This window comes from Neoarius graeffei, chromosome 1 (assembly GCF_027579695.1).
Source record: "Neoarius graeffei isolate fNeoGra1 chromosome 1, fNeoGra1.pri, whole genome shotgun sequence".
Classification (NCBI taxonomy): Eukaryota; Metazoa; Chordata; class Actinopteri; order Siluriformes; family Ariidae; genus Neoarius; species Neoarius graeffei.
Genome location: NC_083569.1, coordinates 48,878,177 through 49,022,355, shown reverse-complemented (window position 1 = coordinate 49,022,355; position 144,179 = coordinate 48,878,177). Strand labels below are relative to the sequence as shown.

Sequence of the window (144,179 nt, the reverse complement as noted above, 5' to 3'; positions counted from 1 at the left end):
GGCGGTATGGTGACAGTCATCTTCTTCCCTTCTACAATGCTACATGTTCCTTGGGTTCCTCCCTAATATATATACCCAGAGTGTTGCCCCTCGTGTCGCGTGCGGGTTGCGTGCGCTGCATGCACGCCACACATAGGGGTAGAAAGTGAGATGTACTTCTGTCTTCCACGCCACACAAATAGCAAGTGTGGAGTACTTGTGTAGTACTTCTGAGGCATATCACTCGTACAATGACCGTATGTCACTCGTCCGTCTTACTGTCATCGCAAAGCCCCTACTAGCCGTGCTGCTGACTTGGTTCAGGCGTACAAAAGGAGTACGGGTCCCGTACGTAATGTATGCATTCTTGATTTTTTCGCAAGACCCGTAGAATTTGCATGTGCAGGACCAAAAGTCTCCACAGCCAGTCTGCGACCTTCTACGGCGCTGAACACACGCGAGTGTCGCGCAAGTCTCAAGCACGGTTTTGCCAAATTTTTTTACTGTAGACCGCCCGTAGTAGCACGTATGGTGGGTTGTGAGTGAACCTTAATAAATTATTATAATGTTAATAGGTTGCATCTATTTTGAGACACCCTGTACCAGCTAGGTAATATTAGCTGGCTAACTCACTCTGATGCTTCTACACTGAGCTTTGAATTCAGAGATCAAGGACAGTTACATCTGATATTGCAGAACTGGCAAACAAAGCTCTGAAGGATGGGAATAGTACATAGACAAAGAAGGTGCTAGTTGGTTGACAAGAGCTCACCAACTAAAACGGATTTCTAATACAATATATTTTGTACACTTTTCTGGCCACAAGCCTGAGGATTTCAAAGGATGAAATCTGACTAGCTTTCCAAATTACCAAATGGAGACCTGTGCCCCCCCCCCCCCCCTTTTTTTTGTGTGAAGAACATAATGGTGACTAAGTGTTATAATCACACATTTTTGGCATGGTTGGAAGGGTTACTTTAAAAATGTACTTTGATACAATTACTAATTACCTGTTCAAAAATGTATCCAGTAACGTAATCCAAGTCTCACAATATTAAAGTAACGTAACTTGATAACATTCAGTTGCTTTTGGATTAAATTAAATGTCGAGTTTTTGGATGATGACAGCATTTTCACAGCTGGAAGGCATAATTTGCACTGTACTGTGATGTTGTTCCCCTTTTCTGCTTTAAAGGTGACACATTGTACCCCTGTTCCACAAGTTGACACAGTTCCCCGAGGTCGTAATGAACTATCTGTGACATGCTTTGGTCAAAACCCCACAAGGACCAACAGCTCCCTTCTCATCCTGTCTGAACAGCAGATTTGAATGCCTATTCCTATAAATGATAACAAGCCACTGCTCACCACCCCCCCCCCCCTCCTTCCACCAGTCAATCAGATAGCACTTTCCTCATGAATATTCATTCACAAAGGCAGTTCTCAAGCTATGATTGGAGATACTCAGATGAGGAGGCAGCATAATTTTAATGAGCTCACCTTATGACATAGAAAGGGGAGCTGAATCTGAATGGCTTGTTGAAGTTCACTGCTAGACAGATCTGTAATATAAACAGTTATGTACCACATATCAGCCAGTATAATACTGTAAATTCCCTTTGTAGTAAATTACTGTAATTTGCACTGCATCATGGGAAGTTTTAGTGAGAACATCCACAAAATACAGTAATGTACTGTATTTTTTTAAAATGCTGTATGATACTGTATTTTTTAACGGCTGCTTTTGGCGCTTTTTTACCAGATCCAGTCATTTTTCTCTCAGTTTTATTCGCTGTCAGACATTTGGACTTGGACTGAAGGCGCTTGTGGAAGCAACAGGTTTTATCGAGGGGGAGGGGGTTCAGTAATGGACACCGTTTGTTTAACCTTACTCGTCGTTTTTATTTCTTCCTCATTTTGGCGGATTAACTTCGGCTAACGATTTGGTTACAACACCGGTTTTCAAAGTCACCGACACCGCGGACTTTTGGAGAAGTGGTTTTATCATCAGACCACCAAGAAAGCAAGCAAGGTAAGAAGGAGAAGTATAAAAGGGGGTTATTATGTGATATTTAATTCTCTGGAGTTGGCCATGGTCAGTATTTATTTGCATTAGCTGAGAAAATAATAGCCTCAGTTTTCACTAACGTTGAAGCTAACACTAACAACGTTAGCTAACGTAAACTGTTGCAGAAATGTAACATTACTTCTGCTGATTAATACTGTTGGTTAAAGTTATTGTTAATATTGGCAAACATTAATTAATTTCAACCGTGCATTTAAATTAAACATTTTTGGCGGTAATGTCATTGCTGCCGTGAAAAGTCAGTTCACATTAATTAGCTCAGCCATTTTTCCTGGGGTCCAACAGACGATCATAAAGGATCATAAACTTCTTCCGAAGACAGACCCAGAACAGAGACCTTCAGCATTTTCTACAAGACACTGAGAGCAATGCAACAGTCATGCAGCAGAGCTAGACTGGCATAGCAGCAGTGCTTCTTCTAATGAAGCACTTCCTGGAACAAGAGGACTCCATCTTTCTTTTGGCAGATGTAAGCATGCACGTAGTAGTGAATTACATGAAATGACATCAAATACATAGTGGGCTAAGTGGATTCACTCTTATGGACTGCACTGTATTGTTGTTTTTAAGATGTATTTTAAACATGCTGTAATCCCAGGCTTTTTCTGTGTTTTAAAGACAACTGCAACAAAGCTATCGATTGAGACAGACATGACACTGCCATCCACACCGAGACTGATAATACTTGGTAAGAGAAGACTTCTCTATGATTTTGAGGAAGGTTAGTGTATCCCTTTTAAGGTATGCCCTTTCAAGATGTGAAATGTCTTTTTTTGTTTTTAAGGGAACACATGTCTCTCTGCGACAAAGTGGATGGTGAGCATCGACGGAAGGGTGGCCTACGTTTTAGAGGAGCACCTGGGCTTTGCAGATGCCTGTCTGTCTTTTTTGGATGTTTCTATGTCTTTAACATAGAATATCAGGAGCCTGCTTGTGCAACATTGGAACTCATACAACGGTAAATGCCTTTTTCCCTTCTTTGCCACGGTGCTTTTGATTCAAAGTTGGGGTTTTTTTCACCTTCTCTGAGCTGTAACAAGCCATGTAGATGTACATTAATGTATACCTTCCATGTTTTTGTTTTTTTCCCCATGAATCTACTCTTGCCTAAAGATTCTTCATGAGGATCAATCCAGAGGAAGGGACAAAATGCACCTCAAAAACAGGAGTGAGTCGCAAGACAGGAGCAGTGGCGAAGAGGGAGGCAGAAGCCATTAACAGTAGAGTGGTCTCCTTCCTTCGCCAGCTGACAGAGTTTGAGTGGAAGAACTTGGACTAGGTGGGTTAAAAAAAGCAAGAGCAAGAGACAGCTTCCTGCAGCCTCTGCCTGTTATTTTGTTTTATTGTTAATTGTGTTTTATTGCATTGAAAGTTGTACTGTATCTGTTCAGATTTCTGTTTCAGACTTGGTTAACACTGTTTCAGTGTTTGGTTAATGTATGATTCAGACATTCATTCCCAGAGTATTTATGTCCTACTGATTTGGCACTCATGAGATTCATGAGGTTTACATTTATGGTTTTACATTAAATTTATCAACTATCGGATTGATTGCAATTAAAGTTAGTACAGTCAGTCTTGTTCTGTTAAAGGATTGAGTATGGGTAATCTCTCCACTAAGTTTGGTGCAAATTACCTCATTCATGGTTATGTAATCCTGAGGTCTATTCTAGTAATCTAATTTTAAATTTGCACATGCTTTGCACATGTCCCAGTGTTTTAAATAAAGAATTTCATATTTTTTGAATAATTGTTTGTTTGTATTGAATTTCAGCAGAATATTTTTTAAAAAATTACAGTACCAGATTTTACAGCAACCAACTGTATTAGATAATTACAGTAACACTTACAGTTACTGTAAAAGTGAAATACAGTACTGTAAATCTAACTTACGGTAACTTACTGGCAACAGTGTTGCCAGTAAGTTACTGTAAAAACCCTTCATGTTTTCTGAAATAGGCAGAACAAAAGAAACTGGTGTCTTATTTCAGGGTTTGTAGGTTGGTAGGTACTCCAGATAACCAATAGTATGTGTACAAGAACTGAAAAAGTGAGTTTTTCAGAATATGTCCCCTTTAAATACAAAATAATAGTGAAATTTCCACATAGTGAAAGCATTTTTTCACTAGAGAACATGATAATGAATTGGCAACTGTAAGATTAGCAATGATTTCACTCAAGACTAGAGTGGTGTTGGGAGACTCATGAAGTGTTGTAATGTGTGTGCATGTGCATGGGAGTATAGAGCAGGGAGATTTGGGACAAGTTTTCAGCTTTAGTAGATTGTGTGAAATTCTTTGCAGGTAGCATCATATTCATATTGCATTAGAGAGTATTTACTATTCCCTCTTACCACAGCATTAGTTTCTCAGCTTGTCACATATACTGGCCTTCAGGCTTCAGTTAGGTTGACGTGGGGCGGCCTTGGGCTGAGGTGCCCTTGAGCAAGGTACCGAACCACTGAATGCTCCCCGGGTGCTCTGGTGTGGCTGCCCACTGCTCTGAGTGTGTGCGTGTGTTCACTGCTTCAGATGGGTTAAATGCAGAGGATGAATTTCACTGTGCTTGAAGTGTGCATGTGACAAATAAAGGTTTCTCTTCTTCTTCTCTTCTTCATTTTTCTGTCATAATTTTTTGCAGGAAGACATGAGACACTGAGGGAAGATATGCGACATTATGTTGGGAGACTTGGGACAGAGTGGGGAGACATGGAACAAATAAAATTCCTAGGCTGACATGATGAAATTTTATTTATGATCAAAATTGTAACATAGTATGAACTGTATGAACACAATGCTGTACAGTGATAGAAAAATGTCAGTTTACCCAAAACCTGACTCAACAAAACAGTTCCATTCTCAAGAAGGAATAAAATGAGTTTAATCCTCATGTGGGTACATGCCCACAGTTTTAACAACATTTTTTAAAATGTTGTATTTGTAAACCACAAGAAAAAAACTTGCAACATAATGAACTGTCCCAACTCTCCCCATCTGGTCATTTTGAAAAAAAATCCTTCAGTATTTTCCCCCAGAATATAAGTATAATAAATAATACTATATATGGTAACTCTGGGCTACATACAAATCCCGAATTCACCAGCATACAGTAGTGCTTGAAAGTTTGTGAACCCTTTAGAATTTTCTATATTTCTGCATAAATATGACCTAAAACATCATCAGATTTTCATCCAAGTCCTAAAAGTAGATAAAGAGAACCCAGTTAAACAAATGAGACAAAAAATTATACTTGGTCATTTATTTATTGAGGAAAATGATCCAATATTACATATTTGTGAGTGGCAAAAGTATGTGAACCTCGAGGATAAGCAGTTCATTTGAAGGTGAAATTAGAGTCAGGTGTTTCCAATCAATGGGATGACAATCAGGTGTGAGTGGGCACCCTGTTTTATTTAAAGAACAGGGATCTATCAAAGTCTGATCTTCACAACGCATGTTTGTGGAAGTGTATCATGACACGAACAAAGGAGATTTCTGAGGACCTCAGAAAAAGCATTGTTGATGCTCATCAGGCTGGAAAAGGTTACAAAAACATCTCTAAAGAGTTTGGACTCCACCAATCCACAGTCAGACAGATTGTGTACAAATGGAGGAAATTCAAGACCATTGTTACCCTCCCCAGGAGTGGTCGGCCAACAAAGATCACTCCAAGAGCAAGGAGTGTAATAGTCAGCGAGGTCACAAAGGACCCCAGGGTAACTTCTAACCAACTGAAGGCCTCTCTCACATTGGCTAATGTTAATGTTCATGAGTCCACCATCAGGAGAACACTGAACAACAATGGTGTGCATGGCAGGGTTGCAAGGAGAAAGCTACTGCTCTCCAAAAAGAACATTGCTGCTCATCTGCAGTTTGCTAAAGATCATGCGGACAAGCCAGAAGGCTATTGGAAAAATGTTTTGTGGACGGAGGAGACCAAAATAGGACTTTTTGGTTTAAATGAGAAGCATTATGTTTGGAGAAAGGAAAACACTGCATTCCAGCATAAGAACCTTATCCCATCTGTGAAACATGGTGGTGGTAGTATCATGGTTTGGGCCTGTTTTGCTGCATCTGGGCCAGAACGGCTTGTCATCATTGATGGAACAATGAATTCTGAATTATATCAGCAAATTCTAAAGGAAAATGTCAGGACATCTGTCCATGAACTGAATTTCAAGAGAAGGTGGGTCATGCAGCAAGACAATGACCCTAAGCACACAAGTTGTTCTACCAAAGAATGGTTAAAGAAGAATAAAGTTCATGTTTTGGAATGGCCAAGTCAAAGTCCTGACCTTAATCCAATCAAAATGTTGTGGAAGGACCTGAAGCGAGCAGTTCATGTGAGAAAACCCACAAACATCCCAGAGTTGAAGCTCTTCTGTACGGAGGAATGGGCTGAAATTCCTCCAAGCCGGTGTGCAGGACTGATCAACAGTTACCGGAAACGTTTAGTTGCAGTTATTGCTGCACAAGGGGGTCACACCAGATACTGAAAGCAAAGGTTCACATACTTTTGCCACTCACATATATGTAATATTGGATCATTTTCCTCAATAAATAAATGGCCAAGTATAATTTTTTTGTCTCATTTGTTTAACTGGGTTCTCTTTATCTACCTTTAGGACCTGTGTGAAAATCTGATGATGTTTTAAGTCATATTTATGCAGAAATATAGAAAATTCTAAAGGGTTCACAAACTTCCAAGCACCACTGTACATTACACCATAGAATGGAGATGGAGGTGAAGTAGAAAATACAAGTTCTGGTTGATAAAAATATTGAACTGCCCAGACCTTACTGCAGTGTCCATCTTTGTGGCTCCAAGGGATGTAGGTTACTCTAAGGGGCAACATTTCAATTCTGATGTGATTTAAAACCTGATTGGTTGAAATTAATTTATGGGAATACAAACTGTCCCAAGTCTCCCCGCTCTCCCCTATTATTCTTTATTTTAAAATGTATTTTGAAATTGTTATCCTGCTAATGATCCCTATTTCTACTAAACATATCTGTAATCTGATTGTCTTTTTTCTGTAACTTTACTGGTTACCAGTTACCTTTTTATATCCTAATTATGTAATGTTGTTCCATGTATTCTGTGACTCCACAAGCTTGATATTTGGTGTGCAGTTGGTCATTGGCCAGATCAGTGAAATTACATTTGTCTGTAAAAATACAGTAGATGTTTCTTGGCTGTTTTTATTGACAAAATGCACCAGAATCTCTAGGGAAGCTAGAATTCCCACTGATAAAATGTATCAGCCACATCAAAATGCACCAGAATCTCTAGGGAAGCTAGAATTCCCACTGATAAAATATATCAGCCACATCAAAATGTCATTCCCCCCCCCCCCCCCCCCCCCCATTTATTTTACTGTGGGTGTAAAGTGTAAAGTAAAGTGGATGAAGGTGTACATTTCATGAGCTTGGTAAGGTTCGCTCTGGGTTCAGAATGAATGGGTGATCAAACTTTCTCACACGTGTGCACACACTCTCACGCATACACGCACACACAAACACGTGTGTGTGTGTGACATATGACAGATTTTACTCACTCCTGTCACTGTATCATGCACTTATTATGGCTGTTTATAACCTGTTCTTCTGCAACAATCACACACACACACACACACACACACACACACACACACACACACACACACACAGAAGGTGAGGAGAGAGAAGTTTGTTGGTTCTCACAGCTGTAGGTTTTATAGAGGAAATGCATAGCATGAATGTGTGTATGACTGCTTCCTCCCTTCAGCACATACATGTGCAAACACACACACACACACACACACACACACACACACACACACACACACAGATAACTGTTATTGATTTTAAATGAACTCCATATGGCCTAGGGTTGATTAATCATTAGCATTACAAGGGTTTATAAGGGTGTTACATTTTACCTGGCATTCACTAATTAGCACTCTGTAATATTGTACAGCGTGGCTATTCAACAGGCAGCCCACTTTCAAACAGAACACAAGATTGTCATGAATTAGTACAATCAGTGAGAATAATTAAAAATAATACCAAACTCAGAAAATATATGAATTTTATCATGTTATTGTTGCTTGCGGTACGGTGGTGTAGTGGGTAGCACTGTTGCCTCACAGCAAGAAGGTTCTGAGTTCGAGCCCAGTGGCTGGCGAGGGCCTTTCTGTGTGGAGTTTGCATGTTCTCCCCATGTCTGCGTGGGTTTCCTCTGGGTGCTTCGGTTTCCCCCACAGTCCAAAGACATGCAGGTTAGGTTAACTGGGGGCTCTAAATTGACCGTAGGTGTGAATGTGAGTGTGAATGGTTGTTTGTCTCTATGTATCAGCCCTGTGATGATCTGGCAACTTGTCCAGGGTGTACCCCGCCTCTTGCCCATAGTCAGCTGGGATAGACTCCAGCTTGCCCGTGACCCTGTACAGGATAAGTGGTTATGGATAATGGATGGATGGATGGATGGATGTTGTTGTTGTTTGGCATTTAATACAGGACTGTAGTAAAAGGTGTACCAGTTTTAGCTGAAATACAATTTAATCCAATAGGATTTAATAACTGCTCATTCTCAGACACATTATTTCAATTACAGAGCAAGGCATGGTTGGACAATTTGAAATTAATTTAAATTTATTATGTAATAGCCCTGTTCCGCATTGTTGTTCAAGCAAATAAATCGATCATTTCCAGTTTGTAACTGACATTTCTTTTGAATTAGCCATAATGATCAGCTGAGTTCCTTAGTTTTGTCCACTTCCTGCCTTTAAAAAGATTTACAGTATGTTATAACACACACACACACACACACACACACACACACACACACACACACACACACACACAGAAGAGACGTCATTTCATGCTTTAGCCTCTTACACTAACTTCCCTGACAGGGTCAGCTGAGCAGCTTCCCCTTACTGATCCCTGTGCAGATAACAGCCTGTCACTCATACAAACTCTCTCTCTCTCTCTCTCTCTCTCTCTCTCTCTCTCTCTCTCTTTCTCTCTCACTCACTGTAATATGTCAACGGTGCATGTAATTTGTTTTTTATGGGGTTATGGTTATGGGTTGTGTATGTGAGAGTATGTGGGCCCTGACCTCTCATGGGTTTTTGGACAGTTCTGGCTCAGCACCATCCTAAACAGGCCTTATCACCACACTACATACTTATCAGATGGCCTTGTGGCCTTACAATAACACAGGCGCTATCAGTGGAGCGCAGGCTCAATCAGGCAACCTGACCCTACAACAACAATAAATATATCACAACAGTTATTTTCCCAAACCCAGGCATTCCCAAGAATACAACCTCCTCATCCACCAGCACCACCACCAGCACCATCCCTGAGCCCGAGAGTGTCCTCCCAAAACATACACATACATATATAAACACCCAGTAGAAAGTGGAACATTACTTTTTAGCTCATTATCCACAGTACATGAGCACAGATTACTGACTGTAGACCAATAAGACATAATGAAAGCTGTAATATTTTGGTTCATTTATTTTTTATATTTACTCAGAATATCTCTGAGGGTAACATCCTTCAGTAAGATTAGATGTGATGTATGTATGTATTTACGTTGTATGTAGGAAGCCTCAATGGAAGTAGGGGAGAGCAGGGAGACTTGGGACAAGTTTTCAGCTTTTGTAGATTGTGTCAAATTCTTTGCAGGTAGCATCACATTCATACTGCATTACAGAGTATTTACTATCCCCTCTTACCACAACATTAGTTTCTCAGCTTATCACATATACCAGCCTTCAGGCTTCACTTTTTCTGTCGTTATTTTTGTGGGGAGACATGAGACATTATGTTGGGAGACTTGGGACACAGTGAGGAGAAATGGAACAAAAATAGAATACCTAGGCATACATGTTTTAATTTTTATTTATTATCAAAACTTGTAACATATGAACTGTATGAACACATAATGCTGGTACAGCAACAGAAAAATGTCAGTTTACCCAAAAACCTGACGAGACAAAACAGTTCCATTCTCAAGAAGGAATGAAATGAGTTTAATCCTCATGCAGGTACACGCCCACATTTTAGCAAACATTTTAAAGAATTTTATATTTGTAAACCACAGGAAAAAAACTGTAACATGATGAACCGTCTCAACTCTCCCCATCCTGCCATTTTGAAAAAAAAAATCCTCAAATGTTTTCCCCAGAATTTAAGTTTAAAGTGTATGTAATGTCCCTAAACCACACTTTTTTCCTTGTACAAAACAACAATCATTATGTTAATTGACCATGTGTTTTCGAACCATAGCTGATCCAAAAGGCCATAAATTGATGGAAAATGAATAAGATCAGCCAATTTTCATGGAATCTGACGAGACTGAACCAGAAGATCCTGAAGGGGTGCGTGATGTCACATGTGTAACAAAGATTCAGATATCAATTTCGTTATTGTGCGCAGCAGTGGTTAGACCAGTCTCGATATGGAATCACGTTTTGGAGAGAGTTCTGATAATGATTGGGATTCTTATATGTTGGATGAAGGGGCAGATGATTATTAAGAATATTCTGGAGTAAATGGTTATCTTTTTGAGCCCCCAAGATGAGAAACAGATGCCAGCTCACTCAGTTCATGACAGTCCTGCTCACTGCCGATAGCACACCACCAGCCAGAGAGAACTGGAATCACAGATTGGTTTGTGGATTTTTTTATTCTAAGCTGGCCACTGCAAAATATAGGGAAAATATTTACATGTACCTCAATAAATGCAGAAATATAATCTTTAAAACATACACTTATTCAGTGTAATTATTGAAAGAAAATATGATGTAGGCGATAATAGGGGAATCGATGAACTGTCCAAATGTCAGATCAAATGTCATTTATTAAATAAATGGGTTTCTTTTTTGCTCCAATAATTCCCATGTGGTCGTTCTGGTGGTGATGAACACTTGATGAATCGGATTTATTATTAGTCAGTGACACGAAATCTGCCCGCATCACTTGCCCAAACCTCACCCACTGTCGCTTTAGATTTGTGTCATTTCTCGGAAATTCATGAACTGAATGTCCTGTTGTATATGGATTTGAACATCCAAACACAACACAGTGCTTTCACATTGTTATTTTTGTAAGATTCCAACAACAATATCCAATTTCAGTGACTAAACAAGCACGGAGTCAGATGAACTGAAATGACCCAGATAACCGGGGTTCTACGTGTGACATCATGCAAGATTAGACCTGGGGCAAGACTGCCTTTTTCCAGGATCCAGAAGCCGTGATTTATCAATAGTTTTGTGCTTGATGATAAAATAACAAATAATTAATATTATTTTCCCCCCTGCTTTATTAATTCATTTTGGTCGTTACTAACATACTTGCCAATTTTTCAAAATTCTCATGGGGGAGAAAAGTGCGTGAAAGACATTTTCAATTGGACGAGGGTATGATGCGTGGTTGAAATGATAAAAACAGTGGATCCCAATTAATTGCAAGCCATTTGAAATTTATACAATTAAAGAGTTTTTGAATTGTTGATATCTCATCTCATCTCATCTCATTATCTCTAGCAGTTTTATCCTGTTCTGCAGGGTCGCTGGCAAGCTGGAGCCTATCCCAGCTGACTACGGGCGAAAGGCGGGGTACACCCTGGACAAGTCGCCAGGTCATCACAGGGCTGACACATAGACAACCATTCACACCTACGGTCAATTTAGAGTCACCAGTTAACCTAACCTGCATGTCTTTGGACTGTGGGGGAAACCGGAGCACCCGGAGGAAACCCACGCAGACATGGGGAGAACATGCAAACTCCGCACAGAAAGGCCTTCGCCGGCCACGGGGCTCGAACCCGAACCTTCTTGCTGTGAGGCGACAGCGCTAACCACTACACCACTGTGCCGCCCTGAATTGTTGATATTGTTCTGTCAATTACTATAGGTTATGGGATTCATGTATCAGGCATGAGAGAGCTCAGAGTGAAAAATCTGAAAGAAAAAAAAGAAGAAAAGAAAGAAAGCACAACTTTATTCATCACACACTTGTGAAATTTCCTGTCTGCATTTAACCCATCTGAAGCAGTGAACACACACATGCGCACCAGGGCTTTACATTAACTTTTTTGCTCACCGGCCACTGTGGCTAGTGGTTTTCCCGAGTCACTAGCCATTCAGCCTTTTCACTAGCCACAATTTTGTTGCCAGGAAATCACAGTTTTTTCTTCACCATGATACGTTAAAATTTGGAAGATCTAGATTTAATTATGAATGGCAGTGTATAATGCATCTCTACAGTAGCACTCAAGTATTCAGTGCTGTTAAGGTAGCTCCCTATATGAAAACATGCAACCAATTCAGACAAAAATATAAACAGAGTATTCTGTTTATTGAACTCAAATTCAAGCCCCTTACAATATGAAATATCGTATAATATGAAAAATAACATTCAGTACAACTGAACTGATTCTAATATTAAAAGTCCAATTCAAAACATTTATCATTGAAAAACATTTGATGTTTTGATATGCAAGTATTGTGTATTATCAAGTATTATTATGTATATTATGCATTATCTATTAATAGTGTGTGTGTGTGTGTGTGTGTGTGTGTGTGTGTGTGTGTGTGTGTGTGTGTGAACATGTGTAGAGAGAGACATTAAATGTCCTCATTACATTCATCATCAGATGAGTCTGAATGATCCATGAAAAATGGTCTTCGTGACCTGAGGCTTCCAGCAGGCCATAAGTTGATAGCTGGGGCAGGATCAACTTCTTTCCAATCGCGTGAACGTTTCTAAACAGCAGCTCCATCCTCTCCAGCTCAGCTGGCTTCATGACAACCAGGGACTTGAAAGCAATGCTGTCCCATAGTGAACCAGCCGTCTTCGCCGGTTTTGATGTTATAGTACCGATGTGTGCATTTGACTTTTCGTGGTCCTTTATAGTTTCGAGTTTAAAATTACTGGTGCCTGTCTTTGCCAGACTTTCTACAGTCTTCGCAGTACATGGTATTTTCGGTTTTGCTATGAACTAGCCGATCTCGCCCGAACTTCCATTTGTCATTGAACTGTCTTATCTTCCTATTAGCGTCTTGTTCATCTCCATGGCCGCAGCCAGCTCTGAGGCCCCCGCGGTCCGGACCTCGGTCATTTTTAAGAGCTGAAAATACATTTGTACGCTAAATATTCAACTGGATGAAAAAAAATAAAGAACATTAAAACGTCTCCATAAAAAGTGCATTGTTAATTATGTTAAACATTGATTCTGTCTTCTGTGTGTGTTTGGTGCACGCGGCTCTGAGACCAAGAACACAAAAGCGAATGAGCGCGCGACTCGGTGGAGGAACACAGTGCAGTAGACACGTTTTGTTTTTCATGGTAACCATCAGCGCACTTTCATCAAGCTGTTCAATTTACATTTTCGAAGCAGCGCAGTTGTAACCTGCCTTGTTTGTGATTTTAAAAATAAATCATTCGATAAGCCAAAGCAATAGAGTGGAAAGTTTAAACTTGTGTTTGGCTTGGATAACTTTGCCTAAAACACGGTGGTGTATACTGAGTTTTTTCCCAGAAATTTTTTTTTTGTGTGTAGGTGTAACGGATGCCAGATTGTTAATGTATCTTAGTTCCATAGGCTACATGGTTAGGGTATCTTTTGTCCTCATTGCTTGGGCCAGATCAAACCATTAAACAAGCTTAAATTATTCTTACTCTTGCCACATGCATTATTTTTTTTTCAAAACTGATGATATTCAGTTCAAACACCATTAAAAGTGATTTCAGGAATAGATCTCTTGTGTGACGTGTAATTCACCCCGCTCATTTAAATATGTCGAACATTTTTCAGCGCGCGCTTTGTGCATCACGGACCTTGGTGATTTTAAAATGCTGCCTCCGGCCCTGCTCATCTCTGCCCCTTTTTTCCTGAGCAGCAGGGTTTGAAACTCCAGCTATATGCCGCCACATAGTGCGCTTGTCAGTCGTCAGCAACTTTGTTGCTTCGTTCATTAACCGCAGGTTACCATATCATTGATTTTATCTGAGACGTTAACGAACATTCTAAGCAATTCTAACATGTTGTGTCAGAATGTTTATGCAGGTGCTCATGGGAGTTGTAGGCGCGTAATATTACATTGCAATGCGTTTATTATATCAGATGCCTTCAGAGTAAACTACAATTAAAATATATTATCATACCACAGAATAAACCACCCGCCAAAGTGGCTAGTGGGACTAAAGTCATTACCCGCCAAAGCCGAATTTTACCCGCATTTGGCGGGTGGGTGGGTGCTAATGTAAAGCCCTGATGCGCACACACACATGAGCAATGAGCACACACACATACCCAGAGCAGTGGGCAGCCATGCTAACAGCGCCCAGGGAGCAGCTGGGAATTAGGTGCCTCGCTCAAGGGCACCTCAGCCCAAGGCCATCCCATATTAACCTAACTGCATGTCTTTGGACTGTGGGGGAAACCGGAGCACCCGGAGGAAACCCACGCAGACACAGGGAGAACATGCAAACTCCACACAGAAAGGCCCCCGCCGGCCGCTGGGTTCAAACCCAGAACCTTCTTGCTGTGAGGCAACCATGCTAATCACTTACACCACCATGCCGCCAATACTTGAAATAATACTCGTCTTGAATTTTAATATAATAACAATGAAATAGAAGTCTTAAATCAGATTTTGAGCTGAAAAATCTCATCTCATCTCATTATCTCTAGCCGCTTTATCCTGTTCTACAGGGTCGCAGGCAAGCTGGAGCCTATCCCAGCTGACTATGGGCAAAAGGCAGGGTACACCCTGGACAAGTCACCAGGTCATCACAGGGTTGACACATAAACACAGGCAACCATTCACACTCACATCTACAGTCAATTTAGAGTCATCAGTTAACCTAACCTGCATGTCTTTGGGGGAAACCGGAGCACCCAGAGGAAACCCACTCAGACACAGGGAGAACATGCAAACTCCACACAGAAAGGCCCCCGCCAGCCGCTGGATTCGAACCCAGAACCTTCTTGCTGTGAGGCAACCATGCTAATCACTTACACCACCGTGCCGCCAATACTCGAAATAATACTCATCTTGAATTTTAATATAATAACAATGAAATAGAAGTCTTAAATCAGATTTTGAGCTGAAAAATCTCATGCCTGAATATTGTATACATACAGAGACCCACAGAAAATAACACAAGTGATGCTTTAGAAGAATGTTTATAATTTCACAGTGAATGAAAGTATTATTGGATTGCATCAAATGTGTATTCCTTCTGTATGCTCATGTAAAAATACAGCGAACTATAATATCATATATAAATTAAATAAATTTTTAATAAGATTTAACCAAAATAGTAACAACTCAAATAAATACTGCACTGTCTTACTACTACTAAAAGGCATCTCTCTCACTAAACACTTTCCAACAGAATTTTTAAAAAGTACTAGAAATACTATCCAAATCCTATTGGAATCACCTCACCTATCCTCTTCGCTCTCGGTTGCGCGTAAGGCCGTAGTACTTTCCTTCCATCGTTTCCTGTCTTTAGCCACAATTCTTGCTTCTTCCCAGGTTTTCCACCCAGTTTCTCCTCTCTCCTTCTCGATTGAACGCCTCCAGGTTGTTTCCGGCCTGCCCACCTTTCTTCTCCCGTCGGGTTTCCACGTTAATGCTATTTGGCAATGGTGCTGCCGTGGGACGTGCCCAAGAAATCTCCATCTTCTTCTTCTTACCTCTACACTCATACGTATGGACCCTGTCTCGTCGTTTAGCTCATCCATTGAATCTATGTATGGCCAGTAGATGCCCATGATTCTCTTGAGGCACTGGTATTGAAAGGAGTCAAGCTTTTCGTAGTCTTTTGCATTAGTCTTCCAGGTTTCACTTCCATACAGTAAGACTGGTTTAACCAAGGTGTTGAATAGTTTTATCTTTGTCTTCTTGCTGTATTGTTTAGAGCCCCATATCTTCTTCAACTTCCTGAAAGCTGCCTTGGCCTTGCTAAGTCTGCTGTCCATATCTTTATCAGCGCCTCCATCGGTACTTACACAGGCTCCAAGGTAGGTAAAGTCATTGGTTTCTTGGATGTTTTGACCATTTAGGAATTTGATCAGCTCTGGGTTCTTGCAATTGACTTTCATAACTCGGGTCTTTGATTGGCTGATATTAAGTCCTATTCTCTGTGTTGCCTCCAATAACTTTTTTGTCTTCCTTTGCATCTGACTTTGGTTGGTTGAAATAAGTGCAATGTCATCCGCAAAATCTAGGTCCTCTAATTGACTGGTGAGTGTCCATCTGATCCCTGTGTTGGCTTGACTAGTTGTTTCACGCATTGCCCAATCGATGAGTAGTAGGAATAGAAAGCCTGACATTACACAACCTTGCTTGACGCCAGTTTTCACTTAGAACCACTCAGATATTTGGCCTCCATCAAGAACTGCACATTCAGAGCTTTGGTGTAGAAGTTGGATTATCCTGATGATCTTTGCTGGTATGCCATATAGCTTCATTATGTCCCAGAGGCTGTTTCTATGTAGCGAATCAAATGCTTTTTCAAAATCTATGAAGTTTAATATCAGGGAGGATTGCCATTCATGTATTTGTTTGATGATGTCTGTGAAGATTCTCAGTCATCCAGGTCATAGTAAACTGTGGGTGGTAGAAAAGAGCAACTGGACTTGCTTGAAGATTCTTGAAAACGTTTCACCTCTCATCCAAAAGGCTTCTTCATACTCCTTATTAGTCAGACAAAATTGAAGAAGCCTTTCGGATGAGAGGTGAAACGTTTTCAAGAATCTTCAAGCAAGTCCAGTTGCTCTTTTCTACCACCCACAGTTTGTTCAATGATGTTACGTAATATGAAAATCTGTTCGATGGTACTTCTTCCTTGACGGAATCCTGCTTGTTCTTGTCGTAGCTTTGCATCTGCTCCCTTTTTCATACGTTCCATAAGAATCTTACCAAGGATTTTACTTGCGATGATAAGAAGTGTAATGCCTCTCCAGTTTGTACAGTTTCTTAGGTTTTCTTTCTTGGGTAGATTGACAATTAACCATTCCAAGGGAACTTGTTCTTCTTCCCAAATCTGTTGGATTATTTCATGTAGCTTTTGGGTGGATATTTCAAGGTCTGCTTTAAGAAGCTCTGCTACAATGTTGTCAAAGCCACCTGCTTTTCCATTCCTTAGACATCTGATACCCTGCCTAACTTCATCTTTACTGATTGGTTCTGTACTGATTTCATCTATTTCTGGGATTTCATCTGTCTCAATCGATATTGGATCTGTTGGTGTTGCATGGTTGAGAATCTCTTCGAAGTGTTCTTTCCATTGAGCTAACCTGGCTGAATCTTCAGTGATTGTGTTTCCATCTCTGTCGTTGATGGCAGTGGAGTTGCGGGGTTTATCGTTACAGAAGTTTTTGGTTATTTCATATAAGGTCTTCATGTTTCCCATATCTGCTGCTTTTTGAGCATCATCCATCTGCTCTTCAAGCCATCTTCGTTTATCAGCTCTAAGATTTTTCTTAACTTCTTTATCTTTCTCCCTATATTTCATCCGAAGTTGGTTCTGGATTCTTTCTGACTGGATTCTTTTCTGGCCTTTCACCTGGAACCTGCCCAGCAAGGTTGAACCTGCCAGGGACCGAGGTCCCCGCTGATATAGCTTCCAGGATCCTTAAAGCACGCAGACCTCCCCACCACTATCAGGTGCAACACTTAGGGAGGAATCCTATTGGAATGCATCAAAGGAATTTGCTCATTTGCAAACTTTGACTGAAAGTTTTCAAACAAAATTTAAAAATGGCACTATAAATACTACCATACTATCAAAATATACTCCACAAAGAAATTCACTCGAATGCAAAATTTTACTACTACCAAAATATACTCACTAGTAATCTTTCACTTAAAACCTCAAAACTCTCATCTTATCTCATTATCTCTAGCCACTTTATCCTGTTCTACAGGGTCGCAGGCAAGCTGGAGCCTATCCCAGTTGACTACGGGCGAAAGGCGGGGTACACCCTGGACAAGTCGCCAGGTCATCACAGGGCTGACACATAGACGCAGACAACCATTCACACTCACATTCACACCTACGGTCAATTTAGAGTCACCAGTTAACCTAACCTGCATGTCTTTGGACTGTGGGGGAAAACCAGAGCACCCAGAGGAAACCCATGTGGACATGGGGAGAACATGCAAACTCCGCACAGAAAGGCCCTCGCTGGCCACGGGGCTCAAACCCGGACCTTCTTGCTGTGAGGTGACAGCGCTAACCACTACACCACCGGCCCACCTCAAAACTCTATCAAAATAAATCACTTTCCAGATAATTCACTTGTAAACTTTCACTTAAAACTTTCAAACATAAATTCAAAATAACACTAAGACACAAACACACTATTCAAATACACTCATCAAACAAATTCTCTGTCATGCAAAATTTCACTAAACACTTTAGAAGTTGTACAGTTTGTTTCTGAAATGGTATGGAAGACTAGTTTAATTTCACACTCAAATGTCCATTATATTCTGATTTAAGGTATCTTTACCTTAAAATGTGTAACTGGCTGGTCGAACATTTGCTTATCCATGGAAATTCATTCTTCCATGCAACCTGGTATTTGCATTCATAATTTTGCTGTTTGGTATTGGGTTTAGTGGCCATGATGAATGACGGCTTGTAAAAAATGTCGGACAGCCTGGGTGAATCCTACATTACGGAAGTGACTGTCGTTCTGTTCGTTGATTGGTTAAAAATCAGTTGATGTCAGCAGTGTTTCTCATACGATTCTAATTAGACATAATCGGGAGTATTTTTAATTTGGCAGTAGGGATTTCCCAAAACCGGGAGATTATCCAGTTTTTAACAAATATGATCGGGAGGCGGGACACGGAGGCTAAAATCAGGAGCCTCCTGCCGAAATCGGGAGGGTTGGCAAGTATGTACTAATGATGTATATTAATTTTAAAGCATTACAAAAAGACATTACATTCACCTTAATAAATAAAACTATATATGGTAACTCTAGGCTAAATACTTCCTAACAAATCCCGAATTCACTAGCAGACATTACACCATAGAATGGAGGTGGAGGCAAAGTAGAAAATATAAGTTTTGGTTGACATAAATATTGAACTACACATACCTTACTGCAGTGTCTAGTTTTGTGGCTCCAAAGAATGTAGGTTACTCTAAGGGGTAGCATCTAACTTATGTGGTGGTGTAGTGGTTAGCACTGTTGCCTTACAGCAAGAAGGTTCTGGGTTCAAACTCAGCGGCCGACGAGGGCCTTTCTGTGTGGAGTTTGCATGTTCTCTCTGTGTCTGTGTGGGTTTCCACCGGGTGCTCCTGTTTCCCCCACAGTTCAAAGACATATGGTTAGGTTAACATGGGGCGGCCATGGGCTGAAGTGCCCTTAAGCAAGGCACCTAACCTCCAACTGCTCCCTGGGTGCTGTAGTGTGGCTGTCCACTGCTCTGAGTATGTGTGTGTGCTCATTGCTCACATGTGTGTGTTCACCGCTTTGATGATGATGATGATCCACTGTATTCTGCAGCTCAGTATTGCTGTCGAAACAACTTCTGGCTGCAATCAGTCTTTCTTCCTTTTGTTCCACTGTGTCTTCTTCCTTGTGAGCTGCCGTAGCTCTCTGCCGTAGCATAGTTCACCGCTTTATATGGGTTAAATGCAGAGAATTAATTTCACTGTGCTTAAGTGTGCATGTGACAAATAAAGGCTTCTTCTTCTGATGTCATCTAAAACCTGACTGGTTGAAATTAATTTATGGGAATACAAACTGTCCCAAGTCTACCCCATCCCAAGTCTCCCTGCTCTCCCTGACCTAGCTGCTATATCCAGGATTTTTTTTTCCTTATGATGCTATCCCTTTAAATGAATTTTGCGATTCTGATCTTTTAATCTGGGTTTCTGTTAATCTCATGCAGCAGAGATAAATAAGCCTATCCAACATATCCAAACCAAGACACACACAAACACACACACATACACGCATGCACACACACCTTGTAAATAATGTTCATAGAAATCCTTTCACCAAAATTAATTTGCAGAGTCACAGCTTTGTATGCTCTGCTGTGCATAATCATGTAGGTCAAACAGCCACCACTGGATACTGATTCTGTGTGGATTATTTAATGCAAATGAATCCCACAGCACTGTTAAATTCTCAATTTTGATTGGTTAGCGGGTGTTGATTATTGATTGTTGATTAAGGTGTTGATTGAAAATGTCTATAACCTCACAGCTCTCCAAAAGAAGCATCCACTGCAAGGAAAAGCAAAGGTTTATTACAGAGAAGATTGAGGTGGGGTTAGAGCTGCAAACATATGACCACTTCCACGTTCAACTTTTGGAAGGGAGAGCGGGGACTGATCCTCATTTATGCAGACCAGAACAACCCAGTGCTTGTTTCAAGTCAAAGAGGAGGTTCATGGATTTCACCATATCATTCCCAGGTACTTGTAATTACTATGAGACCACAATAGTATATATACACTGAATTGTTTTGGGCAAACCTCACTTTGTTTTAAGGCATGCAACTATATATGGCAGTGTGGCAGCTGGGGCATGGTCAAGCATTGGTCTGTGAATGGAGGGCGGAGTCAGGGAAGGTAAGTGGCAGAATCACTGCACCTGACGGGAATTAACCTGTGTTTGCGTGTCTTCCCCAGTGACCGCGCCCTATAAGAGGAGAGGGAGAGCAGAGGAAGGGGGCTCTCCCTGAACGACAACACTTGTGTGTGTGGGGGAGAATAATTAAAAGCTGAAAAGCTAAAATAAAAAGGGTTTTTGCAAACTTATTTCTGGCCTGCCGTGCTTCTGTGCTCCACCCACCTTAACTATTTCTATAGTGGTGCCGAAACCCGGGACAGAGTACAGAAGAGAACAGCCTCATGGAGTCCTCCCCCTTCCAGGACCTGGTCCATGCCCTTGCCTCGGCCCAACAGAGCCAGCACCAGGCACTGGTCGCCCTCCGGAAGGAGCAGGAACAACGGTTCGAAGCCCTGGTGCTGGCACAGCAGGAAGATCGCCAGACGTTCCGGTACCTGCTTGCGTTGGCGGGGTCCACCATCACCACCGCCGCGGACCCTCCCCACCTCACTCTAATGAAGATGGGTCCACATGACGACCCCGAAGCCTTCCTCGCTCTTTTTGAGCAGGCGGCAGAGGCATGGGGTTGGCCGGTGGAACAGCGCGCGGCATGCCTCCTCCCCCTGACAATGGGTGAGGCGCAGCTGGCCCACTGACAGCCGGCTGATCTACGCTGACCTCTGCAGGGCCGTCCTCCAATGTGTGGGGCACACCCCGGAGCAGCAGCGGCAGCGCTTCCGTGCGCTGTGCCTGGAGGAGGTCAGCCGACCGTTTGTGTTTGGCCAGCAACTCCGGGATGCCGGCAGTGGCTGAGGGCCAACAACTGCGACGCCGAGGGAATCATCGACCTGGTGGCGCTGGAACAATTCATTGCCCGACTTCCGGAAGGAACAGCGGAGTGAGTCCAGTGCCATCACCCGGCGTCGCTGGATCAGGCCATTGAGCCGGCGGAGGACCATATGGCAGCTGTTCCGATGGCAGGACAGCATGTCTCCTCTTCTCTCGTCTCTCTCCCTCTCTCTCTCTCCTTCTGTTCCTCGTCCTCGCCCCATTCCCCCACCACGGAGGCGGGGGCCGGCTCCACCCCGGCCGGCCCGCTGCACCCGCGGTGCCCTACCATTTCCTACTTCCATGTCTGTGTCTTCCCCCCCTCAGGTGAGTGAGCTCCAGAACACCGATGCAGAGGGAAAGCCTGGGCCGGTATGCTGGCGCTGCGGGGAGCCGGGGCACCTCCAGCATCAGTGCTCGGCGATGGAGGTGGGCACGGTGGTCTGGATCGCTGATGCGCCAGGGACCGCCCTCGATCGGGCCGGAGCGTATCACATATCAGTGAGTATCCAAGGGGATATGTATCAGGCTTTGGTGGACTCCGGCTGTAATCAGACCTCAATCCACCAAAGCCTGGTGCAAGACAAGGCATTGGGGAGAGCACAATTGGTGAAGGTGTTGTGTGTGCATGGGGATGTTCACAACTACCCTTTAGTGTCGGTCCACATTCTATTTCGAGGGAAGAAATTTAGAGTAAAGGCGGCGGTTAAACCTCACCTTACCCACTCGATAATTTTGGGGACTGATTGGCCGGGATTCGGGGAATTAATGACACATTTAGTGAAGAGTGGGGCCTGCCATAGTTTAGTGGGGGGAGGTCCCGGTGTTGCTTTGGTGGGAGCAGCTGTCACAGAGCCATCTACGTCATCACCGCATCAGAGCGAGGAGCAGCAGGCTCCTCCTCCCTCTCTCGGGGAATCCCTCGCAGATTTCCCGTTAAAGCAGTCGCGAGATGAGACTCTGAGTTATGCGTTTGACCAAGTGAGAGTAATCGATGGTCAAACGCTCCAGCCAAATGCCCCCGTCCTTCCCCTATTTCTCCATTATTAAGGATAGATTATACCGAGTGACGCAGGACACTCAGACTAAGGAACCGATAACACAGCTTTCGATCCCAAAGAGCCGCTGGGAATTTATATTCCAGGCAGCTCACTTTAATCCCATGGCCGGATACTTAGGGCAGGATAAGACACTAGCCCGAATAATGGCCCGGTTCTATTGGCCAGGGATTCGCGGCGATGTCCGTAAGTGGTGTATGGCGTGCCACGCATGCCAGTTAGTAAATCCAGTGGCCATTCCAAAAGTGCCTTTGTGCCCTCTGCCATTAATTGAGATCCCATTCGAAAGAATTGGGATGGATCTCGTCGGGCCATTAGATCGGTCAACACGAGGATATCGCTTTATTTTAGTTTTGGTGGACTATGCAACGCGATATCCGGAAGCGGTGCCTCTTCGCAATATCTCAGCATGCAGTATTGTGGAAGCACTCTACCGCGTCATCTCCCGAGTCAGAATCCCCAAAAAGATTCTGACTGATCAAGGCACTACGTTTACGTCACGCACACTGCGCGAACTGTATGGGTTACTGGGAATTAAGCCTATCCGCACCAGCGTTTACCACCCACAAACAGATGGCTTAGTCAAACGGTTCAACCGCACCCTCAAGAACATAATTTGAAAATTTGTAAGCGAGGACACACGCAGCTGGGATAAATGGCTCGAGCCCCTGTTATTCGCCGTGCAAGAGGTCCCACAAGCCTCCACGGGGTTCTCCCCATTCGAATTATTATACGGGCGTAAGCCGCACGGCATTTTAGATGTGCTGCGTGAAAATTGGGAGGAGGGACCTTCAACAAGCAAAAATGAAATTCAATACGTTATCGACCTGCGCGCCAAACTCCACACCCTCATGCACCTAATCCAGGAGAATTTGCGGCAGGCCCAAGAACGTCAAGTCCGTCTGTACGACAGGGGCATGCACCTTAGGGAATTCACACCAGGAGATAAAGTACTCGTGTTGTTGCCCACGTTGAGCTCCAAATTGATTGCCAGGTGGCAAGGACCCTTTGAGGTCACACGGCGAGTCGGGGACATCAACTATGAGGTGAGGCGAACAGACAGGGGTGGGGCATTACAGATTTACCACCTCAGTCTGTTCAAACTTTGGAACGAGGAGGTCCCCGTGGTGTTGGTGTCGGTGGTTCCAGAAAAGGCGGAGCTGGGGCCAGAGGTTCAAAAGGGAAAATTGACATCGCCCACCGCTCCGGTCCCCTGTGGAGACCGCCTCTCTCCGACCCAGGAACTCCAGCCTCTCTCTGGAACTCCAGCCGTTTAAGTTCGAGGTGGTCCACAGGCCGGGGGCGCAGATGGTCATGGCGGATTTCCTCTCCCATCAAGGGGGGGGGAGTCAGCTGCAGGCTGGACGGCTCCTCGGCCTGAGTCGGGCGGTGGGGGTATGTGGCAGTGGGGGCGTGGTCAAGCGTCAGTCTGTGAATGGAGGGCGGAGTCAGGGAAGGTAAGTGGCAGAATCACTGCACCTGACGGGAATTAACCTGTGTTTGTGTGTCTTCCCCAGTGACCACACCCTACAAGAGGAGAGGGAGAGCAGAGGAAGGGGGCTCTCCCCGAACGAGAACACGTGTGTGTGTGTGTGTGTGTGTGTGTGTGTGTGAGAGAATAATTAAAAGCTGAAAAGCTAAAATAAAAAGGGTTTTTGCAAACTCATTTCTGGCCTGCCATGCTTCTGTGCTCCACCCACCTTAACTATTTCTACAGGCAGATTTAGCTGCCTGCTTGTGATGTAGGATGACACCCACTTATGAGACCAGAACTGTTCCAATTTTCCTGCCATATGTAGATGAAGAAAAAGAATGTACTCAAAAGCAAAATTCTTCCTCTGCATTTAACCCATCTGAAGCAGTGAACACATGCACACACACATACTGTACCCAGAACAATGGGCAGCTATGCTACAGCATCCAGGGAGCAGTTGGGGGTTAGGTGCCTTGCAGAAGGGCACTTCAGCCACGATACAGAGGGAGGGGAAAGTGCTGCTTATTCACTCACATTTTTCCTGCCAGTCCTGGGAATTGAACTAGCAACCCTTTGGGACCAAGGTTGCTTCTCTAATAATTCTGTTGACCCCATGAATTATGTTGCTCTACTCAGTGTTGTAGTCTAGTCACTAAACCTCAAGTCCGTGTCCAGTCTCAAGTCCCCAGTGCTCAAGTCCGAGTCAAGTCCAAGTCATTAAAGAAAATTTCGAGTCGAGTCCACTATTGATCTGAGTCGAGTCTGATTCAAGTCTAAGAACAAGACTCCAACCGCACCATTTGACGGTGGCTGTTGCTGCCTTTAATGTGAAAGTGTCTCTGCTACTGTGTTGGACTAATGTTACTTGATTGCCCTATTTTAGTTAATAGGCTACAGATAAAAAGCTTGTTCATTGTTCACCAAGCCCTGCTATCAACAGAGCAATGAACATGAGAGAGGGTTAACACTAGCAAGTTCAGCAATGTCGTGTTGATATAGCATGTCACTTACTTCTTGCCAAATGACAATTGAAGTTCAAGGTTGTCCCCATCATCTCCTCAATAGTTCTTCTACATACTGTATGGAACACATAGCAGTGCATTTTTTCCCACTGCATGAGAAGTCTGTATAAGCAGACAATCCTAGGGGCATTCTCTCCATTATTACATTTAGCAGCCACTCTTTTCCAGAGCAATGTACAATATACCCAGGGGTTAGGTGCATTGCTTAAGGGTTTGCGTCAGCCATTCCTGCTGGTCCAGGAACTTGAACCAGCAACCTTTTGGTCCCAAAGCTGCTTCTCTAACTGTTAGGCCATGGCTTCCCCAAGGCATTTTAGCACCATTAATATTAGTTTGTTCCTGAACATGACATATGAACAGGTAAATGTGCATTCTCTTGCATGAAATTAGTATAAAAACTAATCTAGATATAAATATCTTCAGCCAAATTATCATGGCATGTTACAAAAAATAAAGAAAAAAAATCAGAGTTCTAGTCTCCAACTTACAAGTCCGAATGCAGTTAATGCACGAGTCCAAGTCTGAGTCATCAGTGCTCAAGTCCAAGTCAAGTCACGAATCCTTAAAATTAGGGCATGATTCAGAGTCGAGTCCGAGCCCTGGACTTGAGTACTACAAGCCTGGGTCTACTGTATCTTGGTATATTCTCTAAGATGTTTGTTTATACCAGTCATTTCTCATTCACAAGGTCTTGTATGGTGGATGTTTCACATAATCTAAGACTAATAAAATGGGTTTACAATGTTATTTTAAAAAGAAAAACATACATTATATGGCCAAATATATGTGGACACCTTACCATCACATCCATATGTAGGCCTTCTGTGAACTGATGGCACAAAGTTCAATTATATATAACATATAGTTGAATGTCACACTAGACAACTGAATGCCATGTATGATGTAGAATTAAAATTTTACTTCTCTGAAACTAAGGGGACCAAACAGTTCCAGCATGACAATAATCTGAGTGGCCTGCACAAAGCCCTGGCCTGAAAACCTTTGGGATGAATGCTGACTGTGTGCCAGGCCTCGTTGCCCAACATCAGTGCCTGATATCACTAATGCTCTAACTGTATGTACGGGTACAAATCCTCACAGCCACACTCCAAAATCTAGTGGAAAGCCTTCCCAGAAGAGTGGAGGTTATTATAACAGCAAAGGAGGTATGAATCTGGAATGGGATGTTCACCAAGCACATATGAGTGTTATGGTCAGGTGTCCACATACTTTTAGCTATATAGTGTATATAATTCCTAGCTGTGGCGAAACCTTCTGTAAGAAGATATTTTTAACATTCATAGAAGGAGTCTTGGGTCTCAATAGATTTTCTGAGTCCTGAGTCCTGAGAGACTCTCTCATGACAGAGGACTTTGCACTTTCCAATTTCTTGGTACTATGACAAGCTGCATTCTTGGATTATGAACTTCAAGAGAGAAAAAAGTGAGGCTGGTGAGTGAATGACTATAGCTGTTATACATGATAACAGGAACAGATGTTCCACAACATTTGTATGTAGCTATTGATTGTATGATGTCATTGTTTAATTAATAGCTACATTTTTTTTGTGTTGTGATGCAAGAAGAATTAAACAGTTTTTGGACATGCTGTTATAAGGAAATAAACAATTCAGGGGTGATTCAAGTCAAAGTCCCTCTCATGCCAGAGTCTGGTCTTCCCAGGCAGTCTCTTGTCCCAGTACTAACCAACTCTTTAAGGCGTATGGGTGTGGCACTGATCTCCGTTTCCATAGCCCTCAGCCTCTCGCCTATACAGCTAGGGTTACAGTGGTAACCACAAGAGTTTGACTGCCCCATTCATATTTGTATTGCAGCATGCCTTGCCAGACAGTAATAGGTACCATTTTTATGATGATCTTTGGTATGACCCCACCACAAGTAGAACTCGCGATCTTCCAGTCGAGAGGCAGACACGCTAACCACTAGGCCAACTCGCTGTCCAGGGGATGATTACTTTCCTCTAATTTCAGCATGCCTGAAGATTTTTTTTCTTGCTTTGTTTTTAAAAGGGATTGGAAACATTCACAATTTCCATGTGAAGGACACAGTATATCACAGTATGTTTGTAATAGACACTAATAATAATAATAATAATAATAAGTAAAATTTATATAGCGCCTTTCTCAATACCCAAGGTCGCTTTGCAATTATAAAGAAGGGGGGGGGGGGGGGAGTCCACCAAATAAAGGTCAGGATGTCATTTCAATGGTGTAACAGCCATGGTCCCACCAAAAGGTGCATGAAAACAAGTCCCACACACAGCTGTCACAATGCCACCGGGCAACACTGCCCGGAACACCGTGTCATGGATCCACAAAGCAAGCACAGAAGCATTGCCACGCAGAGCGCTGGTATGTCCCAAACTGCCTGCACAGCTGCCATGACGCCACCGAGCAACATTGCTTGGAACACCGAGCCAAGCACAAAAGCACTGCTGCACAGAACGCTGGACAACCCAGATGTTAAAATGAGCAACGAGCTCACTGCAGTCCATAGCGAGGAGCACAGGCATCACCCACGGCAAACCAAGGCCTGGAGGGAACCGACGCCCAAAACTGGGTCTGGAGCTACACCACTACCGGTGAACAAAACACTCAAACAAAAAACAAACATCCATACACTCTGCATTTCTACTAGTCCTGCCCTAATAACATGATATGACCATTCATAACCTGTTCATGATAGGGGCCTTGTTTAAAATCTACTGCAAAATTTTGTACATTGATGAAAACTTTAATTCATATTAATTTACGTGTTAAATATAATTTCAGAATTAAATAGTGAAAAAAAAGTTAGCACTGTCGCCTCACAGCAAGAAGGTTCCGGGTTTGAACCCAGCGGCCGGCGAGGGCCTTTCTGTGTGGAGTTTGCATGTTTTCCCTGTGTCTGCGTGGGTTTCCTCCGGGTGCTCCGGTTTCCCCCACAATCCAAAGACATGAAGTTAGGTTGACGTGGGGTGGCCTTGGGCTGAGGTGCCCTTGAGCAAGGTACCTAATCCCTGACTGCTCCCTGGGCGCTCTGGTGTGGCTGCCCACTGCTCTGAGTGTGTGCGTGTGTTCACTGCTTCAGATGGGTTAAATGCAGAGGATGAATTTCACTGTGCTTGAAGTGTGCATGTGACGAATGAAGGTTTCTTTTTTTTTTTAAATTAATATGACATTCTCAGTCATGTATAATCCTAGTCTGGTTACTTGATAGCTGGAGGTGAAGGCACTTCAGACACACATGACCAGACACCTGAAAGCTATAGAAAGCACAATCAGTATAAATGCCAATGCATTTATAGGTAAAAGTATACCATCTGGGATATAAGTATACCAGCTTGCTCAGTGTCATCAGGGCTGTAGGTTAACATATTTGAGTAGGTAGCACTGATGTCAGAAACTCGTTCACATTCTGTAGATGAAATAATTCACTATCGTTCATATATATACCTGTATTTTAAGTCTTTCTTGGTCAGCTTGCTACCATGAGCTAACCTGACAGAATTTATGAGAAGATTTTCCCACACAGTCATATGCCTAGATGTCAATAACTTCACTACGAATGCTAACCAGCCACAGACAGATGTTAACAGATGTTATCTTCTTTGCTCATGCTAGTAGGTGGCTAAAATAAGGTATTGTTCCAGCTCAGAGTGCAATCACAAATCAACACCTATTCAGAATACTTGAATAGCATGTCTTTGAGATCATAACTCAAAGCTCACACACTGGCTCACACATACACAAAGACACACACAAAGAAACACAGTCTGCTTCTCATTTTACATGATAATGTTAAAGGTGATACTCAGGCAAATGGGAAAAATGGTTTGAAACATGCAAACAGAATCAGATGGATAAACACCACTCTGTAATATGGCATGCTAACTGCATCCTAACTACACAGAAACTATCCGTGTATTTAAGTTATGCTTTAACCTTGAAATGCCTGAGTTCATACATATCAGTGCCTGTACTGAATCCAAATTCTTCTAGAATAGTGGAAATCTGTCAAAATATTTTCAGTAATGAGGAACTAAGATCCATTGCCCATACTGTTTATCTGTCAGGGTCACAGGGGAAGCTGGAGCCAATACCAGCTGACTTCAGGCAAGAGATGGGGTACACCCTGGGCAGGTCGCCGATCTACCACAGGGCTAATACAGAAAGGAATAATAATAAGAAGAACAACTTTATTCATCACATGTACACTTGTGAAATTCATCATCTGCATTGAACCCATCTGAAGCAGTGAACACACACATGCGCAGTGAGCACACACACATACCCAGAGCAGTGCTAACAGCGCCCAGGAAGCAGTTGGGGGATAGGTGCCTTGCTCAAGGGCACCTCAGCCCAAGGCCACCCCATGTTAACCTAGCCGCATGTTTTTGGACTGTGGGGGAAATCGGAGCACCCAGAAGAAACCCACGCAGACACGGGGAGAACATGCAAACTCCACACAGAAAAGCCCACATTGTCCGCTGGGCTTGAACCCAGAACCTTCTTGCTGTGAGGTGACAGTGCTAACCACTACACCACCATTCACACTTATGGGCAATTTAAAGTAGCTAGTTGGCCTAAGGGTGCTGGTTTCCTCCACAGTCCAAAGGCATGCAGGTTAGGTTAATTGGTGGCTCTAAATTGACCGTAGGTGTGAATGTGAGCGTGAATGGTTATTTTTCTCTGTGTCAGCCCTGCAATAACCTGGCGACTTGTCCAGGGTGTACCCTACCTCTCGCCCATAGTCAGCTGGGATAGGCTCCAGCTTGCCTGCGACCCTGTATAACAGAATAAGCGGCTACAGATAATGGATGGATGGATGGATAGTTGGCCTAATCCACATGTATTTTGACCGTGGGAGGAGGAAACCCATGCAGGCAAGACAAAAACTTGCAAACTCCACACAGAAAGGCCCAATCGGCCAAAAGGTTCGAATCCAGAACCTTCTTCCTGTGAGGTGACAGTGCTAATCACTGCACCACCATAAAATAAGTAAAAATATACATTTTGTATAAGTAAAATATACATGTTGCTTTATTTTAATATTTTGTTACAAATGACAGAATATGTTCATAACTACTTATTGACCAATATTTTGTCAAGCACTGCACCATATTAAGCACAAACTGAGCTACACCTTACCCATTGCTGTTCACAATTGATTACTCACAGTATTGTTCCCAACAAAAAGGTTGATGAATACCAGAGATGTAGGGACCTATATGAAACAGCAAGTAGAACTCGACACCAGTGGCATCAGTGGAGATGCCTCCAGTCAACAAGTCTAGTTCTTGTTACTCATACCCTTAAAATATATTTCATACAGGAAGGAAGCTGTTGAAGGAAAACTATTTCAAACATTTGACCTTGCTGTGACCTTGACCCTGTTGGGATCTCATCTCATTCATCTCATTACCTCTAGCCGCTTTATCCTTCTACAGGATCGCAGGCAAGCTGGAGCCTATCCCAGCTGACTATGGGAGAAAGGCGGGGTACACCCTGGACAAGTCGCCAGGTCATCACAGGACTGACACATAGACACAGACAACCATTCACACTCACATTCACACCTACGGTCAATTTAGAGTCACCAGTTAACCTAACCTGCATGTCTTTGGACTGTGGGGGAAACCGGAGCACCCGGAGGAAACCCACTCGGACACAGGGAGAACATGCAAACTCCACACAGAAATGCCCAATCGGCCACAAGGTTCAAATCCAGAACCTTCTTCCTGTGAGGCGACAGTGCTAATCATTGCTCCACCATAAAATAAGTAAAATATACATTTTGCTTCATTTTAATATATTGTTACAAATGACAGAATATGTTCATAACTACTTATTGACCAATATTTTGTCAAGCACTGCACCATATTAAGCACAAACTGAGCTACACCTTACCCACTGCTGTTCACAATTGATTACTCACAGTATTGATAAATTGTTCCCAACAAAAAGGTTGATGAATACCAGAGATGTAGGGACCTATATGAAACAACAAGTAGAACTCGACACCAGTGGCATCAGTGGAGATGCCTCCAGTCAACAAGTCTAGTCCTTGTTACTCATACCCTTAAAATATATTTCATACAGGACGGAAGCTGTTGAAGGAAAACTATTTTAAACATTTGACCTTGCTGTGACCTTGACCCTGTTGGGATCTATTTAAAAAAAATCTAATCAGTTCACCTGCTGTATACAATGATAATTCCATGAGATATAGTACTAAAGTGAATCTCAGACAGATGCACACAACCTGAAAACATAATGCCTTCACCATCTAGTGGCAGAGGCATAAAAATAAATGAGGTAGAGAGGGAAGATGAGGCAATGGGTCACTAGTGACTGAAGCATTTAAGTGTGAAATCAAGTGGAACAGTCCTGTCTAGTTAGTAGGGGAGAGCAGGGAGACTTGGAACAGTTCATATTCCCATAAATTAATTTCAACCAATCAGGTTTTAGATTACATCAAATGTTAGCTGCTACCCCTGAGAGTAACCTACTTCCTTTGGAGCCATGAACCTGGACATTGCAGTAAGGTCTGTGCAGTTTAATATTTTTGTCAACCAAAACTTGTATTTTCTACTTCGCCTCCACCTCCATTCTATGGTATAATATGGTGTGAAAGCCCCATTAAGTTATGTGAACTTATTCCTTCTCTTTATGTCCAATTGTTATGACAAGTTTGGATGGGTACCAAACTCAAGTTTACAAGTTTTCAAAAATTAAACTTAAAGTAATCCATTGTCTTGACGACTTGCGAATTTTGACTCTGTTCATTTAACTCATGTCTGTAAGTTATAAGTTGAAGCTCAAGTCACGTTTACTCACATTTTTAAGGCAGCAGGTGAACTTCCAGTTCTATGTTTAACCAAATGGAAAATGCTTACATTGTACTAACATTAGTAACAATAGCCAAAATGGTCATGTTACTAAACTGGAAAGTCAACTAAAATATCCTTCATGTCCTGACAGAACACTTAACATTAGTAAAAATGTACAGCAACCATTAAAGCTAGACAGCCTTTCGATTTCATAAAATCTGTGAAATTTAGTTCTCTCTGAAATTTGGTCACTGTGGCATATGTTTATTTCTGTAATATCTCAAAAAAAAATCAGGCCATTCTGTGGCTGGGAAGTTATTTAATTTGAAGGGATTCCCTAGCAAATAATGTGCATGAAATTGCTCGCTTCATGCAGTCAAGCAGACAGAGGAAGTCCGGTGTACACATGCGCAGGTTTACCTTCTTATTCTTCTTTTGGGTTTTACGGCAGCTGGCATCCACAGTGTTGCATTACTGCCATCTACAGGTTTACCTTGACCGTGCACTGACTTCCATCATTCTGTCACTAAACGAACAGCTGATCACACCGAGGTGCTCGCTGACCACCGATATTTATTAGTTTGGTCCTGCATTTCCTTTCCTTCACAACATAACGTCTTTTCTTCTCACTTTCTGTTACTATAGTCGGTCTTTCACGTTTCATTCACGTCCTCCATTTTTCTCTCCTGCTTCAAATTTGTATCCCACAATGCCTTGCGCAAACGGGGAAGGCCCACCACGTGATGAATGATGTAGTATCATGGTGAAGCAGGCAAAAAAATAGCAGAGAATTTAGGGACATGTGGCCCTAAATTCATTAATTTTTCCATTTTTTTAAAAATTTAATAAAATTGGAAGTCTGTGATTTGAATTCAGTAGCTTTTGGTCCACTAAACAAAAATAACTGAGTGTCAGGGAAAATTCTTTTTATGACCTAAACTTGAAAAATCTGAAAAGCAGTCTACCTTTAAAAACAGTAATAATATTTAGATAATTGGTCCCCATTGTTGACACCACATTGATTTGATAATATCTATCTATTTAGCATATCACTGCAGTGATGTGGCTGTTCTGATGGCTCCAGCCAGCAGTTTCTATGGAAGGATTACAATAGTGGTTTCCCGTTGTGTTCTACTGCATTATTATAGAGGTTTTCTCCTCTCAGCCATTCTCTCTCTCACACACACACACACACACACACACACACACACACACACACACACACACACAAAAAAAAAAAAAAACACTTTAGAGTAGTCAGTTAACCTAACTGCATGTCTTTGGACTGTGGGGGAAACCGGAGCACCTGATGAGGAAGCCTATGCAGACACAGGGAGAACATGCAAACTCCACACAGAAAGGCCCCCATCTGCTGTAAGGTTCGAACCCAGAACCTTCTTGCAACAGTGCTCACCACTGCGCCACACATTTGATAATATAAGTGCACTAAACGTACAACATAATATAATGTGCAATCCAATCCTAGGTGGAAATTTCTCCTATTTTAATGTTTCTTTGCTGCAAATTGTTGTATATTGTGTCCTACTGTTTTTTACCTCCGCCAACTAAGTTGGAGGAGGTTATGTTTTCACATCCGTTTGTTTGTTTGTTTGCCTGTTCCCTGCGTCACTCAAAAAGTAGCTAACAGATTTTGATGAAATTTTGAGGAAAAGTGGGCCATGGAACAATTGATTAGATTTTGACGCAAATCCAAATATGTGGCTTAGCAGAGGTATGCACTCTACCAAGAGCCCTTCTAGTTGGTCTGTTTAACCCCTGTATATATGTAACCCCTACTGTGTTATATATTCATGTGACCAATTTAAAAAAAAAGAAAGAAAGAAAGAAAACCAACACTTCATTCAATTGTAAATATTCTTACTCAATGAAATCCAAGTGAATGTCTTATTGCAAATGTCTTGATATGGTGTGTACTTACACAACCCCAAACTAAGTTTGATATACAACCCCGATTCCAAAAAAGTTGGGACAAAGTACAAATTGTAAATAAAAACGGAATGCAATAATTTACAAATCTCAAAAACTGATATTGTATTCACAATAGAACATAGACAACATATCAAATGTCGAAAGTGAGACATTTTGAAATTTCATGCCAAATCTTGGCTCATTTGAAATTTCATGACAGCAACACATCTCAAAAAAGTTGGGACAGGGGCAATAAGAGGCTGGAAAAGTTAAAGGTACAAAAAAGGAACAGCTGGAGGACCAAATTGCAACTCATTAGGTCAATTGGCAATAGGTCATTAACATGACTGGGTATAAAAAAGAGCATCTTGGAGTGCAGCGGCTCTCAGAAGTAAAGATGGGAAGAGGATCATCAATCCCCCTAATTCTGTGCCGACAAATAGTGGAGCAATATCAGAAAGGAGTTCGACAGTGTAAAATTGCAAAGAGGTTGAACATATCATCATCTACAGTGCATAATATCATCAAAAGATTCAGAGAATCTGGAAGAATCTCTGTGCGTAAGGGTCAAGGCCAGAAAACCATACTGGGTGTCCGTGATCTTTGGGCCCTTAGACGGCACTGCATCACATACAGGCATGCTTCTGTATTGGAAATCACAAAATGGGCTCAGGAATATTTCCAGAGAACATTATCTGTGAACACAATTCACCGTGCCATCCACCATTGCCAGCTAAAACGCTATAGTTCAAAGAAGAAGCCGTATCTAAGCATGATCCAGAAGCACAGACGTCTTCTCTGGGCCAAGGCTCATTTAAAATGGACTGTGGCAAAATGGAAAACTGTTCTGTGGTCAGACGAATCAAAATGTGAAGTTCTTTATGGAAATCAGGGACGCCGTGTCATTCAGACTAAAGAGGAGAAGGACGACCCAAGTTGTTATCAGCGCTCAGTTCAGAAGCCTGCATCTCTGATGGTATGGGGTTGCATTAGTGCGTGTGGCATGGGCAGCTTACACATCTGGAAAGACACCATCAATGCTGAAAGGTATATCCAGGTTCTAGAGCAACATATGCTCCCATCCAGACGGCGTCTCTTTCAAGGAAGACCTTGCATTTTCCAACATGACAATGCCAAACCACATACTACTCAATTACAGCATCATGGCTGCATAGAAGAAGGGTCCGGGTACTGAACTGGCCAGCCTGCAGTCCAGATCTTTCACCCATAGAAAACATTTGATGCATCATAAAACGGAAGATACAACATAAAAGACCTAAGACAGTTGAGCAACTAGAATCCTACATTAGACAAGAATGGGTTAACATTCCTATCCCTAAACTTGAGCAACTTGTCTCCTCAGTCCCCAGACGTTTACAGACTGTTGTAAAGAGAAAAGGGGATGTCTCACAGTGGTAAACATGGCCTTGTCCCAACTTTTTTGAGATGTATTGTTGTCATGAAATTTAAAATCACCTATTTTTTCTCTAAATGATACCTTTTCTCAGTTTAAACATTTGATGTCATCTATGTTCTATTCTGAATAAAATATGGAATTTTGAAACTTCCACATCATTGCATTCCGTTTTGATTTACAATTTGTACTTTGTCCCAACTTTTTTGGAATCGGGGTTGTATTTATATATCTGTAATAGTGCAAACAATCCAGCCACTGGGGGTGCATAAGCGTACTCTTGGTGCCGGTCCCAAGCCCAGATAAACTGGAGAGAGTTGCATCAGGAAGGGAATCCAGCGTAAAACTGTGCCAAATCTAACATGTGGAATGAAGAGAGAAAGACCATACCGGATCGGTCGAGGCCCGGGTTAACAACGACCGCCTCTGGTACTGTTGGTCAACAGGGTACCGGTGGAAAGTGTGCTACTGTTGCGCCAAAATAGAGAAGGAGAAAGAGAGGGGGGAGGCATGTTAGGAGAGAGCATGAAAGATGGAAGGGAAGGAGCTTAGAATTGAGGGTAGGAACACTGAATGTGGGAACATTGACTGGCAGACCGAGAGAGTTAGCAGGTATGATGGAAAGAAGGAAGTTGGACATTTTGTGTGTGCAGGAGATGAGGTGGAAAGGAAGCAAGGCCAAGAACATTGGAGATGGATGCAAGTTGTTTTATTATGGAGTCGATGGTATTGTTTTGAGGGGAGAGTTGGTCAGCAGTGTGACTGATGTGAAGAGGGTGTCAGATAGAGTGATAGGCATGAAGTTGGAGATTCAAGGAGTGGTAATCAATGTTGTGTGTGCGTATGCCCCACAGGTTGGATGTGAGAATGAAGAGAAAGAGTCTTTCTGGGAAAAGATGGATGAAGTGGTAGAAAGTATACCGAGGGAGAAGCGCGTGCTGATACAGTAGGAGCAGATTTCACCGGACATGTTGGCGAGGGAAACAGAGGAGATGAGGACGTGATGGGCAGATATCGTGTAAGAGAGAGAAATGTGAAAGGGAAAATGGTGGTTGATTTTTCAAAGAGGGTGAATTTGGCAATAGTCAATACATACTTCGAGAAGAAAGAGCAGCACAGGGTGACATTTAAGAGTGGAGAAAGATCTACACAGGTGGACTACATACTCTGCAGAAGGGGTAACCTGAAGGAGATTGGAGACTGTAAAGTGATGGCAGGGGAGAGTGTAGCTAGACAACATCAAGTGGTCATGTGCAGGATGAGCTTGAAAGTGAAAAAGAGGAAGCATGAAATAGTGGAGCCAAAGATTAAGTGGTGGAAACTAAAAGAGGTTGAACATCAGAAGGAGTTTAGGGAAGAAATGAGATGAGCATTGAGTGGTCATGGAACTCTGCCAGAAGATTGGAATACTACTGCTATACTAGTAAGAGAGGCAGCAAGGAAGGTGCTAGGGTGGTCATCAGGAAGGAGGAAGGAAGACAAGGAGACATGGTTGTGGAACAAAGAAGTGCAGGAAATTATAAAAGAGAAGAGGCTAGCAAAGAAGAATTGGGATGATCAGAGAGATGACGAAAGCAGGCAGTTATACAGAGAGACGAGACAGAAGGCAAAAAGAGCAGTAGCGAAGGCGAAAGCAGATGCATACCAGGAGTTGTATGAAAGACTGGAGACCAAAGAAGGAGAGAAAGACCTGTACAGACTAGCTAGGCAGAGAAACAGGGAAGCGAGGGATGTACAGCAGGCAAGAATGATGAAAGATGTAAATGGAAATGTGCTGACAAACAAAGAGAGTGTATTAAGAAGGTGGAAAGAGTACTTTGAGGATTTATTAAATGAGGAGAATCCAACAGAGAAAAGGTCAGATTCGTTGGAGACAGCAAATCAGGAAGCAGAGTTGGTTAGTAAGGATGAGGTGAGGGCAGCCATGAAAAGAATGAAGACTGGGAAAGAAGTCGGACCAGATGGTATCCCGATTGAGGCTTGGAGATGTTTGGGTGAGACGGCTGTGGAGTTCCTCACGAGATTGTTTAGTAAGATCCTAGAGAATGAGAAAATGCCAAATGAATGGAGAAAGAGTGTGCTAGTCCCAATATACAAGAATAAGGGAGATGTACAGAGCTGCAGTAATTACAGAGGGATAAAATTGATGAGCCACACCATGAAGCTACGGGAAAGAGTATTGGAGGCGAGATTGAGAAGAGAGGTAGCAATCTTTGAACAGCAGTACGGGTTTATGCCAAGGAAGAGCACGTCGGATGCAATTTTTGCTTTAAGAATGTTAATGGAGAAGTACAGAGAAGGCCAGAGAAAGCTACATTGTGTGTTTGTAGACCTGGAGAAGGCATACGATAGATTGCCGAGAGATGAGTTATGGTATTGTATGAGAAAGTGTAGAGTGAATGAGAAGTATATTAGAGTGGTGCAAGACATGCATGAGAACAGTGAAACAGCAGTGAGGTGTGCAGTTGGAATGACTGAATGGTTCAAGGTGAAGGTGGGACTCCATCAAGGATCTGCTTTGAGTCCTTTTTTGTTTGCCATAATGATGGATAGCTTGACAGATGAAGTGAGGCAAGAGTCACCATGGAACATGATGTTTGCGGATGATATTGTGATATGTGGTGAAAGTAGAAAGGAGGTTGAGTTGGGTTTGGAGAGATGGAGGTATGCATTGGAACGAAGAGGAATGAAGGTGAGCAGTAGCAAGACAGAATACATGTGCATCAATGAGAATGGGGATGAGAGTGTAGTGAAGATGCAAGGAGTAGATGTAAAGAAAGTTGGTGAATTCAAGTACCTGGGGTCAACTGTGCAGGAAAATGGGGGCTGCGATAGTGAGGTGAGAAAGAGAGTGCAGGCAGGGTGGAGCAGTTGGAGAAGGATTTCGGGAGTCATTTGTGATAGGAAAGTCCCAGCAAAAGTGAATGGTAAGGTGTATAAGACAGTAGTGAGACCAGCTGTGATGTATGGATTGGAGACCGTACCCTTAACGAAGAGACAGGAGGCAAAGTTGGAGGTGGCGGAGTTGAGGATGTTAAGGTTTGCAATGGGAGTGACAAGGTTGGACAGGATAAGGAATGAGCAGATCAGAGGGACAGCACATGTGGAAAGCTTGGGAATTAAGCTAAGAGAGATGAGACTGAAATGGTATGGGCACATCCTGAGAAGAGATGCAGAGCATGTTGGAAGGAGAATGTTGAGGATGGAGCTGCCAGGCAAACGAGAACGAGGAAGGCCAAAGAGGAGATACATGGATGTGGTGAGAGAGGACATGAAAGTGGCAGGTGTGGTAGAGAAGGATACGGAAGACAGGGAGTAATGGAGACGAAAGATCCTCCGTGGCGACCCCTAATCGGGAGCAGCCAAAAGAAGAAGAAGAAGATCTGTAATAGTGCAAACATCCTCAGTAGTCACACTGCAGTTACTGCAATAGTTTATATGTAACTGCACGGGTATTAGGCTTACTTTATATACAGTGAAATGGGACCCAAATGTTTTAGTGCCAGATTTATTAAGCAGGATAAATTAGCGTGAAGCTGAAAAAAGTGTCGATGGGATTGGTCAGTTCTGTGCATGATTTGCTGACAATGTGCAAATTAATGAACACAGATGCAGTCAGTTTCTTTGAATAATGACCAACACAAGCTACCAAGAGCAATGCAAATTAGTGTAGAATAATGTGCCTTGGCAATCTATACGGCCTGGTAATGTCTTCCACTGATGTTCTAAATGAATTAACACAAGTGAGGAAAATTATTTCTTTTCCACTACACGTTCTCTTCTTTGTGCCTCATTCCTGAGTATGCAGTGGGACTTTGGCAAATGCTTAAAATAAGAATATTTTGAAGTGAAAATATCAATCTAAGCAAACAAAAATGTATTCACAGTGTCTCTTTCACTCTCTCAACATCTATGCCAAATTAAGACATGCTTTTTTTTTCCCAGGCAGCACAGTGGTGTAGTGGTTATAACTGTCACCTCATAGCAAAAAGGCTCTGGGTTCGAACCCAGCGGCCAATGGGGGTCTATCTGCGTAGAGTTTGCATGTTCTCCCTGTGTCTGCGTGGGTTTCCTCCGGGTGCTCCAGTTTCCCCCACAGTCCAAAGACATGCAGTTAGATTAACATGGGGCGGCCTTGGGCTGAAGTGCCCTTAAGCAAGACCCTAACTGCTCCCCGGGTGCTGTAGTATGGCTGCCCACTGCTGTGTGTGTGTGTTCACTGCTTCAGATGGGTTAAATGTAGAGGATGAATCTCACTGTGCTTGAGTGTGCATGTAACAAATAAAGGTTTCTTCTTCCAGTGTTAAATAATGGTGCAATTAGCAATAAATTGACTACTGAAAACCTTAATAAATCATGTTGTATGATTTCTAGGGCAGCACGGTGGTGTAGTGGTTAGGACTGTTGGCTCACAGCAAGAAGGTTCTGGGTTCAAGCCCAGCGACCAACAGGGGCCTATCTGTGTGGAGTTTGCATGTACTCCCCATATCTGCATGGGATTCCTTCGGGTGCTCCGGTTTCCCACACAGTCCAAAGACATGCAGGTCAGGTTAATTGGTGGCTCTAAATTGACCGTAGGTGTGAATGTGAGTGTGAATGGTTATTTGTTTCTATTTGTCGGCCCTGCAATGATCTGGCAACTTGTCAAGGGTGTACCCCACCTGGGATAGGCTCCAGCCAGCTTCCCTGTACAGGATAAGCGGATAATGGATGGATGATTTCTACTCCCCGAAATATTGTGACCTGAAAAGGAACCTCACACAAACACATATCTAATGTGGTCAGCCACAAAAACATCTTTGTCCGCACCTTTCCATTGTTAACCTTTCATTGCACATCTTTAGTAAATCCCAACATTACTGTTTTAGCTGCATGATGTCAAAGAAATGTAGTTGTAGTTGCATTAATATATTGTGTTTTGGAAAATGGGAAAATGGCAACATGGGAATGACATCATGGAAAGAACGCAAGTCTTTATTTTTAAAGACTTTGAAACAAGGATTATTTTACAAAAAGATGTCCAAGGGGTTTAGGCACCCCAGCCTGAAAATCAATTTACAATGTAATTGAAGCAAGTACTCTAGCCAGCTGTTCATCCACATTCCATAGCTACTGTAATTTGGCATGCAGTTGGTACCATTGCTGATTGTGTATCCTCTTTTGACAGGTTCCTATCTGGGACTTGATAGCTCCCTCACATGGTGACTCATAGAACACCACAGGATCAAGCAGGGGCTCTTCACACACACACACTGTATATATCTTCCCAGTTACTACATCTTTTCATCATCTGATCTGTTACATGAGACGCACAAGATCAATTTTTAAAGAATGTTCGAGTGTATCATATTTTTTAAAAGAATATTAAATCGTTTGACCTGTTGTGTCTTTTCACAGAATGATTCCTTAAAATTATTGAATCTTCTAGATGTGTTTGTGAAAAGAGCCTGTGTGTTAAAGCAGGTCATATTTTGAATCAATATATTCAGCATAACATCACACACACACACACACACACACGTAAACACACTGACACAGATAACGAAGTGGGATTTCACACTTCATCATCTTACTCTATCTTTTTCTAACACAACCAAGGACAGGACGAACTAAGAGAAGATGCAATAAGCTACCAAAGAAAGGAGAGATGTTTATTTGTGGCATGGCATAAGGTCTCTATCAGTACCATTGTATGGAAATGTAAACCTCTGTCCTTCTGTCACTCTGCCTCCTTCACACGAGTACTTACATAGACATACACACCCTTGGCTTCACATTCAAGTTGGCTTCTTGGGGTATAAAAATACCAGAGAGGGGACATCAAAGACTTGACACAAGCTCATACACAAAGAGCAGAGGAAGAAGATCGATGTTGAGAGGTTCAGTAAACATGGGCTGATCACACTCCAGCAGCTACTGAAGCTCTCCCAAAACCAATCACTTATTAACTTGGACTGATAAAAGCACACCAATATAAGAATGTCTCTTGATCAAACAATCATTTTTAATGTAATTTAATGTAGATAAAAGCATTTCTTATTTCCTTTCATAACCTCGACCTTTTTTCTTCAACCAAATGAAAATTCATAACTACACTATTTCATTTTTTATAATTCAGTTCCAAATCCTGTGAGTGATTTAAAAGCTCTTAAAATTTTCATTTGCATACATCATTAAAGTAGTTTTAGAATTTGAAAATCGCCTTTGCATGTAACGATGAATACTAATATTTGTACAACCCCGATTCCAAAAAAGTTGGGACAAAGTACAAATTGTAAATCAAAACGGAATGCAATGATGTGGAAGTTTCAAAATTCCATATTTTATTCAGAATAGAACATAGATGACATATCAAATGTTTAAACTGAGAAAATGTATCATTTAAAGAGAAAAATTAGGTGATTTTAAATTTCATGACAACAACACATCTCAAAAAAGTTGGGACAAGGCCATGTTTCCCACTGTGAGACATCCCCTTTTCTCTTTACAACAGTCTGTAAACGTCTGGGGACTGAGGAGACAAGTTGCTCAAGTTTAGGGATAGGAATGTTAACCCATTCTTGTCTAATGTAGGATTCTAGTTGCTCAACTGTCTTAGGTCTTTTTTGTCGTATCTTCCGTTTTATGATGCGCCAAATGTTTTCTATGGGTAAAAGATCTGGACTGCAAGGGCCAGTTCAGTACCCGGACCCTTCTTCTACACAGTCATGATGCTGTAATTGATGCAGTATGTGGTTTGGCATTGTCATGTTGGAAAACGCAAGGTCTTCCCTGAAAGATATGTCATCTGGATGGGAGCATATGTTGCTCTAGAACCTGGATATACCTTTCAGCATTGATGGTGTCTTTCCAAATGTGTAAGCTGCCCATGCCACACACACTAATGCAACCCCATACCATCAGAGATGCAGGCTTCTGAACTGAGCGCTGATAACAACTCGGGTCATCCTTCTCCTCTTTAGTCCGAATGACACGGTGTCCCTGATTTCCATAAAGAACTTCAAATTTTGATTCGTCTGACCACAGAACAGTTTTCCACTTTGCCACAGTCCATTTTAAATGAGCCTTGGCCCAGAGAAGACGTCTGCGCTTCTGGATCATGTTTAGATACGGCTTCTTCTTTGAACTACAGAGTTTTAGCTGGCAACGGCGGATGGCACGGTGAATTGTGTTCACAGATAATGTTCTCTGGAAATATTCCTGAGCCCATTTTGTGATTTCCAATACAGAAGCATGCCTGTATGTGATGCAGTGCCGTCTAAGGGCCCGAAGATCACGGGCACCCAGTATGGTTTTCCGGCCTTGACCCTTACGCACAGAGATTCTTCCAGATTCTCTGAATCTTTTGATGATATTATGCACTGTAGATGATGATATGTTCAAACTCTTTGCAATTTTACACTGTCGAACTCCTTTCTGATATTGCTCCACTATTTGTCGGCGCAGAATTAGGGGGATTGGTGATCCTCTTCCCATCTTTACTTCTGAGAGCCGCTGCCACTCCAAGATGCTCTTTTTATACCCAGTCATGTTAATGACCTATTGCCAATTGACCTAATGAGTTGCAATTTGGTCCTCCAGCTGTTCCTTTTTTGTACCTTTAACTTTTCCAGCCTCTTATTGCCCCTGTCCCAACTTTTTTGAGATGTGTTGCTGTCATGAAATTTCAAATGAGCCAATATTTGGCATGAAATTTCAAAATGTCTCACTTTCGACATTTGATATGTTGTCTATGTTCTATTGTGAATACAATATCAGTTTTTGAGATTTGTAAATTATTGCATTCCATTTTTATTTACAATTTGTACTTTGTCCCAACTTTTTTGGAATCGGGGTTGTAGTATATTACAAAAAAATCACTAAAAAATGTTTATCCGTAATGATTTTATAGAGGATTTTCTGCGATAGCCCACGAGCAAAACATCGCGCCGCGATCACGTGACCGATGACGTAGTAAATTGACAAGCTAGACAGCTCACTTCCTGTACATACTGTGACTGTGAGTGACAATTCGCGGATCTACGGATTATTTCCACTGTATACGATGGTAAAAAAGTGTGTTCTAAAACCAACAAAGACGGAGTATGTCTGCATCAGTTCCCTGATCCTGATAAGAATAATGGATACGATCTCGCTGAGTGGAACCGGCAAGTAAAGCAGACGAGGGCAGACTGGCGAGGACCACTCAGTCGGTATGGTACTCCTGCTTGGAATTCCGCTGCGTTATGTTCAGACCACTTCAAGCCTGAGAGTTTTGAGCCAAAAAACTCTGTTGCCATTGCCTTGGGATACAAAAAGAAAGGGATTTTTAAGGCCTAGGAGAGTAGGCCCTAGCCAAAAATGTCATTGTCTGAGTCACGCGAGCTATTATTTCACATAGGCCTAAAGGCCTACCATGTATACATTATTACCACTACCAGTCTCCATCCATCATAATCTAGCCTATTATAGGCCCTATTATACATACAAACAAACAGCACTCACTCACAGCGGGACACTGTTTCTACCGACTTTAGATCATGTTGGCACACTTATAACGCGTCCATTGTTTCAAAATACGATATTAATAGAGGCAGTTGGCATTCGATGTGTCCATATAGTATATTGTCGGATGTAACAGTGAATTTGTTGACGTTTCAACCCACGAAAATTGACAGCTGCAGTCATTTCCGTGTTGTTGGAAAGGCCGCTTGAACGCCATCGGTTCGCCCCAAATATACTGCCGATCACGACGCACATTTCGGCCCAGACCTCTGATTTAGTAGAAAAAATGTTGTGCATCGACTCACCTCGACTGGAACACGATTCACTTTCGTCTTCAGACGCAATTTCGTCTGGATAATCGCTGTCTGATTCACTCATTTCGCTTGTGTTTATACTGGATGCTGCCATCCTGGTCAATTTACTACATCATCGGTCCCGACTGGGATTTCCAGGAAATGCTTCCCAGAAGCTCGGTTTTGTCGCTCAAATACACCCCTTTGATGGGGAAATTTTTTATTTTTAATTTGCATACATTGAATATATACCCTTATACTACATTTTCATCAATAGTGGGTTCTAAAATTCTAGAACTACTTTAAATATCTATAAAAGGTTGCTTTCCAAATAATATGTTATGATCACTAAGTGCTGCCTTATTGAGAATGTCCTGAGAATAACATACAAAAAGTCCTTTTTTGATGCAGCCTTTTGTTTTTATGATTCTACAGTCTGACCTTTGAGATTTTCACTGAATCACTTTTTAACATTCATTCTCCCAGACACTCCACCCCTTTCCATTACCAACTTTCAAACATCACACTTATTTAAACTAGAGCAGCGTCTACAGTTATCAACACCTTTATGATCTTTTGGCTATTGCAAAAGGAGAAGATTTTCAATATGTAAACTGTGCATGAATAATTACTCAAACTTCCACTGGAAAAAAAATTAGTTGATTCCTGATTACTTAGCGTATCAGATCACATGACACCGTTCCACAATTATCGACATCCAGCTGATTATTTATAAAGAAAATAATTGGTATGTGGTAATAAGTTAACAAAACATAGTTTTTATTTACATTTTTTTACATATACTTATATTTAGTACAAAATATCTTTTATCGATGTCTGTGTTTATGTAAATGAAGAAGTAATTGATCACATTTTACTAATCATTCATTGTTGTTTGTATTAATTTCTGGTTTTGTAGTTTACCAATAAACGTCAACAGGAAACTGACATTGCAACCACATGAAAATCCAGGTCAAAGGTCGCATGTCATTCCTTGAACCAAAATATAAAATGTCTGCTGATATTGTAATATGTGGTAGATATTTACAACAAACTGCAAAAAATATTTTCTGAATAGAATAGAAAAATCTGAATATTTCAAGCATGTAATGTTTAATATGCAAGGAATTTAATTCTGGTTGAATTCTATTTATTGCAATAGGATTCCTAAAACTCTATAAGCATTCCATTCTGTTATGAATCAGAAAAAAAATTAAATCACAGCACTTTTATTTTTTTTTTAAAGTACTTCATCTACTGTACTTCAGCAATGTTGCACAAAGATCGATCCATAACAGTTGTAAATGTCTCTTAATTCCACAGTGTGTCGATAATGGTGGACACCGGTGAAAGTGATCACTATTATCGACACCTCACGTGATTCTCAAATGCGCGTTTAGATACAAAATGGCGGCTGTCAAATGAAAGAGTAAGAAACAAAGTAGGTTTCGACAAGGAGATCATGAAATATTGGTGAATTTCAGAAGTAAAAACATGTCCATGATCTTTCCAGCATGCTTACCTGCGATGATAAAGTCCGGGTTTTCCTCAAATTGCTGATCGTACTAAAAAAAATATCCATCTCCCGTAAAGAGCTGTGTCATCAGACGACAAGATCAAAGGGTGAGGCGGGTTTTCTGGTTGATTAATTAACCAATAATAACTGCTGTAACTGAAACTCACCTTTGTAAAATTGTTTTTTATTGGTAAATCTGAAAAGGTGTCGATAATTATGGACTGTCAATAATTGTAGCCACCACTCTAATAATTAATATAAATATGCCGGTGATTATAGAAAATCACACACACTGATTGGTTGAGAAATTCAGACTATTTCTCAATAATCACCTCGAGCAACTCGGCAAAATGATTATCAAATGCTTTGTCACCATAAGTGAGGAAGAATTACGAATGATGAAAGAAAATGCTGTTCCTAAAAGCACTAAAGATGCTACAATGTTTGGTCTAAAACCATTCAAAGGTAAGGTGGAACTGTGATTTATTTTATCTCTTTCAAAACAAAGTATTTTCTATGAGTCAGCATAGATAAGTGACACAAGTCTGCGCCATGCAGTTATTACACTTGCACGCTGTTTTTAAAGTCTGAAATAAATGATCTTTTAACACAATTTAAAAAATATATTTTTGACATGATCACCTGTGTACTTATGCTAAAACAATTATCTGCCTCAGGCTCAGGGAATATCGGTGAATAATAACCTTGACTTCACCTTTGGCGAATAATTGTTAATTGCAACACCATTTATTAGTTTAGGGTCTGTGACTTCCTCTTTATTTTTACATTTTGTTTATATTTTATATGGCTTTATGAAGGTTTGTGTGACGCAAAGCATTTTAAACTGTATTAAACTTTCACACGCTGTCAGTGGATTCAGGCTTATGTTCTTGTGCAAAAGTGTTGACCACCCTATTTTTATAGGCTAATTTAGTCCTCTTTTGGATATTTATTTTATGACTTCTTTAGTAGAAAAAAACAACAACTTGTATGTCACAAGAAGGTAACATAAGCCCTGTGATAGACTGGTAACTTGCCCAGGGTATACCCTGTCTCTGGCCTGAAATCAGCTGGGATTATCACCAAATTCCCAACACAATCCTGACAGATAAACACTACAGTTAATGAATTGATGTATGGAAGAAGGTAACATACTGTACTCTGCAATAGCCCCCTTTTCAAACAAACAAACAAACAAACAAACAAACAAACAAACAAACAAACAAACAAACAAACAAATAATGCTGGCCATCCAGGCTTATCTCCCAAAAAATATTTCCTGATAAAAGTGCGCAAAATATACTTGAGACTACTGATGCATTTTAAGGGTTGTCATGCTAAAGATATTATCTTCATTTAGTTTATTGCTGTTGACTGCTCTTTATATACATTTATTATTAAAAAATTTTATTTGTTTTTCAAGGCATCTTAGCTTGACAGCATTTCTTTACATGTGCCTAAGACTTCTGCACAGTACTGTAAAACCCTACAATAGAGTGTTTTCCTATCAGATGTACTCTTAATGGTCCAGTGAATCCTTGAAGCACCCTTTTCCTAAGAGTGTACATACCTTTCATGCATGTGTCACCGCTGAATAATTCATAATAACCATTCAATAATATGCTTTAGGATGAATATCTGAATCATACACTGGGACTTTAAGGGGTTAATTGGAAGAAGAATACTGGGCCACAAATTTTTTCAAGTTTGAAGGCAAATACTAAATAGTTCAGGATGTTGTGGTGTCCCAAATCCAGTAGCTGGTTTGCTGTACACTTTTCAAGTGGAATAAATACATTTGTGGGTAAATTAAGAAGAACAAACCCTTATTTTTATCATATTCCTCCTCTACATTTAGCGCGCGCATGCACACACACACACACACACACACACACACACATAGCGTGCATGTGTAGTGTGCAGAATAAATAAATACATTTGTGGGTAAATTCTATGGCTCTTTGATGCCTGCTGGAAGAGAAGCACAGGGAGGATTGAGAATCGAGCCACTGTGGTTTGTTTACACCCGATATTAAAACTTGTAGCATCCTAGCAACCATTGCAAAGACGCGGACAAAAAGCCCAGAAATTTCTCCTTACCCGGGCAAAAACAATACAGGATTTATCTTGTAGTGCCCTGATCCCCAGATCTTTAACCCAGCCACATATAAAAAGTTGTACTCCTCCATGCTCTTCCAGGTTTTCATCTGTGTGTCCATGTAGAGCAATGTCTGCAGCACCGGGTAGTTTGAGATGTCGAGGAACTCAATGGATGGATAATTTTCAAACTCATAATGAATGAATGAATGAATGAATGACTTTATTTAAACATGATAAGTTGATCAGCAGAACTGGTGGGGTCATGTATGTACAGATAAAAATAATTACAAATACAAATGACTAAAAATATACATAATCTTTAAAAAATACTTAAAATCTGTTGATTATCTGTCAATTATCTTCACATTAAGTTAATTAATAGTATGCATAACTATTGTCTTTGTATTAGTTACAGCTACAATATGATCAAAGTGTATTGTACTAATGTCAAATTTAGCTAGTAAATTTTTCTTTCATCGGAAAAATCCTTCTTTGTTAGTGTGTAAGAATCTATCCCATTGAGTAGATTCTATATCCACTTCTTTTGAATGTACTTCTTGGTTTTAATACCGTGCTTGTTTGCTGAACACAAACATGGCAATAAGTTCTTGTGTTAATGGCCCAGACTCCACTTTTGGATCATGAACCCCTTTTGACTGAGAATGCCCTGCATGCATGGTTTTATATTGGCTTCTGGCACATCCATACAGTTTTAAATACAATACCTTCAATTAAATTTTTTTATTGCATTTATTTAATTCCTGGGCTCCCATCTGTAACAGGGAGTGATGCTTTGTTCCATTAATACACTTTACAGTAGATTCTTAGATTCTAATAGAATTGATGAGCCAAAATAATTGGGGATCTTTTTTAATGGGCCTCGACTTGTTACAAGATTAGATGGGCCTTAAAGCAGAAAAGGTTGAGAACCCCTGCTATACAGTATGAATGCAGTTATTATATGTACTATTATACTGTATGTATTCATTGTTGATGAAGTTTAAGGAATTTATTTATTTTGTGTCTTTATATCTGAGTTTCTGACTTTATAAAGTTTGTGATGTTCTATTTCATGTACTGCTGGTCAGCATTGTTGCCTCACTTCCATTTCCTGCCTCAGTTCAACATTTCCTAAAAGCTCATCTGATATGGTCCACCTACTATTCTCTTCTCCCTTAACATTTTTCCTCCAGCATTTACAAAGCATTGCTGGAACATTTTCCACAGGAGAGTTCAAGCATGAACATTATTTCACACAGTTACACATGTAGCTTGAAGCCCAGTCGGCTTGTCCAACAGGAAATATTCAGTAGTCCTGGTTTAATGAGGGTTATTTCCTTTTCACACATAACTCTGAGCACTGTGTAATATTGAGTAAATGTGAACCATGAAGTAAAGTTTAATTATTTCTAAAACATAGCTTGTAAAAATTGATCTTTCACATTCCAAAGTGTTGTGCTGTATGGAATTTGATTAGATTCCCCCCCCCCCCATCAATAGCACATCATTTACATAACAATGTCCAAGTGCCTTAAATCCCCCCTGTTAATTGTCATTGATCAAATTAGTGAAACTCCCTAGCAAATAGTATCAACATTGCAATACAATGTTTGAGCTGATTGCTGGGTGAAAACATTTTCTCCTATAAGAGAAGTATGCAGTATGCAGAATTGGACTAGCATTCATACTAGACGGACAATCTTTCCATCTTATGTTACTTTGTTCAGAATTTAGTAAGTATGATAAATAATTTCAGCTGTATTCATATGTGTTGCACTTTTAACTCTACATAAACAATGGTAGTAGAGTGGTTAAAGTTCTGTGCTTGTAACTGGAAAACTTGAAGTTCAAATCCCCTGAGTGACCTTACTCAGATAGATAATCGGGTTTTATACATCTTATTTCTGAAAATGCATCTGGCTTTGACTTTTATTGTTTCTATTCTTATATTAATTTACTTATTAATACTTTATTAATAATTTTGTAAAAAACAAAAAAATCTGGACGAAATTTTGGTTCTTTCCTGGGTTGTTGTATTGGGGGGAGGGTTGGGTGTTAGTGTTATTCTTTGACTGACATCAGGGACTGTGGCTCTACCCAGAATGCAAACATTTGAGTGGGATATGTTAGTTAAAAAGACTCCAAATGGTTTAAAACCCAATGGTATACAAACATACCTTCAAGCCCAATGGTATACAAACATACCTCCAGTGTCTTTATAAATGCTTCCCTTCAAAACATCTGAAATGTGTAAGTTGTATCTGCAATATAAAAATACAGACTTGTCAAAAACCTAAAGTGGCGAGGAAGATAAGCAGTGGAGATATGCCCAAGAACCAATCAGCATCATGTTCCTGACACGATCAACCACTCAGACAAATAGGTCTAAATGAAGAACAATGAAAGAATAGCAGGACCTCTGTATCCTGACCTCACATGAACCTTGGGGACATTTCTGGAACATAAGGAAATAGACCCAGGCCTTCTAACATCATTCAAGATTTTACAAAGATGAAAAACGCACAATTATATTTAAAGGTTTTATTTATAGAATCTGTAAGTAGACTTTTCCCACAAGCCAACAAGTAATAAATACACTTTCCAAAAGTACAATGACGTATGTTGATCTTATAAATCTCTGAGACAAGAAAAAAAAAGCAACAACGATCTTAAAACACATCTGAAAATGAATTTTCTGGAGCCCACACTGACAGTGAGATGTAATCTTGAGAAAGCTTATTCGGTATTAAGGCACCCCTAAAGGTCATAAATAAATACACATATTTATATACACAGTCATATCATTACTTTTTTTTTATAAATATCTTTTTAGGAGCAACAGAAAATATATTGTACCAAACAGGCCGCTCGGTGTTTTGACCGACTGCAGCCTGGATTATAACACTGAAGTGTGCTCATTTTGTGGTGCTCATTGGAAGTTTCTGTCTTTAGGCTGGACAGGATTGAGATACTGGTCAAATTCACTGCGATCCAGCTGGTCAAGCATGTCCACTCGTACCTGTTCCAGGTAAAATTCTAGTGACGGTCCACCTGAACACAGGACACAAGCACACGCTTCTGCTCCCCGCAAATCCCACTGTTCTCCTCTCTGCTGCACTGCATGCTGATAACTGTAATATAGCTGGGGTTCTGCCGAGTACACGGACTGCTGTGGGTATGCTAATGACGAGTTCAAGAGCACTGCTCCATCTGGAAACGTTACCCCTCCATTTGTATATGTTGCCCCATTCTGTGATGGGACAGGATGATGCTGGAAACCGGGACCATGAGGGTGTGCGTATGAGTTAGGGAGCATGTGGGAGTGCGTGTATGGATATTGAAGAGCTTGGTTCTGGAACATATAGCTGAGGTTGAGGTTGGGTGAGGCGTTTGTTTCTTTCGAGGACATCTTGGCCGCACGTTTGTTGGCCTTGCGCCGACGGGGACGGTATTTGTAGTTGGGGTGGTCAATAGTGTGTTGAACCCTCAGTCTTTCTGCCTCCTGCATGTATGGACGTTTCTCTGCCAGAGACATGGCTTTCCAGGTCTTGCCTAGAAAAAGAGTGAAGATTAGAAAGATCAGCAGAAAGTGGATATTAATCTGAATAAATCAGTAGTGTCATAATAAAGTAGAACAAATCAGTAGTAGAATAAATAAGTCGGGCGGCACGATAGTGTAGTGGTTAGCACTGTTTCCTCACAGCCAGCAGGTTCTGGATTTGAACCTCACAGCCAACAGGGACTTTTCTGTGTGGAGTTTGCACGTTCTCCCCGTGTCTGCATGGGTTTCCTCTGGGAGCTCTGGTTTCCCCTAGAAATTAGGTAAAAATACCTAGCCACTGGGTTTATACAAGTCTTAGTGCTGGTCCCAAACCTGGATAGACAGAAGGCCCAGTGTGAGACTAGCATGTGCTAAACTGGTTATTAACCTTCTGAAAATAAATATATATTATTTACCAGCTTAAGTTCAGTCTGTATCGTGAAATACTGTGACATCGACCTTGAAAATACTGACCGAGGCCTCGGTCAGTATTTTCAAGGCCTCGGTCATGGTATTTCACAATACGGACCGACCTTAAGCTGGTAAATAATATATTTATTTTTTTCTTTACCAAATTCTAACAGAAAATGAGAGAGTGCCCGAAAGGGAAACCATATTTCAGATAGCGCTGGATACTTCTCTGGAAAGACATGAGCAAGGACGGCTCGTACACGTTGCCATTTTACTTTGTTGCGGACATGAAAAAGTTGCACAGCAACATGTTTAGTTCTTCGCCAGGTATGTCTTCCACCTTCCGACCTTCATTTAGGTTTCGACAGAACTTCCTAAAGACATTGAGGTCGTAGGTCGTCTTTTTTGTTGTATTTTCCGCCCTTTGCTCCTCAATAAACTGCTGGATTTGCTCGGCGTTAGCAACAGTTGCAAGTTTTCGGCTTTGCCCTGAAATTTTTTCTTTTATTTCGTCTTCATCAGGGTAGTAAAACTCGCTTTCGCTGTGAACACTGTTGCTATCCATGCTGTCAAATTAATGCTATTATACTGAGAAAGACGCAAATAAACATTGACAAAAAATTGCTTCTATGTTTGTTGTTGTTGTTGTGAACGAACGAGTCGACAAAGGCCCGTAACCGGGGCCTGGAAATTAGGACTCCGGACTGCTCGCGAGCCAATTGGAGAAAGAAGGCACAACTTTATTCATCACACACTTGTGAAATTTCCTCTCTGCATTCAACCCATCTGAAGCAGTGAGCACACACACATACCCAGTGGGCAGCCATGCTAACAGCGCCCGGGGACCAGTTGGGAGTTAGGTGCCTCGCTCAAGGGCACCTCAGCCCAAGGCCGTCCCATATTAACCTAACCGCATGTCTTTGGATTGTGGAGGAAACCCACGCAGACACGGACAGAACATGCAAACTCCACACAGGAAGGCCCTCACCGGCTGCTGGGTTCGAACCCAGAACCTTCTTGCTGTGACGCGACTGTGCTAACCACTTACACCACCGTGCTGCCCAATTTGATGGAAAAATAATAAATATTATTGTCTAGTTTTAATTCTCGGCGGCACGGTGGTGTCGTGGTTAGCGCTGTCGCCTCACAGCAAGAAGGTCCGGGTTCGAGCCCCGTGGCTGGCGAGGGCCTTTCTGTGTGGAGTTTGCATGTTGTCCGCATGCTCCGGTTTCCCCCACAGTCCAAAGACATGCAGGTTAGGTTAACTGGTGACTCTAAATTGACCGTAGGTGTGAATGGTTGTCTGTGTCTATGTGTCAGCCCTGTGATGACCTGGCGACTTGTCCAGGGTGTACCCCGCCTTTCGCCCGTAGTCAGCTGGGATAGGCTCCAGCTTGCCTGCGACCCTGTAGAAGGATAAAGCGGCTAGAGATAATGAGATGAGATTATTGTCTAGTTTTAATTCTCGGCAGCACGGTGGTGTAGCGGTTAGCGCTGTCGCCTCACAGCAAGAAGGTCCGGGTTCGAGCCCCGTGGCCGGCGAGGGCCTTTCTGTGTGGAGTTTGCATGTTCTCCCCGTGTCCGCGTGCTCCGGTTTCCCCCACAGTCCAAAGACATGCAGGTTGTGAGTGTGAATGGTTGTCTGTGTCTATGTGTCGGCCCTGTGATGACCTGGCGACTTGTCCAGGGTGTACCCCGCCTTTCGCCCGTAGTCAGCTGGGATAGGCTCCAGCTTGCCTGCGACCCTGTAGAACAGGATAAAGCGGCTAGAGATAATGAGATGAGATGAGTTTTAATTCTGGGCTGGCATTTCTGATTCAATCAGTCAGCTGATTGATAGCAAGATGTTAGAATAGTGAGAAGAGGAGGGGGAAAAAAAACACCCACTGGATGTAACCTTTCTGGACTGGAATCTGACAGCTTGATATAATTCATGACTTGGACATACTGCATACAGTGGTCGTGTGTTTTTTGGTGTTCCAGCTGTGCGCATGCGTGTTACAAATATATTGGGGAAATTGAGTGTTAAAGAGAGACAGCATGCTGTTGTTGTTGTACTTACCAAGGATTTTACTCAAGTCAGTGTTTTCCAGATCTGGGTTGAGCTGCGCGAGACGTCTGCGTTCCTCCTTCGTCCAAATGATGAAGGCGTTCAGAGGTCTCCTCACGCGCGTTTCCGGTGTCGGTTTGGTTTCCGGGCTGGAGCAGCTGAGCTCAGACTCAGGGCTGGAAGGCCTGGAGACAGGAACCTTGGGCTGTTCACGTGGTGCGTAACAGCGCTGCTCGCTTTCCAGCATGTCCTCCATGGCGCTCATGTCCATGCAGGGAAACATTCTGTCAAAGTACATGACTGTCTTTAAGACTTCTCCAGCCTGGTCATGACAGTGGCACAGCTCCAGTCGGACTTTAAACAGAGTGCGGACCAATGGGCGCACAGAGGAGTGGATTAAAGGTGTGAGTCTCCACAGGTTTCCCACCTAAGTGAGAACTCCAAGACTCAGTTCAATGAATCATACAAAGAAGTCTTCAAGCCTGAATACTATGTGTTTATTGCTGTAAATAAACATGTTTTTAATCCAGGAATGATCCACTTACACCTGTATTAAAATAGCAAGTGTGACTAATAACCTCGAATTATGCTCATTCATTCATTCATCTTTTTTTCCTGGTCAGAGTTGTAGTGGATCTGGAGTCTATCCAAGGAACACTGGGCACGAGGTGGGAATAAATCCTGGAACATGAATGTCGGTAGTAGGGAATTTTTTATTATTGGGGTGGCATGGTCCTGGGTTCGAGCCCAGTGGCCGGCGAGGGCCTTTCTGTGCGGAGTTTGCATGTTCTCCCCGTGTCCGCGTGGGTTTCCTCCGGGTGCTCCGGTTTCCCCCACAGTCCAAAGGTTAGGTTAACTGGTGACTCTAAATTGACCGTAGGTGTGAATGTGAGTGTGAATGGTTGTCTGTGTCTATGTGTCGGCTCTGTGATGACCTGGCGACTTGTCCAGGGTGTACCCCGCCTTTCGCCCGTAGTCAGCTGGGATAGGCTCCAGCTTGCCTGCGACCCTGTAGAACAGGATAAAGCGGCTAGAGATAATGAGATGAGATAAAATTTTTATTATTGGGGCGGCATGGTCCTGGGTTCGAGCCCAGTGGCCAGCGAGGGCCTTTCTGTGTGGAGTTTGCATGTTCTCCTTGTGTCTGTGTGGGTTTCCTCCGGGTGCTCCGGTTTCCCCCACAGTCCAAAGACATGCAGGTTAGACTAATTGGTGGCTCTAAATTGACCGTGAGTGTGAATGGTTATCTGTGTCTATGTGTTAGCCCTGCGATGACCTGGCGACTTGTCCAGGGTGTACCCCGCCTCTCACCCGGGATAGGCTCCAGCTTGCCTGCGACCCTGTAGGACAGGATAAGCAGCTACAGATGATGGATTATTATTATTATTATTATTATTATGGACAAGTCACCAAGTTATCGCAGTGCTGACACATAGACACAAACAACCACATTCACACCTATGGTCAATTTAGAGCCACCAATTAGTCTAACCTGCATGTCTTTGGACTGTGGGAGAAACCGGAGCACCCAGAGGAAACTCATACAGACATGGGGGGAACAATCAAACTCTACACAGAAAGGCCCTCGTTGACCACTGGGCTCTAACCCAGAACCTTCTTGCTGTGAGGCAACAGTGCTAACCATTACACCACCGTGCCGCCCTATTATTATTATTATTATTATTATTATTATTATTATTATTATCCATCCATCCATCCATTATCTCTAGCCGCTTATCCTGTGCAGGGTTGCGGGCAAGCTGGAGCCTATCCCAGCTGACTATGGGCAAGAGGCGGGGTACACCCTGGACAAGTCGCCAGATCATTGTAGTACTGATACATAGAGACAAACAACCATTCATACTCACATTCGCACCTACGGTCAATTTGGAGCCACCAATTAGCCTAACCTGCATGTCTTTGGACTGTGGGGGAAACCGGAGCACCCGGAGGAAACCCACACAGACACGGGGAGAACATGCAAACTCCGCACAGAAAGGCCCTCGTCGGCCACGGGGCTCAAACACAGAACCTTCTTGCTGTGAGGTGACAGTGCTAACCACGACACCACCATGCCTCCCATTATTATTATTATTATTATTATTATTATTATCTTAAACGCTGGCAGTTCTTTTACTGATATTGCACCCAAAGGAGCAGGCCACAACCCATGGTCAAAGGTCCATTGAGTCTTTCTCCACTTAGGTTTCAAGCACCTTCCTTAATATGCTGGCTGTGCCTAGCAAAGTTGTCTTCTGTAGGATGGCTACTTCAATTCCAACAGCAATCACAACTGGGACTACAACACTGTTCCTTATTTCCCATAGTCTAGAGTCTTCTCAGCGCAGCTCTTGATACCTTTCAACCTTTTCAAGGTCTTTTTTGCGTATCCAGTGATCACCAGGGCAACATTATTATTATTATTATTATTATTATTATTATTATTCCCTCACTGGGAAGCCGTAACATTTTGGCTCCCGATCCTTCCCGCCTTGCCGTGGTGTGAGGGCCCAAATGAACCAATTCCCAATACCTGGGATAGGTGTAAAACTCCTATTCTTTAACCTTAAATGAGGTGGTGACAGATAGTTGGATAGTCGCTAAAGGGAGGATCATCTGTCGGCTTAGACAGGCCCTGCAAGCTGTAGGCCAGACATTAAATAATTCTGTATGAGTACCCAATGGGAGAAAAACGGAACGGAACAGGAAGACTGACCCAGGAACGGTAAACGGATTGAGATTTGCACCGCTGAACATTGGCACATAGTACAGGCTGGGGAGGATTGACAGGCTGGAGGAGGAAGGTGTCTTCCTGGACCGGGATGCATGGTTCAACAAATGCTCTTGACTGACAGGCCTTCAGGCCTAACTGGGTAAGATGTAAGATGTAAGTTATTATTATTATTATTATTATTCATTCTGGGATATTTCCATGACTAACTCCTACATCAGGTGAAAGCCAACACATCAGGGCAGGTTTATGCTGCAAAAAAAGATATCTTGTTAAGAGAAAATATCTTTAATATGGGTGAATTTATGTAATATTTCTTATTAGATTATTAGAACTCAACGATAAGAGTATTTAGTTTCTACTTTTAGACACTTTTGCTGATTTCAAGCTTTAAATTTTCTTATTCTATTGGCAGACAATTTTGCTAATTTTCAGCATTTAATTCTAGAAAGAAGCAAAATTATCTGCCAATAGGATAAGACAATTTAAAGCTTGAAATCAGTACAAGTGTCCAAAAGTAAGCTAAATAATTTATATTTAACTTATAATAATCTTCTAATGAGAAATATTAGATAAATTCACCCATATTAAAGATATTTTCTCTTAACAAGGTATTGTTTTGGCGGCACGGTGGTGTAGCGGTTAGTGCTGTTGCCTCACAGCAAGAAGGTCCGGGTTCGAGCCCCGTGGCTGGCGAGGGCCTTTCTGTGTGGAGTTTGCATGTTGTCCGCGTGGGTTTCCTCCGGGTGCTCCGGTTTCCCCCACAGTCCAAAGACATGCAGGTTAGGTTAACTGGTGACTCTAAATTGACCGTAGGTGTGAGTGTGAATGGTTGTCTGTGTCTATGTGTCAGCCCTGTGATGACCTGGCGACTTGTCCAGGGTGTACCCCGCCTTTCGCCCGTAGTCAGCTGGGATAGGCTCCAGCTTGCCTGCGACCCTGTAGAACAGGATAAAGCGGCTAGAGATAATGAGATGAGAAGGTATTGTTTTCTTGCAATGTATACATATGTATTGAAAAATGTCCTGATATTAATTATTTTATAACCTATTTATTAACTATGTTTATGCATTCAAAAGAAAACTGCTAATGTACGGTATTACGCAGGCCCCTCTTAGTGCTCATTTTTGCTCATAATTTGCAAATCATAATCATGTTTTTCTTCCTTAGACATCACAGCCTCTTGTGTTAGTCAATATCAATACTATATGTGCTATAGACTTGAACATATTTAAATATTTGCCAGCCCTGCAGTAAAGAGTTCTTGTTCAGGGCAGGATTACAGTGCCACCATTGCTGATATTTCTATGTTCCAGGCTGTTATACATATCCAGTCCCCATACAGTAGCCTATAATGTACACTGAGGAGTGTCTGTAGGCTAGTCATAGGATCCAGATGATGACATGTATATGTGCTGTTCTAAAGGCGTGTATCGACAGATGTGCGTGAGACATTGGCTGAGTTGAGACTTGAAAGAGTATATGTGTGAAGGTTATTTTGCTAAGCCTCAGGTTTTTGGGAACGATAAGATTCGTGCACGGAAACCTGTAGCTGGAGGAAGGAAACGTGGCCTTGGAGTGGTGCAGGAGCTCAACAAGGCGCGCGCACTTTATTTTCCCTGCGGAAAAAAATCCCGGCCATCAAATCTCCCTGACTGAGCTCCCTGTGGGATTAACCAAGGGCGGCTTTGTTACCCCAAATGTCAATTTCTTTTACAAAAACAAAGTGCTGCATTTATTTTAGTTAAGCTAAATCTTGCAATCTCTTGACTGTATCTAACTTGAGTCCATCATGCTTTCCAACTAGGCTACACGACAAGCACAGAAGTATTGCACAATGGCTTATAGACTACTTTTATTGTACCAAACTGTGGGTTTAAGTTACTCTATCACTGTGCATGGTAGACCTTTCACCTGTGTAAGTGGAAAATTACACTAAGTGTAGGTCTAAAACATTTTTAAGGTGCAGAATTGAACAATAAGGGGTCACTGTCATATGCATTATAACCTATATTTACCCAGAAAACACATTCTTCTGACAATGTATGTCATACAGTTGTGATCAATTTACATACAGTGACATGAATGTCATCTTGGATATGAATGTCATGGCAATATTTGGGCTTTCAGTAATTTCTTTGAACTGTTCTTTTTCTGTGGCAGAATCACTGTACAGCATACATCTTTAATCAAAAAAACACTAGAATTTGGTGCACAAGTTTTAATTTTCTTTGGGTTTTCTGAAATCAATACAGGGTCAAAATTATACATACAGAGTCAAAAATTTACATATATTCACTTAGATTATTAATTCAGAAGTGCTGAAACTTCCAAAATGTCTTTTATCTTGCCAAGGCCGAGGTCTCTTGACTTCCTGTTAGTGATCATGATTGACTACAGCTGGTAGCTTCTCTGTGTCTTCATAAAAAGGGTTTGTTTACAGCACTCATTGTATTGACCAACACACAGTAAAATGGGAAAGTCCAAGAAGCTCAGTGCAGATCTGAGAAAGAGGATCGCAGATACACACAACTCCGGAATGTCTCTTGGAACCATTTCTAAACAACTGCAAATTCCAAGATCAGTTCAAACAATTGTATGCAAGTTATTGTGAGGTGTAGTCACTTTGCCAAGCCACTTTACTTCAAGAAAACCCAAACTGTCACGCTCAGCTGAAAGGAAATTGGTTTGGATGGTCAGGAACAACCTGGGAACCACCGTAGCACAGCCCTGCCATGAACTGGAAGCTGATGGATCACTGTCTACAGTTCAGATCATCATCGACTAAGAGGCTGCTATCCAAGAAATAACCCCCTGCTCCAAAATTGACACCTTCAAACTTAACTAAAGTTTGAAGCTGCCACACAGACAAAGAAAGCCTTTTGGAGGATAGCTGTATGGTCAGATGAGACAAAGATTGAGTTGTTTGGCCACAATGACCACCATGTACAGAGGGACACTGTGCCAGCTGGTGGTGGTGGATCATCATGCTCTGGGGCTGTTTTGCTGCCAGTGGAACTGGTTCATTGTATAAAGTGGATGGAATAATGAAGAAGGAGGACGACCTCAGAATTCTTCAGCATAAACCATCAGAAACTTGAACACGACTTGGCACTTGGGAGTTACAACAGAACAATGAACCCAAACATGCATCAGAGCTGGTTGTGGAGGATAAAGCAGGCTAATATTAAGCTTAAAACAAGCCCTGACTTCAACCCTATTGAAAATATATGGACAGTGCTTATAAGTCGAGTCCATGCCAAGAATTAAAACAAATTTAATTGAACTCTACCATGAAGAGTCGTGAAATATCCAACCAGAATTCTGCCAGAAGCTTGTTCATGGTAAACAAAAATGTTTGGTCAAGGTGAATCTTCCGAAGAGACATTTTACCCAAATATTAGGTGTTCTGTATGTATAATTAAAAATTTTAAAAATAATGCAGGATAATATTTAATCATGCTGAAGTTCAGCTATATATTTTCATTTATGGTAAGAATACATAAAGTAGCAATATAATCACAATCAGTGTGCCGGAAGAACAAGTCTTCCCTCTGTGCTGGCACAAAGGCATTGGAATGAACTTCACCTAAGGCAGAAAAAAACCCTCACTGTAGCTCATTAACATCACTCTGTCCTGGCTTTAGCTTAGTAGGATTCTTAGACCCGCACATATTTCAGTAGCATAGGGATATGTACAGTATATGATGGAGAGAGAAACAACTGTATAAGGGAGTTTGCTGAATGCTGTAATTTGTAATTGGCTGAAAATTTCTCCTGTTTATTTAATACTATAGCCTATGTTTTGTAGTTGTTTCATGTGAGGGAGACTTTTTGCAGAGTTTATGAAAATTGAAAGTGATTTATAATTTTTATTGGTTAACAAATGAAGGGAATGGTTTATATGATGGGAAAATATATTGGAAAATCCATACAGCTATCTGCTTGCTCCTCTCTCATGTAGCCTACATGTTGGCATGTTCCTGTATATTTTCTATGCTATCAGGAGCACAATAAAAATAATCTAGAGCTAATAAGCTTGAGTGTGTATTTATCCTCTTTGTCCTGATTTTAATGTGTGTAATGTTATACAGTAACAATGCAAAAGTCTTAGTCACGTGCAAAGAAATACTGTAGAGCAAAGATGCCTTAAATAATGAAATTAAATGTTTCTACCTGAAAAAAATACTATAAAAAGCAGGAAACAGTAATAATATGAAACAAATATCCTCAATATTTATTGTGAGGGACTGTTTGCTTAAAAAATAGTCTTAAACAACAGTGAGTGCAGTTTTATAAGGAAATGAGCTGTAGGTTTTACTGAGCATCTTGCAGAAGCAGCCACAGTTCTTCTGGACACTTTGACTGTCGCACTCGCTTCTTAATTTTGCAGCAAAACCCAGTAGCCTTCATTATCAAGTCAAGTTTATTTGTATAGCGCTTTTAACAATAGACATTGTTGCAAAGCAGCTTTACAGAAAATCAAAGGCTTTAAATATGAGCTAATTTTATCCCTAATCTATCCCCAATGAGCAAGCCTGTGGTGACGGTGGCAAGGAAAAACTCCCTCAGACGACATGAGGAAGAAACCTCGAGAGGAACCAGACTCAAAAGGGAACCCATCCTCATTTGGGTGATAACAGACAACATGATTATAAATAACTTTATTCTATAACCGTGTCCTATATAGTCACAAAGTACAACTGTGAAACCAGGAAATTCATTATAGTTTCAACATGAAGTCTGTTTTGTTGAAGTTATAAACCGTTCATTGATGGACACTTGAGTGCAAAACTGTTCATGACAACCACAGTCCTAAAGTTAGTAAGTCAACTAGTCCTCAGACATAAAAGCATTACTGTAAGTGTCCAGAGCGTCTTCCAAGTGCGACTTTCGACTGTCCATATGGGGCCGTCCTCTACAGGAGCGACGTGATGAGATTCCAGCCAGACATAGGGCATCAGGATAGATCAAGCAGGTCCGAGCTATCTGCCTTATGTTTATCTGCATTATGTTTTCTTTTTTAATCTGAAAAAGTGTCTATTACATACAGTAACATGCTGCATTCTTTACTGACATACAAACATTTTTCTGTAACACTGAATTTTGTGCTGGAAAACTAATATTTGGAGATGTAAAATGTGTTTTGTGCTGCTCTGATAAAGTAGAAATCACAAAATAAAACCCTATAACAAAGTTTGTACAAAAAAAACAGTAGGGTGCCTAAGACTTTTGCACAGAACTGTATGTCTTATTGAAATGATCAAATTCATTCTTTCACTTTTAGAACAGAATCCTCACTGCAGTTTTGTTGCATCGAGTTTTCATGTTTATCTTTCAGCTCTAATACACAGAGCACAGGAGGAGAGAGGAGTTTTGTTGGCTCAGGTCTGACTAATGCACCTGCTGCTGGTGGGTGGGGGGCCCGAGAGAGAGAGAGAGATCTCTTCAGCAGCCATAATATAATCATGCACAGAATTGCGTTGACACCTTGATCAAACACAGAGTCATCCATTCAGAACTGGCCTCTCAGTTAATTCAATGAGGCCAGTGATCAAGGTTGAGATTTTTATCTGTGTGGTCTGGCTCATGTCTGAGAGCCGGCCGGGGCACTGAAACCTCACAAAGCAGAGACTGGTCTCAGTTAATCCATCCAGTTTAGCAATAATATAATGTTAGACTGTCTAATGGTACTGCAGCTAATCAAATTGAAGAGGATCACTGGTGCTTTTTTTTTTTTTTTTTAATCATGGAGCTCACGAAACCCAGGATGATTGAGTGTTTGTTAATTGGAGACTAATTTGATCTTGTGTAAGAGATGATGAAATGAGAAAATACTGCAGAGACCCATTAGAAAGCCATCACAATAAGGAGAGATTTGGGATGATCAAAGCCTTTTTTTTTACAAGCCAAAATCAATCATCTATAACCTATAATCTAAATATATAGAGTTTTAAACCTAATGTTGTTTTTTCTCTTTCTTTAATAATAATAATAATAATAATAATAATAATAATAATAATATGTCTTTATTCACTAGATAAAAAAGACATATCAAGTGTAACAATATAAATGACAGAAATGCCTAAATGTAAACCTAATCTAAGAACCTACATCAGCTTATTCTTAAAAATTAATCTATTAAAAAAAACTGTTCCTAAAACGCTCTGTGCTTATTCTAGGCATAACACTGGATCTGTTCCTTAGGTGCAGAGAAGACTCCTTTACCTTAGGCAACAAGCTGAATAGTGGATGACATTAAACTTATTAAACAGTCGGTGGTCACATTTTTCAAGAAGACTAAAAATATCAAAATGAGTTGAAGTATAACATCATTTAAAACATCTAGTTAAAAATTGTTGTATAATATTAAGATCAGACTAACAGCAATTTTTTGGTATTCCAGAAGGCGCACAGAAATGAATAAATACTTGCACACTTCAATATATTCTTAATAGGCTTTTTAAAAAAGACATTCTTTCTCACTCTATTCTTTAATTTGACATTCCATAGTGTACCAGACCAATTTCTGAGGATCAAGTCGACAGCAGTGAAATACAGTAGCTAAATAAACATGTGATAGTCTCAGTAAAGTGTATTGATAAAGCAATCAACAAACCATAAGCTTGTACACTTCGCAGATGTGAATACACTTCTTATAAATGTAGCAATCTGCATTCAAAAGGAATGAAATGACAGCACACCAATACACATTGCTCTAGTGGCCTTAATGTGTGTTTACACTAATAAGTGATTCCTGTTTTGTGGTTAAAGCTGTGCTGTAGAGCAGGAGTGCTGAATCCACATGGGTGTGTGAAGGTGAGCACAGGCCCCTAATGGGCTTGAGTTAATGACAGCGAGCGGCTCAGCATGAATACAATAATGTTAACAGTTTCGGTTGACATTTTCACGATTGCAGGAAATATCGTGCAACCTTAAAGAGACTTTTGCTCGTTTTAACTTGTAAATGCACCTGTGAAATTCATAGTCTTGTGAGAGAAGTCTTTTATAGCTTTTGCTCTTAGAAAGAAAGGGGACTAAACTCTATACTGTTCCTTGTCAGTGGGATCTTCTGTAACTTTACTGTGTATCTTTTACCTGGAAAGGTAGTGTAAAGTATTCTAAAGGCTAAGTAAAAGCACAAGAGTGGTGGGTCTTAATGTCCAATCATATGTTAAATTGTCATGTAAAGGAAATAGTAGAAGAGAGCAGGGACAGTTGGGACAGGGGAGACTCGGGACAGTTTGTTTTCCCATAACTTAATTTCAATCAGGTTTTAAATTACATCAGAAGTTAGATGTTGTCCCTTAGAGTAACCTACTTCCTTTGGAGCCACGAAGTTGGACACTGCAGTAAGGTTTGAGTAGTTCAATATTTTTGTCAACCAAAATTTGTATTTTCTATTTTGCCTCCACCTCCATTCTATGGTGTAATGTATGCTGGTGAATTCAGGATGGGTGGCATGGTGGTGTAGTGGTTAGCACTGTCACCTCACAGCAAGAAGGTCCTAGGTTTGAGCCCAGCGGCCGACAAGGGCCTTTCCGTGTGGAGTTTGCATGTTTTCCCTGTGTCTGCGTGGGTTTCCTCTGGGTGCTCTGGTTTCCCCCACAGTCCAAAGGCATGCAGGTTAGGCTAATTGGTGGCTCTAAATTGACCATGAATGTGAATGGTTGTTTGTTTCTATGTCAGCCCTGTGATGACCTGGCGACTTGTCCAGGGTATACCCCGCCTCTCACCCATAGTCAGCTGGGATAGGCTCCAGCTTGCCTGCGACCCTGTAGAACAGGATAAGCGGCTACAGATAATGGATGGATGAATTCAGGATTTGTTAGAAATTAAAGTATGTAGCCTAGAGTTACCATATATAGTATTATTTATTAAGCTTAAATTCCGGGGGGAAACATTTAAGGATTTTTTTTTTCAAAATGGCAAGATGGGGAGAGTTGGAACAGTTCATCATGTTACAGGTTTTTGTGTTGTTGTTGTTTACAAATATAAAATCATTTCAAACATTTGTTAAAAATGTGGGAGTGGGCCTGCATGAGGATTGACCTTATTACAAACTTATTAAACTTATTACTGCTAACAGTTTTGCGATGATGGCTGAGGACTAGAATTGACATGATAACCTTAGGACTGCAGTTGTCATGAACAGTTCTGCATTCAAGTCTCCATCAATGAACAGTTGATAACTTCAACAAAATAGACTTCATACTGCTTCATATTAAAGTACAATTGTGCTTTGTGACTATATAGGACACAGTTATAGAAGCAAGTTATTTATAATCATGGTATCTGTTATCACCCAGATGAGGATGGGTTCCCTATTGAGTCTGGTTCTTCTTGAGGTTTCTTCCTCGTGTTGCTCATTGGGGATAAATTTATTACTGATAAAATTAGCGCATGTTAAAGTCTTTATTTTTTTTGTAAAGCTGCTTTGCATCAATCTCTGTTGTTAAAACGCTATAAAAATAAACTTGACATTTCATTCCTTTTTGAAATTGAAACTGTTTTGTTGAGTCAGGTTTTTGGGTAAAGTGACATTTTTCTATCGCTGTACAGCACTGTGTGTTCATACGGTTCATATGTTACACGTTTTGATAATAAATAAAAATGTAACATGTAGGCCTAGGTGTTTTTTTGTTCCATGTCTCCCCACTATGTCCCAAGTCTCCCAACATAATGTCGCATATATACCCCCTCAGTGTCTTATGTCTCCATGCAAAAAATAATGGCAGAAAAAGTGAAGCCTGAAGGCTAGTATATGTGACGAGCTGAGAAACTAATGCTGTGGTAAGAGGGGCGAGTAAGTACTCTCTAATGCAATATGAATGTGACGCTACCTGCAAAGAATTTCTCACACAACCTACAAAAGCTGAAAACTCGTGCTAAGTCTCCCTGCTCTCCCCAACATTTACATTATGATGTAACAGATACACAAAGTCAGAGATGTACCCTTGAGGCGACCACACTTGTGACAAGAATAGGTACAGTATCTTTTTTTCTGTGAGTGAGGAGTGAGGGTACAATGTTATTATGTCATTATCTTAATAACATTCCTCTTCAATTATATTACTGAAGGGACAATCATTCGGTCTTTGATTGTATCGCTCCATTGATAAGCATTTGTACCATAAATCTACAATATAGGAGCCTAGTTTTCCAGAGATTGTAGGCTATTTTGGCAAGGGATTCATGTTTAAACACAAGGAAAGTTCTTAAATCTAAATGTTATGTAGTTACTGGCATGTTTTATTTATATCAAGTTTTGAAAAAATGCATTTTATGTCCAAAGGCTGTGACAGAAAAGCATTCATTCATTCATTCATTCATTCATTCATTTTTTTCCTGGTCAGAGTTGTAGTGGATCTGGAGTCTTTCCAGGGAACACTGGGCATGAGGTAGGAATAAATCCTGTAACGTGGATGCGGGTAATAGGGAACTGCAGCACACTGACATTCAGGATTCCTTCAACTGCAGCTGCTATAACAACAACAACAACAACAACAGGTATTCTGGGATATCCCCATGACTACCTCCTATATCAGGTGAAGGTCAACACATCAGGGTAGGTTTATACATGTGTATTGAGAAATTTCCGATGTGGCTTATGTTTATATTCTTGCTTTTTGCAATGTAATCTCAGTGTTTAGGTGTCAGTGTCATTTTTGTCAGCTTTTGTGTACTGCGTGTGAGATGACACCTGTTCAAGAAAGAACAATGGGGAGAATGACCACCTGATCCATTCTCCACCGGCTGTGTATTTCAGGTGCCAGATCTGTGTATTTGTGTATTTTTTTTCTTTCAGTTCACATCTTTTGTAGGTTGTGTGTTTCTGGTCTGACGATGTCTATACTGGTTGTGGTTTTGTTCTGTTCGTCAATCAGTATGATATCAGTCTGTTCTAGTGGACGGTTCTATCTGTTAGTATGGTTCTGTCATGTTACAGTTAATGTAATGCATGCTACAGTACTGTGTTAGGTGGGTATTTGTAATATGGTGTGCATGTGTCTACAGTGGTGCTTGAAAGTTTGTGAACCCTTTAGAATTTTCTATATTTCTGCATAAATATGACCTAAAACATCATCAGATTTTCACACAAGTCCTAACAATAGATAAAGAGAACCCAGTTAAACAAATGAGACAAAAATATTATACTTGGTCATTTATTTATTTATTGAGGAAACTGATCCAATATTACATATCTGTGAGTGGCAAAAGTATGTGAACCTCCAGGATTAGCAGCTAATTTGAAGGTGAAATTAGAGTCAGGTGTTTTCAATCAATGGGATGACAATCAGGTGTGAGTGGGCACCCTGTTTTATTTAAAGAACAGGGATCTATCAAAGTCTGATCTTCACAGCACGTTTGTGGAAGTGTATCATGGTATGAACAAAGGAGATTTCTGATGACCTCAGAAAAAGCGTTGTTGATGTTTGTCAGGCTGGAAAAGGTTACAAAACCATCTCTAAAGAGTTTGGACTCCACCAATCCACAGTCAGACAGATTGTGTACAAATGGAGGAAATTCAAGACCATTGTTACCCTCCCCAGGAGTGGTCGACCAACAAAGATCACTCCAAGAGCAAGGCGTGTAATAGTCGGCGAGGTCACAAAGGACCCCAGAGTAACTTCTAACCAACTGAAGGCCTCTCTCACATTGGCTAATGTTCATGAGTCAGGAGAACACTGAACAACAATGGTGTGCATGGCAGGGTTGCAAGGAGAAAGCCACTGCTCTCCAAAAAGAACATTGCTGTCTGCAGTTTGCTAAATATCACATGGACAAGCCAGAAGGCTATTGGAAAATATTTTGTGGATGGATGAGACCAAAATAGAACTTTTTGGTTTCAATGAGAAGCGTTATGTTTGGAGAAAGGAAAACACTGCATTCCAGCATAAGAACCTTATCCCATCTGTGAAACATGGTGGTGGTAGTATCATGATTTGGGCCTGTTTTGCTGCATCTGGGCCAGGACAGCTTGCCATCATTGATGGAATAATGAATTCTGAATTATACCAGCGAATTCTAAAGGAAAATGTCAGGACATCTGTCCATGAACTGAATCTCAAGAGAAGGTGGGTCATGCAGCAAGACAACGACCCTAAGCACACAAGTTGTTCTACCAAAGAATGGTTAAAGAAGAATAAAGTTCATGTTTTGGAATGGCCAAGTCAAAGTCCTGACCTTAATCCAATCAAAATGTTGTGGAAGGACCTGAAGCAAGCAGTTCATGTGAGGAAACCCACCAACATCCCAGAGTTGAAGCTGTTCTGTACCGAGGAATGGGCTAAAATTCCTCCAGGCTGGTGTGCAGGACTGATCAACAGTTACCGGAAACGTTTAGTTGCAGTTATTGCTGCACAAGGGGGTCACACCAGATACTGAAAGCAAATGTTCACATACTTTTGCCACTCACAGATATGTAATATTGGATCATTTTCCTCAATAAATAAATGACCAAGTATAATATTTTTGTCTCATTTGTTTAACTGGGTTCTCTTTATCTACTTTTAGGACTTGTGTGAAAATCTGATGATGTTTTAGGTCATATTTATGCAGAAATATAGAACATTCTAAAGGGTTCACAACATTTCAAGCACCACTGTATTAGTTTATGTTGTAGTACTAGTTCTTGGTGCGCGATGTTTGAGAACTGGTTGTATCTATGTGTATTGTCTGTCTATGTCAGCAGTTTGGGCCAGAGGTGATGTGGTATATTATTATTATTATTATTATTATTATTTTATTTATTTATTTATTTATTTATTTAATGGATTCTCATGTCGAAGGCAATGCATGAGTATCTGGCGACACTAGTGATGACTCTTTTCGTGAGCAAAGAGACCAATCTTAGAGCCACAAGCCCTGTCACATATGCTGCATTGATACAAAGGGCTGGTAGTGGTGTTAGTGGCCTTCCTCTTGTCACACTTCTCATTAAGTAGATCAGTTCGCCTCTCCTCAAAGACCTCGATGCACTCGCTGCAAGTGCTGCGCCATGTCGCACAAACTTTGGCAATGCTTTCCCAGGCGTCAGGGTTGATTCCACATCTCTTGAGGTTGTGTTTGAGCGTCAACCATACTTTGTGGCATCTTTAGTGCTTTTAGGAACAGCATTTTCTTTCATCATTTGTAATTCTTCCTCACTTACGGTGACAAAGTGATTGGCTGCCATTTTGCGGAGTTGCTGTAGGTGATCGAGAAATAGTCCAAATTTCTTAACCAATCAGCATGCGCAATTTTCTATAATCATCTGCGTATTTATACTAAATAAAATTAATCACTTTGGTAGACTGTTAAGAATATTACATTGCACTTTTATATGTATTTGTATATATAGAAGCTGTGTGTCAGCTTGTATTGTGTGTGTGTGTGTTGAATGTTGGCTCAGATCATCTGGAATGTGGTAATCCACAGCTAGATTGTGTGTAATTGAATGGCCTCTGTGCTGTGTGAATGGGGATTGTCTTGAACACAATGTTCCATTGTATTGGACAGCAGACATATATGAGACTGAGCAGAACAGTGTCAGAACAGAGCAGAGCCAGTAAGTGTGAGGAACTTTGGAGAATCTGCACCTCTTTCCCCATGTTCAGATCACGCTAACCGGGATGTACATCTTGGAAATAATGGGTCTTATAGAACTGGTTGGATTTATCTGCTGGATATGGCGGTGTGAAAAACTGGGTTGCTTTGGACTGGATACTTGGACTCAGTGACGTTTGTGTGTTTGGGGGTACTGAGTGTTTCTCCTCACTTCTACAAGTCTGACGCAGCTTTTATTATTTTTTTTTTCTTAAAAAAAGGATTTTAGGATTTTGAGTTCATGCACAACCTGAAGCAGAAATTTGTGTATATTGAATTCCTGTATACCTGTGTACCTTTTGTATATTTGCTATGTGGTGTATTATTTAATGGCCAATATTCATGAGGGAAGGTTCTTTATCTGAGTGTGAATGTTTTTGGGTTGGATAGAGAATGTCAAAAGGAGAAGGGCAGCTACGTTATGGCACATTTCCATACAGATCTTTATCACATGGAGTCTGAATGTGTGTGTGTGTGTGTGTGTGTGTGTGTGTGTGTGTGTGTGTGTGTGTGTGTGTGTGTGTATGTGAATGAGAGAATGAGAGTGAGAGAAAAGGATATATTAGTGCTCTTCCATACAGAGCTGCATTAAATGGGTATTGTGTTTGTATCACACTACATTGTGTTAGCAGCCAGTGGAATCAGATAGGTGCCTAGACCTCATCCTTTCACCCTCTGTTTCTCCACCAGATAAGCAGGTGAGTATGAGCACAGTCTGAGTGTATTGCTCCACGCCCCCTCCTCAAACAGGGGTCTGGGTCCTGTAAGACAACACACAAACACACCCACAGAGGATTACAAGACCCCTGGGGCACTGTGCTTACAGGGCCCTCATTAGTGAAACACAATGACACCCCACCTCTCAAAGTAGATAGTACATAAACACACGCATGTGAACGCGTACACACACACACACACAAACAGAGAGAGAATAATATGTCCTTAGATGTTAGATGTCCTTCTGCATTTTTTTTATCAAGTAGGGTTGAGCCATATGGTAGTATGATCAGCACAGGGATTGATTTAATCACAATGCACTTTTTTGAGATACTGCTGATACCAAAACTCACTCGGATTTTAAAAAGTATTTATGTGCTGAATATTCATTTTCCCTTTTGTGCTCAGTTTATGCTTCGAATTGTTAAATGTCATATTATCTTCGGATTTTAAATTGTCATTACTGGTTTCACTTTGCACTTAGCACAAAGCTTAATATAGTGATATATAATATATAATATGCACCATGAAAATACATTTTATGATGGCGTATTTGAGATTGTGATATGACATTTATATCATATTAGCCACCCCTGTAAAAGCTACATTTCAAAAACCTTGCAGTATAAATTAAGTGTGGTTATTGCCTATGGACAAAGATAATGAAATGGAAAATTCCTCGTATTCCAACTGCTAAACCTCTGACTCATTATATAGAGCTCTTCCTTGATTGAATTGGTGAAGATGCCCTGTTGACCCTTAACTCCAGTCCAGTCTTACAGTCTTGTCAAAGGTGCAGGCCTGGAACACATGAGCCTTTGAAGAGTGTGCGCATGTGTGTGTTTTAAAGGATTTATAGCACACTAGCATTCAGTGCTAATGCTGAATTGTATTCCAGTTGGTGTATGTGATAAGACGACATTATCAGCCTCTGTGTCCCCCCCCCCCCCCCCCCCCCGAAACTATTGTTCACCTCTCAAGCAGCTGTGATCAACTACTGAATGTCACAGCAGGATACTGCACTGTATTCAGCTCTGATCCTAACACACACGCATACAAAGAGGCATTCCAGTTCTCTCACACACACACACTTTTTACAGGGGGTTTCCATTGAACAATTTATGCAGAGTTACTGTTGATATCTAGGCAACCTAATACTAACCTTATATAACCTCCATGTACGCTCATACAAGCAAAGAAAATATTTTGCTTCTTTTAATTTCTTGCAGCAAAGTCTGCAAACATTATACGGTATGTATATAAATTGTAACAAATATTTCTGTGAAGCAGCAAGAGTCCAAATGTGGAATTTATTCTGAAACTTGAAGGAATTTTTGTCTCTGCAAACTGAGTACGCATGCATGATATACATTTCATGATTAAATTTGATTATTAATGTTTATTTCTTTATTTCTGTCTTTTTTATTTATTTTATTACCAATTCTATTTTGTTTTGACTTGACAACACAACATATATCCTGATAAAATGTAAGAATGTGTATATAAAATTTGAATTATCTTATATATTTTTTTGCATCATCATTTTCACCATTTTCATTTTAGTGTAAGTAAAATTACATACATGACTAAACTAGGTTGATTGAGTTTAGGTAATTTTACACATTTAATACATAGTTTATACAGGAAATTACGTTGGAGACACATATATATAGAGTGTCTTGTAAAAGTATTCATCCCCGTTGGTGTTTGGCCTGTTTTGGGGGGTTAGCACGATTTGATTTACACAACATGCCTACCACTTTAAAGGTGCAATTTTTTTTTTTTATTGTGACACAAACAATAATTAAGATTTAAAAAAAAAAGAAATCTGGAGTGTGCAGAAGTATTCACCCCTTTCGTATGAAACCCCTAAATAAGAGCTGCTCCAACCAATTCACTTCATCAGTCACATAATTAGTTGATTAAGATCCACCTGTGTGCAATCAAAGTGTCACATGATCTGTCACATGATGTCTGTATAAATCAGCCTGTTCTGGAAGGACCCTGACTCTGCAACACTACTAAGCAAGCAACGTGAAAACCAAGGAGCCTCCAAACAGGGCAGAGACAAAGTTGTGGAGAAGTATAGATCAGGGTTGGGTTATAAAAAATATCCCAAACTTTGAATGTCCCAGGGAGCTCCATTAAATCCATTATAGCAAAATGGAAAAAACATGGCACCACTACAAACCTGACAAGGGAAAGCCGCCCACCAAAACTCACAGACCAGGCAAGGAGGGCATTAATCAGAGATGCAACAAAGCCACCAAAGATAACATTGAAGGAGCTGCAAAGATCCACAGCAGAGATGGGAGTATCTGTCCATAGGACCAGTTTAAGCCGTACACTCCACAGAGTGGGGGTTTATGGAAGAGTGGCCAGAAAAAAGCCATTGCTTAAAGAAAAAAAAATATAAGAAAACGCATTTGGAGTTTGCCCAACAGCATGTGGCAGACTCCCCAAACACATGAAAGAAGATTCTCTGGTCAAATGAGACTAAAATTGAACTTTTTGGCCATCATGGGAAACACCATGTGTGGCACAAACCCAACACCCTGAGAACACCATTCCTACAGTGAAGCATGGCGGTGGTAGCATCATGCTGTGGGGATATTTTTCATCTGCAGGGACAGGAAAGCTGGTCAGGACTGAAGGAAAGCTGGATGGCACTAAATACAGGGCAATTCTGGAGGAAAACCTGTTTGAGTCAGTCAGAGGTTTGAGATTTGGATGAAGGTTCACATTCCAGCAGGACAATGACCCTAAACATACTGCTAAAGCTACACTGGAGTGGTTTAAAGGGAAACATTTAAATGTCTTGGAATGGCCTAATCAAAGCCCAGATCTCAATCCAATTGAGAATCTGTGGCATAACTTAAAGATTGTTGTACACCAAGACAACCCATCTAACTTGAAGGAGCTGGAGCAGTTTTGCCTTGAGGAATGAGCAAAAATCCCAGTGGCTAGATGTGCTAAGCTAATAGAGGCATACCCCAAGAGACTTGCAGCTGTAATTGCAGCAAAAGGTGGCTCTACAAAGTATTGACTTTGGGGGGGTGAATACCTATGCATACTCCAGATTTCTGTTTTTTCATCTTAATTATAGTTTGTGTCACAATGAAAAAAAAGAAAAAAGAAAATTTGCACCTTGAAAGTGGTAGGCATGGTTTTGTAAATCAAATGGTGGTAACCGTCCAAAATCCATTTTAACCCTTTGGTGACTGACCCCTTGAAAATGGTTCCTCCAGGAACGATGACGTTTCAGTTGTCAAGACAACGGAAAAACTAAAATACAAAAACAGAAAGATACGTCACAATGCTCTTGTGCACAAAACAAAATGCTCTTGTATTTGTATTTGTATTTTAGTTTTTCCGTTGTCTTGACAACTGAAACGTCATGGTTCCTGGAGGAACCATTTTCAAGGGGTCAGTCACCAAAGTTAATTCCAGTTTGTAATGCAACAAAACAGGACAAACACCAAAGGGGATGAATACTTTTGCAAGACACTGTGTGTGTGTGTCAGACACACACACACACACACACACACTGTCACCTAACTTATATTTACAGTGCCCTTCACAATTATTGGCACCCCTTTTAAAGATTAGCAAAAAGGGTTAGAAAAAAATCCACCTTTTGGTGAAGTCACTTCATCTCACACTGAAAAAATGAGGAAAAAATCCAACCTTTAATAGAAACAAAATTATTCAGAGAAAAACAAATCCCTCATCAATAAATAATTGTTTTCAACAAAACCATGTGTTTTGTTGGCACCCCTGGGAATGATAGTGAACACAATGTAACTGAAGCATGTTTCCCATTTAAATTGTACCTTGTTAAGTTGATTGGAGTGTGTAGAACCTTTCAAGCTGTAATCCATGACTTCCTGATTAACTGGGGTACAAATATGAGGTGACACAGAGGCCAAATTCCCTTAGTCATCCATCACCATTGGTAAGATAAGAGAACACACAAAGCAAATGAGGGAGAAGTGTGTTGACCTTCATGAGTCAGGGAATGGTTATACAGTGGTGCTTGAAATTTGTGAACCCTTTAGAATTTTCTATATTTCTGCATAAATATGACCTAAAACATCATCAGATTTTCACACAAGTCCTAAAAGTAGATAAAAAGAACCCAGTGAAACAAATGAGACAAAAATATTATACTTGGTCATTTATTTCTCATCTCATCTCATCTCATTATCTCTAGCCGCTTTATCCTTCTACAGGGTCGCAGGCAAGCTGGAGTCTATCCCAGCTGACTACGGGCGAAAGGCGGGGTACACCCTGGACAAGTCGCCAGGTCATCACAGGGCGGTCATTTATTTATTGAGGAAAATGATCCAATATGACATCTTTGTGAACCTCTAGGATTAGCAGTTAATTTGAAGGTGAAATTAGAGTCAGCTGTTTTCAATCAATGGAATGACAATCAGGTGTGAATGGGCATCCTGTTTTATGTAAGGAACAGGGATCTATCAAAGTCTGATCTTCACAACACATGTTTGTGGAAGTGTATCATGGCACGAACAAAGGAGATTTCTGAGGACCTCAGAAAAAGTGTTGTTGATGCTCATCAGGTTGGAAAAGGTTACAAAACCATCTCTAAAGAGTTTGGACTGCACCAATCCACAGTCAGACAGATTGTGTACAAATGGAGAAAATTCAAGCCCATTGTTACCCTCCCCAGGAGTGGTTGACCAACAAAGATCACTCCAAGAGCAAGGTGTGTAATCGTCGGTGAGGTCACAAAGGACCCCAGGGTAACTTCTAAGCAACTGAAGGCCTCTCTCACATTGGCTAATGTTGATGTTCATGAGTCCACCATCAGGAGAACACTGAACAACAATGGTGTACATGGCAGGGTTGCAAGGAGAAAGCCACTGCTCTCCAAACATAACATTGCTGCACATTTGCAGTTTGCTAAAGATCACGTGGACAAGTCAGAAGGCTATTGGAAAATGTTTTGTGGATGGATGAGACCAAAATAGAATTTTTGGTTTAAATGAGAAGCGTTATGTTTGGAGAAAGGAAAACACTGCATTCCAGCATAAGAACCTTATCCCATCTGTGAAACATGGTGGTGGTAGTATCATGGTTTGGGCCTCTTTTGCTGCATCTGGGCCAGGACGGCTTGCCATCATTGATGGAACAATGAATTCTGAATTATACCAGCAAATTCTAAAGGAAAATGTCAGGACATCTGTCCATGAACTGGGTCTCAAGATAAGCCGGGTCATGCAGCAAGACAACGATCCTAAGCACACAGGTTGTTCTACCAAAGAATGGTTAAAGAAGAATAAAGTTAATGTTTTGGAATGGCCAAGTCAAAGTCCTGACCTTAATCCAATCAAAATGTTGTGGAAGGACCTGAAGTGAGCAGTTCATGTGAGAAAACCCACCAACATCCCAGAGTTGAAGCTGTTCTGTACAGAGGAATGGGCTAAAATTCCTCCAAGACGGTGTGCAGGACTGATCAACAGTTACTGGAAACGTTTAGTTGCAGTTATTGCTGCACAAGGGGGTCACACCAGATACTGAAAGCAAAGGTTCACATACTTTTGCCACTCACAGATATGTAATATTGACTCATTTTCCTCAATAAATAAATGACCAAGTATAATATTTTTGTCTCATTTGTTTAACTGGGTTCTCTTTATCTACTTTCAGGACTTGTGTGAAAATCTGATGACATTTTAGGTCATATTTATGCAGAAATATAGAAAATTCTAAAGGGTTCACAAACTTTCAAGCACCACTGTATATATAAAAAAGCTACTCATCTGAAAGTGTCCATTTCTACTTTTAGGGCAATAATAAAAAAGTGGACACCAACTGGAACTGCTACAAACTTGCCTGGAAGAGGACCCAAGTTTATTTTGCTCTCAAAAAAAATCCCCAAGGATCACTGTTGGTGAATTACAAGAAAAAGTAAAATCTTGGGGTTTCCAAGTCTCAAAAACTACCATCAGACCCCACCTCCATGCCAACAGAGTCTTTGGAAGGTTTGCCAGAAAAAAAGCCTTTTCTGTCAGTTTACCACAAACTTTAGCACCTGAAGTTTGTGAAATGTGACTACAACTTTGACTGGAACTGTGTTCTATTCTCTAATGTAACAAAAATGGAGCTTTTTGCTAATAAACACATCATAATCCACAATCATTGCTAATAAATCCCACCATATGTGGGTTTGGCGTAAAAAGAAGGATGGCTATAATGAAAAGAATCCTATCCCAGCTGTAAAATATGGTGGAAATTCTGTGATGTTTTGAGGCTGTTATTCCTCCAAAGGCCCTAGAAACCTTGTTAGAGTACATGGTGTCATGGACTCCATGAAATACCAGGACATTTTAAATCAAAATCTGACTGCCTCTGCCAGAAAACTAAAACTGAGTCATCATTGGATCTTCCAGCAGGACAATGATCTGAAGCAAATTTTCAAATCAACACAAAAATGGTTAACTGACCACAGAATAAAACTTCTGCCATGGCCATCTCAGTCCTGTGACCTGAACTCCATTGAAAACCTGTGGGCTGAGCTGAAGAGGAGCATGCACAAGAGAGAGCCAAGGACCCTGGATGATGTGGAGAGATTCTGTAAAGAGGAATGGGCTCAGATGCCCGATAGACAAAAACGACTTTCCATCATTATTTTTTCATAATCAGTTAGTTTATTTATTCCTTTCAGCAGTAAAAGACTGAATTACAAGGAATGTCAGCAAGACATGAACAATCCTACATACAATAATACAAATCAATAATCAATGAATAATTATTAAATATTATAAATACTATAAATACTATACATAGAAAACTTCAAGTCAGGGGATATTAATCTACATTATATCTTCGTATCAACTTATCACATTTCCAGTAAGCACTTTTGGTGGCAGATGATAATGAAATCAATAAAGCTATATGGCCTTTCGAGTTCATAAAATTGGTTAAATTTAGTTCCGTCCAAAATTTAGTCATTGTGATATATGTTTATTTCTGTAATATCTAAAAAAAAAATCCAGACCATTCTGTGGCTGGGAAGTTATTTAATTTGAGGGGCTTCCCAAGGAAATAATGTGCATGAAATTGCTCGCTTCATGCAGTTAAGCAGACAGAGGAAGTCCGGTGTATGCATACGCAGGCTTACCTCCTTCTTTTTCTTCTTCTTTTGGGTTTTACGGCGGCTGACATCACAGTGTTGCATTACTGCCACCTACAGGTTTACCTTTAACCGTGCACTGACAGTTCCATTATTCTGTCGCTAAACGAACAGCTGATCACACCGAGGTGCTCGCTGACCGCAGATATTTATTAGTTTGGTCCTGCGTTTCCTTTCCTTCGCAACATAACATCTTTTCTTCTCGCATTCTGTTACTGTAGTTGGTCTTTCGTGTTTCATTCGCACACTCACGTCCTCCATTTTTCTCTCCTGTTTCAAATTTGTATCCCACAATACCTTGCACAAATGGGGAAAGCCCACCACGTGATGCATGATGTAGTATCTTGAATTGGGTCATGGTGAAGCAGGAAAAAAGTAGCTGAGAATTTCAGGCCACATGGCCCTAAATTCATTAATTGTTCTGTTTTAAAAAAATCTAATAAAATTGGAAGTCTGTGATTCGAATTCAGTAGCTTTCGGTTCACTAAACGAAAATAATTGGGTGCCAGAGAAAATTCTTTTTATGACCTTCACTTGAAAAATCTGAAAGGCAGTCTACCTTTAAAGCGTTTGGTTCTAGCCACCACTTCAATTATCCTATGACATGAAGTGTTTTTTAATGAGTACAAATTAATTGGAAAAAAAAAACAGTGAATTAGGTGCATTCAAACCTTTGACTTATATATATATATATATATATATATATATATATATATATATATATATATATATATATATACATACACACACACACACGAGTGTTTTACTGGGAAATACATATGAGCCACATCCGGGGCATTGACAAAAAAAAAAGTGACATATTTCTCAATATGTCAATCAAGAGAAAATTGATGAATTGTTTTGATAAATTTTGGAACTTTTTGTCTGTGAATGTGTCTATATACTAAAAAGAAAATCACACGTTGGCTTGAAGATATGAAGTTTATCTTCTCATGTTGAAAAACTTGCATTTTTCATACGAAACACATCACGGATCCGAGTTACACATTTCCTGATATTTCACTCCAATGACATCACTCCCAGTGTTTTCCCACTGACTAGACACACATTGTCAAAATGGAGAACTGGTTCAAATTTAAAATTCTTTTGATTAATTTGCAGTGTTTTTTTTGTGTGTGGATGTGTTCATATAATATAAAGAACATTACACGGTGGCACAAAGATATGAAGTTTATCTTTTCATGTAGGGCGGCACGGTGGTGTAGTGGTTAGCGCTGTCGCCTCACAGCAAGAAGGTCCTGGGTTTGAGCCCCGGGGCCGGCGAGGGCCTTTCTGTGTGGAGTTTGCATGTTCTCCCCGTGTCCGCGTGGGTTTCCTCCGGGTGCTCCGGTTTCCCCCACAGTCCAAAGACATGCAGGTTAGGTTAACTGGTGACTCTAAATTGACCGTAGGTGTGAATGTGAGTGTGAATGGTTGTCTGTGTCTGTGTGTCAGCCCTGTGATGACCTGGCGACTTGTCCAGGGTGTACCCCGCCTTTCGCCCGTAGTCAGCTGGGATAGGCTCCAGCTTGCCTGCGACCCTATAGAAGGATAAAGCGGCTAGAGATAATGAGATGAGATGAGATGAGATCTTTTCATGTTCTCATGTTGAAAAATATATATCACTCGTTCATTTCACTCAATTCTGATACATATACATTCAGCACTCGAAGATAAACTTCATATCTTCATGCTGCCATGTAATATCCTCTTTACAGTGGTGCTTGAAAGCTTGTGAACCCTTTAGAATTTTCTATATTCCTGCATAAATATGACCTAAAACATCATCAGATTTTCACACAAGTCCTAAAAGTAGATAAAGAGAACCCAGTTAAACAAATGAGACAAAAATATTATACTTGGTCATTTATTTATTTATTGAGGAAAATGATCCAATATTACATATTTGTGAGTGGCAAAAGTATGTGAACCTCTAGGATTAGCAGTTAATTTGAAGGTGAAATTAGAATCAGGTGTTTTCAATCAATGGGATGACAATCAGGTGTGAGTGGGCACCCTGTTTTATTTAAAGAACAGGGATCTATCAAAGTCTGATCTTCACAACACGTTTGTGGAAGTGTATCATGGCACAAACAAAGGAGATTTCTGAGGACCTCAGAAAAAGCATTGTTGATACTCATCAGGCTGGAAAAGGTTACAAAACCATCTCTAAAGAGTTTGGACTCCACCAATCCACAGTCAGACAGATTGTGTACAAATGGAGGAAATTCAAGACCATTGTTACCCTCCCCAGGAGTGGTCGACCAACAAAGATCACTCCAAGAGCACAGGCGTGTAATAGTCTGCGAGGTCACAAAGGACCCCAAGGTAACTTCTAAGCAACTGAAGACCTCTCTCACATTGGCTAATGTTAATGTTCATGAGTCCACCATCAGGAGAACACTGAACAGCAATGGTGTGCATGGCAGGGTTGCAAGGAGAAAGCCACTGCTCTCCAAAAAGAACATTGCTGCTCATCTGCAGTTTGCTAAAGATCACGTGGACAAGCCAGAAGGCTATTGGAAAAAATTTTGTGGATGGATGAGACCAAATTAGAACTTTTTGGTTTAAATGAGAAGCGTTATGTTTGGAGAAAGGAAAACACTGCATTCCAGCATAAGAACCTTATCCCATCTGTGAAACATGGTGGTGGTAGTTTGGTCCTGTTTTGCTGCATCTGGGCCAGGATGGCTTGCCATCATTGATGGAACAATGAATTCTGAATTATACCAGCGAATTCAAAAAGAAAATGTCAGGACATCTGTCCATGAACTGAATCTCAAGAGAAGGTGGGTCATGCAGCAAGACAATGACCCTAAGCACACAAGTCATTCTACCAAAGAATGGTTAAAGAAGAATAAAGTTAATGTTTTGGAATGGCCAAGTCGAAATGTTGTGGAAGGACCTGAAGCGAGCAGTTCATGTGAGGAAACCCACCAACATCCCAGAGTTGTAGCTGTTCTTTACGGAGTTATGAGCTAAAATTCCTCCAAGCCGGTGTGCAGGATTGATCAACAGTTACCAGAAACGTTTGGTTGCAGTTATTGCTGCACAAGGGGGTCACACCAGATACTGAAAGCAAAGGTTCACATACTTTTGCCACTCACAGATATGTAATATTGGATCATTTTCCTCAATAAATAAATGACCAAGTATAATATTTTTGTCTCATTTGTTTAACTGGGTTCTCTTTATCTACTTTTAGGACTTGTGTGAAATCTGTTGATGTTTTAGGTCATATTTATGCAGAAATATAGAAAATTCTACAGGGATCACAAACTTTCAAGCACCACTGTATATAAAAGGGTAATTGATAAGTATTTGTCCAGCAACCACTGCATCCATTTCCCTGTAACCTATTTACATAAGGATGCATGTATTCAGATAGTCATTTTTCATTTTATTTATTTTTTGTGCAATTCAAAACAAGGGACCCAAAAATGCTAGACATGGTCCTGACGAAGATTAATTTGTAGACAAACTTTAAAAAAAAAAAAAAAAAAAAAAAAAATATATATATATATATATATATATATATATATATATATATATATATATAAAATCTGCACCAGTTGTTGACTTACCTTCTCCGCATTATTCTCATAAGTCCAATGCAAAATTAAGAAAACAAAACTTTGAACACCAAAAACATAGATCAGCTGATGTGAGTCAAGGGAAAACAGTGTGAGTTTGAGTTTTCAGAGAATTATTCCTTAGTTGTGCTCACTTGAACTGAGCACTGAGAACAGTATATGCTTGGGGGGAGGCAAGTTAACAACACTTAAGGGCTCTTCACTTGTCCCTCTGGGGGGAACCCTCTGTGGTAAGCTACCTCTGTGGAACACTACAACAGAGTGTTTCTTATTAGAAAAGCTTTCAAGTATGACCTTTCTGGAAGAACCCATCAAGAATTTATCCCATTTACCTGAAAATTAAAGTTTTTTATTTTATATTTGAGGCCACAGGTAAACAGGTAATGCGCTCAGATGAACTTTACTGACTCTCTCTCTCTCACACACACACACACACACAGAGGGTTTGGTGTTCAGTGTGCGCTGAACACTGGCTCTCTGCTGCTTTGAAGATAAGCGCTGGTGTTCGCTCATAAACACTGATTGTAGCCTCGCTTTCCTGAGATTTTGATTTATTTAGAGAGTAGCGCTGAGAGCAGTTGGACCTCTCTTCCTGCCCTTTTCTGGCCATGTAAATCTCACTTTATTATTGGCAGCAGGAAAACACTCCATCATATACATGAGCCACCCTCAGTTCACCTCAAGGCCCAGCGCAGACAGATCGGCCCAAAAGCATGGCTTACTGGGACTTTGAAGGAAGAGGATCCTAAAATGCTCCAGTGTTTAAGTCAAAGTTCAGTTTATTGTCTTCCTGTCCTTATACACATATGCAACGTGGAGAAATACTGCAACTCCAGGACCAGGTTGGAAAATGTGCAATAAAACAAAGCAGGGCCAAATGAACAAAGAGCTGCCCTACATAATAGCATGAACTATACATATTGAAAATTCGACCCATTTATTATTCAAAATAGTAATATAAATTCCTAAATTATACTGCTGAAACCAAGAATCGTATGAAAGGAATTATGATTTAAGCAAAGTAGGCAACATCTCTCTCTCTCTCTCTCTCTCTCTCACACACACACACACACACACACTAACATCAACACAAACATGTGCTTCCTTCGATAAAGCCAGCAGAGACTGAGGCTGAGCCCCTTGTGACAACTGTAAGCCTGTGCTATAAATAGACTGTAGTAACCTCTGTTTGCAAAGCTCAGAAGAATTGCAAATGGTCAAGTGATCTCATACAATTTACTGGAATATGTATTCACTCATTTCGAATGGCTGTGTGCCAACCGGTGCTTAAAATATTACCTATAAGTAACATCTGTGAATTAAGAAAGTGAAGGCTTAAAAAATATAATGTAAATGACTGGAAAGTCATTGTATGGAATCTTTTTTCTACCACAGTAATAATGAAAAGATTTCATAATTATAACTTTCTATCTTATAATTATGAGATCTTATCTCATAATAATGAAATATGAGAAAGTTTCTCATCATTGTGACTGAGTATCTCATAATAATAAGATTTACAACCCAATTCCAAAAACGTTGGGATGCTGTGTAAACTAAATAAAAACAGAATGCAATAATTTGCAAATCAAGGAAACCCTATATTTCCTTGAAAACAGTACAAAGACAACATATCAAATGTTGAATGTGAGAAAACTTATTGCTTTTTGAAAATATACATGCTCATTTTGAATTTAGTGCCTGCAACATGTTTCACAAAAGATGGGACAGGGGCATTTTCACCACTTTGTTGCATCACCTCTAGTTTTAATAACACTCTGTAAATGTCTGGGAACTGAGGAGACCAATTAGTGTGGTTTTGAAAGTGAAATGTTGTTTCATTCTTGCCTGATATAGGACTTCAGTTGCGCTACAGTTCGGGGTCTCCTCTGTTGTATTTTGCGCTTCATAATGCACCAAATGGGCGGCACAGTGGTGTAGTGGTTTGCGCTGTCGCCTCACAGCAAGAAGGTCCGGGTTCGAGCCCTGTGGCTGATGAGGGCCTTTCTGTGCGGAGTTTGCATGTTTTCCGCGTGAATTTCCTCTGGGTGCTCCGGTTTCCCCCACAGTCCAAAGACATGCAGGTTAGGTTAACTGGTGACTCTAAATTGACTATAGATGTGAATGGTTGTCTGTGTCTATGTGTCAGCCCTGTGATGACTTGGTGACTTGTCCAGGGTGTACCCCGCCTTTCACCCGTAGTCAGCTGGGATAGGCTCCAGCTTGCCTGCGACCCTGTAGAAGGATAAAGCGGCTAGAGATAATGAGATAATGCACCAAATATTTTCAGTGGGAGACAAATCTTGACTGCAGGCAGGCCAGTTTAGCACCTGGACTCTTTTACTATGGAACCATGCTGTTCCCTGCAAAAGATATCATTTGAATGGCAGCATGTTGCTCTAAAACCTGTATATATTATTCAGCATTAATGATGCCTTCCCAGATGTACAAGCTACCCATGTCATGTGCTCTAATGCACCCTCATACCATCACAGGTGATGGCTTTTGAACTGATAACAGATTGGATGGTCCCTCTCGTCTTTAGCCTGGAGGACGTGGTGTCCATGATTTCCAAAAAGAATTTCAAATTTCAATTGGTCAAACCACAGGACAATTTTCCACTTCACCTCAGTCCATTGTAAATGAACTCAGGCCCAAAGAGGGCGGTGGTGTTTATTGGATATTGTATATTATATATGGTTTTAACTTGCATTTGTGGATACACTGACAAACTGTGTTCACAGACAGTGGTTTTTGGAAGTGTTCCTGAGCCCATGCAGCAATTTCCACTACAGAATCATATCTGTTTTTTTTTTTTTATGCAGAGTCACCTGAGGGCCCAAAGATGGCAGGCATTCAATGTTGGTTTTCACCCTTGTCCCTTGTGTACAGAGATTTCTCCAGATTCTCTAACTCTTTTAATGATATTATGTACCATAGTGGATGTGATCCCCAAATGCTTTGCAAATTTACAACCCCAAATCAGAAAACATTGGGATGGTATGGAATATGCAAATACAAAAAAGAAAACAGTGATTTCTAAATTTACTTGACTTGTATTTCACTGCAGACAGTATGAACCTAAGATATTTCATGTTTTGTCTGATCAGCTTCATTTCATTTATTAATATCCATCCATTCCTGCATTTCAGGCTTGCAACACACTTAAAAAAAAAGTTGGGGTGGAGGCAATTTCAGTCTAGTAATGAGGTAAAACAATTAAATAATGTTGTGATTTAAAACAGGTGATGTCAAGAGGTGTCTGTAATCATGATTTGGTACAAAATCAGTATCCAGGAAAGGCCTAGTTTTTGAAGAGCTCCAGTTTGTCAACAAATGTGTGAGAAAATTATTGAAATGTTTAAAAACAATCTTCCTCAAAGAAAGATATGAAGGCATTTGGATATTTCACTCTCTACTGTGCATAATATCATTAAACGATTCAAGGAATCTGGAAGAATTTCAGTGCATAAAGGCCAAGGGAACAAACCTAAGCTGAACACCCATGATTTCCGATCCCTCAGATGGCACTGCATCAAGAGCCGTCATTCATCTATAGCTGATATAACCACATGAGCTTGGGATTACTTTGGCAATCCTTTATCAAGCTCAACAGAGTTACATCTACAAATGCCAGTTAAAACTTTACTGTGCAAAAAGGAAGCCTTATGTTAACTGTGTTCAGACGTGCCATAGACTTCGCTTAACAAAAATCAAAGAACACAGGGACAAGGGAAATCCAGGCAGAGGAAGCAAAACACAATCCAAAGGAACAAGCAGGTAAAACAGGGGCAAAAAATTGGACAGAAAACTAGACAAAAAACAAGGAACAATTCAGGCAGGGGGAATCAAGAAGACACAATACCAAAGGGTTGTAGCAAGGCGAGGAAAGTCTACGAGAGACAGTCTGGCAACTGGAGTAGCTCCAAACAGTTCTTAAGAAGGCCCTGGCTGATGGGAGAGGAGTGGTAGCAGGTGTGGGAGTGCCGCTTCAGGGAAAATGGCCTTCAGCAGGGCAGGACTGAATTCCTTTCCCGGATCCGGCCTGGAGCCGGCATGGAAGTCCCACAAACTCAGGCATGGATGGACTGAACCGGACTGTAACAGTACCCCCCCTTCAATGGACACCTCCAGGTGCCTTAGGAAGTGTCTCAGGGTGTTGTTGGTGGAAGTCCGTGATGAGGGTGGGATCCATGATGAACCTGGCAGGAACCCAGCTCCTCTCCTCAGCACCATACCCCTCCCAATCAACCAGGTACTGGAGTCCTCTGCCTCAGTGTTGTACCTTCAGCAACCTCCTGACCATGAAGACCTCACCACCATCTATGAACCTGGGAGGAGGAGGGGGTTTGGAGGGTGGGGATAGGGAACTGGAGACAAGGGGTTTAACTTGGGAGACATGGAAAGTTGGGTGAATACGGCACATGGTTACGGGCAGAGACAGTCTTACAGAGCAGGGACCTTGGAGATGGGGAAAGGTCCTATGAACCTGGGAGCCAATTTGTGGGAGACTGTCTTGAGGGGCAGGTGGCGAGTGGAGAGCATTACCCGCTGCCCCACCCAATAGATGGGAGCTGCCGAGTGGTGTTTGTCAGCTTGCTCTTTAAACATCTTGACAGAACGTAGGAGCTTTTTCCTGGTCATTGCCCATGTTCTCCTGCAGTGGTGCACAAACACCTGGGCAGAGGGCACGGCGACTTCTTCTTCTTAGATGGGGAAGAGTGGTGGCTGGTAACCCAGAGAGCACTGGAAGGAGGAAAGACCTGTAGCAGAGGTGGGTAAGGAGTTGTGATCGTACTCTATCCAAGGAAGGGTCTTGGTCCAGGAGGCAGCATCCTTGGACACCATGCACCTGAGAGACACTTCCAGCTCCTGGTTGGCCCGTTCCATCTGTCCATTGGTCTGAGGGTGAAAACCTGAAAACAGACTGCGAGAAGCACCAATGAGTTTACAGAAAGCCTTCCAGAATTGGGCAGAGAACTGGGGTCCATGGTCTGATATGATGTCTGAGGGGAGTCCGTGTAGACGGAAAACATGGAGTATCAGCAATTCGGCAGTCTCCTTGGCGGTGGGAAGCTTGGGCAGAGGGATAAAATGAACAGCTTTAGAAAAACAGTTGACAACAGTGAGGATACAAGTATTGCCACCTGAATTAGGGAGTCCTGTGATGAAATCCAGGGCTATGTGTGACCAGGGCCGGTGGGGAACAGGAAGGGGTCTCAGTAGGCTGGCAGAGGGTCTGTTGCCAGTCTTGTTCCTGGGGCAGATGTCGCAAGCTGCCACAAACCTCTGGACGTCCTCTTTGATGGATGGCCACCAAAAGCATTGTTGGATGAGTGCCAGAGTCCGGGCTGCTCCTGGGTGGCACGCCATTCTGGAACCATGACCCCACTGCAACACTTGTGCCCGCACAGAAACAGGAACAAAAAGATGGTTAGGAGGTGCATTACTGGGCCCTGGGTCCTGCTTATGGGCCTTCTGGACCAGGGTTTCCACCTCTAACAGAGCGGCCCCCACCAGGCACCGTGGAGGAAGGATGGTCTCGGGGGAGGTCAATTCCTCCGGGAGGGGAGAAAACATTCTGGACAAGGCATCAGGCTTACCATTCTTAGAGCCTGGGCAGAAGGAAAGTGTGAACTTGAAGCAAGAAAAGAAGAGAGACCATTGGGCCTGACGAGAATTGAGGAGCTTGGCAGTCCTGAGGTATTCAAGGCTCTTGTGATCTGTCCATATGATGAAGGGAAGGTCTGACCCCTCCAACCAATGTCTCCATTCTTCCAAGGCCAGTTTAACGGCCAACAGTTCCCTATTGCCAATGTCATAGTTTCTCTCAGAGGGGGAAAGCCGACGAGAGAAGGAGCAAGGATGAAGCTTGTTGTCACTAGCCAATCTTTGGGACAATATGGCCCTGACCTCTGACTCCAAAGTATCGACCTCAACCACAAACTGCTGGGACGGATCTGGAATGGTGAGTATAGGTGCTGATGTGAACCTTCCTTTGAGCTCGGAGAACGCCTTCTCGGCCCCTTCCCCCCAGCTGAAAGGGACCTTGGTGGAAGTTAGAGCCATGAGGGGCCCAGCCACCAAACTAAAGTTCCTGATGAATCACCTGTAGAAATTTGCAAATCCAAGAAACTGCTGGAGTTCTTGTCGAGAGGACGGCGTGGGCCAGTCAGCAATTGCCTTGAGTTTCAGGGGGTCCATCTGAATCTGTGCAGGGGAGGTAATGAAACCCAGAAAGGGGACAGAACTTCTATGGAACTCACATTTCTCAGCCTTAACAAAGAGTTTATTTTCCAGGAGTCATTGAAGGACCTGCCTGACGTGGATGTGGTGTTCATCAAGGAAGCGGGGGAAAAATCAATATATCGTCCAGATAAACTAAAACAAAAAGGTTAAGGTAGTCCCTCAGAACATCATTAACAAGGGCCTGGAAAACCGCGGGAGCATTAGTCAGGCCGAACAGAACCACGAGATATTCATAGTGGCCCGTGGGGGTGTTGAACGCTGTCTTCCATTCGTCCCTTTCCCTGATCCTCACGAGGTGGTAAGCATTACACAGGTCTAGTTTGGTGAAAATCTGGGCTCAGGACCATCCTAACTTTTTCTGATTTGAGGTTGTATGTTGAGGAACGTTATTCTTAATACTATTTTCCCACACAGTCTTTCACAGAGCGGTGAACTATGCATGATGGTTGAATCACTTCATGTGCTTTCCTTTTCACCACGTCACAGCGAAACAGGCCCAAACTATGATAATACCACCGCCATGTTTCACAGATGAGACATACACTCTCCATCTTTACTTCTGAGAGACTCCGTCTCTCTGGGATGCTCTTTTTATACCCAATCATGTTACTGACCTGTTGTCAATTAACTAAATTAGTTTAAAGAATAGTAATAAAATACACAACTTTTACTGTCTTTTGCTGCCCCGTCCCAACATTTTTTGAAACGTTGCTGACGCTATATTCAAAATGAGCATATATTTTTTCAAAATACAATAAGATTTATCAGTTTCAACATTTGATATGTTGACTTTGTACTATTTTCAATGAAATATAGGGTTTCCATGATTTGCAAATCAGCACATTCTGTTTTTATTTACGCTTTACACAGCGTCCCAACTATTTTGGAATTGAAATTGTAATTTTGAGAACATGTTCTCATTATTATGAAATAGTAAGTCATTTTTTCTGACATAAGTCTTAACACTGACATAGTATATGTTCTCATTATTATGACATAGCCTAACCTAATATGTGACTTAATTTTCTTTTTTTTTTTTAAATGGCAGAAATGGGCTTCCAAATCATTGAGACTTACAGTGTAAGGCATCTATGTTTTATCCAGTACACTATTTTTGACAAATACAAATTATTCAAGTGCTCATGGGTGAAATATGCAGTACTACAGTCTGGAATGTCATGACCAGCTGTGTTTACTTCATTAGTGACATTTCCATCGGAATTCAGTCAGAATGTCAGGAATGTGTCGGGTAAGTAAGGACAACTTCACCTCAGGACATATTATGAAGTGATCATCGCCATGCTTTGGAAAATATACAGGAAATATGTTGGCACTTTTAATGTGATTGAGAAGTCCAGTTATTTTTCCTCATGTGTTCGAGTTTATCCTTCTCTATTGCAGCTGCAAACTTTTTTTTTCCCCTCCAGCAGGTCGATGGAGAATCAGCGCCTCAGCCCGGATACAGCTGTATGTGAGTAATACCACGTTCACAACCACTTTGCCTGGTCTCCATCTACATACACACACAAAACAGAGGCCGGAGAAAGGCAGCTGGTTCCTGTTTTCAGGCACCAAAGCCTCTTTATTTTCCCTGCATTTCCTGTTCACCTGCTCCAGTTGATCCTAATTTCTTCTCTTCAGAAATGTCCCTGGTACCCTCTCATAAATAAAGGTATTAAACTGTACTTTTCTTTGGGATGGTACAATCAATCAACAGTACACTTTTCTACCTTTAGTATGTAGCTTTTATCTGGGAAGGTGCAAGTGATGTACTGTTACCACAAAGAAGGAAGCACACAACTGTCTCGAATGTCTTTGTATAATGTAGCATTATGATTTCTCTTTACTAGAATGACCAGGTCTAGCCCAAACGTGTTCCAGCATGACAATGACTCAGTACACAAAGTAAGGATCATGAAGAAATAATTTGCCAAAACTGGTGTGGAAGAACTTCAGTGACCTATAAAGAGCTCTGATCTCAACTCTACTAAACACTTTTGGGATGAATATGAACACTGCTTGCTAGGCTTTCGTTTTTGTCTAACATCAGTACCTGACCTCACGAATGCTCTTGTTGAATGAGCACAAATTCCCACAGTCACACTTGTAAGACTTCGTAGAAGAGTGGAGGCTGTTACAATAGGAAAGACCAACTCCATATTAGTACCCACGGTTTTGGGAAGGAATATTCAGTAAGCACATCTGGTTGTAATGGTCAGGTGTCCACATACTTTTGGCCATAGTGTATCAATATGCATAAATTGACTGTACCACCTCAGTGACAAGGAAAATACAGTTTGGTACCTTTATTTCTGAGAGTGTATACCATCTTTGTCTGCTGGTAAATTATTTTCCAGCTGCTATATTATTTGAATAAACTGATCAATAAATTACAGCTGTGGTATTTTCTTCACATTCATAGCAGCAACTCAGAAACTGTTTCCTTCATCCCACCACATACCAGCTGGCAAAGACAGTCTACCATTTTGGCCTGTAGTTTAGTCAGACTAAGTTGTATTTTCCAACATGGTACATTAGAGGAAATAACTGTAGCCTTGTCTTTTAGTACCAGACCTGGAGAAACCGGACTTGAGTCATAAAAAATGATGACCTCGGTTAATCCTCAGCTAACCTCACACCCATATATCAGCCATGTTGGTAGTGGGGTTTTTTTTTTGAGAATTTTTCCATGGGCTGATGACTGACTCGAGGCTACTTTCACTAAGTAAAAGAAGCATACATTTATTCTAATAATTTGTACTTCTTGGTTTTGTGTGTTGTCCTACTTACTGTAAAATTTCTGCCTGCACACAAATACCCTTTTAAGCCATAAATATTAGCATAGGAACTTAGTAGAAATAAATAACTTTCATCCATGGGTTTCCTACTGACTTTTCCCCTTAAAAGGTAGACTGCCATTCAGATTTTTCAAGTTTAGGTTATAAAATGAATTTTCCCCGACACCCAATTATTTTTGTTTAGTGGACCAAAAGCTACTGAATTCGAATTGCAGACTTCCAATCTTATATTTAAAAAAAAAAAAAAAACAATTAATGAATTTAGGGCCATGTGGTCCTAAACTCTTCACTATTTTTTCCTGCTTCACCATGACCCAATTCAAGATACTACATCATGCATCACATGGTGGGCTTTCCCTGTTCACACAAGGCATTGTGGGATACAAATTTGAAACAGGAGAGAAAAACAGAGTATGTGAGTGTGTGAATGAAACGTGAAAGAATGACTACAGTAATGGAAAGCAAGACGTTATGTTGTGAAGGAAAGGAAACGCAAGACCAAACTAATAAATATCAGTGGTCAGCGAGCACCTCTGTGTGATCAGCTGTTTGTTTAGCGACAGAATGATGGAACTGTCAGTGCACAGTCAAGGTAAACCTGTAGATGGCAATAATGTAACACTGGATGCCAGCTGCTGTAAAACCCAAAAGATGAAGAAAAAGAAGCAGGTAAACCTGCGCATGTGCACATGGACTTCCTCTGTCTGTTTGACTGCACGAAGTGAGCAATTTCATGCACGTTATTTGCTCAGGAACCCCCTCAAATTAAATAATTTCCCAGCCACAGAATGGCCTGTTTTTTTTTTTTTTTTTTGAGATATTGCAGAAATAAACACATCACAATGACCAAATTTCAGAGGGAACTAAATTTCAGCGATTTTATGAAATTGAAAGGCTGTCTAGCTTTAACTCAATGCAAACAGAAAGACAGTTTTGGTTGGCAATGGTGCATAGTTATTTATTTCTTAAAATTCAAAGTGCTTTTAATATGCACTGATTAGAACAGATAGTGCCTTTGTTGGGAAATAAGAAGTAATATACTTGTACTCAAAGTCTTCATAATGATGACCTCACAAAAAGTGGGAAACTGAACTATTCAACAGCCATGTAACGGAAGCAAGCAAAACATTACCACTACAAGTCGAGCTTCAAGCTTGGAGACAATTTATTACTGATTAACAAAAACAATGATACATATTTACACAAATATCACTCAGAAAACTGGCTTTTGAGTGTCAGTATGCCACATCAAATATCATGAACTGTAGTACTTCAAGACATCCTTGTCAGTGGGTTTAAGGATCTTTTTCTCTGCCAAATTTACGACCCAACCTGGGGCCAATCCAAAAAAGATCTGTCGTGGGTCCTTCCTCTCTGCTAACATTTTGCACACTGATTCAGTTGACATGTCTGGTAACGCGTAGCCGTATTTCTTTGCCAGTGAAAGCCGGGCGGCCTGGATCTGCTCTGGATCGGCAAGATAACCGCGGTTATTAGGATCTATGTAGTATGGAAGGAGATCTTCACCAGGGAGCATCCGCTTAGGAATGGGCTGGCCAGTCATGAAGAATGGTACTGGTTTCACAAGGATATCTGCAGCAAAAACACACACAAAGGGGCAAGTTAGAATAAAGCCTCGGTTACAACCGGCCGTACGTGCTCCTACGGCCGGTCTATGTGCAAAAAACGCAAGAAACGCACGGAGGGCGCGCGTGTGACGTGCTGATTTTCGAGCCGTAGACTGGCCGCAGAGGTTCTTTGTCATGTCAAACAAACTCTACGGGCGCTTACGTTTTTTTCAGGTTGCAAGACAAACTTACAGCCAACGTGCGTCTTTCTCCATGAACAAAAAAAACGCAACGATCTGAGAAACGCCAAAAATCGCACGGCCAAAAAAAATCGTACGTCCGGTTGTGACCTAGGCTTAAGTTATACAATATTGCAGGGGTGGGCAATCTGGCTAAAAATATCATGATTTTTTTTTTCCCCCCTTTCAGGCTGGACCGCCATCTACGATTTTATCACAATTATGTTCATGTTGGTTTTTTAACACAGTTTTCCAGGTTACTATTCAAAGAGTGGCCAAAATAAATTTTCCTGTTGATGTAACTATAGCTCTAGAAAGAAATATAGCCTGAAAGAAAAACACTAACCTCTTCGATCAAAGTACATTTTCAGACTAATGTAAATGAAGTGCACTTCTTGACAAAATATCAGTTATTCTAAAATGATCATTTTAAACAAAAATATAGCATGGATTGCATAAATCCTTAATACTACTACTACTACTACTACTAATAATAATAATAATAATAATAATAAGCATCACCTCAACTAATGTATTCAGTATTTAAAAGGGCAATAAACAGAAAGGAGACTGAATGGGAAGGGAGTATTTAAATATGTTTAAATAATGAATACATTCAACAGGGTTGGCTTTACATTTTTATTTAACATTTTTAAAATAAGCTACTCATGCTTAATTTTGTTTTTTATTGCACTTCTCTCAGCATTCTGTGTACAGCTAAGGAATGGCAGTGTAAGAAAAACATTTGCAAGCCTGTAAGTCTTACAGAGGCTCGACTATGTTAAATCACTGAAAGCGCTCGTTTTGAACTGTTCTGATGGGTGGTATATCCTTGGCCAGGTTAAAAGTCACGACATCATTGATTACTTGTTTCCTCGTAAAGAGGTGGCCTTTTAAAACGCATTTGATTACTTCCCTGTTTCTGGCTGTGTTGCAGTTCATGTATCCTCTCTGTGTTATGAGGTGTTCACTATACACGTTGAGTGCTTTCTTGGTGGTTAGACAAAATCTTTATGCTTTCTTAGTGTGCCAGTCTTGCCTTTCTAAGAATAATAAACTTGATTATCCACAGAAATCTTTCAGCTTACACTGATTTCCAAAGATGCTGTGCAATAACATGAAAAAAAACAAAATAACAATCAAGTACAATATATCATTCGATATAATAAATGTTATTAGTATAAATACGGAGGGGATTATAGGAAGTCATGCACCGATAGTCCGAATTTCTCGACCAATTTCTCAATAATCGCCTCGAGTGACTCAGCAAAATGGCGGCCAATCGCTTCGTCACCGTGAGGAAGAGTTAGAAATTCTGAAAGAAAATGCTGTTCCTAAAAGCACTAAAGATGCCATGAAGTTCGGTCTAAAACTATTCAAAAGTGGAATTGTGATTAAAGTATTTTATGTGAGTTGGCGTAGAGTAGTGACAAGTCTGCACCACGCTGTTATTACATTTGCATGCTGCTTTTGAAGTTTTAAATACGATTTTTTTTTTTTTTAAATCATCACCACCTGTGTATTTCTACTAAAACAATTATCTGCCTCAGGCTCAGTGAATATTGGTGAATAATAACCTCGACGACTTCTTGGTTATTATTCACTTTGCCTTCGGTGAATAATTATTAAATAATATAACTAAATACTAATAATATTGGGCGGCACGGTGGTGTAGTGGTTAGCGCTGTCGCCTCACAGCAAGAAGGTCCTGGGTTCGAGCCCCGGGGCCGGCGAGGGCCTTTCTGTGTGGAGTTTGCATGTTCTCCCCGTGTCCGCGTGGGTTTCCTCCGGGTGCTCCGGTTTCCCCCACAGTCCAAAGACATGCAGGTTAGGTTAACTGGTGACTCTAAATTGACCGTAGGTGTGAATGTGAGTGCGAATGGTTGTCTGTGTCTATGTGTCAGCCCTGTGATGACCTGGCGACTTGTCCAGGGTGTACCCCGCCTTTCGCCCATAGTCAGCTGGGATAGGCTCCAGCTTGCCTGCGACCCTGTAGAAGGATAAAGCGGCTAGAGATAATGAGATGAGATGAGACTAATAATATTAATCTTCATGGGTAACATCTCAATGGTACAGTCATGAGTAATGTCTTCAAGTATGTCGACAAACTCCCCATTCTGCGAACACAATAGGAAATGTAATCTAAGAAACTGTTTATTCTTGATTAGTATTCATTTAGTCACATGTCAGTCAGGGAGAGAGCAGGCTGGACTATATCATAGTGTAAATTCTGGTTCATGAAACAGCTTTAGGTGCCATGTCTGCGTGTTCTCATAGCAACTGATAAAATGTTTATCATGGTACGGTAATTGATGTATATTGTACAACCAAGTCATCTCACCAACCCCTACAATATAGTACCATAAATAGTCTAACAACTACTTAATTGCTAAAGTTTATTATAAATGTCAGTTGACTTTATGCTATATGTATTTTTACATGCATATGTATACTGTGTGACTCACCAAGGCTGCGAGGGTCGTAGTAGCTGGTGGAGATTACGCCTCCATTGCGTTCCACTGCAGCAATGGCAGCTTCGGAAGCACGCTGAACCTCCAGATTCACCTTTGCACAGAATATGTCTGCTCCCTTGAATATACACAAGGACAGTTAAGTTGCTGAGAAAGTGCTCTTAATACAAGACTCTTAAAAATGACTGACTGCTGCCCCCCTCTGGACAACCTGATTCATTCCGACCTGATGAGGAATTTATATCACAATGAAATGAACAATCATTATTGGGGGGGGACCCCAAAACAACCACCTGAAAGAACACCGGGAAATTATTTATTTTTGAGTGTGACATGAATTCATCTCCATGTCATGCAGTTTTCAGCGGTGTGTGCATGTCCCCCACCCAACTCTTTACTTTAGACATTAATGAGCACATCATAATAATCATAAATGCCCAAACCTCTTCGACAAGATTGACCCCATAGTCACGTTTGAGCGGCTGAATGGTGACTCCTCTGCCGTTGACCAGCTGTGTGAGGTCTATGGGCCGAGACGGATCCACACGGCCAAGGTCTATTAAATACTGTAGCCTCCGCAGAGTGAGTGGTGGGTACTGTTGGCGACGGCTGAGGACAAACACACACACTTATGTTTAAATCAATGAGGAGGTTGTGGAAAATTATCCTGGCAAGAGAAAATCTTACAAATTATTTAACATTATATGAGAAATCCAGCAAGTGAGCAGTATAGTTTTCCCACCTGTGCCCCTCATTGTAACCATATTTAGGAATGAGCAAGTAGAATGGGGTCTGGCCTCCCTCAAAGCCTAGGCGCGGACGGTTCCCACGCTGACGTTCACCTTTGTGGCCCCGTCCGCTCTTATTCCCACCATGCATCCCCCGGCCCCGACGCTTCTCCTGTACATAGGCATTATTTTTTAGCTGTACAAAGTGCATATCTTCAACTTAAAATCTACATGCTTTAATTCCAATACAGGGCTTGACATTAATGGTTGTCCGCTTGTCCTGGACAAGTGATCCTTTATGTCGGACAAGTTCATCGTCTCAGTTACTTGTCCAATCGGACAAGTGCCAAAATACGCCAATATTCGGGTTACATATCAAATTTATCAGTTTATTCACATGATTTCCGAAGCATCTCACTCAACATATTGTCTTGATGAATCACCGGATGTTTCTCTTCGGAAAGAGCGATGTGCGCATGCGCAATATTCCGCTTGCGAAACCGGCCAATACCGCTTCGTGTATTTGAGCTGAAAAGTAAACAGTCGTTTACCAGACCCTCCAGGATTTCGCGATGTTGCGATTTGCAACATCAACGCAAATTCAACCAATCCCCGCGAATTCAGGGCGGTGTTGCAATTATATCCAATCACTGCAACTTTCCCGCAAATTTGACCAATCGTTGGCGTCGTCTTGAGGTGACATCGACAAACTACCTTACGCCTTACTTCCGTGTATACGTTCAAGAGAAGCAGCATGTGCGCAGTGTTGCCAGATTGGGCGGTTTTTGAACATATTTTGGGCTGGAAAACATCAGCAGTATCTGGCAACACTGCATGTGCGAGTCAGTGTTTATATAGGCTTAAATTCTGTTCCTGAAAGTGTGTTATGTTTACAGTGAAGGACTGTGTGCACTTTACATTATTTTTTACTTAATACAAGAAATTAATGGATGCCAACATTTTTGCCAAAATGGTATTTTATTTTCCATTGTTTAGGCAGCTTCAGCATCATACTGTGAGATTCTGTTCAAATTGTTTTTTTTCTTCTATGAAGCCTGAGCCATTTATTAGTTTATAATTATTGTTTAATTTAGTCTTCAGGAGAGACTGCCTGCACACAGTACTAGTATTAATAGTTTTTTATTTTCTTACATGAAAGCTGAGGCATTTATATTATATTTTAAGGTAACTTCATGTTGTGCTGCGAGGTTCTATGCACTTTAACTTTTGAACCAACAGGAGCATTTGGATAAGTAAAGCCTATTTTTCTGCATTTTTGTAGTCCTGGTAATCTTTTATATTGGTAAAGTTGTTTATAGGACCATTTCTCAGTGTCTTTGTTTTTTTTATTCAATAGTTTTTCAGTAATCACTTAATATTTAACATATCACTCAATTTTAATCACAAAAAGAGAAATTTGCAACAATTTCTCGCAACTTTCACTTCCTCCCGCAATGTAATCGCAACAAAAACCTAAAAAACACCGCAACTTTCATCACAACCATTAAATACCAGACAGGAGCCACAATGAATAATTAGACAACAACAGTTAATCAGTGGAGGATATATATTCAAAGTTAATAATTTAAAAATGAAAATATACTGTATAATTTTAATTTTCTGGTTTTCAATTTCTCATAAATAAATTAATGATTGGAGTCCAATTTTTTTCTGCAGTGAATAGATTGTGTTAAAGTAATTCTGGTGAAATTAGTTTATTACAAATAGTTTTTGTGGGTTTTTTTCTCAAATTTTTCTTCGGACAAGTCAACTTCACATTCGGACAAGTACATTTCCTTTCAACTTGCCCGACAGGACAAGTGGTTTCAAAAGTTAATGTAGAGCCCTGCAATATCTTTCATTTTGCTCTATATTAAGCTGTGGATCATTAACCATACTGGTTGTCAGTATGGATATAAATACCCTAACAAAGACCAAGTGCACCAGATCGCTATTTCAGATCTTTGGGATCAATTTGTCCATTTCAAAAGGATAACTCTATATTTCTAGACTTGATTCTAGAAGTTGATGTAGAACATGCTTTCAATTTCAGCAGTCAGCTGAACACCCATACATTAACGTACAGGACGCTTGGCTGTTGTAGGAAAAACGAATCCTGGATATCACGCCGATGTTTCAGATGCAAGTGTATTCCAGAGCCTGGACTTTCCCCCATTTAATCTGACCGCCCTGAGTTTGTTATTAAGGCCACAAAGTATCAATTTATCTGCAGTCTGCTTGCCAACCATTACTGACATTATACAACCCCAAATTCCAAAAATGTTGGGACACTGTGCAGGGCTCTACATTAACTTTTGAAACCACTTGTCCTGTCGGGCAAGTTGAAAGGAAATTTACTTGTCCGAATGTGAAGTTGACTTGTCCGAAGAAAAATTTGAGGAAAAAAAAAAAAAAAAACTATTTGTAACCCAACAATCTTAATTGTATGTTTCCGAATTCACAACATATGCAGAATATCTATGAATCAAAAGTAATCAAAACTTGATATACTGAGGCAAAAGCTCAAAAATATAGTAAAACAGACTGATTGATACCATAATTCACCAATTATGCTTTAGTTCAGAAGCAATATATTCCAATAGAGTAGAAATTATGAACATAAAATTTTAAGAACAAATAACTATACTATGAGATCCAGAAACACTAACCATTATATATACACAGATCAGTACTCTGCAGTTCAGTAACAAATATCACAAAAAGTAACATTATCATAAAATTTATGACTTGAGATATCACTAGTTTGGACAAGAGAAACAAATAACAATGCTACAAATAAAAACAACTGATAACAAAATTGACTATTATACACTGAAATCTAGTTATCAAATGACATGATAATATATCTTATGAAAACCTCCACACCTCTATTGACTCACAATAAAGAAATCATTTCGCCAGAATTTAACACAAAAATCTATTCACTGCAGAAAAAATTGGACTCCATAAATCATTAATTATGAGAAATTGAAAACCAGAAAATTATATATATTCATTTTTAAATTATTAATTTTGAATATATATATCTCCTCCACTGATTAATTGTTGTTGTCTAATTATTCAGTGCGGCTCCTGTATGATATTTAATGGTCAAAAAAAAAAGATAATTAATAATTTCAAATAATCCATAATTATATCTAAATTATAGAGCCCTATGTTTCAAATCCCTAAACTCCCATTACTAATTAGTTAATTAATACAGCCAGTAACCTAATTAGCAGCCATTTGACAGCTTGGTATTTTATAGATAACTTTCCCCACTCCTACCTCACTCCCTGTCAATCCACACGCATGCAGGCGCACATTCCCCGCCAGCACACGCTCGGCTATATAATGAACACCATCAACAACAAGTCAAAGACTTGGAAATTACCACATACTCAACGTAAATATACAGTTGAATAATGATCCCGCCAACAGAAATGTCAACAAATCCACGTGTATGACTCGATTAAAACCAATCATAAACGACCGTTTACTTTTCAGCTCAAATACACGAAGCGGTATTGGCCGGTTTCGCAAGTGGAATATTGCGCATGCGCACATCGCTCTTTCCGAATAGAAACATCCGGCGATTCATCAAAACAATATGTCGAGTGAGATGCTTCGGAAATCACGTGAATAAACTGATAAATTTGATATGTAACCTGAATATCAGTGTATTTTGGCACTTGCCCGATCAGACAAGTAACTGAGACGATGAATTTGTCTGACCTTAAGTATAACTTGTCCCGGACAAGCGGACAACCATTAATGTCGAGCCCTGCACTGTGGAAAACAAATAAAAACAAAATGTGAAGTTTTGCAGATCATGGAAACACTTTTATTGAAAATAGTAGAAAAGACAACATATCAAATGTTGAAACTGAGAAATTTTATTGTTTTTTGAAAAATATATGCTCATTTCGAATTTGATGTCAGCAACACATTTCAAAAAAGTTGGGACGGGGCCAACAGAAGACTGAAAAAGTTGTGTAATTACTTTAAAAAAAAAAAAAACTTATGGAGGTTAATTGGCAAGAGGCCAGTAACATGGCTGGGTATAAAAAGAGCATCCCAGAGAGGTGGAGTCTCTCAGAAGTAAAGATGGGGAGGGGTTCACTGCTCTGTGAAAGACTGTGTGGGCAAACAGTGCAACAATTTAAGAATAACGTTCCTCAATGTAAAATTGCAAAGAATTTGGGGATTACATCATCTATGGCACATGATATCATTAAACAATCTAGAGAATATGGAGAAATCTCTGTATGCATGAGACAAGGCTGAAAACTGACACTGGATGCCTGTGATCTTCAGGCCCTCAGGAGACACTGCATTAGAAGCAGACATGTGTCTGTCCTGAAAATCACTGTAGGGGCTCAGGAACACTTCAGAAAACCATCGTCTGTGAAAACAGTTCATTACTGCATCCACAAATGCAAGTTAAAAGCATCTACAAACAATATCCTGAAACACTGCCACCTTCTCTGGGCCCGAGCTCTTTTACGATGGACTGAGGCGAAGTGGAAACTTTGTCCTGAGGTCAGACAAATCAAACATAGAAATTCTTTTGAAAGAAGCATGGACACCACGTCCTCCAGGCTAAAGAGGAGAGGTACCATCTGGCTTTTTATCCGTGCACAGTTCAAAATCCAGCATCTGTGATGGTATGAGGGTGCATGAGTACACATGACATGGGTAGCTTGTACATCTGGAAAGGCATCATTCATGCTAAATGATATACACACACACACACACGTACGTTTCAGAGCAATATGCTGCCATCCAGACAAAATCTTTTTCAGGGAAGGTGCTAAACTGGCCTGCCTGCGTTCCAGACCTATCTCCTATTTAAAACATATGGCGCATTATGAATTGCAAAATATGACAAAGGAGACCCTGAACTGTTGAGCAACTGAAATTGTATATCAGGCAAGAATGGGACAACATTTCTCTTTAAAAACTACAGCAACTGGTCTCCTCAGTTCCCAAATGTTTACAGGTTGTTGTTAAAAGTAGAGGTGATGCAACACAGTGGTAAACATGCCCCGTCCCAACTTTTTTGAAAGTTGTTGCTGACATCAAATTCAAAATGAGCACATACTTGTATTTTTCAAAAAAAAAAAAAGCCAACATTTCAGTTTCAACACGTCTTTGTACTATTTTTCAATAAAATATAGGGTTTCCATATCTTTGTTTACGTCTTGTATTTCTGAAAAGGAAAAAAATTTTGGCTGATATTCAAAATCAATGTCTGTCTTAAAGCATATACACAGAGCCATGGCCTCACTTTCGTTTATAAATGCCTTGAGACCTCAAGAATGGCACAGGAATAGTTTTAAGCATTAACAATAAATCCAATATAGTAATTTTTACAATTAAAAGTGATTCATATAGGTAGCGGTCTGAATGAATGACCTTGACGTCCGTAACGTCACAGCAGGAAGTCCATCAGTCTCATCGCCATTTCCGCTATACTAAAACACACAGCTGACTGCAACTCTGATCCTCCATTTTGAGCCAATTTCTCGCCATGCCACGTAGATGTGTTGCTGGCGGGTGCAGCAACACGACAGAAGGTGGATTTACGTTGCATTCATGGCCCAAGAATGTTCAAACTGCAAAGATTTAGACGTGTTTTGTGAGTTGTTCACGGGCACATTGGGCAGCTACGAAGTGGTCTCTCCTCTGCTCTGCACATTTTACTGAAGACTCGTACGAAACCTCTGATCTGTTGAGGAGCGTTGGCTATAAGCCCGTACTGAAAGAGGGTGCAGTACCAACAATTAAAGAAAAATAAAACAAGTATTGATTTTTTAAAGTGAGTTCAGTTGCACCAGTCCTCCTGAAGCGTGAGCCGAGGGTTGGTGGTAAAACCCGGGACAGAACAGGATGTGACGTATCACTCAGGCAGTGACCTCCCCGTGGTTGTTGCTAAAACCGGTGACCTCCCGTTCCGTCCTGGGTTTTAGTAATTGCCTGAGCTGAGCAGTAATGATGGAACACACAGTATGAAGAAAAGTGAATGACTGGAGCAGCCGTCTTATTTCTAAACTGGATATCGCTGCCATCTCGCCCTTACGTGGAAGAAGCGAATGAATGGAGAACTGAACGAACAACTGAAAGTCAGATTGTTTCAAAACAATCAGCCACAAGATCGGCCTTCAAGAAGTGAGAACACAGACGGGTAAGCTATGACTCTCATTTGGATGATTTAAAAAAAAAAAAAAAAACCCGTTGTTTACCTGCATTTAGATTAATCCATGTAACTTGTATTGTGTGTTTAAGTTAGCGGTATAACATTTAATTTGCTTCAGAATGTGATTGTCTCAGTTCATCTGATTATTTAATCAGCCTTTTACGTTTTATCAGTGAAAATGCATGCATGTACATGTATGCTGCACAAGTTAACACACCTATCCTGTTTTAATGAGAGTCAACCCACAATCAATGAAGTCAAATCAGTCTTAGTTGAGCGAGTTGGTAACGGGATTTCTTACTTTCTTGTACTTTCTTACATTTCTTACTTACTAGAAATGTGTTATGCCTGATGTAAAGACTCTCGTCTCTGTGAGCCTACCACACAGATTTAATACTTGTCATTTTTAGGGCATACCTAACAACGTGTTTTCTTTCTCTCTCCCCCCCCAATCTGTCCCTCTGAGTTACATGTTGATCCTGGGATTGAGATGCTGGCCTCTTCTGCCCCTCGGACCTGCTTGATCCATCCTGGTGCCCTGTGTCTGGTCGGAGTTTTATCGCACCGCTCCTGTGAAGGACGGCCCCATGAGGACAGTTGAGGGTTACACCTGGAGGACGCTCTGGACTCTCACAGTAATGCTTTTATGGCTGAGGACTACAGTTGTCTTGCTAACTTTAGGACTGCAGTTATCATGAACAGTTTTGCACTCAAGTTTCCATCAATGAAGAGTTTATAACATCAACGAAACTGTCCTCATGTTAAAACTGTTAATATTATAGTCAGGCTGTCTGTTGTTGCCCAAATGAGGATGGGTTCCCTTTTGAGTCTGGTTCCTGTCGAGGTTTCTTCCTCATGTCGTCTGAGGGAGTTTTTCCTTGCCACCGTCGCCACAGGCTTGCTCATTGGGGATAGATTAGCGACAAAATTAGCTCATGTTTTAAGTTGTTCAAATTCTGTAAAGCTGCTTTGCGACAATGTTTATTGTTAAAAGCGCTATACAAATAAACTTGACTTTCACCATAAATTTTTATTTATAATGACTTTGGTCTATAGCTGTCAAAGGCCTCAGTCTTAAAACCGGTTCCCGCTGTGACATCATGCACTCAGAGCTGGCTGGCTCAGCGGGGCAGCTTGAATGCCAACTATGCGGTCGACTTTAACGCTCAAATAAATAAATAAATAAATATATATATATTATTCCCATTTATGTAGCATACAAGAGTCAAGGATGGAGATACTATCCACTCAGAAATTTATTTAAAAATAAAAGGTTGTGTGTATCTCCCTTTAAAAATCGGCTGGGCTCCATTTCAAACATGATATAAAAAAAAAAGAATTAAACTGATGAAAAATCAAAACTGGTCAGAATTGAAAGGGTTTCTGGTCACATACTGTCTCTTTTACAACCAAGATATCATTGGGATTCTCCTGGTAAAGGTAAGATAAATACATTTCAGTAGACTGACTCTCCTGGGTATTTGAATCTACACTGAACCTAGGTTTTCCTGATTCCATTTTTTATAAAGATACACCTGAAGTCAGTACAGTTTATAAAAAAAAAGAAAAAAGCGCAATAAAAATTCGAAGGCAAACACTTTTCCAGTTCCTCACAAATATTACACCATTATGATTATTTTCCAGATGACTGACTGATAACTATATGATGAGTCTCAATCTAAATCTACAGTGGTGCTTGAAAGTTTGTGAACCCTTTAGAATTTTCTATATTTCTGCATAAATATGACCTAAAACATCATCAGATTTTCACACAAGTCCTAAAAGTAGACAAAGAGAACCCAGTTAAACAAATGAGGCAAAAATATTATACTTGCTCAGTTATTTATTGAGGAAAATGATCCAATATTACATATCTGTGAGTGGCAAAAGTATGTGAACCTTTGCTTTCAGTATCTGGTGTGACCCCCTTGTGCAGCAATAAACACAACTAAACGTTTGCGGTAACTGTTGATCAGTCCTGCACACCAGCCTGGAGGAATTTTAGCCCATTCCTCCGTACAGAACAGCTTCAACTCTGGGATGTTGGTGGGTTTCCTCACATGAACTGCTTGCTTCAGGTCCTTCCACAACATTTTGATTGGATTAAGGTCAGGACTTTGACTTGGCCATTCCAAAACATTCACTTTATTCTTCTTTAATCATTCTTTGGTAGAACAACTTGTGTGCTTAGGGTCGTTGTCTTGCTGCATGACCCACCTTCTCTTGAGATTCAGTTCATGGACAGACGTCCTGACATTTTCCTTTAGAATTCACTGGTATAATTCAGAATTCATTGTTCCATCAATGATGGCAAGCCGTCCTGGCCCAGATGCAGCAAAACAGGCCCAAACCATGATACTACCACCACCATGTTTCACAGATGGGATAAGGTTCTTATGCTGGAATGCAGTGTTTTCCTTTCTCCAAACATAACTTATCCATCCACAAAACATTTTTCCAATAGCCTTCTGGCTTGTCCATGTAATCTTTAGCAAACTGCAGATGAGCAGCAATGTTCTTTTTGGAGAGCAGTGGCTTTCTCCTTGCAACCCTGCCATGCACACCATTGTTGTTCAGTGTTCTCCTGACTCATGAACATTAGCCAATGTGAGAGAGGCCTTCAGTTGCTTAGAAGTTACTCTGGGGTCCTTTGTGACCTCGCCGACTATTACACGCCTTGCTCTTGGAGTGATCTTTGTTGGTCGACCACTCCTGGGGAGGGAAACAATGGTCTTGAATTTCCTCCATTTGTACACAATCTGTCTGACTGTGGATTGGTGGAGTCCAAACTCTTTAGAGATGGTTCTGTAACCTTTTCCAGCCTGATGAGCATCAACAACGCTTTTCTGAGGTCCTCAGAAATCTCCTTTGTTCGTGCCATGATACACTTCCACAAACATGTGTTGTGAAGATCAGACTTTGATAGATCCCTGTTCTTTAAATAAAACAGGGTGCCCACTCACACCTGATTGTCATCCCATTGATTGAAAACACCTGACTCTAATTTCACCTTCAAATTAACTGCTAATCCTAGAGGTTCACATACTTTTGCCACTCACAGATGTGTAATATTGGATCATTTTCGTCAATAAATAAATAAATGACCAAGTATAATATTTTTGTCTCATTTGTTTAACTGGGTTCTCTTTATCTATTGTTAGGACTTGTGTGAAAATCTGATGATGTTTTAGGTCATATTTATGCAGAAATATAGAAAATTCTAAAGGGTTCACAAACTTTCAAGCACTACTGTAGTTACCCAGACATGGAGCATAACAGGCTAGCACTATTACTAAAATACCAAAACATTTTTCTAACTTCAGTGACTAGGTGTATTTGTTTAGATATGTTTCCTAATATTCAACATTTTGCATCTTCTTCGAAACTAGCAAACTAAATAAACCTTATCCTAGTGGTTTCCCTGCTAGCTGAACACAATACTGCTAGTTCACACAGAAACATGACTTACATTTTTCCTTGCACCAGGATTTGGCCGAAGATTAGCTAGAGTTATCCGTGGTAAATTTCTCACAATGTCTACACTTTTCCCACCGGTAGTCTTGGACACAGACATTTGTCTCGCTGCACATTTGCTAGTTAATCTGGTCAAGGGCAAGTGTCATGGCGCACAGACACGTGGTACAGAGCACCGGAAATACATCGAGCAAGAGAAGGAAGTGCACAGAGGGGGAATCTGTGTGTACACTTCAGGGTATCCAGACATTGCATTTAAAGTCTACATTTGTAACAGAAATGTACCACAATAGTGTAACGAGACACATTGTGAAAATAAATCCAGACCCGCCTGGAGCAAAGAATTAAATCACCAGTGAGAGTGAATAATGAATACATTTTGCCTGTTAATAGTCAAGTCAAGTCAACTTTATTGTCAAATATGCTATACATGCTCGACATACAGCACAGATGAAATATCAGTCCTCTCTGACCCACGGTGCAAACAGGCAATACAATAAATAAAAATAGAATAATTGAAAAACAAACAATATAAACAGTATAAACACTAGATAAGAACAAGACATAGACTAAACACAGACAATATAAACAGTGTAAACACTAGATAAGAACTACACACAGACTAAACACTCATATATATATATATATATATATATATATATATATATATATATATATATATATATATATATAAATTGGTTCAAATAACCAAACAGTCAAGGACACTTGAGGTATAGCAGGTAAATATGAAATAAACAAAACCAAAAAATTATATTCCATGATGTATAATTCATATACTATTTTATTATAATAGCGAACAAATAGAGTATTTATTAAAAAAAAAAAAGCATGACCTATATGGAGATGCCGGGGATTGAACCCGGGGCCTCATACATGCAAAGCATGCGCTCTACCACTGAGCTACATCCCCCGTGCTAGTAGTTACTGATTCTCAACTATTTAATAAGAAAGACACAGTCTCTCGTTCTAACCCTAATGAGATCTTGTATCATAATTATAACTTATTATATCATTATGACTTACTACTGTATTTCATAATCATTTTAATAAAATTCTCAAAATTATGGCTTAATATCTCATTATTATGAGATTAAAAAGTCACAATTATAAGATCTGCCATCATGTTATGAGATAAGATAATGAGAAAATTATCTCATAATTACGAGATGTTAAGTCATTATTATGTTGGAAACGGGCTTCCATAGAAATTAGCCCAAAAGTTTGGACACTGGAAATGATGACTCAAATGGAAATGTTTTAATTTTTGAAAACACGTTTTCATTTTATCAATTGCATTCTACACATAAATTGGATGGAAACAGACCAAATAGATAAAACAGTGTTTGTGCAGTAATATCAATAAATAAAACCATGTGCAAATGTTTGGACTTTATTAACAATTAAACCAATTATAATATTATATGCAGTAAATAAAACACAATGGGGAGTGCTCTTATAGGAAAATAATCCATAGAGTGGTGTGATGCAGCCTAACACATTAAAATCTGACAGTAAATACTTAAAAAATTAATTAAGTAATCTAAATACCATAACAATAAATTATGTCATTCAGTCACATACACATGTCTTACATGGCATATAAGCTTACTTGGGGTGTAACCAACTACAAATACTGTACATTAATCAGATTCAACAGATAAGGCGTCCTAATGAATAACAAAAGACTGGGAAAATTGTGAAGTGTTCAAAAAACAACTGTCTGAAACATTCTACAGGTAAACAGGATAATTGGTAATTGGAAAGGCTCAGTTGTTTACAAGTATGGATGGGTCAAGGTTCATCACTTTGTGGAAAAAAAACTGCATGGGCAAATAGTTCAACAGTTGAAGAACAACATACAGTTGCAAGGAATTTAAGGATTTCACCATCAACCATCCGTTATAGCATCAAAAGATTCAAAGAATCTTGCACGTAAAGGGCAAGGCTGAAAACCAACATTGAACACCTGTGCCCTTCAATCCCTCATGTGTTACTGCATTAAAAATCGGCATGATTCTATAAAGGATATTATTACATGGGTTCAGAAACACTTTGGAAAACTGTTGTCAGTAAGCACAGTTCACCGCTGCATCTACCATGCAAAGAGAAAGTCAGATATCAACAACATCCAGAAACGCTGCAAAATTCTCTGGGTCTGAGCTCATCTGAAATGGACGGATGCAAAGCTTGGACGGATGTTTTAGGTCATATTTATGCAGAAATATAGAAAATTCTAAAGGGTTCACAAACTTTCAAGCACCAGTGTATTTTGCAAAGAAAAATGGGCAAAAATTTCAGTGTCTAGATGCGCAAAGCTGGTAGAGACATACCACAAAAGACTTGTAGCTGTAATTGCAGCAAAAGGTGGATCAAGTATTGATGCAGGGGGGCTGAATACTAATGCACACCAGATTTTTATTTGTTTAAAATTTTGAAGCCCATTTATCATTTTCGTTTCACTTCACAATTATGTGCTACTCTGTGTTGGTCTATCACATAAAATCTCAATAAAAGACTTTTAAGTTCGTGGTTGTAAGGTGGAAAAATGTGAAAAAGTTCAAGGGGTATGAATACTTTTTCAAGGCACTGTATTCAAAGGCTGCTTGCTTTGCAGATTTGAGCAATTTTCCAGACACCTCCACTTCGTTGTACTCTGTGTCAATAAACTTGTTAATCTTGCAAGACACCGGATTCACACGTGTTGGGTGAGACGTCTGACTCCTAAATTCTGTCTTGATGTGACGCACCATGCTGAAAGCCCTTTCCACATCACAGTTAGTATTTGGCAGTACCAATAGCAGCTTCATCAGCTGAGAGAGCTCCCTGAATCTCAGCTGCCCTGAGCTCACAGATATGACTTTGGACAGCTTCCCCCAGAACTCATCAACTGGTAAATTCTTATAATTTGGCACCAGTGCTTCCAGATTAGATGAGACATAATCCAGGACTTCTTGTTCTCTGGCATCTGCCTTCATTACATTTGGAAATCTCTCTGCTAAAGTCGAAATCTGCTCTGGTTTCACATCATCATGGTTCTCAGGATTGACCACTGACAGATTCGTCAAGATTTGATCTCTCACTTTTTTTGGAAAGCTTCTGACGTAGAATGCTCTCGCATCTCTGTAGAATTGCTTTGTTTTGTGCCTGGAGAGTGCTGATTTTCACATCGGAAAATCACATATTTGACAGAAGATGGATGTGTTAATAGTACCTGAAGATACAGTATTAATTGAACAGTGTAAATTTTGCTCATGTTATGAGAGAATCTCTTTCAGAGCCTATAAACACAGTAACCCCTGATGAGTTAGTTGAGAGAGATAACAGGATGGCGTGTCCATTCATTTGATATTGAAATCATGTTTTTAGATGCAATATAACACGTGTTTCAGTGGACAAAAAGGCAATGACAAGATTCAGAAATACACAGGGACAAGGACACGTTATCCTAATGGGCTTCATGGGCAGCTGCCCAGGGCCTCGGCCACTAGGGGGCCTCGGAGGTAGCAAGATCGGAAAATATGAAACGATATTTTCAGAAGTTTTGATCATATTGATGACATTTTTGATGCATTTCGCCACCCGTAAGGAAGCCCACCTTGTCCCGTCGCATAAATCACCCGTCATTATCAATATGATCACTGTCCACCATGTCTTCACACGCTACGCCAGCTTGAGTTCAATGATTTAATTAATGACTTCGCTTTCCCCGCGTGGGTTTCCTCCGGGTGTTCTGGTTTCCCCCACAGTCCAAAGACATGCAGGTTAGGTTAACTGGTGACTCTAAATTGACCGTAGGTGTGAATGTGAGTGTGATTGGTTGTCTATGTCTATGTGTCAGCCCTGTGATGACCTGGCGACTTGTCCAGGGTGTACCCCGCCTTTCGCCCGTAGTCAGCTGGGATAGGCTCCAGCTTGCCTGCGACCCTGTAGAACAGGATAAAGCGGCTAGAGATAATGAGATGAGATGAGACTTCGCTTTCCAGAAAAGTAGGAAAGTGCCCTTGTAAGTTGACCCATGGCTGTCAAACTGAATGCGCAAAGCTGTGTGCCACTGCTGTTTGGGACATTACGTGTGTGAAAGGATGAAATGTCTCACATAGCCTAACATTTTGAGGTTTATTTCTGAGAAGCAAGATATTTTTCTTTCTTTGTTATCGCTCTTTGTTTTCACAAGTTAAAAGTCGCCTGGATTCCAAAATGAAAACGAATGGTTATATACCAAATGAATGTTCTTGTTCTGAATACTAAAGAAACTGTTGTAGGCCGAGGTTATGTTCTTGACATGTTGTTCATTGACTCACTCATTCAAAGGCTTCTTGAGGCTAAACTTTAGTTAACCAGACTTGTTAACCGTGATGTCTGATGGATTTTTTCACCATGCAATTGCCTATTTCACCATTGCTTTTTCTCGATTAAATAGGTGTTGATGGATATAAAGTTTTATCGTTCAATAGTATTTCTAATTGTGCCACTGTCATTATTTAAGTTTCTGTGTCTAGTTAGACAGGCACGTCTGAGGGGGTGAATTTGCTGAGCACAGCTGACAACGGGGGGGGGGGGGGTGTCTGCCCAGGGCCTCAGGGGTGTGTCTGCCCAGGGCCTCGGCAAGGGTTAACACGGCCCTGCACAGGGAAGTTTATAAATTATAAATTAATCTTGCAATGGCTTTTTCCTTCACTCCAGTTCCGTGATTATTCTAGGGACTTCACCTTAAGGGTGGCACGGTGGTGTAGTGGTTAGCGCTGTCGCCTCACAGCAAGAAGGTCCTGGGTTCGAGCCCCGGGGCCGGCGAGGGCTTTTCTGTGCGGAGTTTGCATGTTCTCCCCATGTCCGCGTGGGTTTCCTCCGGGTGCTCCGGTTTCCCCCACAGTCCAAAGACATGCAGGTTAGGTTAACTGGTGACTCTAAATTGACCGTAGGTGTGAATGTGAGTGTGAATGGTTGTCTGTGTCTATGTGTCAGCCCTGTGATGACCTGGCGACTTGTCCAGGGTGTACCCCGCCTTTCGCCCGTAGTCAGCTGGGATGGGCTCCAGCTCGCCTGCGACCCTGTAGAAGGATAAAGCGGCTAGAGATAATGAGATGAGACTTCACCTTAAAATTTCAAACAGTTAATTCACCTTAAAATCAGCTCTCTGTAAAGGGACACCGCAATATTTGCGGTTTGCAATTTTGAAAAAAAAAATCTTGTTGCAGAGATACAATGATTTTAGTAAAAATAAATAAATAACGGTAATTACGCGTTGACACCCCCCCCCCCCACACACACACACCTCTACTTAACGTTGTAACACAAAATAGAAAGGGTATACATGGTCCTAATTGGTTCTTTTATGAGCGACTTATGCCGCTTTTCCACTACCAACGCGGCTGAGTCGGGCTGAGCCGTGCCGTGCTGAGTCGAGCTGAGCGGGGCTGTTGGAGTTGCATTTCGACTACAACCGCGCTGAACCGTGCTGGCTGAAAGTGGGTGGACACATTGGGTGGAGTTAGCGAAAGTGGGTGGACGTCACGTGATGTCGTTAAGCAGCGCAAACAGTGACATCAGTGAGCTTTTAAGCGGTAGTCTCTCGACCCGAATAGTAAACAATAAACATGGAGGACATGGAGTCGTTAGTGTTGCTGGTCTTGGTGCTGTGGCTTGTTGTCACCGACAACGCGGACAGATACTGGCAAGAGCGTATAGATGAGGCGAGGCGCATAAGGCTTCAGAAATTCTCGTAATTCGTAATTCTTCTCCTTCCGGGTTTGCGGTGTTTACAGATCTCAGCGCGCTCGCGGGGCGTGTGTGGGCATGTGAGGACACTCCTCCTCACCAATCAGTGCACAGGGGAGTGTCTGCTCACGCCCCCAGCCTCACTTGGCTCGCTTTGGCTCGCTTCAGCCCCACTCCAAAACGGTGCGAGTTTTAGGGGCTAAGCAGGGCTGAAGCTAGCTGAGTCGTGCTGGTTTTTGGTAGTCGAAACGCGAGCCGTGTCGGGCTGAAGCGAGCTGAAGTGAGCTGAAAAAGGGTAGTGGAAAAGGGCCATTAGTTTTGGAGGTGAATCCTCACAAATTCCTGGCGGTTGCGCGCCATCTGCTCCTGCAGCTCCAGCACTGAAAGGGAAAGTAATTTATTGCCATTATTGAGCCTTCTGCCGAGCAAGTGAGCTTACAAAGATGACAATTACAAAGAGACACTGCTTCATCATAACTGTGAAAGTTGAACACCTAATCAGTTTAAAAAAAAAAAAAAACTAAAAACCCCAATGATTTGTACCATGCATTCCTGGGTTCCAGAAAACAGCTGGAGCAGCTGCTGCTCTTCTTCATGCTCTATGCACTCACTGACTGGTCGATAGGTTCGGGATAAATATTGCTCGCTTGCTCTAGTTTCCGTGAGATTGTATGTAATTTGTGGGCATCAGGGAGCCGCTATCAATATGCAGGAGACTCCCGGGAGACTTGGGATGTCTGTACCTTACATCACATTTCTACCATACCTCTGTACAAACAAAAGAAATATGCTTTCATATGTTGAGCTGTCGGCCATAGGTTACTAAGACTGCATACTGTGCACAGATGTGCTCCCAACAAAAATAATATAAAATAATTAAATTAATTGTAAAATGTTATAAAACTTGTACCTTACTTGTACAACCCCGATTCCAAAAAAGTTGGGACAAAGTACAAATTGTAAATAAAAACGGAATGCAATAATTTACGAATCTCAAAAACTGATATTGTATTCACAATAGAACATAGGGGCTAAGCAGGGCTGAAACGAGCCGAGTCGTGCTGGTTTTTGGTAGTCGAAACGCGAGCCGTGTCGGGCTGAAGTGAGCTGAAGTGAGCTGAAAAAGGGTAGTGGAAAAGGGCCAATAGACAACATATCAAATGTCGAAAGTGAGACATTTTGAAATTTCATGCCAAATATTGGCTCATTTGAAATTTCATGACAGCAACACATCTCAAAAAAGTTGGGACAGGGGCAATAAGAGGCTGGAAAAGTTAAAGGTACAAAAAAGGAACAGCTGGAGGACCAAATTGCAACTCATTAGGTCAATTGGCAATAGGTCATTAACATGACTGGGTATAAAAAGAGCATCTTGGAGTGGCAGCAGCTCTCAGAAGTAAAGATGGGAAGAGGATCACCAATCCCCCTAATTCTGCGCCGACAAATAGTGGAGCAATATCAGAAAGGAGTTCGACAGTGTAAAATTGCAAAGAGTTTGAACATATCATCATCTACAGTGCATAATATCATCAAAAGATTCAGAGAATCTGGAAGAATCTCTGTGCATAAGGGTCAAGGCCGGAAAACCATACTGGGTGCTCGTGATCTTTGGGCCCTTAGACAGCACTGCATCGCATACAGGCATGCTTCTGTGTTGGAAATCACAAAATGGGCTCAGGAATATTTCCAGAGAACATTATCTGTGAACACAATTCACCGTGCCATCCGCCGTTGCCAGCTAAAACTCTATAGTTCAAAGAAGAAGCTGTATCTAAACATGATCCAGAAGCGCAGACGTCTTCTCTGGGCCAAGGCTCATTTAAAATGGACTGTGGCAAAGTGGAAAACTGTTCTGTGGTCAGATGAATCAAAATTTGAAGTTCTTTATGGAAATCAGGGACGCCGTGTCATTCGGACTAAAGAGAAGGACCACCCAAGTTGTTATCAGCGCTCAGTTCAGAAGCCTGCATCTCTGATGGTATGGGATTGCATTAGTGCGTGTGGCATGGGCAGCTTACACATCTGGAAAGACACCATCAATGCTGAAAGGTATATCCAGGTTCTAGAGCAACATACTGTATGCTCCCATCCAGACGACGTCTCTTTCAGGGAAGACCTTGCATTTTCCAACATGACAATGCCAAACCACATACTGCATCAATTATAGCATCATGGCTGCGTAGAAGAAGGGTCCGGGTACTGAACTGGCCAGCCTGCAGTCCAGATCTTTCACCCATAGAAAACATTTGGTGCATCATAAAATGGAAGATACGACAAAAAAGACCTAAGACAGTTGAGCAACTAGAATCCTACATTAGACAAGAATGGGTTAACATTCCTATCCCTAAACTTCAGCAACTTGTCTCCTCAGTCCCCAGACGTTTACAGACTGTTGTAAAGAGAAAAGGGGATGTCTCACAGTGGTAAACATGGCCTTGTCCCAACTTTTTTGAGATGTGGTGTTGTCATGAAATTTAAAATCACCTAATTTTTCTCTTTAAATGATACATTTTCTCAATTTAAACATTTGATATGTCATCTATGTTCTATTCTGAATAAAATATGGAATTTTGAAACTTCCACATCATTGCATTCTGTTTTTATTTACAATTTGCACTTTGTCCCAACTTTTTTGGAATCAGGGTTGTATGTTTTAAGATCATTCTCCAATATTATTAAAAGAAACTGTTCCCAGAAAATCATATGTAGCTGAGTCAGTTTTGACCCAGCCCAAGCATTACCAGGAACAGCTTCAAAACTCACCAACAAATGGATGCATTATGCTAAAAATGTTTTTGAAGTCAGCTCGGAATTCTATCTGTGTGTAATTTCAGATTTCACATGGATTTCTTCTGGGTTCTCAGAATTTCTTCCCACTCTCCATAAAATATGCATGTAGGTGAGTTAGCTACATTAAGATAAGATAGCCTTTTATTATCCCACAAAGGGAAATTTACATTGTTACAGCAGCAAAAAATATAAAGAAAAAAAGATAAGGCAGTGAAGGAGTAGTGCAAAAGTACTAAGTATACAAAAAAAAAAAAAAATATATATATATATATATATATAGAAATAAACTACAAATTTAGAGATTAAAAAATTAACAAATTTGCATAAATTAAATGGTTTGCAGCTATATAGTTAACATAAGTGTATTACAAAGGTGGAATTGCATGTGTAAATATTGCACAGGTATTATTACCAGTATTACCCAGATAGTATTGCACAAGTAAGCCGGTATATTGCACAAGAGCCATTTTAACCATGTGCAGCTAGCAGTTTGCTGTAAAGTACTGATGCTGGTAGTCAGTGCACACAATATACGTTCAGAGGGGTTTCTATGGATGTAGAAGTGATCTGGACAGTATTGTTCGTTATTGTGAGGAATGTCTGGTGCTGTGCTTGGTAAGGTACTGGTTGTACAGTCTCACAGCAGTAGGGAGGAAGGAGCTGCTGTATCTCTCCTTAACACACCGCAGATGGAGGAGCCGGTCACTGAAAGAGCTGCCCAGTGCTGCTACTGTCTGCTGCAGTGGATGGGAGGTGTTCGCCATTAAGGACGACAACTTGGCCAACATCCTCCTCTCCCCCACTACGTCCACTGAGTCCAGTGCACAGCCCAGGACAGATCCTGCCTTCCTAATCAGCTTGTTCAGTTTTTTTCCTCTCTGCTGTTGTGATACTGCTTCCCCAACAGACAACTTCATAGAATATGGCTGATGCCACCACAGAGTCATAAAAAGAGTTCAGAAGTGGACTGTGAACTCCAAAGGCCCTGAGCCTCCTCAGCAGGTGGAGTCTGTTCTGGCCTTTCTTGTACAGGGTGTGTGTGTGATCAGTCCAGTCCAGTTTATTGTTCAGATGAACACCCCCAAATTGCCCCAAAGTGTGAATGTGTGTGCATTGTACCACTCTGTGCCCAGTGTTACCCAGGTTATCCAGAGTGTGTAATAATTGTCCCCACACTTTCATGTCCAAACAACATAGATAAATGCCCAGTCATAATTTTACTCTTTCCCTTTTTCACTGCTTAACAACATTATATAGGAATCTACTTAGAAATATGTTGTGATTGATATCCGAGCATGTGTCGACTCACAATGGAGTCGACACATCCACTCAACAAAGTGTCAGTACTTGAATTTGATCTCAGCCAGTCCCAATGCAAACAATATAAGGACTTTTTTCCATAAGAGCTTTTAACAGTTTTACTATTTATCCAGTTTGAATCTGTTATATGGGTTGAACTAGACAGTGAGCAAAACCTGTACAAATACAGTATGTGTAGTACCTATTCGAAAGTGCATTTTGTTTCCTTAATTTTTCTTAATTTTGGGTTACTTTAGGAAAAGTCATCAAATTTCAGGTTGAAAATATTAATAAATTTAGTCTGGTTTCAATACATTTGAACGTCGAAACAACACACCACACTCCACGTTATTGGTATCCAAAAAATAATACATAGAAAACACTTACTGTATGTGTGCATGATTCGTCTTATTATTGATGGCAAAATTTCATATCCATACATTTGTATTTACAGGAAAGAAACCCTGCTTACTGCCTTTATCAAAGAGATAAATAAGACATTATAATGTTAAAAAGTGTACTTTTTTTCTTCCTTCTTTTTCATATCATGTGTTCCCTTTGTACTTGCTGTAAACTTAATTGTGAGACGTTATTATAAAAACAATACTAGAGCGGCGGCTACAATTATCGACAGTCCATAATTATCAACACCTTTTCAGATTTACCAATAAAGAACAATTTCACAAAGGTGAGTTTCAGTTACAACAGTTATTATTGGTTAATTAATCAACCGGAAGACCCGCCTCACCCTTTGATCTTGTCGTCTGATGACACAGCTCGTTACCTGAGATGGAATTATTTTCAGCACAATCAGGAAGTTGAGGAAAACCCGAACATTATCATCGAAGGTAAGCATGGTGGAAAGATCATGGACATGTTTTTACTTATCACATTCACCAATATTTCATGATCTCCTTGTCGAAACCTACTTTGTTTCTTACTCTTTCGTTTGACAGTCGCCATTTTGTATCTAAACGTGTGTTTGAGAATCACGTGAGGTGTCGATAATAGTGATCACGTTCACCGGTGTCCACCATTATCGACACCCTGTGGAACTAAGTGACGTTTACAACTGTTATGGATCGATCTTTGTGTAACATTGTTGAAGTAGATGAAGTACTTTAAAAAATAAAAGTGCTGTGATTTATGATCTTTTTTTTCTGATTCATAACAGAATTGAATGTTTATTAGGAATCCTGTTGCAATAAATAGAATTAGACCAGAATTAAATTCCTCGCATATAAAACATTACATGCTTGAAATATTCAGATTATTCTATTCCATTCAGATTTTTTTTTTCAGTTTGTTGTAAATATCTACCACATATTACATCATCAGTAGACACTTTATATTTTGGTTCAAGGAATGACATGCGACCTTTGACCTGGATTTCCATGCGGTTACAGTGTCAGTTGCCTGTTGATATTTATTGGTAAACTACAAAACTAGAAATTAATACAAACAACAACAAATGATTAACAAAAAGTGATCTACGAAAATACTTAAAGTGGGTAGAAAATGGGACAAAAAGGTTTTCTGACAGGTTAAACATCAGTTCATTTCTTTACAAACATTAGAATTACTTCCTCATTTACGCAAGCACCGACATCGATATATTTAAATATAAAAGATATTTTGTACTAAATATAAGTCTATGTAAAACTAATTTTAAATAAAAACTACACTTTTTTAACTTAATACCACATACTGATTATTTTTTAATAAATAATCATCTGGACGTTGATAATGGGCGGCACGGTGGTGTAGTGGTTAGCACTGTTGCCTCACAGCAAGAAGGTCCGGGTTCGAGCCCAGCGGCTGGCGAGGGCCTTTCTGTGCGGAGTTTGCATGTTCTCCCCGTGTCCGCGTGGGTTTCCTCCGGGTGCTCCGGTTTCCCCCACAGTCCAAAGGCATGCAGGTTAGGTTAACTGGTGGCTCAAATTGACCGTAGGTGTGAATGTGAGTGTGAATGGTTGTCTCTGTTTCAGCACTGCGATGATCTGGTGACTTGTCCAGGGTGTACCCCGCCTCTCACCCATAGTTGGGGATAGGCTCTAGCTCGCCTGTAGAACAGGATAAGCGGCTACAGATAATGGATGGATGTTGATAATTGTGGACAAAGGTGTCAATACTTGTGGAATGGTGTCACGTGATCTGATATGCTAAGTAATCAGGAACCAACTCATTTTTTCCCAGTGGAAGTTTGAGTTTGAGAATTCATGCACAATTTACGTCTTGAAAGTCTTTTCTACTTTTGCAACGGATCGTTAAGGTGTCGATAATAGTATCCGCCGCTCGAATAAAATATTTAAAAAAGAAACGGGAAAAAGAATATTATTGGTACTTGATGAACCAATAGCAGCCACTGACTCGTCATAACGTTAAAATTCTACCAATCAGAAGACGCATACATGACGCGTCATAAAAGGCAGGACTTTCAGTGTCAGTTTCGAGAGAGGGAGGGTACGTGGTTGGTTCCGCCCCCCAGAGTACTGATCCAGGATCAGGCTTTTCATTCACGTACCGTATTTAAAACATAACCATGTAAGACTAGAGCTGAACGGAGAGCTGTTTTAGAGTAGACTGTTAATACAGGCAGCAGTGTGAGGTGTTACACTTCAGTACATGACTCTAAGCTAGCCTTCTGTACACGCCAAACACTTAGAAATACAGGAAGTGGAGGTTTAGGGGATTATATTGCTGGTCCGGTTTCTTTTAGTTGGTATTTTTGGAGTAGAAAACCACAGTGCTCGGATAAAGGCGACGCAGCTTGGAGGCTTATTCTCCTACTGAATGTCATCCTGCTCTCCGGTACATGTGCGGTAATAACATGTCCGCGCCGCTTCCTGCCATAGTGCCGGCCGCCCGCAAAGCTACAGCGGCGGTAAGACACACACACACCCACCGGGAGAGAGAGAGCGCTGAGGCTAAGCAGGTTTGCGTCACTGAAAAGATCCTGCATTGTACATACCCATAGGATTGCGGGTGCTTAAGGTGCCATATTGTACCCCTTTCCACAAGTTGACACGGCTCTCTAAGGCCTTAATTAAATGTTTATGAGATGCTTTGGTCAAAATACCATAAGGATAAACCACCACAACTCCCTTTACCCTCTGTGTAAACAGTTCTGTTCAAAATGGCTGATTTGAGTGCTTGTTCCTTTAAATGATAATGAGCCACTGCTTACCCCACCCTCTTTTCCACCAGCCAATCAGGTAGCACTGTCCTCATGAATATTCCTTCAGAAAGACAGTTCTCAAGCCATGAGTGGAGATACTTAAGAAGGGGCGGCATCATTCTAATGAGCATCGTTCTTTTGTGATTTAGAAAGGGAAGTCAAATTTGAACGGCTTGTTGAACATCCATCCATTACACTGGGGAACAATTTGAAAAAAAAAATCTGTTGAGTTAGATTTTTATGCTGATTAAAACTAAAATTGGCATGCTGATTCCAAAATTGCAATCAGTTTTTTTTCTAGCACGTCAAGTTTTTTCTCCACAGCTTACCCTCCAGATAAAGGCTCGGTCCCACTGGCCGATGGACACAAAACGTATGCAAAAAGGACACAGCGGACGAGCAAAATTTCGGGGGTGGCTCTATCCGTTTTCATCCGCTTCAGAAATGGACAAAAATGGCGAAAATTTGCGAAAACAGAACGGAAAAGACCGGGCGTGGGTAGTATATAGCGGGGATGTTAAACGCATGTTCATAGGAAGCCTAGCGGATGGAAGTGGATGACAGCTCCGAAGGGGTTACCGGTGATAACTGAGAAGCGGACGCATAGCGGATGAAGAGGATGCATCACGTACGCCTAACGGAAACAAAGGGGATGTTGCGCGGATGTATATCGGATGCAGACCGTTCACTGCGCATGCGGGGGGTATGAATTGCGTCTGCTCCGCGGATATAAAGGGATGCAGCACGCACGCCGTCAGCATAAAGCGGAAAGACGTGCTGGCGGCTACATCGATACATCTCTACTACTAGATGATTTTCTCCCCCTTTTTATACAAAATATCGATTGTCCGCTAGGTGTCCTTCTACATACTCTAGACATACTCCAGACATCCTAAATATACGAGATACATCCCAGATATAAACGCTTTGTCCGTTTTGAATACTTTATATACGAGATGCATACGCTTACATCCTTTCTATTTCCGTGCTACTAACGATGAATAGACGTTTCATGTACCTTATCTTTCCTCCCTCTTTCCGTTTTCAGCTGCAGCGGATGTGAGTTGCGAGGATGCCCAGAGGATGCAGAGAGGATACAGCAGACGTTTAACGGATGATAACGGACATAGAACGTTTGTTGCTCGTATATGTCGCGGATTTACATCATACACGGCGGAAAGTTCATCCGTTCTAAAAGTTTTGTGCAGCTCAAAACTTTTTGCGCGGATGAAATCACAGTGGACGGATGCTCGATGGATAGAGCGTATGAAGCACGTATGCAATGAGTACACAACGGATGCGTAGCGTTTTCCAACGGATGGCAAAGATTTTTTTACGTTTTACATCCTCTTTGCATCCGTAAGTGCAGTGGGACCGGGCCTTAAGCAAAATCCCACTGTAGTAAGACTATTTGAAGGTTATGGAAGAACGTTATCAGGGTAGATGGGATGTACAGATGATGGCTGACTATTGTTGGAGCATCAAACGCGATAGTCCTCAAGTTGAACACTCCAGAAAGAGCTATAAACGTAAATTTTTACCTTAACTACTCACACAGGCGGCATGGTGGTGTAGTGGTTAGCACGGTCGCCTCACAGCAAGAAGGTTCCGGGTTCGAACCTAGCGGCCGGCGAGGGCCTTTCTGTGTGGAGTTTGCATGTTCTCCCTGTGTCTGCGTGGGTTTCCTCCACAATCCAAAGACATGCAGTTAGGTAAACCCGGGGCGGCCTTGGGCTGAGGTGTCCTTGAGCAAGGCACCTGACCCCTGACTGCTCCCCGGGTGCTCTGGTGTGGCTGCCCACTGCTCTGAGTGTGTGCGTGTGTTCACTGCTTCAGATGGGTTAAATGCAGAGGATGAATTTCACTGTGCTTGAAGTGTGCATGTGACGAATAAAGGTTTCTTCTTCTTGCACACAATTATAATTACAGTAGCCATATCCTTTGTAAAAACAGTGTTAAATAAACATTGCAGTCATGCCTGTTTCTTTCATATTTCATTGTATGTCAATATTTGTAAATTTTTATAAACCAAGCACATATCTGTTAAGTACAGTATTTTTCATATTTTTTAAGAAAACGGGGATCCTATAGTTCAAAAACTTGACGTGATAGAGAAAAACTGAGATCAGTTTTGGATTCCGCACCCAAAAATGAGTTAAAAACAGCTGTCAGACCTATCTCAACAAAAATTGTGTTCCCCAGTGTTATCTGCAACTTGATACCGAGGTCTTTTACCCAGCCACATACAAAAAACCCATAAGCATCCATACTTTTCTACGCTTTCATCTGTTTTGCGGTGTAGAAGGACGTCTGCAGCACCAGATAGTTCGAGATGTCGGGGAACTTGACTGAAGGGTAGTTTTCGAGATCGTATGACAAATCCTTCTTTCCCAGACTGTAGGGGTCGATTCCGTTGCACATAGCAATCTTCTGAATATATCTAAAGCGAGCAGTGGCTTCTAGATTACGAGCGTACTCTGATAAGTCATCGCTAGTTGTTTGCACTACAGCAGCTGTTTAGACCACCAGCTATTTCACTTCCAAACAAATCCTTCTTTCTCAGACTGTAGGGGTCGATTCCACTGCACATAGCAATCTTCTGAATATATCTAAAGCAATAAGTTATCACTACCATTATCTCTAGCCGCTTTATCCTGTTCTACAGGGTCGCAGGCAAGCTGGAGCCTATCCCAGCTGACTACGGGCGAAAGGCGGGGTACACCCTGGACAAGTCGCCAGGTCATCACAGGGCTGACACATAGACACAGACAACCATTCACACTCACATTCACACCTACGGTCAATTTAAAGTCACCAATTAGCCTAACCTGCATGTCTTTGGACTGTGGGGGAAACCGGAGGAAACCCACGCAGAGAATATGCAAACTCCACACAGAAAGGCTCTCACTGGCTGCTGGGCTCAAACCCAGGACCTTCTTGCTGTGAGGCGACGGTGCTAACCACTACACCACCGTGCCGCCCTAGCTTGTTGAAACATGTTTTCTGAAATTGCTGGGTTTCAGTCATGTGACTTTTCTTAGCAGTTTTACCAGAAGTGAAATAGCTGGTGGTCTAAACGGCTGCCGTAGTGCAAACAACTAGCGATAACTTATCAGAGTACGCTCGTAATCTAGAAGCCACTGCTCGCTTTAGATATATTCAGAAGGTTGCTATGTGCAACGGAATCGACCCCTACAGTCTGGGAAAGAAGGATTTGTCATATGATCTTGAAAACTACCCTTCAGTCAAGTTCCCCAACATCTCAAACTATCTGGTGTTGTAGACGTCCTTCTACACCGCAGAACAGATGAAAGCGTGGAAGAGTATGGAGGCTTACGACTTCTTTGTATGTGGCTGGGTAAAGGACCTCGGTATCAAGTCGCTGCCGAATGAATCCTGTATTGTTTTTGCCCGTGTAAGTTTTTTTAAGCTTTTTGTTCGCGTCTTTACAATGAAGCGCTGCAAGTTGAAGTGTAAACAAACAACAGTTCGCTTGATTCTCACTTGTGTTGGCTCTTATCTCTCAAGTAAATAATTCACAAAGATCATCAGAAACCCCTTTAAAGACCTGGATCTTAGTTAAACAAGACGGAGAAGTGATCACGGCGCATTATAACTGTATGGCTGGGGAAGAATTTTGTCGCGACCTTCATGCGTATGGACTTTGTGAGGCATGAGGAGTAAACAAAGAAACAGCTGGGGACTTTAGCACTTTGTGACTAAAAAAAGTACCGTAAAATAATGACAGCAAAAAAAGTACTTGGAAAACACTAAGGCCATAGCTGAGAGGGAGATACAAACCTTTCACCAAGCGATCACTGCAAACTCGAGCATGTTTTGACTCGGCTCTCTTCGATTTCAGTGAGAGGTTCAAAAGCCACCTTTCTCGACGTCTTTTTGTGAAATCCTGTGTTCGGTCTCCCTTTTTTTTGTTAGTTCACAGGGAACCCTGAAGAAACTTTTATCAGTTTCACAGTTTGATCGATTCAAACAACCTAAAACAGCGCAAGCGTAAGGCATTTTTCATGCGAGCAATGCACCTTCTCCGTACAAACACTTTGTCAACTGAGCTTTGGTAGACCACCAGCTAAAGTTTTGAAGAACTAATGAGGCGGATGTGACGTCACGTGAAACCCAGCAATAGGCAGAACAAAAAAAACCTGACTGACTGGGTGTCTCATTTCAGAGTTTGTAGGTTGGTAGGCACTCCAGATACCCAAATGTATGTGCACAAACAATAAAAAGGTGAGTTTTTCATTATATGTCCCCATTAAGAATGCCAAGGTACACTTGCACCCTTGAAAATTCTCTGAACAAAGGACTTGGTCCTCTGATTGGCTCGCAAGCGGTCCGGAATCCTGCGATACGGACCCCGGTTACGGACCTTTGGCGACTCGCTCATTCACAACAACAAACATAGTAGCAATTTTTTGTCAACATTTATTTTCGCATTTCTCAGTATAACAGCATTAATTTTACAGCATGGATAGCGATAATGACAGTGTTCACAGCGAAAGCGAGTTTTACTACCCTGATGAAGACGAAATAAAAGAAAACATTTCAGGAGAAAGCTGAAAACGAGCTTGTAGCAGGTTTGTTCTAAATATGGTTTCCCTTTCGGGCGCTCTCATTTTCTGTTAGAATTTGGTAAAGAAAAAAATAAATATATTATTTACCAGCTTAAGGTCGGTCCATATCGTGAAATACTGTGACCTCAGCCTTGAAAATACTGACCGAGGCCCAGAGGCCTCGGTCAGTATTTTCAAAACCTCAGTCATGGTATTTCACGATATGGACCTCCCAGCTGGTAAATAATATACATATATTCTATCCACATTCACTGGATATGAGCAATCGTGCACTCTGATTGGCTACTCTACTATTAGGCTATCAGCTCATATACCATGAGTAGACAAAAACAAAATGGCGGAGCACATCAAGTCAGATATATCACTTTATCAAGTATTTAAAAGAAACAGAAATAGCTAAAAGAATATAGGTTTTTTTTCCCTCCAGTATTTCTTATTCCACAAGATTGTTCCACAATCCAGCCCAGTCGGTGGCAGTAATACCACCTTTAAGTTGGTTTACCAACCGCCCCCAAAAAAAAACCTAAAGAAGAAGAAGGAAATGGTGGAGCGTCTTACTGAACCAACCGAGGTCGAAACAAAAACTCAACTTAAAAACAAACCCCCAAAAAATGCAAAAAAAAAAAAAAAGCGCAACAAAATATGGAATGAAAGTATTTCATGGTAAGAACGTATCTTTTTTAAAATTAAAAAAAAAAATTATTATTATAGTATTTTTCACAAATTGCTACTGTCATTTCGCCGGTTTATTTACATTCTAAGCGGAAATTTTTTTGTCGGACGTTTTTGTACAAAGTTTTTATTTATTGAATTTGCAAAAAATAAAAATGCTCTGTTTCTCAAAATCCGGTGCTATGCACCTCATCGGTTATCAGCTCATGTACAACTTGATTTCGTGGAATAACTGTTAAATGTACAGTTGTGGTCAGAAGTGTACATACAATGACATGAATGTCATCTTGGATATGAATGTCATGGCAATTCTGGATAATAGAATAATAGAAAAAAACCATGAATTTGGTGCAGAAGTTTTAATTTATTTTGGTTTTTCTGAAATCAACACAGGGTCAAAATTATACATACAGGGTCAAAAATTTACATACACTCACTTAGATTATTAATTCAGAGGCGCTGAAACTTCCAAAATGTCTCTTATCTTGCCAAGGCCGAGGTCTCTTAACGTCCTGTTAGTGATCATGATTGACTACAGCTGGTAGCTTCTCTGTGCCTTCATAAAAAGGGTTTGTTTACAGCACTCATTGCATTGACCAAAACACAGTAAAATGGGAAAGTCCAAGGAGCTCAGTGCAGATCTGAGAAAGAGGATCGCAGATGTACACAACTCCGTAATGTCTCTTAGAGCCATTTCTAAACAACTGCAAATTCCAAGATCAGTTCAAACAATTGTATTCAAGTTATTGTGAGGTGTAGTCACTTTGTCAAGCCATTTTGCTTCCAGAAAACCCAAACTGTCACCCTCAGCTGAAAGGAAATTGGTTTGGATGGTCAGGAACAACCTGGGAACCATCATGGCACAGCCCTGCCATGAACTGGAAGCTGATGGATCACTGTCTACAGTTCAGTGAGTTTTATATCACCATGGACTAAGTGGCTGCTATCCAAAAAATAACCCCCTGTTCCAAAATTAACACCTTCAGGCTTAACTAAAGTTTGCAACTGACCACATGGACAAAGAAAAAGCCTTTTGGAGGAAAGCTGTATGGTCAGATGAGACAAAGATTGAGTTGTTTGGCCACAATGACCCCCATGTACAGAGGGACACTGTACCAGCTGGTGGTGGTAGGATCATCATGCTCTGGGGCTGTTTGCTGCCAGTGGAACTGGTTCATTCCACAAACTGGATGGAATAATGAAGAAGGAGGACTACCTCAGAATTCTTCAGCATAACTTCAAACCATTGGAAACTTGAACATGATTGGGAGTTACAACAGGACAATGAACCCAAACATGCATCAGAGCTGGTTGTGGAGGATAAAGCAGGCTAATATTAAGCTTAAAACAAGCCCTGACTTCAACCCTATTGAAAATATATGGACTGTGCTTATAAGTCGAGTCCATAGCAAGAAAAAAAACAAATTTAATTGAACTCTACCAATTCTACCATGAAGAGTCATGAAATATCCAACCAGAATTCTGCCAGAAGCTTGTTCATGGTAAACAAAAATGTTTGGTCAAGGTGAATCTTCCGAAGAGACATTTTACCCAAATATTAGGTGTGCTGTATGTAAATTTTTGACCCTGTATGTATACTTTTGACCCTGTGTTGATTTCAGAAAACCCAAAGAAAACTGTGCACCGAATTCTATTTTTTAAAAGATGTATGCTGTACAGTCCTTCTGCCACAGAAAAAGAACAGTTCAAAGAAATTACTGAAAGCCCAAATATTGCCATGACATTCAAATCCAAGATGACATTCATGTCACTGTATGTAAACTTCTGACCACAACTGTATATATTGTGTTGTTTTAATGAAGATGAGTCTTCTGATTCTGACTGAATAAGTTATTTGGCTGCAACTGGGTCTGAATGTGCAACACTGTGGTTATTATAAATGTGCCTCATGGTCATTTGCGGTGATTTAATCTTAACCAGTGCTTACATTTCCAGGTAATCTTCCTCCACGGCCTAGGAGATACAGGGTAAGGAGCGCAAACCCCTAACTTAAGCATTAGTTTACAAAATTTAATTGCCACACTGATCGACCTATTACGTGCCATTATTTCCATTAGGCATGGCTGGGCTGAAGCTATGGCTGGGATCAGGACCCCTTATGTCAAGTACATTTGCCCCCATGCGTATGTACAATACACCATCTTATCAAATGCAAGCAAATTTATAAAACAAATGTCCCAGGTTGAGTTATTTTCTTTTCTTCTCCTTTCTTTCTCTCTTGGATTATACCAGACCAGTCATGCCAGTTACCCTGAACATGAACATGGCAATGCCTTCCTGGTAAGTATCAGCTGTGCTTTTGAATTTTACCTCGATAACGCAGTCCTCTGAAGCAGTCGTTATTCAAGTTATTTATATGATTTGTGTCCTGACTCACAGGTTTGATATCATTGGGTTGGGTCCAGATGCAGAGGAGGATGAGAGTGGGATAAAAAAAGCTGCAGAAAGCAGTGTGTACATCTTCACCATTTAGTCAAAGGTGTAAATATTCTTCTTGATGTTTTCTTGTGCCCTAATTTCTGTTTCCTGTTGCAGTCAATGCTTTGATTGATCAGGAGGTAAAGAATGGAATTCCGTCTCATCGCATTGTGCTGGGTGGCTTTTCTCAGGTGGGTGGGTGGGTGGGGGGAATGCTGTGAAATTGAATTACTGTAAAAAGTACTTGTTGGACATTCTCATCTATTCTGTGACTGGTTTGAGTCCCTGTTGTGAAAGAACTCAAGTCATTTGTTTTAATGATATTCTCATTTATACATGGAACACTGGTAGTGCGTTCTTGATAACTTTTTTTTTTTGTATGAATATGTACGTTTAGGGTGGTGCACTATCACTTTATACAGCTCTAAAAACTCATCAGAAACTCGCAGGCGTTGTTGCTCTGAGCTGCTGGCTGCCTCTCAGGAACTCTCTCTCAAAGGTATATGGTACATTTCTGATGTGCGTATTTCTGCTTTTCTCTCCATTTTGCCACTAGTGTGTGGATAAAACCATCTAGATCTTTTAAATATTTACATTTATATGCAGTATGATTATGAATCCATCTCTCTCTCTCTCTCTCTCTCTCTCTCTCTGTATCTATATAGTCACTGATTGGCACTAATAAGGAAATACCAGTGCTGCAGTGTCATGGTGAGGCAGATCCTCTGGTTCCATTGATCTTTGGGTGTCTTACGGTGGAGAAACTCAAGACCATGCTGAATCCTAACAACATCGCCTTCAAAACATATCCCGGGATGCCCCACAGCGCCTGCCCAGAGGTCTGTCCCCAAATTAATGAATTTAATGAAACAGTGTCGAATTTCTCTTGATTTTGGTTTAAAGTGTATGTACTGCCTCTAAACCACACTTTTTTCCTTGTACAAAGCAACAATCATTATGTTGATTGACCATGCGTTTTCGAACCATAGCTGATTCAAAAGGCCATAAATTAACGGAAAATCAATAAGATCAGCCGATTTTCACAGAATCTGCTGAGACCAGAAGATCCCGAACCAGCAGATCCCGAAGGGGCGCGTGACGTCACACGTAACAATCCAGGTATCAGTTTCGTTCATGTGCGCAGCAGTGGTTAGACCAGTCTGGATATGGAATCACGTTTTGGAGAGAATTCTGATAGTGTTTGGGATTCTTATATGTCAGATGAAGGGGCAGATGATTATCAAGGATATTCTGGAGCAAATGGTTATCTTTTCGAGGCCCCAAGACGAGAAACTGACAGTTCACTCAGTTCATGACAGTCTTCCTCTGTAGCGTGCAAGAGATGGAGAGATAGATAGAGAGAGAGATGTGCAGAACGCAGTGGTTACCTTTCATCATGTTTTCCTGAACAAAACTAAAAACAAATTGAGTCTTGCAATATTGCAATCTGAGAGCATTTACCACGTTTCAGTTAATAATTAATGATGATTGCACGCATGCATTTTTTTTCCTGTTAAAGTGCATCAGATATGATTAGATCGGATGTCACGGGCGTGTAAATGTTGCTCGTAATCCTGCGTCTGGTGCACTCTGTGTGTGTGAGAGATAATAAGGGAATCGATGAACTGTCCAAATGTCAGATCAAATGTCATTTATTAAATAAATGGGTTTCTTTTTTGCTCCAGTAATTCCCATGTGATTGTTCTGGTGGTGATGAACACTTGATGAATCAGATTTATTATTAGTCGGTGACACAAAATCTGCCCGCTTCGTTTGCATAAACCTCACCAACTGTCGCTTTAGATTTGTGTCATTTCTTGGAAATTCATGAATTGGATGTCCTGTTGTACACTACCGTTCAAAAGTTTGGGGTCACCCAGACAATTTTGTGTTTTCCATGAAAAGTCACACTTTTATTTACCACCATAAGTTATAAAATGAATAGAAAATCTAGTCAAGACATTTTTTTGGCCATTTTGAGCACTTAATCGACCCCACAAATGTGATGCTCCAGAAACTCAATCTGCTCAAAGGAAGGTCAGTTTTATAGCTTCTCTAAAGAGCTCAACTGTTTTCAGCGGTGCTAACATGATTGTACAAGGGTTTTCTAATCATCCATTAGCCTTCTGAGCCAATGAGCAAACACATTGTACCATTAGAACACTGGAGTGAGAGTTGCTGGAAATGGGCCTCTATACACCTATGGAGATATTGCACCAAAAACCACACATTTGCAGCTAGAATAGTCATTTACCACATTAGCAATGTATAGAGTGGATTTCTGATTAGTTTAAAGTGATCTTCATTGAAAAGAACAGTGCTTTTCTTTCAAAAATAAGGACATTTCAAAGTGACCCCAAACTTTTGAACGGTAGTGTATATGGATTTGAACATCCAAACACAATGCAGTGCTTTCCCATCGTTCTTTTTGTAAGATTCCAACAACAATATCCAATTTCAGTGAGTTAACAAGCACGGAGTCAGATGAACCAAAATGGCCCAGATAACCAGGGTTCCACATGTGACGTCATGTGAGATTTGCCCTGAGGCAAGGCTGCCTTTTTCCGGGATCCGGAAGCCGCGATTTATCGATTAGTTTTGTGCTTGATAATAAAATAACAAGTAATTAATATTATTGTCCCCCCTCGCTTTATTAATTAATTTTGGTCGTTACTAATGATATATATTAATTTTAAAGCATTACAAAAAGGCATTGCATTCACTTTAATACACCTGAAAATGTATAATAAAGTCTGAGGATCAAGCTTTGGTTAATTCATTACCAACCTTTTTTTTTATCTTTCCACTCAACAGGAAATGATGGATATAAAACATTTCATTGAGAAGCAGCTGCCTCCGATCGACTAAGCAATAACGCCTTAATGATCCTTTGTACTGATCAGTGGGCACAAGCTCTCTCTCCAGCTCTCATCACATGACTGAACTGATAACAAAACAACCAAATCCAAATCCTGGACTAATCCTGATATCAGACTTGGTGCTAAGTTTAACTGGAACCACACTGCAGTGGTTCTTAACCCTTGTTCTGGTATACTCCAAGCCTGCATATTTTATTTATTGTTTGTTTTTTCCTTGCTTTAACACATGATCTAATTAATCAATCAATTAACCAGCCCTTCCTGATTTGATGTGTGTTTGTAAAAGAAGGGAAAACACCAAAATCTACAGTGCATGAGTAATCTAAGAACAGGGTTGTAAAAAAATTTTTGCACCACTAGGTTTTAAATAAGCTCAGAGTCACAGACACAGCTAGGAAGAAAAATGTTGCCATAGTAACCTTTGACCTTGTGACCTTTTTCTTAGACTGAGCTTTAGTTATTTGGGGACACGTCACCGATCAGAAACACAGTTTTTTAAAAATTGTCTATAGGAGTCTTATAACTTTTGAAATAGCTAATGAAATAAGCCATGTCGTTATCGAAGAGAGTTTGGTTGACAATAAAGGGTTTCTGATGACAAAATGATGCATAATAAAAAAAAACATAAATTATGCCTCCTTGTACCAGTTTTGACTTTGTTTGTGGAAGATGTGGATATATAGATTGCAAGTATTAGTATAACACTTTTTACTTATAATATTTATTCATAATATGCTCACCAGACGCTTTAATATGAACACTGACACTCTTGAACATTCATGCAATTATCCAATCAGCCAATCGTGTGGCAGCATCGCAATGCATTGAATCATGCCGATACAGATAAAGCGCTTCATTTAATGTTCATATCAAACAGAATGGGGGAAAAATGTGATCAAGCCTGCGCCCACTGCAGCTTCAGATTCCTGTCCTTGGCTGACCGGAGTGGTTTTGTGTTCTGAAGTGCTTTTCTGCTCATCACGGGTGTAAAGAGTGATTATTTGCATTACTGTAGCCTCGCTGTCAGCTCAAACTAGTCTGGATTGGCACTTCTAAATCAAACAATTTTTAATATACTATAGAATAGAAATATTTTATAGATCTACAGTGGTGCTTGAAAGTTTGTGAACCCTTTAGAATTTTCTATATTTCTGCAAAAATATGACCTAAAACATCAGATTTTCACACAAGTCCTAAAAGTAGATAAAGAGAACCCAGTTAAACAAATGAGACAAAAATATACTTGGTCATTTATTTATTGAGGAAAATGATCCAATATTACATATCTGTGAGTGGCAAAAGTATGTGAACCTTTGCTTTCAGTATCTGGTGTGACCCCCTTGTGCAGCAATAACTGCAACTAAACGTTTCCGGTAACTGTTGATCAGTCCTGCACACCGGCTTGGAGGAATTTTAGCTCGTTCCTCCGTACAGAACAGCTTCAACTCTGGGATGTTGATGGGTTTCCTCACATGAACTGCTTGCTTCAGGTCCTTCCACAACATTTCGATTGGATTCAGACTTGACCATTCCAAAACATTAACTTTATCCTTCTTTAACCATTCTTTGGTAGAACGACTTGTGTGCTTAGGGTCGTTGTCTTGCTGCATGACCCACCTTCTCTTGAGATTCAGTTCATGGACAGATGTCCTGACATTTTCCTTTAGAATTCGCTGGTATAATTCAGAATTCATTGTTCCATCAATGATGGCAAGCCATCCTGGCCCAGATGCAGCAAAACAAGCCCAAACCATGATACTACCACCACCATGTTTCATAGATGGGATAAGGTTCTTATGCTGGAATGCAGTGTTTTCCTTTCTCCAAGCATAACACTTCTCATTTAAACCAAAAAGTTCTATTTTGGTCTCATCCGTCCACAAAATATTTTTCCAATAGCCTTCTGGCTTGTCCACGTGATCTTTAGCAAACTGCAGACGAGCAGCAATGTTCTTTTTGGAGAGCAGTGGCTTTCTCCTTGCAACCCTGCCATGCACACCATTGTTGTTCAGTGTTCTCCTGATGGTGGACTCATGAACATTAACATTAGCCAATGTGAGAGAGGCCTTCAGTTACTTAGAAGTTACCCTGGGGTCCTTTTGACCTCGCCGACTATTACACGCCTTGCTCTTGGAGTGATCTTTGTTGGTCGACCACTCCTGGGGAGGGTAACAATGGTCTTGAATTTCCTCCATTTGTACACAATCTGTCTGACTGTGGATTGGTGGAGTCCAAACTCTTTAGAGATGGTTTTGTAACCTTTTCCAGCCTGATGAGTATCAACAACGCTTTTTCTGAGGTTCTCAGAAATCTCCTTTGTTCATGCCATGATACGCTTCCACAAACATGTGTTGTGAAGATCAGACTTTGATAGATCCCTGTTCCTTAAATAAAACAGGGTGCCCACTCACACCTGATTGTCATCCCATTGATTGAAAACACCTGACTCTAATTTCACCTTCAAATTAACTGCTAATCCTCGAGGTTCACATACTTTTGCCACTCAGAGATATGTAATATTGGATCATTTTCCTCAATAAATCTCATCTCATTATCTCTAGCCGCTTTATCCTGTTCTACAGGGTCGCAGGCAAGCTGGAGCCTATCCCAGCTGACTACGGGCGAAAGGCGGGGTACACCCTGGACAAGTCGCCAGGTCATCACATAGACACAGAAAACCATTCACACTCAATTTAGAGTCACCAGTTAACCTAACCTGCATGTCTTTGGACTGTGGGGGAAACCGGAGCACCTGGAGGAAACCCACGCGGACACGGGGAGAACATGCAAACTCCGCACAGAAAGGCCCTTGCCGGCCACGGGGCGCGAACCCAGAATCTTCTTGCTGTGAGGCGACAGCGCTAACCACTACAACACCGTGCCGCCTAAATAAATAAATGACCAAGTATAATATTTTTGTCTCATTTATTTAACTGGGTTCTCTTTATCTACTTTTAGGACTTGTGTGAAAATCTGATGACGTTTTAGGTCATATTTATGCAGGAATATAGAAAATTCTAAAGGGTTCACAAACTTTCAAGCACCTCTGTATAAACTGAATCTCTGTGACAATTATGGAATGTTTTCTCAAGTTAAATTACTGAAACAATATACCCATCTAAATTTAGTTTTAGTGAGACTGGAAAATAATTCAATAGTGTGCTCATTTAGCACACTGGATGAACTCATTTTGATCCTGAAATTTTCTTGAAAACATGATTTTTTTTATCATATTGACAAGTAAACTGCTAGTGTGGCAGGAAGAACAGTTACAAAATGTCAGTACCTTAAAAGTTGTGTCTCATCTTTGTGTAATGTTACATTCAGTACCTTTTGTAGACTTCAACTATACCAAAACTGTGCAGCACATACAAGAACTGAAGATAAATATTTGTGGATAAATTTCTGACTTAATTTTGACCAAGTTTGGACCAGTGATGTACCTCAGGAGTGTTGAGAACACACTCTAAGTATTTCAAGTTTAAGAGGTTTTAGCTTATAACTGATTTGTATTCAGTGGAAGAAACAAAATATCTATTATAGTAAATAAGTAAATATTTACCTTGTATTTATTTACTTTCCTGAAGGAAAGTAAATAAATACAAGATAAAACATTAGAAAGTTAAAAATTTAATGCAGAGAGAGAGATTTTACTTATCCAAAGTACTTTCCTTGATATAAAATGAGATCAGTTAAGCTAGACAGGTTAGTTGTTTAATTTATTAATAGCCTCGGCCTACAACAGTAACCAAGTACAGAAGATTCAAAAGGTATGCAAATAGGCTAATGCATTAGCATCTTAAACTTGAAAGAAAGCAACTGAGAAAGGATGGGTGAACAAATAACAAAAGGGTGTGCTTTGCTTTAGTAGTTGAATCTACAGACAAAGTTTGGCAGTTCTACCTTAAAAGTTGAAGGAGTTGTAAAATCAGTGGATTGCGATAGAGGGATGAATGAAAGAATAGAAGGGTGAGATAAAGGTGTGTCATTAGTATGAAAAACAGTAAAGTGCTGTACTTTTGCAGTTGAATCCATACACCTAATTCCATGACTCTACCTAAAAGATGTTGGAGTAGTCAAATCAGTGGTTTCTAATGAGAGGATGGAAGGAAGAAAAGAAAGGAAGATGAGCAGAGAAAAGCTATGCTGTATTTATGTAAGGTGTGCTTAGATTCAGAATTTGAATCTACATATGAAGTTTGGCAGCTCTACCTTAAAAGTTGAAGGAGGAGTAAAATCAGTGGATTGCTATAGAAGGATGAATGAAAGTATAGAAGGGTGAGATAGAGGAGTGTCATTAGTAAGAAAACCAGTTAAGGACTGTACTTTTGCAGTCTAATTCAAATATCAAGTTTCGTGACTACTTTAAAAGATGTAGGAGTAATAAAATAAATAATTTCTATTGGGAGGATTGAGGGATGAAAAAGAAAGAAAGCGGAGCAGAGAAAAATTTCTGCTGTATTTATGCAATGTACCCCAATTTATGGAACCCTGACCCTAACCTAACAATATTTACCAACTTCAATGGTCCTAGCTTTAAATCTCTAGGAGCAGTTAGACCTTAAAAATGAACTGAAGCCAATGGTGAAAAAAGTGAAGGATGGAAAAAGAAAGCAGGAGTGAAAGAGATATGAAGAGAGGTGAGTGCTTTGAAGTATTGCCCAGAACATGTCTAGTAAGTTTGGAGAAAACTGACAGACAGACGGATAAAAAAGAGGATGTGGGTGGAATATGAAAATAAATTAGCTGACATGTCCTTTACAAGACCAAAGTTTGAGTGAAGTTTCTATGTTAAGCAGTTCAAGTTAAATAATTTGCACAAAATCACTTAGAAGAATAACAAGAATAAGAAGTCTAGAGGGCGACACAGTGGTGTAGTGGTTAGCGCTGTCGCCTCACAGCAAGAAGGTCTGGGTTCGAGCCCCGTGGCCGGCGAGGGCTTTTCTGTGCGGAGTTTGCATGTTCTCCCCGTGTCCGCATGGGTTTCCTCCGGGTGCTCCGGTTTCCCCCACAGTCCAAAGACATGCAGGTTAGGTTAACTGGTGACTCTAAATTGACCGTAGGTGTGAATGTGAGTGTGAATGGTTGTCTGTGTCTATGTGTCAGCCCTGTGATGACCTGGCGACTTGTCCAGGGTGTACCCCGCCTTTCGCCCGTAGTCAGCTGGGATAGGCTCCAGCTTGCCTGCGACCCTGTAGAAGGATAAAGCGGCTAGAGATAATGAGATGAGATGAGAAGTCTAGAGAGGGCGGCATGGTGGTGTAGTGGTTAGCACTGTCGCCTCACAGCAAGAAGGTCCGGGTTCGAGCCCCGTGGCCGGCGAGGGCCTTTCTGTGTGGAGTCTGCATGTTCTCCATGTGTCCGCGTGGGTTTCCTCCGGGTGCTCCGGTTTCCCCCACAGTCCAAAGACATGCAGGTTAGGTTAACTGGTGACTCTAAATTGACCGTAAGTGTGAATGGTTGTCTGTGTCTGTTAGCCCTGTGATGACCTGGTGACTTGTCCAGGGTGTACCTTGCCTTTCGCCCATAGTCAGCTGGGATAGGCTCCAGCTTGCCTGCAACCCTGTAGAACAGGATAAAGCGGCTAGAGGAGATGAGATGAGAAGTCTAGAGATATGAATATAATGATTTGCTTTGCAAGCACTAGAATAATAATAATAATAATCCTAGGAAGAATATAGTGCTTTGCAAGCACTATAATTAGGACACAGACCTATTAACAAATAGTTGTGCTTTATTATTTATTTATATCTCTTTATACAGTTTATCCCGGTTATACACAAGTGAATATATCAAATGCATCCTCTGAACTTCAAAAACATGCATGTAGTAATAAATAGAAGATCGCAAAACTGAGCTTTATTGGTCCAAGTACTATTACAGATGATGTTCTAGTGTGTGTGTGTGTGTGTGTGTGAGAGAGATGTACATATGTTTTATATGCAGTCATAACTTCCTCTGTTCTATAATTGAAAGCACCTTGACTTGTAATGTACTTTATATATCCTAATGTAAATCCTTTGTATGTATCGCAAGGCACAAGTATTCATATGCCATTTTAGTGCCTTTTGCACAACTAAGGCAAAGAAATATTCAAATATATCTTCATTTCTTTTGTGGCATCCTAAGACCAAAGCAGGATACTAGCATCCCCCCCCCCCCCCCCTTTAACCACTAACTAATAATTTAGTGGAGTCAAAATGTTATAAAAATCCATAAGAATGTAAAAGTACATCAGGACACTGGAAAGTGAGGATGGTCAAGGGGCAGTGTATAAGCTGTATGAATGTAGCCTGATGCCGAGGTATATTATGTGAAATCTGTTTAAGACATTGGATACGGTTGTGTGATGCTGGATGATTTACAGTCCTCTCTGAAAGTAGTGGAACAGCAAGGCTAATTCTTTTGTTTTTGCTTTCCACTGAAAACATTTGGGTTTGAGATCAAAATATGAATGAGACAATAGATGAGAATTTCAGCTTTAATTTCCTGATGAGTTGGGTGAGCAAAATTATTGGAACAGACGGTATTGCCGTAAATAACCCTTAATGTTTGGTTGCGTATCCCTTGCTTGCAGTAACTGCATCAAGCTGGCGACCCGCTAACCTAACTGCACCAAAATGTTGCATGCTTCTTTTGTGATGCTTTCCAGGCTTTTAATGCAGCTTCTTTGAACTGTTGTCTGTTTTGTGGGGCTTTCTCCCTTCAGTATCCTCTTCAGGAGGTAACATGCATACTCAACTGGTTTAAAGTCTGGTGATTGACGTGGCCAGTCTAAAACCTTCCACTTTTTCCCCCGATGAAGTCCTTTGTTGTATAGACAGTGTGTTTTGGGTCACTGTCTTGCTGAAAGATGAACTTCTTCCCAATTAGATCGGATGCATTTCTCTGTAAATTGGCAGATAGAATATTTCTGAATTCATTCTGCTGCTACCATCATCAATAAAGATTAGTGAGTTCATTTCAGAAGCAGTCATGCAAGCCCAAGCCATGACACTACCTTCACCGTGCTTGACCCATTGAGCCTGTATGTTTGGGATCATGAACAGGTCCTTTCTTTCTCCTTTCTCCACTTTGGCCCTTCCATCAATTTGGTAGAGGTTAATGTTGGTTCCAGAACTTTTGTGGCTCATCCCTGTATTTCTTTGCAAATTCCAGTCTAGCCTTCCAATTCTTACTGCTGATGAGTGGTTTGCATCTTATGGTATGGCCTCTGTGGGTTTGTCTCAATATCAAGGAAGGATCCTTAACAGCTGCATTTCAAGGATGCCACATCATAGAATCTGAAAGAGTGTTCTAAAGTCTAGGATCCTTTGCATTCTACCAGGTACCAAGTCCTTTGTTCGGAGAATTTTCAAAGATGCATGTGTGGATCCCCAGCATTCTTAAAGCACCCACAATCCTATGCACACATACAAAGCAGGATATTTTCAATGACACAATCCTTCTCACTCAATACACTGTTCCATTATGTGTTCTTCGAATGCTAAAAAGGAGTGTTACTAGCTTCTGAAGTACGCAATTTGGAAGGACCTGTCCTACCAGAGAAGCATCCCTGACTTTGAGAAATACATATATATTATTTACCAGCTGGGAGGCCGTATCGTGAAATACCGTGACCTAGGTCTTGAAAATACTGACCGAGGCCTCTGGGCCGAGGTCAGTATTTTCAAGGCCGAGGTCACGGTATTTCACGATATGGACCGACCTTAAGCTGGTAAATAATATATTAATTTTTTTCTTTACTAAGTTCTAACAGAAAATGAGAGTGCCCGAAAGGGAAACCATGTTGTGAACTAGCGAGTCGCCAAAGGTCCGTAACCGGGGTCCGGATCGTAGGATTCTGGACTGCTCATGAGCCAATCAGAGCGCACGATTTGATGGAAACCGGACCGCAAAAAAAATAATATATATTTCTGCTCTCAAAGTCTTCTTTGAATGGTGGATTGTGATACCTTCAACCTTGACCTGTGGAGGTTGTTAATGAGGTCACTGACTGTCATAAACTGCTGTTGACCTGTTTGATGTCTGATTGTTAGCTATAAACTAGTGGTTTATTTCTTTTTAAAAGACATTCCAAATTGTATTGGCCATGCCCAGTGCTTACGCAGTGGCTCGGATCAATTTTCCCTCTTTTCTCAGCTTCAAAGTGGCTTGCTTTTCTCCCATAGACAGCTCTCTGGTCTTCATGTTAGTTTATCCTTTTAAATAAAAATGCAGTCTTCACCGGTGAAACTCAGGGCTCAAACCAAGAGTAAACAAGCAATCTATCAGGGAACCCCTGGGCAACAAGAAACACCTGTCAGCCACATGTTCCAGTATTTTTGATCATTTGAAAAGTGGGAGGGTTAAAAACAGATGACATGCTCGAAGTTGTTTAATACATGTAAAGGCTGAAATTCTGTTCTATCATCTTGTATTCTTTTGATCTCAAACTCAAATATCTTCAGTGTATAGCAAAAGCAAAATAATTGGCCTTGCCCTTCCAATACTTTCAGAGGGGACTGTAGTTGAGATAGTCGTCTCAGTGTAAGTGTCAGGATTCAATGAATTGTTCAGTGTGTGTGTGTTGAGATAGATAGAAAGAAAGAAGTTCTGTATCATGTATATGTGTGTGTATGTGCCTGTGTGTTAGGACTCCTCAGCTGTTTTAGTCGTTTCCAAACTTGCAATAAGGTCTGCATAAACACTGGAGTTCATGTAACGAGGATATGAGTCTCGCTGCATGAGTGTGTATATTTGCTGCTGGGCCTCATCAAAGGTTTGTGAGGACGGATTCAGCATGTTCTTGCTAATCACCTCCCGTGCACGCGCATCCAGACTCACCTAGTTAAACACAAAAGGCAGCAAAACATAAAAGGAATAGCAATTTGATTAAAAATACTACGGTTACACCAATTAAGAAACCCATCTGTGTTATTGGGTTTAAGGAAATGTACCTCTCTTGGTGACAGCACAGAGACGTAGTCCTCATATATTTGCTTAACTTTCTGTTCCACCACAGTTCTGTTGGTCTCTTTCTTCAGCTCCTCACAGGCCAGCCAGAATATCAGGTTCTCCTCACTGAACTCAGTCTTAAGGAACTGACGGAAACTGGACCGGCCATTTGGGCTCTTGATTAAGTGCTCAAATGATTTTGCCCATGAATGGGCCTCCTCTAGTGTTGGACCAGTTCTGTACAGCCAAAGATAGGGATTAATTGTTCATTATATTGCATTCCACTTGGGATTTTGACATTGCTATGATTATCCACTCACTAAAAGAATATGCCAGTCTTTGTCAACCTTATCTCTCTCCGGGTCAAGAATGTCATCACCTTTTTGTTTACTTAGAAAAGTACACAAAACTAATTTCTAGATCTGCATAATTAATCTTTTCTGAGATGAGACTACTTTTTCAGAGGGATGATCTTATGTTTATACACAAATAAACACTAAAGTGGATCTGATTTTGTATGGATACAGTACCAAAGGGAAGTGATCAAATAGTGTAATATCCTGAACTGCTTTTTATTGCATTGCTCCACTGCACAAAAGAACATATTACAGATTTGGTAAGACATTATCGCACATCTGACCTAAGTCTTCTATTATAAAAAAGTCTGGAGTAGACAAGGTTTTGTTCTATTTTGCCAGTAAACATTAAATTATTGTCCGTGATAACTATACCTTGAAAGGTGATGGGAAGAATTTACTAGAAGCCAGAGGTGGACAATAACGAAGTACATTTACTTGAGTACTGGACTTAAGTACACTTTTTGAGTATCTGTACTTTACTTGAGTATTATTTTGACTTTAACTTCACTACATTTGAAAGACAAATATCGTTCTTTTTACTCCACTACATTTCTGTCAAGGTCCTCATTACTCGTTACTATGAAGCAACTTTGAAAGTTGATGTTTTTTTCTTTTCTTTTCTAAAATGTCATTGGTTTATTCGCAGGTGACACTGAGACAGTCTATCAGTAATCACTAGGGTCAAGTCACGTCCATAGACTGTATAAAATCAAGATCAATAATTTCTCAGCAGCATTATTTAAACATGATCAGTTGACGGCAGAATGGATAGAGGCAGTTCTTCTGGAGAATGTACGCACCCATGGCCATACCTAGAACCCATGTTTCAGTTTTCTGAAAGGATTAACGAGTCGTTTCATTTTAAATGTTTGCTTTGTTTGCCAAAAACAAACCACATCACGGCCTACAAAAAGTCGGCATCCAACCTGCGGAAGCATATTGAGGTCTGTGAACGTTTTATTCCAAGAGAAAGCTTGCAATGAAGTTGTCTGTGCTTTTAGAGCTAGCGATAATGTTGCAATAGCTATGCAGTCTGGTTAGTCAAATGACTATGGATTTGCTCGCCAAGTTGCTGTAGCCTTGTCCACGGCTAACGTTAACACATAGCTAGTTAACTTGGACATTATTAGTTAGTATGTATAAACAGGGTTACACCTGGGCTGCCAACTCTCACGCAATGAGCGTGAGACACACGCATTTGATTGTCTTCACACGCTCACACGCCATACCTCCGATTTCTCACGCTAGAAAAAAAAATCTAGTTTATCTATCTAATCTCGGCTACCCATTGCATCGCGCCAACCACTTGCGATTGATCAATTACGCCTTACGCATGGCTAAACAGGCAGAGAGGTGTTCCCTTCTGTACACACTCCCCTATGGTAGGTGGCACATCTAATGATGCTGCACTCGCCGGAAGTTGGATAATTGTCTACCGTCAATTTAGAGGAAGAGGAGAGAGAAGAAGGTATCCGAGTTGAAGACGGGTGTCTCAGACAGGTTTGTATATATGCACGCCAATGTGTGGTGTTACTGGCGTAATTATGAACTTATATAAAGTTTCTTAATCGTTTTAGCCTATAAGTGTTGTGAGAATATTTAATGCCGTATCGAGAGCTGTGTACTAGGCATGCTAAATCATTATAGGCCTACTGCCATGCCACAGCCTCTATCTTCCCCAACAAGCAGCACGGGAGAGCACCTCCTTAGCACACGTTTATTAAGGCGCATTTTTAGTTTGTTTACTGTATGTTATCATACTTTATGACTTTATTTGAAGCCATACTGGAAATGTTGTAAAATAAAGCAAGTAAGAGATAATATTACAAATGCAAGAAGAGCCATTAGCCACCATACCTATTGTTTATTTACAGGGTATTTATTTTTAATTATTTATGATGTATGTAATTGCTCAGTTAAAGTAAATAAAGCATGGTCACCTGTAATATCAAAGAACTTGAACTTGTGAATAATTAAAAAAAAAGACAGAGAACAATATACTGAGGAGACAGGGTTTCAAAGAGGGCAAGACAGGTAGATAATATTTGTCAGATAACAGGCCCTGACGAATGCTCTATTACTAATAAGAAATAAGAAATAAATTAATAAGAAATATATTAATATAGCTTATTTAAGTATGACCAAAATTTTTAAGCCCAACTTTGTGTGCACAGTCCCACCTATGGCCAAGGTTCAGCTTTTTATGTTTCAATACTGTTCAAACTTAATCATTTTAATGTTTCTTGTAGCACATGCACATTTTGCTTACTGTTTAAGCATTTTATTTGTTCTTTTGCTGTTGATATTTTTCCCCATGCCAATCTTCTGCTGAACCCAGTGGTGGGGAAAGCCCTTAAATGCATAATGAATAGTCAGTGAGGGACAATCTTATTTTTTGCAACAGTTATTAAAAACGGCGGCACGGTGGTGTAGTGGTTAGCGCTGTCGCCTCACAGCAAGAAGGTCCTGGGTTCGAGCCCCGGGGCCGGCGAGGGCCTTTCTGTGTGGAGTTTGCATGTTCTCTCCGCGTCCACGTGGGTTTCCTCCGGGTGCTCCGGTTTCCCCCACAGTCCAAAGACATGCAGGTTAGGTTAACTGGTGACTCTAAATTGACCATAGGTGTGAATGTGAGTGTGAATGGTTGTCTGTGTCTATGTGTCAGCCCTGTGATGACCTGGCGACTTGTCCAGGGTGTACCCCGCCTTTCGCCCATAGTCAGCTGGGATAGGCTCCAGCTTGCCTGCGACCCTGTAGAAGGATAAAGCGGCTAGAGATAATGAGATGAGATGAGTTATTAAAAACTTAACATTTAGCTTCAATTCAGAAGGTGTTTAGGCTTAGCTGATGAAATATTTTCAAACATGAACTTGCCTTTAAATCTGAAACACAGGTCTATAGGGCTACAGGAACATTGGCAGTCATCTGTAGTTTTCTAGTGTGGGGGCTTTTAAGCCAAAACTTGGTGCTTTTGTTGGCCACAAGCTGAAGGCCTGGCAAGTCAGGGTGTGTAAGAATGTAGGTATGGCACAGCAGGCCACTCCAAAAATCCACCAGAATGCAGGAACATCTACTAAATCCAAAATCTCAACCCCCCCCCATTGTCCATCTCCAGCCCACAAACAAAACACCAGAATGCAGGGGGACAAGTGAATATCAAACTGAATACAAAATTCCCACTTACTGCATGGTGTGCGGAAAAATTTTGCCATCGACCCCCCCCCCAAAAAAAAAAATCTCACTCCAAGGAATTTCGAAAAGTTGGCAGCCCTGCGTTAACACATAGCTAGTTAACTTGGACACTATTAGTTAGCATGTAAAAACAGGGTTACTCTAACATGAATAATGGTAACTTATCTGAAGTTCTTTCAGAAATATGTTTTAGCATAATCTTGCCAAATAAACAAAATGTAGAAATCTTTCTTTTCTAGTAACATTAGCTACCCAATATGATTTTGAGTTTGCTAGCATGTCAGGTGGAGTTTCACTGACTAGCTAGCTTAACGTTAAACCAGCATGATGGCACGGCATGTGTTCATTTTATGAATTCACATTTCTGTCTTTGGTAACGGCGTTAGGTTTTGTAAGCGTTGTGGCAATAATACAACAATGCGTTAACAGAAAATGTACTTTTAATACTTAAGTATTTTTAAAAGCAAGTACTTCAGTACTTTAACTTAAGTAAAAATTTGACTGGACAACTTTCACTTGTATCGGAGTAACATTTAACCAGTGGGATCTGTACTTTGACTTAAGTAATGAAGTTGGGTACTTTGTCCACCTCTGCTAGAAGCTGAGTGTAAGTTGGTTGAAAGTGCTGAACTTTCTTATGCATATATAATATTTAAACAGTATTTGTATGTTACAGGCAAAATATAGGTCAAATGGTATCATGCACACACACACATGCAATTGTACTTACGGTTCTTCAACTTTAGCTTCATTTAGTTTTTCATGTATCGTCTCCTCCTGAGTCTTTTCCACCTTAGAAGGTCTTACTGTAAGACTATATACATGCATATAATGTAGCAAAATGTTTTTTCCTTTTTTTGTACACTGTACAAGACATTAGTACAAGCAGCACCCTGCTGTGTATACAGGTCTGTGCGTGTGCGGCTCCATCGGGACTATCATGTAAACATACTGTCCTTCCAATAAACTTAATAAAGGCTCCCAGCACACCTGCACCTAATTCTGAGTCACTCCCTAAACACTTACACACACACACAAATAAAAACAAAGTTTACAATAGGGTATACAGGAAATATAAGCCAGTAGCCATAGACAAAAATCCACACTGACCAACCGTTATCAGGACTTTGAAAATCAAACTAAAGCACTCGCATCAAAGAAGTCAATATTAAATTCAGCTAGCTTGATTCTATTCCGTGTTAAAGAAAAGATCTGCTTGTCTGGCTGGTTAGGAGTTACTCAGTCTGGTTTTATGATTGAACTGATTCGAGTGCAGGCTCTGTGCGCAGCCACTTTCAAACACTTCTGGGTTTTTTTGTCCTGCAGTTTGTATAATAGCAAAATGCATATCATGCTGTCTAGAATTGCGCAGAATTGTTAAAGTTCTTACCAGGAGCAGCTACAGCAACAGCACCAGCAGAAGCAGCAAGCGTTTGGAGGTGCGTTCAGCCAGCCAAGAGTGTACCTGTTCACGTTGTCCTGCATATCTTTGTTGGAAGAAGTGATGTGTGTCTGGACAGAATTTCCAGTGTCCTGTTCTGGACATTTCCCCATCTCCGCCTGCGCAGATCCCATGAGCTACAACACAATTACATCATACATGGTATCAAATAACTTTTTCTTTTTTTATAAATACATAGAATCCAATTATTTTGACGCTACAGAATAAGGAAAGCTGAGCCAACACAAAACATTACCTTACTTGCTGTATAGGACTGGAATGTGTAATCGTACTTTGGCAGTAGGCTATAGTCGAGCTGTGCAGGTGAATGTACTGCAATTAAAACACTAATGTGATGCAGAAACTCTGCAAGCTGCAACACTGTTAATTCATTTAAGGAGCTGTCCACTGGGACATGTCCGGAAAAAAGGCCTGCATGCCAGAATACACAGCAGGCATTTAGCAGATAACAAAAATCCATTGAGATCAATTACAGCACAGCACCTGAGCACATGCATACACATAGCTCTTACAACAATTTCCATAAATCATGACCTGTTATTTTGCAAGATAGTAAAGACATTACAGCAACAGGGCAAAAAATTTGGTGATTGAATCAGCACATTATTATTATTATTATTATTATTATCTTCACCAACTTCGTTGGAGGAGGTTGTTTTTGTCTCCATTTGTTTGTCTGTTCTCAACATAACTCAAAAAGTAGTGAACAGATTTTGATGAAATTTTTAGGAAAGGTGGGCCATGGGCCAAGGAACAACTGATTAGATTTTGATGCAAATCCAAATCCATCCATCCATTATCTGTAGCCGCTTATCCTGTTCTACAGGGTCACAGGCAAGCTGGAGCCTATCCCAGCTGACTACGGGCGAAAGGCGGGGTACACCCTGGACAAGTCACCAGATCATCGCAGGGCTGATACATGGAGACACACAAACATTCACACCTGCATGTCTTTGGACTGTGAGGGAAACCGGAGCACCCGGAGGAAACCCATGCGGACACGGGGCGAACATGCAAACTCCACACAGAAAGGTCCCTGTCAGCTGCTGGGCTCGAACCCAGAACCTTCTTGTTGTAAGGTGACAGTGCTAACGCAAATCCAGATATGTTAATTAAAAATGTTTGTTGGGAGTTAAAATTGCATTTAGAGGAAAAAAAATCTACAGGCCTTCCATTAATAACAGCATACCAGTGTAAAGTACACTGAAAAAAATGGCCTGTTAAATTAACACAAAAAAAATCTTGTACATCGGTTGCACTTATTAAAATCATATCCACTAAGACCAATTAAGTCATGTTCTGTTTGACTGAACATGACTTAATTGGTCTTAGTGGATATGATTTTAATAAGTGCAACCGATGTACAAGATTTTTTTGTGTTAATTTAACAGGCCATTTTTTTCAGTGTAGACCATGCATATACAATGGCCCTCGGTTTAATTTTGTAATCTTCTAAGGCTTTCTTTGCTTCCTTTTCAGGTACTAATCAATAAAAATGAAATAAAATGCAGAACGCGCTAAAGCAAACATTATTTCACATGTACAGGCTCTGATTAGTGTCGTGTCTTTTTTTTTTCCAGCGCATCCTCACATCCTCATCCTCACAGCCTCAGGAATCTGTCAAAGCACGCGCGTCATCAACACACAAGACATAATCTTACAGTACAATTAACCCATACAGTCCAGTTCACAATAGTCTAAATACATTCATTTAGTCAATTCTAGATGTGCTTACCGCATTACCACTGGTCCCCGGTGTGTGTGTGTGTGTGTGTGTGATTTCAGTGCTCTGCTCACACGCCCATCATCATCTCCGCGATTTGCTCCAGTCTGCGCTCTCAGTCCAGCACGCATGCGCGAAACAGCTGGCGACGCGCGCGGCAACGGTAAAGGCGCGTGACGAACACTGCGTTCCAAAGCGCAGACTCGGCTAAACCAGCCTCCTACATGTTTAGTGAAACTAGCACGTCACTTCCTTTTCAGTTCCCTAAGTCTATCTGTGAATACATCCTGTAATGCATTCTTGAATTACAAGAAATAACCAGGATAAGACTAAATTATGCAAAATTCTGTATTATTATACATACAGAACACTTTTTCCATGGAATAAAAGCATGTGTTCTATTCCCTTCTAGTGGGTTTGGTTTGATAGCATGCAATACTGTGAGCATGGAGAATGAGCGTTGAATATGGTTTACGATGGACGGCACAGTGGTGTACTGGTTAGCGCTGTCGCCTCATAGCAAGAAGGTCCGGGTTCGAGCCCTGTGGCCGGCGAGGGCCTTTCTGTGCGGAGTTTGCATGTTCTCCCCGTATCCGCGTGGGTTTCCTCTGGGTGCTCCGGTTTCCCTCACAGTCCCAAGACATGCAGGTTAGGTTAACTGCTGACTCTAAATTGACCGTAGGTGTGAATGTGAGTGTGAATGGTTGTCTGTGTCTATGTGTCAGCCCTGTGATGACCTGGCGACTTGTCCAGGGTGTACCCCGCCTTTCGCCCGTAGTCAGCTGGGATAGGCTCCAGCTTGCC

General features: G+C 40.8%; 4 protein-coding genes and 1 non-coding gene across 6 annotated transcripts; 1 reads left to right on the top strand and 4 right to left on the bottom strand.

Moving 5' to 3' along the window:
* Window positions 1-50,536: 50,536 nt before the first annotated feature.
* On the bottom strand, window positions 50,537-53,907 carry sox32 (SRY-box transcription factor 32). Its single transcript, XM_060919217.1, has 2 exons — window positions 53,622-53,907; window positions 50,537-51,159 (listed from the first exon to the last, which is right to left on the bottom strand). The coding sequence occupies exons 1-2, from the start codon at window positions 53,905-53,907 to the stop codon at window positions 50,537-50,539; spliced, it is 909 nt and encodes a 302-aa protein (XP_060775200.1).
* Window positions 53,908-90,585: 36,678 nt separating this feature from the next.
* mrpl15 (mitochondrial ribosomal protein L15) lies at window positions 90,586-104,290 on the bottom strand. Its single transcript, XM_060923333.1, has 5 exons — window positions 104,119-104,290; window positions 94,465-94,622; window positions 94,166-94,331; window positions 93,717-93,840; window positions 90,586-91,037 (listed from the first exon to the last, which is right to left on the bottom strand). Exons 1-5 carry the CDS (start codon window positions 104,221-104,223, stop codon window positions 90,700-90,702), a joined length of 891 nt encoding a protein of 296 aa, XP_060779316.1. The 5' UTR covers window positions 104,224-104,290; the 3' UTR covers window positions 90,586-90,699.
* Window positions 104,291-104,982: 692 nt separating this feature from the next.
* Window positions 104,983-105,054, bottom strand: trnaa-ugc (transfer RNA alanine (anticodon UGC)). Its single transcript has one exon. It is a non-coding gene; the product is annotated as a tRNA-Ala (tRNA).
* Window positions 105,055-116,531: 11,477 nt separating this feature from the next.
* On the top strand, window positions 116,532-128,337 carry lypla1 (lysophospholipase 1). 2 transcript variants are annotated; one of them, XM_060923314.1, is made up of 10 exons: window positions 116,532-116,832; window positions 124,344-124,375; window positions 124,466-124,531; window positions 124,641-124,688; window positions 124,788-124,858; window positions 124,944-125,017; window positions 125,224-125,325; window positions 125,492-125,665; window positions 125,873-125,945; window positions 127,641-128,337. In XM_060923314.1, exons 1-10 carry the CDS (start codon window positions 116,764-116,766, stop codon window positions 127,667-127,669), a joined length of 738 nt encoding a protein of 245 aa, XP_060779297.1. In that variant the 5' UTR covers window positions 116,532-116,763; the 3' UTR covers window positions 127,670-128,337. The 2 variants fall into 2 exon arrangements, with proteins under 2 accessions (XP_060779297.1, XP_060779307.1); XM_060923324.1 differs by lacking the exon at window positions 125,873-125,945.
* Window positions 128,338-136,336: 7,999 nt separating this feature from the next.
* On the bottom strand, window positions 136,337-143,472 carry LOC132887735 (regulator of G-protein signaling 20). Its single transcript, XM_060923298.1, has 5 exons — window positions 143,388-143,472; window positions 141,581-141,768; window positions 140,921-141,004; window positions 136,645-136,879; window positions 136,337-136,531 (listed from the first exon to the last, which is right to left on the bottom strand). The coding sequence occupies exons 2-5, from the start codon at window positions 141,763-141,765 to the stop codon at window positions 136,337-136,339; spliced, it is 699 nt and encodes a 232-aa protein (XP_060779281.1). The 5' UTR covers window positions 141,766-141,768; window positions 143,388-143,472.
* Window positions 143,473-144,179: the final 707 nt, after the last annotated feature.

Coding starts and splice junctions, on each gene's coding strand:
- sox32 (XM_060919217.1), bottom strand. CDS start 53,907: ATGTACTTTGACAGAATGTTTCCCTGCATGGACATGAGCGCCATGGAG. Junction 51,160..53,621: donor TGACTTGAGTAAAATCCTTG/GTAAGTACAACA, acceptor CTCTTTTTCTAG/GCAAGACCTGGAAAGCCATG.
- mrpl15 (XM_060923333.1), bottom strand. CDS start 104,223: ATGTCTGTGTCCAAGACTACCGGTGGGAAAAGTGTAGACATTGTGAGA. Junction 94,623..104,118: donor ATCCTGGTGCAAGGAAAAAT/GTAAGTCATGTT, acceptor GCCTATGTACAG/GAGAAGCGTCGGGGCCGGGG. Junction 91,038..93,716: donor CTACGACCCTCGCAGCCTTG/GTGAGTCACACA, acceptor TTTTTGCTGCAG/ATATCCTTGTGAAACCAGTA.
- lypla1 (XM_060923314.1), top strand. CDS start 116,764: ATGTGCGGTAATAACATGTCCGCGCCGCTTCCTGCCATAGTGCCGGCC. Junction 116,833..124,343: donor CCCGCAAAGCTACAGCGGCG/GTAAGACACACA, acceptor TTACATTTCCAG/GTAATCTTCCTCCACGGCCT. Junction 125,326..125,491: donor TCAGGAACTCTCTCTCAAAG/GTATATGGTACA, acceptor GTATCTATATAG/TCACTGATTGGCACTAATAA.
- LOC132887735 (XM_060923298.1), bottom strand. CDS start 141,765: ATGGGATCTGCGCAGGCGGAGATGGGGAAATGTCCAGAACAGGACACT. Junction 141,005..141,580: donor TGTTGCTGTAGCTGCTCCTG/GTAAGAACTTTA, acceptor GCATGTATATAG/TCTTACAGTAAGACCTTCTA. Junction 136,532..136,644: donor CTGTGCTGTCACCAAGAGAG/GTACATTTCCTT, acceptor GTGTTTAACTAG/GTGAGTCTGGATGCGCGTGC.